At 42.5% G+C, this 139,229-nt stretch overlaps 3 protein-coding genes, 1 non-coding gene and 3 pseudogenes across 4 annotated transcripts; 2 read left to right on the top strand and 5 right to left on the bottom strand.

Moving 5' to 3' along the window:
• Positions 1-29,099: 29,099 nt before the first annotated feature.
• LOC101607982 lies at positions 29,100-29,672 on the bottom strand (annotated as a pseudogene).
• A 26,301-nt stretch (positions 29,673-55,973) lies between these two features.
• On the top strand, positions 55,974-56,099 carry LOC123453936. Its single transcript, XR_006633102.1, has one exon. It is a non-coding gene; the product is annotated as a small nucleolar RNA SNORA33 (small nucleolar RNA).
• A 2,191-nt stretch (positions 56,100-58,290) lies between these two features.
• LOC101595902 (E3 ubiquitin-protein ligase TRIM23-like) lies at positions 58,291-59,494 on the bottom strand. Its single transcript, XM_045131449.1, is given in 2 exon segments — positions 58,291-59,329; positions 59,331-59,494. Coding segments are annotated over 2 exon segments (1,020 nt in total). The 3' UTR covers positions 58,291-58,473.
• Positions 59,495-59,496: 2 nt separating this feature from the next.
• LOC123453594 lies at positions 59,497-64,639 on the bottom strand (annotated as a pseudogene).
• Positions 64,640-65,477: 838 nt separating this feature from the next.
• Positions 65,478-97,913, top strand: LOC101595603 (cytochrome b-c1 complex subunit 2, mitochondrial). The gene is made up of 14 exons (XM_045131130.1): positions 65,478-65,632; positions 69,491-69,574; positions 69,673-69,822; positions 71,224-71,288; positions 74,875-74,931; positions 77,602-77,726; positions 84,679-84,776; positions 87,316-87,373; positions 89,742-89,837; positions 90,141-90,340; positions 91,470-91,550; positions 93,968-94,044; positions 95,674-95,827; positions 97,685-97,913. The coding sequence occupies exons 1-14, from the start codon at positions 65,600-65,602 to the stop codon at positions 97,766-97,768; spliced, it is 1,362 nt and encodes a 453-aa protein (XP_044987065.1). The 5' UTR covers positions 65,478-65,599; the 3' UTR covers positions 97,769-97,913.
• Positions 97,914-99,524: 1,611 nt separating this feature from the next.
• On the bottom strand, positions 99,525-135,683 carry Pdzd9 (PDZ domain containing 9). The gene is given in 4 exon segments (XM_045130616.1): positions 99,525-100,074; positions 122,505-122,694; positions 132,649-132,828; positions 135,596-135,683. Coding segments are annotated over 4 exon segments (852 nt in total). The 3' UTR covers positions 99,525-99,680.
• LOC105944902 lies at positions 105,231-105,839 on the bottom strand (annotated as a pseudogene).
• Positions 135,684-139,229: the final 3,546 nt, after the last annotated feature.

The following is a 139,229-nucleotide window of genomic DNA, read 5'->3' as shown; positions in this document are numbered from 1 at the left end:
CAATATCAGAGCCCTGGTCAGTGTGATCAGTTCAGCTTTCTGAGCTGATTTAACCTGAGGTAGGGCCTCAGCCTACAGGGTTTCTTCCAAAGTCATCACAGCCTCCCCTGCATATCTGATTCCGTCCATGACAAAGCTGCTGCCATCAGATCAGAGTCAGGCCAAGGCACACCTCTCAGGTCCGGGCAGAGTCCATGGAAGGCGGAGGTGATCTCTAGGCAGTCATGCAGAGGGGTTGATATCTCATCCGTTTCTGGCAGCAGGGAGGCTGGGTTCAAAGGCTTGGTTTGGCAAAATTGTACCCTTGATTGATCTAAGAGCAAGGCCTGATAGTGAGTTATGTGAGAGTTGGAGAGCCATTGGTCTGGGAAGCTCTTTAAAAGCGTCTCTATCCTATGTGGAGCTGTAATTGATAACGTCTGGTCCCAGGTTAATTTGTCAGCAGCCTCTGTCAGAATAGCAGCAGCTGCTGCAATAGCCCGGAGACAAGGGGGCCAACCAGTGGCTACTGGGTCTGGCTTCTTAGACAGGTAGACCACTGGACAATGCCATGACCCCAGTCTTTGAGTTGGGATACCCTTGGCTGTCCCTTTCTTTTCATCCATGTACAAGTGGAAGGGTTTGGTTAAGTCTGGAAGCGCCAGGGCAGGGGCTGATGTCAGAGATGACTTTAGTTCTTAGAGTGCTTGTGTCTCATTTTCAGTCCAATTCAAATCTTCCTCTTGTGGCCTTGCTTGGCTAATTCAGCAAACTTGGGATCCAAATTATGCAACACCCTACAACTTTGAGGAGTTCTCAGATCTGTCTCTTAGTGGGGATTTGAGTGATAGCCTGAATCCTAGAGGCTGACAGCATACTCTTACCTTCTTGGAGTCATGTCCTAAGTAGGTTTCCTTGTGCACACACAGTTGAGCCTTCCTGGCTGATACACTATAGCCCAGATGTTATAAGTCGTCCAGGAGATGTTCTGTGGCAAAGAGGCAGTCCTCCTCCACTTCTGCTGCTAGGAGAAGGTCGTCCATGTATCATAGGAGAGTTGCCTCAGGCATTTCCTTGTGAAAGGGCTGCAAGTCTCTATAACAAGCCTCAAAGAGGGTGGGGTATTTTTTAAAATATTCTTTTTTTTTAAAATATTTTTTTGTTCATTTTTTATTTATTTATTTGAGAGCGACAGACACAGAGAGAAAGACAGATAGAGGGAGAGAGAGAGAATGGGTGCGCCAGGGCTTCCAGCCTCTGCAAACGAACTCCAGACGCGTGCGCCCCCTTGTGCATCTGGCTAACGTGGGACCTGGGGAACCGAGCCTCGAACCGGGGTCCTTAGGCTTCACAGGCAAGCGCTTAACCGCTAAGCCATCTCTCCAGCCCTAAAATATTCTTTTTATTAAAATTTGAGAGTGACAGAGAGAGAGAGAGAGAGAGAGAGAGAGAGAGAGAGAGAGAGAGGGCATGCCAGGGCCTCCCGCCACTGGAAACGAACTCCAGACGTGTGTGCCCCCTTGTGCATCTGGCTAACATGGGTCCTGGAGAATTGAGCCTCTAACGGGGGTCCTTAGGCTTCACAGGCAAGCGCTTAACCGCTAAGCCCTCTCTCCAGCCTGGGGAATTTTTAAATCCCTGTGGAAGCGTAGTCTAGGTTAGTTGCCCACTGAGGCCTTGTTTCAGGTCTGCCCATTCAAAGGCAAAAAGTGGGTTGACTTCCCTTTGCCAATGGAATACTAAAGGAAGCATCTTTTAGGTCCAGGACAGTATATATTTGCCTTTCAGGTGGAATTGTACTGAGCAAAGTATAATGGCTGTCTCATGGTGCCTTGTGACTTCTGGAAGGTAGCCACCATAACCTTAGCCATTTTCTTAACCTATCTTCTGTACTGTCTATATTATTATATACCCTGGCAGCAATCTCTATTAACTCTCTTTGAAAGAAGTTTACCCTCAATGCCTTGTGTTCTCTGAATCCCCTTTCTAATATCTGGCGAGGACTGAGTTACAAACACAATGTTAATAGTTCACCTATTCTCAGGGACCTCAGGATCTATGGGGAGTATGTTCTATATGCTTCCTTGCAGCTTTTCTAGGAAAGCAGAAGGGGATTCTGTGAGCCCTTGGGTCACTTCATTCACCTTAGACAAATTTGTAGGGTGCCAAGGGAGCGGCTGCCTGGAGACCACCCATCAGAGTCCGGTGAAAGAGGTTAAGGGACACCAGACCTTCAGTGGTGTTAGGATCCCGGACTGGTTGCATGGAAGGGAAGACCTCATCAATAACATTAGAGTTCTCTGTGAGGCGGCCGTTGGCTCCCAACACTAGTTTCTTGGCTTCCGTTCAGATTTTCTCATGTTCCTCTGTGGAGAAGAGGGTCTGCAAGAGTTGCTGACAGTCCTCCCATGTGGGCTGATGGGTATAGAAGACTGTCTTGAGAAGGGATATCAGAGAACCTGCTTTAAATCGAATTCAGGTTTAGGTATAAGAATAGGGGCCTGAGCCAGGCATGGTAGCACACGCCTTTAATCCCAGCACGTGGGAGGCAGAGGTAGGAGGATCGCTGTGAGTTTGAGGCCAGCCTGAGACTACATAGTGAATTCCAGGTCAGCCTGGGCTAGAATGAGACCCTACCTCAAAAAACAAATCAAAAAAAAAATAGGGGTGCTGGAGATCAAACCTAGGCCTTTAGTCTTCCCAGATAAGCAGCTTAACCATTAAGCCATCATTTACTTGATGCCCTTTTTTATCATCTGTTTATATCCTGATGTACACTTAAGTAAGTCTGATGTTTGCCTTATGGAAGGAGTTTGTAACTTGATCAAGTACCTTGACTCAGTTTACCCATTTAACTTTTTGTCTACTGAAAAATTTCTTTTATTTTTTTCTCAATTTTTATTAACATTTTCCATGGGTATAAAAAGTATCCCATGGTAATGCCCTCCCTCTCCCCCCTAGAGAAATTTCATCTAACAGATGTGACTTTAGGTGTTCAAAAGAGAGGAACTACAAAGAGAAACACAGTTACATGCCGTTTGTCATTCCCTTTTCCTTGTCAGAGACAATCGGCCATTTCATCTTTGGACAGGGTCAGGGGGACACATGGCTTAAACTTGCATGGGGTCTCAGATAAAGGGGTCATTATCCCTTTTTCTCAGAGTACAGCTTGACATGACTTTAAATAGTGCATAGCAGTAAGCAAGAGCAAATGGAAACAACAGAGCAGAGAGCTAAGCATCCTGACATTCCTTGTCTTACTCTGAAGTTGTTTGGTTTTACCTAGGAAATTTATTTTACCCATTTGTAATACAGGAGGTGGTAGGGTCTTGTCTATGTCTAACCTGGTTAGACTTCCAAAGAATATGAATTACATCTGTGCTTATGACTTTGTGACCCACCTAGCACAGGACATCCCCTGTGTCTAATGAAAGCTGAATTTACATTAAGTCTGTGTCCCTACATAAAACCTTTAGAGCATCCTTAAAAGTGTGTAGACAGCTGGGCGTGGTGGCACATGCCTTTAATCCCAGCACTTGGGAGGCAGAGGTAGGAGGATCGCCATGAGTTCAAGCCAGCCTGAGTCTACATAGTGAATTCCAGGTCAGCCTGGGCTAGAGTGAGACCCTACCTCGAAAAACAAAAAAAGAAAACAACAACAACAAAAAGTGTGTAAACAGTTGAAAAATCTTTAACTTTAGGCATGGTGTTTAGGTTTAGCTTTCTGTTCCTTGTAAAAGGAAATTAATTTTAGGCAAAATTTGGTCTTTTTAGATCTCTTAATACTTTCTACATATGCACATCTTCATCCATATACTTTAACATTCTGATCTGAGTTTCATTCCAAAAGCTTTTTAAAATTTTATTTCATTAACTAATTAATTTATTTGAAAGAGAGAATGGGTGTACCAGGGCTCCAGCCACTGCAAACGAACCCCAGATGTATGTGTCCCCTTGTGCATATGGCTTACGAGGGTCCTTTGGCTTTGCAGGCAAATGCCTTAACCACTAAGCCATCTCTCCAGCCCCCTCCAAAAGCATTTTTTAATTTTTTTAAATTTTTTAATTCTTTTTTTTTTTAATTTATTTATTTGAGAGCAACAGACACAGAGAGAAAGACAGATAGAGGGAGAGAGAGAGAATGGGCGCGCCAGGGCTTCCAGCCTCTGCAAACGAACTCCAGATGCGTGCGCCCCCTTGTGCATCTGGCTAATGTGGGACCTGGGGAACCAAGCCTTGAACCAGGGTCCTTAGGCTTCACAGGCAAGCGCTTAACCGCTAAGCCATCTCTCCAGCCCTCCAAAAGCATTTTTAACAAGCATTCTATGTCCAAAATTGAAAAATACCTTCTCAGTTCCTTCAAATGTCTCATCTCAACCCATAATTAACCATCTTTCTTATAAGACTATTAAGAAAAACTAGACCAAACTGATTAATCTTATTACCTACTGACAAAAAAGCAAGTGGTCTGGCTTCAATGATTTATCCATTTTATTATTGGACATTTGTAGAGAAAAAGCCTTCCTTAATATTTAGGTCACCAAAAAATCTCTACCTGACAACCAGACCTGCTTTATAATACCAGTATATATATATATCTTCATGCTTTATATAACCCATTGCTTTGAGATACCTCCTATTAATAAACTCCATGAAATACACTGTCTATGAATACAGGCAAAACATGACAACCATTTTGGGATAATCTTTATCAATATCTCTAACACATTTGGAAATGCTTTTATTAAGAATAACTAAGACATCAGTAGGTATCATGGTAATGGAAATAAATGACCGCAGTGCTCAGTACTGCAATATCTCCATCACACCTTCCAAGGCTCAGGGTCTAATGCAGAAGAGGTGGCAGAAAGAATGTAACAGCCAAAGGAAGGGCAGGATTCCATACAACATGCTCCCTCCAGACACAAAATGGCCTGGATATCCATGGCCTCACAGTGCCTGACACTACCTACACAAGACCATCATAAGAGGAGGAAAAGATCCTGACATAAAAAGTAAAAGAGAGGGCTGGAGAGATGGCTTAGCGGTTAAGCGCTTGCCTGTGAAGCCTAAGGACCCAGGTTCGAGGCTCGGTTCCCCAGGTCCCACGTTAGCCAGATGCACAAGGGGGCGCACGCGTCTGGAGTTCGTTTGCAGAGGCTGGAAGCCCTGGCGCGCCCATTCTCTCTCTCTCCCTCTCTCTGTCCTTCTCTCTGTGTCTGTCGCTCTCAAATAAATAAATAAAAATTTTTAAAAAAAAGTAAAAGAGAGACTGATTGAAATGGGGAGGGGGTATGATGGAGAGTGGAGTTTCAAAGGGGTAAGTGGGGGGAGGGAGGGTATTACCATGGGGTATTTTTTATAATCATGGAAGTTGTTAATAAAAAAAAATAAAATAAAAAAGAATTACTAAGACAAATTTTTGTTTCTATCTTGCAGGCTGGCCTAGAACTCAGGCCAGTTGCCTCCTCCTTTTAATTTAGAGGACATTCCAATCTTTTAAATACCTGGAAAATTATGAGTCACCATATCAGAGATAATTTTGATGTTTTTAATAATCCTTTATGCAAGTTGAACTAGAATATAAATTTAGTAATTGTATTTATGAGATCATGTAAAAAATATGGCTTTGTTTACATAAAATTTTAGCTTACCATAGGCTTTAGTCAAATCTGACTTTTAAAGACAAAGCCAAAACACCTTGAAATAAATCAAATGCCAACAAAAGTTTAAGGAGAGACCTGTTGGACTATTTGGAATAATAAGGAACCAAAAGGTGTCTATAAACAATGTCTTATGTGTTTAAAGCCCAAACAAAAGAGGAAATATCAGGCACAGTTCAAATTAAAATTATTTCCTTATTTTTATCAAGCAATTTAAAAGTCACATGGTTTAAAATGTGGAGTCAGGCCAGGCGTGGTGGCGCACGCCTTTAATCCCAGCACTCGGGAGGCAGAGGTAGGAGGATCGCTGTGAGTTCAAGGCCACCCTGAGACTACAGAGTTAATTCCAGGACAGCCTGGACCCTACCTCAAAAAACAAAACAAAACAAAACAAAACAAAATGTAGAGTCAGGATATCACATTGGAACCTTGAATTGGAGGCCCTCCTGTCTCAGCTTCCTAGGATAGCTAGGATAATAGGCCTAGCTTATTTATTTGTTTGTTTTTTCAAGGTAGGATCTCATTCTAGGCCAGGCTGACTTAGAATTCACTATGGAGTGTCAGGGTGGCCTCAAACTCATGGCGATCCTCCTATATCTGCCTCCTAAGTGCTGGGATTAAAGTGTGCACCACCATGCCTGGCTGGCCTAGCTCATTTTAATGTTTATCTTTTCTTCCCTGAAGATCTTCCAAGTGCTTTTTGACCAGTTTTAAAGGAGATTTTTCAACAGAAAGGTTTTGACCCATATCTTCAAAGATGAGGACGGGACACACGAACACAACATCAAACACAAATATGCTAGCAATAACGGCTCTCCTGACTGCCAAGTGGCTGCCAAACTGAAAATGAACCAGAAACAGATGCGCTGTCAAACCAAAACTGAACCAGAAACAGACATGCTGTAAAACTGAAACTGAACCAGAAACAGACCTCTGTTCAAAATCTCCGAACAGAGCCTGAGAAGGTCAAGGGCGGATGAATGCTGCATCCAGTTTCCCTCATGGACCCAGAAAAGTGTGCAAAACTAGAAAAACAAAAAGAGTGGAAAAAGCACCTCCGGAGGTTTCTTACCCAATAAAGGAGGGGACCGGCAGTCCTGGGCAAAAGTTCCCCATCAACGGCTTGCTACCGACCCCAAAACCAGGAACGTGCAGATGGATAGAGATATGGTTCTCGGGTGAAGATTATGGGTCCTTCCTTGGTTTGGTCACCCCAGAGTCAGGGAGGAAGCCTTGAAATGTGGATCCAGGGTGAGCCCCCAAGATGTTCTGGGGTCCAGTGTTACACAAGTAAGACCATTGACTCACAGAATGTGAGGCCAAGTTTTATTGGGTAAAAAGAAAGAAAAAGAGGAATGCTGGTGCATCAGGTCTTCATCCCAGAGTTTGGGATCTCAAGATGCTGTTGCTTTAAAAAAATTTTTTAAAACTTATTTATTTAATTTGAGAGAGAGAGAGAAAGAGAGAGAGGGAGGGAGAGGGGCAGATAGAGAATGGGCACTCCAGGGCCTCCAGCCACTGCAAATGAACTCCAGATGCATGCGCTACCATGTGCATCTGCTTACATAGCTCCTGGGAAATTGAACCTAGGTCCTTGGACTTTGCAGGCAAGTGCCGTAACTGCTCAGGCATTTCCTGAGCCCAGCTTGCTTTTTTTAATTTGTTGTTATTTATTTTGAGAGAGAGACAGAGAGAAAGAGAAAGAGGCAGAGGCAGAGAGGGAGAGAGAGAATGGGCACGCCAGGGTCTTCAGCCACTGTGAAGGAACTCTAGATGTGTGTGCCTCCTTGTGTGCCTGTGTGGCATTGCGTGCTTTGAGTAGCTGTGCATCCTGGAGATTCCCACATGAGTTCTTAAGCTTGGCAGGCAAGCACCTTAACTGCTAAGCCATCTCTCTAGCCCTCTGCTTGCTTTTTCGAGGTAAATTCTCACTGTAGTCCAGGCTGACCTGGAACTCACTTTGTAGTTCCATGCTGGCCTTGAACTCACAAGGATCCCCCTACCTCTGCCTTCTAAGTGCTGGAATTAAAGCTTTGTGTCACTATTCCTGCTTTATGCTCCCTTTTTTTGTTTTTGATGTAGGGTCCCGCTCTAGCCCAGGCTGACCTGGTATTCACTGTGTAGTCTCAAGGTGGCCTCAAACTCACTATGGTCCTCCTACCTCTGCCTCCCAGAGTGGGGGCTGAGATTAAAGGTGTACACCACCACACCTGGTTTCACTTTTTTTTTTTTGGGGGGGGGGTTACGAGGTAGATCTCAATTTAGTCCAGGCTGACCTGGAATTCACTATGTAGTGTCAGGGTGGCCTGGAACTCATGCCAATCCTCCTACCTCTACCTCCCGAGTGCTGGGATTAAAGGTATGCACCGCCATGCCCAGCTTTTACTTTTATGCTTAAAAAACTATTTTAGGGGAGCTGGAGAGATGGCTTAGTGGTTAACCGCTTGCCTGTGAAGCCTAAGGACCAGTGTTCAAAGCTTGATTCCCCAGGACCCACGTAAGCCAGATGCACAAGGGGGCGAATGCGTCTGGAGTTTGTTTGCAGTAGCTGAAGACCCTGGTGCACCCATTATCTCTCTCTCTCTCTTTCTCTCTCTGCCTCTTTCTCTGTCTGTCGCTTTCAAATAAAAACAAACAAACAAGTAAGTTAAAAAGGAGATATAAAGGGAAGAGAAAGGAAGGGAGGAGGGTACTTAATAGGTTGGTATTGTATGTATGTAAGTAGAATGATTGAGATGGGGAGGTAATATGATGGAGAATGGAATTTCAAAGGGGGAGGGAGGGTATTAACATGGGATATTTTTTATAGTCATGGAAAATGTAATAAAATTGTGAAAAGATAAAAAAATAAAAATTAGGGCTGGAGAGATGGCTTAGCGGTTAAGCACTTGCCTGTGAAGCCTAAGGACCCCGGTTCGAGGCTCGGTTCCCCAGGTCCCACGTTAGCCAGATGCACAAGGGGGCGCACGCATCTGGAGTTCGTTTGCAGAGGCTGGAAGCCCTGGCGCGCCCATTCTCTCTCTCTCCCTCTACCTGTCTTTCTCTCTGTGTCTGTCGCTCTCAAATAAATAAATAAAAAATTAAAAAAAAAATAAAAAAGAAATTAAAAATTAAAAAAAATTGGGAGCCACAGTGAGGCAAGCATGCAATGTCGCATACTTACCACAAGGGGGCGCACGAATCTGGAGTTGGTTCGCCACGTTGTGCCCATTTTCTCTGTCTCTCTCAAAATAAACAACTAAAAATATTTTATTTATTTATTTGAGAGAGGAGGTGTATATATATATATATATATAGATAGACAGAGAGAGAGAGAGAGAGAGAGAGAGAGAGAGAGAGAGAGAGAGAGAGAGAGAGAGAGAGAGAGAGAGAGAGAAAGCAAGCAAGCAGGCAAGCACCAGGGCCTCTAGCCAGTGCAAATGAACTCTAGACACGTGTGCCACCTTGTTCATCTGGCTTAAATGGTACTGGGGAATCAAAGTCCTGGTCAGTAAGCTTTGCAGGCAAGCACCTTAACCACTAAGCCATTTCTCAAGCCCAATAAAAAGTTTTTTAAAAAGGGCTGGAGAGATGGCTTAGCGGTTAAGGTGCTTGCCTGTGAAGCCTAAGGACCCAGGTTCTACTCTCCAGATCCCACTTAAGCCAGACACAGGTCATACTTTCCCACTAGGTGGTGCAAACATCTGGAGTTCTATTGCAGTGGACCAATTCTATCTCTTGCTCTCTCTCTCTTTCTCACTATCTTTTATTTTTAACTTTTTTATTGATAGCTTCCATAATTATAGACAATGAACCATGTTAATTCCTTCCTGACCCTCATTCTCCCCCACTAAAATCCACCCTCCATCAAATCCCCTTCATTTTTCAATTAGTTTCTCTTTGTTTTTGATGTCATTATCTTTTCCTCCTATTATGACAGTCTTGTGTGTAGTGACAGACATTGTGAGGTCATGAATATCAAGTCCATCTTGTGTCTAAAAGTTTGCATTGCAAGAGGTCCTACCCTTCTTTTGACTCTTACATTCTCTTCCACAAAGGACCCTATGTGCTCTCTTTTTATTTTTGATTTTATGAGGTAGGGTTTCACTCTAGCCCAGGTGAACCTGGAATTCACTATGGAGTCTCAGGGTGGCCTCGAACTCACTGTAATCCTCCTACCTCTGCCTCCCAAGTGCTGGGATTAAAGGCGTGCGCCACCACACCTGGCTTAATTTTTTTATTATTATTATTATTTATATGGTTTTTTTTTTGAGGTAGGGTCTCACTCTAGCCTAGGCTGACCTGGAATTCACTATGTAGTCTCAGGGTGGCCTTGAACTCACAGTGATTCTCCTACCTCTGCCTCCCAACTGCTGGGATTAAAGACATGCGCCACCACGCCTGCTTTAGTTTATTTTTAAAAATATTTTATTTATTTATTTAATTTGAGAGAGAGAAAGGAGAGAGAGAGAGGCGCAGATAGAGAATGGACATGCCAGGGCCTCCAGCCAATGCAAATGAACTCCAGATGCATGGATCACCATGTGCATCTGGCTTACATGGGTCCTGGGGAATTGAACCTAGGTCCTTTGGCTTTGCAGGCAAGCACCTTAATTGCTAAGCCATATCCTCAGTGCTTAGTTTATTTTTTTTTAAGACAGAAGTGTACAATGAGTAATTTCATTAGAAGTTATTTGACACTCGTGGGAGTAGTTCTGTGTGGTGAGTCTCAAGAAGTGGAGTCCTTTGTCATTGGTGTGTTTGTGTAATTTCGGTAGCTATTACAAATTCCCCTTTGAGGGAGGGGACCTGTTGACACGCCCACAAGTGATGGCCCCAGTGTCTGTTTCCCCACATCCTATGAATAATATAAACCAGTTCATGTTATCTAATTCTCTCATCTTTTTCCAAGTTATCAAATAAAAGCTGGAGACATACTGTATCTTTCTGTGTGGTGTGTGTATGCATGTTTGAATGTGCATGTGCACACATGTGCATGTGATTATGCATGCATGATTGTGTGCATGGGTGTAGAGGCCAGAGGGTCAATGATGATCATCTTTGTTCCTGCCCTCCTCTTCCTCCTCCTTTTTCTTCTTTTTCTTTTCAAGGAAGGGTCTCTCTCTATTCCAGGCTGACCTGGAACTCACTCTGTAGTTTAAACCCTGCCTCAAACTCACAGTGTTCCTCCTACCTCAGCCTTCCAAGTGCTAGGATTAAAGGTGTGTGTTACCATGCCTAGCACTTACTTATTATTATATTTTAGTTTTTGAGGTAGGGGGTCTCATTTTAACTCAAGATAACCTGGAATTCAATATGTAGTCTCAGGCTGGCCTCAAACTCACAGTGATCCTCCTACCTCTGCCTTGTCCGTGCTGAGATTAAAGGCGTGCACCACCATACCTGGTGACTTCTTTTTTTTAATCTTTTCACAATTTTTATTAACATTTTCCATGATTATAAAAAACATCCCATGGTAATAACCCCCCCCCCGCTGCACTTTCCCCTTTGAAATTCCATTCTCCATCATATCCCCTCCCCATCTCAATCATTCTACTTACATATATACAATACCAACCTATTAAGTACCTCCTCCCTTCCTTTCTCTTCCCTTTATATCTCGTTTTTAATTTACTGGCCTCTGCTACTAAGTATTTTCCTTCTCACGCAGAAGCCCAATCATCTGTAGCTAGGATCCATATATGAGAGATAACATGTGGCACTTGGCTTTCTGGGCCTGGGTTACCTCACTTAGTATAATCCTTTCCAGATCCATCCATTTTTCTGCAAATTTCATAACTTCATTTTTCTTTACTGCTGAGTAGAACTCCATCGTATAAATGTGCCACATCATTATCCACTCATCAGTTGAGGGACATCTAGGCTGGTTCCATTTTCCAGCTATTATAAATTGAGCAGCAATATACATGGTTGAGCATGCACTTCTAAGGAAATGAGATGAGCCCTTAGGATATATGCCTAGGAGTGGTATAGCTGGCTGGTGACTTTTTTTGTTTGTTTTGAGAGAGGGTCTCTCACTCTCACTGATCATAGAGCTCACTGACTCAGCTGCACACACTAGCCAGCAAGCCCGTCTCCCCCTACTCAACACTGGGGTTACAGGCATGTGCCACCACACCAGCATTTTATACGGGTGCTGGGGAGCTGAACTCCGTCCTTCATGCTTACACAGCAAGTGCTTACACACGGAGCCATCTCCTCAGACTCCATACCATAGTTTTCATTTGTATTTAGCTTGTGAAAATAAAGGAAAATCTTTTCATGTGCTTTAGTCCCTTGTATTTTATTTTCTGTGTTCACATTTAAAGCTATTTTTTCTAAATGACTCCTTGTTATTTATTTCATATGAAGAAAGTTAAAGGCAAGCCTGGACAACTTAGTAAGATCCTAACTCAAAAATGAGAAGGTATGTAGTTCAGCGGCAGAAAGCTTGCTTAGCATCTGCAAAAACCATGGGTCCATCCCTAGAACTGTTGAAAAACAAAACAATGGCTGAGCATGGTGGCACTCAGGAGGCAGAGGTAGAAGGATCACCATGAGTTTGAGGCCAATCTGAGACTACATAGTGAATCCCAGGTTAGCCTGGGCTAGAATGAGACCTTATCTTGAAAAAAAACAAAAACGAAAACAAAAAATACCTGAGAGGTGGCTCAGTGATTAAGGGGCTTGCCTGTAGAGTCTAATCACCCTAGTTTAATTCCCCAGTACCCACATAAAGCCAGGTGCACAGAGGGATGCATGTGCCTCGAGGCCCTGGCATGCCCATTCTCTCTCTGCCAGGCATAGTGGCGCATGCCTTTAATCTCAGTATTTGGGAGGATTGGTTGTTGTGAGTTTGAGGCCAGCCTGCAACTACATAGTGAATTGTAGGTCAGCATGTGCTAGAGTGAGATCCTACTTTGAAAAACTACAAACAGTTTCAGGTGGTACTTTGGGGCATTGACTGGTATATTTATGACTTCACAGTGGTTATTTTTACCCCCGTAATGAGAGGGGGGTAGAGTTAGGGTGACTGGACCCCTGAAGGTGAAAAGCACAGGCTGACTTCTTATCTTTTGCCTAGTTTTCCAGAGACCTGTTTTTCCACGAACAGTCAGGACCCATCCTCGGAGGGAGGTCTTTCATAGGAACTTTGGTGCTGAGAAGAAATGACAGAGGAGTGCTCATCACTGAAACATCTCTATCACAATGTCACCACCATCTGAAAAGAGAACCTTCTCTAGCCAAAAGTGAGAGTAGCATTAATATATGGGTATGAACATTAAGAGAAGTGCTTACTGGGCAGTTTGGTGAGCATAGTATATACATTTAGCCAGACAGCAGCAGATGTTACACCCCTAGGGCTCATGACTACCCCATTGTAGGTTTTCAGTATCAGACATATATTCCCTCCCATGGAGCAGACCTCTAGTCCAATTAGAGAGTGGTTGGTTTCCCCCAAACATATTTTTTGTTTATTTTTATTTATTTATTTATGAGAGAGAGAGAGAATGAGAATCCATGGCTTCCAGCCACTGCAAATGAACTCCAGACATGTGCATCCCCTTGTGCATCTGGTTAATGTGGGTCCTGGGGAATCGAGCATTGAACCAGTGTCCTTAGGCTTCACAGGCAAGGTTTTAACCGCTAAGCCATCTCTTCAGCCCAACCCCCTAACAGATTTGCCGCTATTGCACCATTGGCTCATTTGGCCTGGCTGGCCAAATTTAGGGCTTGCAGTGTCCACTGTTGAGTATCACCACTGGTAATTTTTCTCTCTCCTATTGAACTGCATGCAGTATGGCTTTTTCCAGCTTTCTGTCAGCTGGTCTACACAGAGGAGGTTTTCAGCTCAGTTCCAGCAGGATTTCTCAGTGGCCCTGCAGCCCAAGTTTGTGGAGTCTTCAGCAATAGGGTCTTACCATTGATTCCTGGTGGGAAACCAAGAGCCTCGGCAATGGCCTGCAATGTTTTGGGGGCATCAGGGACCTCCCTGGCCAACAACTCACTGGAAAGTATCCCATCCCTGGCACTGAAAAAATTTCTAGTAACAATATAGGGCTCCTGTGTGTTCCATTGTCCAAAAAAGTAGGTTTCCATATGACTTATTTATATACTCTTAGATTTTGCTTAGCCCTCCCTCCACCTTTCCTTTACTCAACCTCTTTCCCTGACCTCACTTAGGCCATTCCACCTCCACTTATCTGTTCTTCTACTTACATACATACAATATCATCTTTATTTATTTATTTATTTAAATTTTTATTAGCATTTTCCATGATTATAAAAAGAATCCATGTTAATTCCCTCCCTCCCCCCCCCCCACTTTCTCCTTTGAAATTCCATTCTCCATCATATTACCTCCCCATCACAATCATTGTACTTACATATATACAATATCAACCTATTAAGTACCCTCCTCTCTTCCTTTCTCTTCCCTTTATATCTCCTTTTAAACTTACTGGCCTCTGCTACTAAGTATTTTCATTCTCTCGCAGAAGCCCAGCCATCTGTAGCTAGGATCCACATATGAAAGAGAACATGTGGCACTTGGCTTTCTGGACCTGGGTTACCTCACTTAAAATCCTTTCCAGGTCCATCCATTTTTCTGCAAATTTCATAACTTCATTTTTCTTTACCGCTGAGTAGAACTCCATTGTATAAATGTGCCACATACAATATCATCTTAATAAGCCCCTCCTCCTTTTCTGTTCCCTTTATATCACCTTTCTAGCTTATTGGCCTCTGTTATTGAGTTTTATTCCAGTTCACATAGAAGTCCAATAATTTGTAGCTAGGAACCACATATGAGAGAGAACATGTGATGTGTGGCTTTCTGGGCCTGGGTTACTTCACTAAGTATTATCCAGAGCCATCCATTTTCCTTCAAATTTCATTTTTCTTTACTGCTGAGTAGAACTCCATTGTGTAAATGTGCTACATCTTCATTATCCACTCATCAGCTGAGAGACATTTAGGCTGGTACCATTTCCTAGCTATTGTGAATTGAGTGGCAATAAACATGGTTGAGCAAGTACCTCTAAGGTATTGAGATTAGTCCTTAGGATATATGCCTAGGAGTGCTATAACTGGGTCATATGGCAAATCTTTTAGCTGTCTCAGGAACCTCCACACTGATTTCTGTAATGGCTGGACCAGATTGCATTCCCACTAACAGTGTAGAAGGGTTCCTCTTTTTCCACATCCCTGCCAACATTTATGATCATTTGTTTTCATGATGGTGGCCAATCTGACAGGACTGAGATGGAATCTCAACGTAGTTTTAATCTGCATTTCCCTGATGACTAGGGATATAGAACATTTTTTTTAGGTGTTTACATGACATCTGTACTTATTCTTTTGAGAACTCTCTATTTAGTTCCATAGCCCATCTTTTAATTGGGTTATTTAATTTCTTATTATTTAATTTTTTTGAGTTCTGTGTATATCCTAGATATGAATTCTCTGTTAGATATATAATCAGATATATAGCTGGGAAAGATTTCTCTTCCATTCTGTAGGTGGCCTCTTTGCTCTATTTATAGTGTCCTTTGCTGTACAAAAGCTTTGTAATTTCATGAGGTCCCTGCAGTTAACTGTGGTTTTATTGCCTGAGCAGTTGGGATTATATTCAGAAAGCCTTTGCCAAGACCAATATGGCTATAGCTACCCAGACTTACATCTGGGTCCTCTATTCTGTTCCATTGATCAACATGTCTGTTTTTGTGCAAGTACCAGGCTGTTTTTGTTACTATGGCTCTGTAGTATAGGTTAAAACCAGGTATGGTGATACCACCAGACTTATTTATTTATTTTTGTTTTTTTTGAGGTAGGGTCTCACTCTAGCCCAGGCTGACCTGGAATTCACTCTGTAGTCTCAGGGTGGCCTTGAACTCTCAGCGATCCTCCTACCTCTGCCTCCCGAGTGCTGGGATTAAAGGCATGTGCCACCATGCCCAGCGTACCAGTCTTATTTTTGTTGGTCAAAATTGTTTTAGATATTCAAGGATTTTTGTGCTTCCAAATGATCCTAGATATTGGGTTTGCCTACTATGAGAGTATTCAAATAAACTGAGTGGTTCAAAATACAAGCAGATTCTAAAATTTAACTAAACAATGTAGACATTCAATGAAAATCAGCACAGAGTTTTTATGTAAGAGTAGGTATTATAACCAGATCCTCTAACAAAGTCACAGTCCCTTAGGATGTGTTGCCCCCACCCTTAATCCTGTCAACTAGGAGGCTAAGATTTCTGGTCCATTGAGGCTTCTAAGTCAGCTTGTGAACAAGTGAGACCCTTCCCTAATGGAGGACAGAACAGGAAACAAAGGCACTATAAATCAGGAAGCAACAAATGACAAGCCCAAAATATGGCTTATTTAAGAATGGCAAATCCGGGCTGGAGAGATGGCTTAGTGGTGAAGCGCTTGCCTGTGAAGCCTAAGGACCCCGGTTCGAGGCTCGGTTCCCCATGTCCCACGTTAGCCAGATGCACAAGGGGGCACACATGTCTGGAGTTCGTTTGCAGAGGCTGGAAGCCCTGGCGCGCCCATTCTCTCTCTCTCCCTCTATCTGTCTTTCTCTCTGTGTCTGTTGCTCTCAAATAAATAAATAAATAAATAAATAAAGAAAGAAAGAAAGAAAGAAAGAAAGAAAGAAAGAAAGAAAGAAAGAAAGACAAATCCGACCATCCACCAGATTTAACATATATTTTATCCTGACATGGAAGGTGCAATTAGCACTTCCGATTCAAGCCTATATGCCAGGCTTATTTGGTGGGTACTGACCTGGTTTAATCCCAGTTACCTTTTGGAATGGTTTTGGTCTCAATTCTGTGCTCCTGCTTGGGGCCCTCTTTACTGTACTGTGGGCTCAGGTAGACTGGCTAGCTTGCTGCATCGCTGCTCTGATCACCTGTGCCGGGAGCTGGGTAGATGAACTCCCTTTCCCAGGTCTCTGGTGCTTGCCGGTGCTTGTGCTGGTGCTGGGGTAGGGGAGGCTGTGGATGGTGGCTGAAGTTCTCTTCCCCATCCTTGCAATCCTCTTCCTCATGAGCTGCTCTGTTGGTCCCTGCCATCCTCCCTTAATGTTTCTTGAGTTTGTGAGGAGCTCCAGTGTGAGTGGAAAATCTCCTCACCTGGCTTTTCTGTGGCTCAGGCCAAGCCTTATGGCTGTGACCATGCAGACCTGGTTCTGCCACTGCTGGAGCCACTTCTGCCTGCTTCTGTGGGCTCTGGGTGCTCCGAATCTCTCCTACTTGTCTGCTGCAGTTGGTAATTTCTTATACACATCACTTTTTGGTAGAAGAGTATATTTTTTAAATTTTTATTTATGAGAGAGAAAGAGACAGATAGAAAGAGAGAATGGGCATGCCAGGGCTTGTAGCCACTCCATACGAACTCCAGACACATGTGCCCTTTGTGCATATGGCTTACCTGGGTCCTGGGGAATCGAACCCAGGTCCTTAGGCTTTGCAGGCAATTGCTGTAACTGCTAAGCCATTTCCCCAGTCTCTAGAAGAGTGTATTTTGCTGGGGTTTTTTTTGGGGGGGGGTTCTCCTCTAGGCTGCTTTGGCATGGTTCCTACACCACCATCTTAACTGGAAGTCCCCTAAAAGTATTTTTTTTCAAAGTAGGGTCTCACTAACTCAGGTTTACCAGGAACTCAGTCTGATGTCCCAAACTGGTTTCCAACTCACAGCAATTCTCCTACCTCTGCCTCCCAAATGCCAGGATTAAAGGTATGTACCATTACACCTGGCCCTAGTATCATTTAAAAAAAAAACATTGTATTTATTAGAGAGAAAGAGAGAGAGTGAGAGAGAGAGAGAGAGAGAGAGAGGAGACAGTGGGTGTGCCAGGGCCTCCAGATATTGCAAACAAACTCCAGACACATGTATCACCTTGTGCACCTGGCATACATGGGTACTGGGGTATTGAACCTGGATCCTTAGCCTTAACCACTAAGCAATCTCTCCAGCCCCCTCAGCCCATATTTTTAATCCTTCTTTCAATTCTGTGTGATTATTGATCCCATTTGTTTTGAATGAGAAAATTGAGACTTTAAGCCTTGGCATGGTATACCTAGAAACTTGGTGAGCGGTGCCAGACACTCTCTAAGTTTATGTGCATGGGTCTGAGTTTTTATGGGTAGAACAAGGCCTTCTCTTCCTCCCTTTCTGTCACAAGAGGTCAGGTGAGCTTCAGGGGTTGGATGAGGCTTCTATACCAGGCTCAGCAGCTCTAGCTTTTTGTGGAAAGACCTCAGGGGTTCAGGGACCTAGAGTCTCCACAGTTTGGCTGAGTCACTGCAGGGTCCTCAAGTCTCCTTGCCCTGAAGGTCCTAGAAAGAAACCCTCATGAGATGTGTGACTGGAGGACAGACCTCCATCCTACACACCTTATTGTTCTTAGATATCTGTGAAGCGGTCTCCACGTGAGGCTGGGAAGCAGAGTGGACTTGTGATGGGCTAGGAAGCTGAGACATCAGACACTGCTCTTTTTGCTACCACCCCCTCCCAAAGCAGCTGGGAGTGAAGATGGAGACCTCCAACTGTCAGTTGCAAGGACTGTGCCAGGTGTGAGATAACAGAATCCAGAGCACAGGCCCAGAGAGCACTGCACTTCTGCCAAAGGAGATGGGAGCAAGATGGCAAGGAAATGAGGCATTTTGGGGTCATGAGAAGCAGGGACTTCCTCCTCCCTGCCCCTTCTTCATGGCAGTCTAGAGAGTCCTCCCCATGGCTTGGGGGCAGGTGAGAGGTTGGGGAACAAGCACTAGCTAGACTGTGCTTCATCCTCCCCTCCCTGTCAACCAACCACCACTGGGGTGTGGGTCTCAGGGCTGTCCCAGCTGCAAAATGTTAGGCAGAAAGAACCATGTGGTTCTTGCTAAGAAGACTTAGAATCTTCCATTGGCTGAAAACTCACCAGTTTGAACTCAGTTTATTTGAACAAGTCATTATTAGGTCATCAGAGGTCAGAAGCAGCATAGCAAGGGCGATATATTTTGTTAGAATATCAGGTTGCACTGTTCCAACCCACTCCTGAGGCCTTTGAACTGTACCACTAGCTTTGTGCCCAGCCCCAGATATGAACAAATACATCCAGGCCTGGAGTACGGGACAGGAAGCTCTGCCGGCAGCAGGGCGACATGAAGAGGGAGGCATGCGGAGAAGTGGTTCTTGTGACCCAGGCTCTGTGGGAGTTGTGGCCACTTGTTCTTGTTTAACCAATATTCACATAGTACCTACTCTGGGCAGCCTTGGTTAAGGGCTTCCTAAGCCTCAATCTTTCTAGCTATCAGAAGGGTCCTTGGATGTAAGTCTATTGTTTTCTTCATTGGCCAGTAAGAGCATTGCCTTGCAGGGCTTGCCCAAGGACACAGGTTCAGGAAAGTTGAGCCCAACTTGACCATTCAGCAAGGGGGAGGTTTTGCTGCCATGGCCAAGAATCCACATTCCTCAGTGAGCCCTGACATCTTTCCTGTGGGTCTCAACTCTTTCCCCAACCAGATGTCAACGACTAGAATCTGGTTCCACTTTCACTCAATAATACATGTGATGAGATGTCCTCTGGTGTAGATTCCTGGGTCCTTGGACCGGCCACAGTCCCCCAGGGAATCCCAGGCAACCATGGATGTGAGCACACAACAATAAAGACTTTCAGGAGATAGTTTTGGTGAACAGCTTTCTCGGTTTATTGTCAGAGAAGCACTTGAGGGTCCTAAGGGGCTTGGATATACAAGGTTCCTTGCTGATTCCTAACAAACAAATGGGGACATTCATTCCAGCACATAGGCAGTGGTGAAGAGGGTAAAGGTAATCTAGGGTCTCTGGGCTGTGTGAAGGTGCTGGCTGATAAGGAGTTTCCTAGGCAACTGGCCAAAGATCACAGGGCTATGGGCAAAGCCTAAGTTCAGGTGTGCCAGGCTTGGAGAGGGAGTGGCTGCCTATAACCTGGGGGTCCTTAGCTGTTCCTGGCAGCTCGGGCCCCTCTCCTGAAGGCTCCAGCCTGTGCCTGACAGTGTCCAGCAACTCCCCCTTTGTTTTTATAGCTGGGCAGTGTCATCCTGAATGAGTTCTTTATAATTTGCCATAGGTCAAGATAGAGCTAGGTGGTGTATGAGAACCTGATTAGTAGCAACCTTAGCAATGTTAGTTATTTGTTATCTGAGAAATTTGATAAGACAGGGGGCTACAAGCAATAGGGTTCCTATAGTAAGGAGGGGGCTAAGGAGAAGCCAAGTAACTAAAGGGTTAGAGAACCAGGTGGTGGGGTCCTTAGGCTTGTAGCAGTTTAACATTTTATTTGTTAACAAAAAATAAATTCTTTTTCCAAGACCATACATTTCCCCCCTCACATGTTCAGCAGTAATGAAGTCTAAGATTAGGTGGTTTTGAAATACCACACCCATGAGAAAGTTCAATTGTCTTTGGAGAGATTCAAGGATGTTGGTCACCGGAGGAACCTAGAGACAGTGTCACGCCAAGCCCACCAGCAGAGGGATGAAGATCTCTTTTGGTTGGCATTGGTGGTTGGTGCAGGTGGAGTTTGTAGGCCGACTTTTTCTTGTAGAGATACACCTGTGAAGCAATCACGACTGGGGAGCAGTAAGTGGGAGAGGAAATATTTATGCTTGGGGTGTTTACTCCTTTTGCACCAAAAGAGAGTTGGTGTCTTGACACAACTGGTTTTGATTATGGAAATATTGAGCAGGCACTCATCTCTGGTTGGCTTAGAGCTGGATAGGCAGAGAGATATGCATTGACTGGCATCAAAGAGGGGAAGGCCTGTCCTTTGCGGAACCAGGGATGCGGTGCACATATGGAAAAACAGTTCTTTGGAACTGGGCAAGAGATAAGAAAATTTTTCTTGACCTTTTTACTTTTAGGGGTATAGTCACCCTAATTCTATCCCCCTTCATTTCTCCCTCTCATGATAAGACACTCTAACTGCTGTTAGAGGACAAAGGATGAAGACATCGGATCACTTACTACTTCCTGCTGAATGGGACATGAAGTGGGGGCTTATTGCAGTTAGAGAGTCTCTCCCAGAGAGGGGAACTATTCTAATGGACCCCAGAATACAGGAAGATAGTCTTGAAGAGAACACTGGGGAAAAAGAATAAAAGTAAGGAGTTAATGAGAAGTGAGCACACAGCAAACTGGTTGTTTTTGTGGTTGAGGGAATCTAGGTAGACAGGCTTGGATTGTCTCAGGACCATCTGAGTATGAGCTGGCTGAGATTTTCTTCCAGAACTGTTTATCAAATGGCACAGTAGTATTTGACATGGCTTGTAAAGCAGATGAGATATTAGCAGAGTTATCAGAAACATACATAACATTTAACTTTGATAAGAGAGAGCCATTGGGTATCATTAAAGGTTGTGCAAATATATATTTTTGTCTCAGAACTTATTTATATATTTTAGATTTGAAAATAACCCTTTTGACATCTATAATTTTTTTTATTACAGAATTAGAACTATGGGGAAAAATGTCTTAAGGTCTTGTTTATTTCCCCTCTTGGAAAGCTCTTGTTGTATTACTTACTAGGCTATTTAAGGTATTTTTCATCTTTGGTTATACATTTCTCTCTGAGTGTTTAAGACCATGCAGATGGCCAAAATTTAATTATGGAATAATTTTGGAGATCACTAATGGCTCTCCAAAGAGAATTTAGGGACTCAGAAGTAGCCCTATAGCTTACTGTTTTCTGCTTACTGTGTTTTCTGTCTGTTAGGATGAGTCAGGACCATGCTGGCCAAGTAGTTTTCCCTTCTTTGGGAAGTCAGGAGGACTGATTGCTCCTCAATTGTGACTCTCCTGTTTCAGACTGTACACCAATTTTGTTTGGATCTCTGTATCTTCCCTGTTTATGAAGACAGGTGACTTACCAGGGGGCTGGTGTAGAAGTGTCCCATCATCTACAGTGGCCTCATGACCTGGGAGCATAGACCAAAATATTGACCCTTTTTGTTCTGATGATTCCAACTGGCTTTGGCTTCTACATAGGTAATTAACACACTTAGAATGGAAATCACAACAACCTGGATGTATGTACATATACAGCACATTTGATTACTGAAATAGATTTAGTTAAAGAATGGCACAAGCGCTTCTAAAATCATTTTGTCCAACCTTTTAAATTTTTGTTGTCCTGTGGCAGCATAAGCCATACATCTGAGGTATAGAAAGTAGACACATATTACACTTTAAATATCTAACAGTTATAAGTACAGGCAGACCCTGTTACCAATCTTATAAACAATGACAATTAATTTACAAACTAATTAATTTAGCCTAGAAATTGTCAGAAAAGAACAAGTAAGACAGTATAAAGTCTTAGCACCTGTATCTACCTGTGTGGGTACCAATTACCCAGAGAATATTGAAATCATTTTTCTCAGGTGAGGGCCATTGTTTGAGCATGAGGCTGTACCCTAAAGTAGGGAATATGTCTTAAGAATTAATTTTGTTATAAGCACTGGACTTAAAATGCCAGAAATGAAATAGTTATTTTACATACAATAGAGTAGAACCTGGTCTTTTTTGAGCCCAAAACAGCCATCTAAATTCTAATAACCCTTGACTTAAATTTGATAAGTTGTAGCAAGTTATCCCAACATATTTTAGATTGAAAATTAGTTTTTTATTCCTTAAGAATTTGTAAGCAGATGAAAAATATCTAACTTTAGGCATCATGTTTAGGTTTAGTCTGAAATTTTTTTCCTATACATGCACACCTTTATCCACATACTTTAACATTTTAATCTAAGTACTACTCAAAAAGCATTTTTTAAAAATGTTTTTTCTTTTTATTTATTTATTTGAGAGTGACAGACACACACACAGAGAGAGGCAGATAGAGAGAGAGAGAGAGAGAATGGGCATGACAGGGCCTCCAGCCACTGCAAACGAATTCCAGATGCTTGCGCCCCCTTGTGCATCTGGCTAACATGGGTCCTGGGGAATCGGTCCTTGAACCAGTGTCCTTAGGCTTCACAGGCAAGCACTTAACTGCTAAGCCATCTCTCCAGCCCTCAAAAAGCATTTTTAATGAGAATTCTAATGTCCAATATTGGAAAAGTTCTTTTTTTTTAATTTTTTTGTTCATTTTTTATTTATTTATTTGAGAGTGAGAGACACAGAGAGAAAGACAGATAGAGGGAGAGAGAGAGAATGGGCGTGCCAGGGCTTCCAGCCTCTGCAAACGAACTCCAGACGCGTGCGCCCCCTTGTGCATCTGGCTAATGTGGGACCTGGGGAACCGAGCCTCGAACCGGGGTCCTTAGGCTTCACAGGCAAGCGCTTAACTGCTAAGCTATCTCTCCAGCCAGGAAAAGTTCTTTTCCAGTTCCTTCAATCAACTAATCTCATCCCATAATTAACCATCTTTTTTATAAGACTATTAAGAGAAACTACACCAAATTCATTAATCCTAGTACTCACTGACAAGCAAGTAGTCTAGATTAAACACAATTTTATGTCATTAATACCAATAACACACTTGGAAATGATTTTATTAGGAGTAACTAAGGCAAATTTTGTTTCTATCTTGAGGCAGGCCAGTTGCCTTCTCCTTTGAAGTAACGGGACATTACAATCTTTTTTATTTTAAAATACCTGACAAATTATATAAGTCACCACCTCAGAGAGAATTCTATCTTTTGTTTTTCAATAATCCTCTATGTAAGTTGAAGTTGAACTAGAACATAAACTCAGTAATTATATTTATGATATCAAGTAACAAAGGATGGCATTGTTTACATAAAACTTCAGTTCACCATAGGCTTTAGTTGAACATAACCTTTTTCTTTTCTTGCGCTTCTTGGTGCCAAGTGCTGAGCCAGCTGGACGCGGCTCACGTACACCTTCAGATCAGCCGCACCCAGCTCCCAGGCACTCACCGGGGCCTGGTCAGGTGCTCATGGAGGCAATGGCTGAGACAACAGCTGGCCTGCGGGCCCAAGTCCTCTGGCTACCCAAAGGGGAAAGAAGGGAAGGGGCCCCTGGGGGCCGCTGGGGAAAGAGGGTGCCCCTGGGACCACTGAGAGGCCACTGGAAAAGGAGGCAGAGACATGGCACCTGCACAGGCTGAGGCGCCATTGTCTGGGCATGCGTGATCCCACCGCCTGACCCAAGCCACTTTGGAGCGCTTGTAAAGCCTGATTACAGTTTCACCGCTTCCCTAGCGGAGAAACTTGAAAGGAGATGTAAAGGGAGGGGAAATTTTTTTCCTGAACTTTTTGTTTCCTAACCAGATATGTGGCTCCACATGTCTGGGCCACATGGATGCCCAGAAATCATCTGGGGCATGACCTGGAGGACTTCCCAAAAAGAGCCGGCCTTGCTCTAGGAGAGCTTATTTCCCTTAACTTCCAGTTGAGCCCGTAGTGTACAAATCTGTGATTCCGTCTGATGGAGGAAAGAGAAATAGATGGTTTTTTCCAATGCCCAATGGGCTGTCACAGTTCAGGCAGAGGATGGCTGGCCTTTAGTCAACTGAAGAGTGGCCTCGGCCAAGAAACATCAGTTACCTGGTCCCACACAATGGTGTGAACCAAAAATATAGGAGGAAAAAGAGCCGGGCATGGTGGCACACGCCTTTAATCCCAGCACTTGGGAGGCAGAGGTAGGAGGATCGCCATGAGTTCGAGGCCACCCTGAGACTACAGAGTGAATTCCAGGTCAGCCTGGGCTAGAGTGAGACACTACCTCACAAAACAAAAAAAAAAAAGGAGGGAAAAGAGAAACCTGCCAACCCTCAAAAATGTGGAGGCAAGGCCACATGATGTCTCCCAGCCCCTCTGGGAGAGCACTCCTCTACCCTGTTTGTCTCATAGGGTCTCTGCTCAGGTGCCAGCTGTGGGTTCCTGGGTTCTTGCACCAGCTGCAGTCCCCAAGGTGTCCCAGGCAACTGCGGAGGTGAGCACACAAAAGTAAAGGCTTTTAGGAGATCAATTTGGTGAACAGCTCTCTCTGATTATTGCCAGGGAAATGGGTTTATAAGCAGTTGAGGGTCCTAAGGGGATTGGATGTACAAAGTTCCTTGCTGATGCATAATTAGCACATGAGAACAGTCATTCCAGCACATAGGCAATGGCGGGCACGGGGTGGGGCAGTTCAGATGATCTAGGGTCTCAGGGGGATGGGCTGTGTGAAGGCTGCTGGCTGATAAGGAGTTTCCTAGGCAACTGGCCAAAGATCACAGGGCTATGAGCAAAGCCTAAATTCAGGTGTGCTGGGCTTGGAGAGGGAGTGGCTGCCTGTAGCCTGGGGGTCCTTAGCTGTGCTTGGCAGCTCAGGCCCCTCTCCTGAAGGCTCCAACCTGTTCCTGGCAGTGCCCAACACTCTGGGGCAGATCTTATACTGGACTCATGGAGCAAGAAAGGGAATTGGGGTCTAGAGAGATGGCTCAGCAGTTAAGGCAATGCCTGCAAAGCCTAAAGACCTGGGTTCAATTCCCCATGTAAAGCTGGATGCACAAAGCAGCACATGCGTCTGGAATTTGTATGCAGTGGATATAGGCCTCCACATGCCCACAATCTCTCTTTCTTTCTCTCTCTCTCTTGCTCTATCTGTATCTGTCTCCTTGCAAATAAATAAATGAAAAAATTTCTTTTTAAATCAACTTGCCTAGACTAGAGTAAAACCCTATCTCAAAAAAATAAAATAAAATAAAACCTAACTAACTAAGTAACTAAATATACTTAGCCATGTGAGGTGGCACACATATTTAATCCCAGTACTCAGGAGGCCTTGAGGCCAGCCTGAGACTATGTAGTTAATTACCATTCAGCCTGGGCTACAATGACATCCTATCTCAAAAAACCCAAAAAATATTTACACAGATACACACACTCAGTTAAAAACAACAACAAAAAAGAGTGGAGGAGTTCCAGGAATGGTGGTTCATGCCCTTAATCCCAGCACTGAGGAAGCTGAGGTGGGAGGATCGCTGTGTGTTTCAGGCCAGCCGGAGACTACATAGTCAACTCCATGTCAGCCTGGGCTAGAGTGACACCCCACCTTGAAAATCCAAACAATAAAAATAAAATTAAAAGGTGGGGCCAGGCATGATGGCACATGCCTTTAATCCCAGCACTTAGGAGGTACAGGTAGGAGGATCACTGTGAGTTTGAGGCCACCCTGAGACTACATTGTGAATTCCTGGTCAGTCTGGGCTAGAGTGAGACCAAATAATAATAATAATAATAATAATAAATTAATTTTTTAAAAAAGCATGGAGGGCTGGAGAAATGGCTCAGCAGTTAAGGCACTTGCCTGCAAAGCCTGACCACCTGAGTTTGATTCCCCAGTACCCATGTAAAGCTGGATGCACAAAGTGACACACACACCTGGAGTTCATTTGCAGTGGTGGGAGGCCCTGGTGCACCCATTCTCTCTCTCTCTCTGTCTCTCTGCTTGCAAAAAAAAAAAAAAAAAAAAAGGAATGAAAATTGGGATATTGTTTCTTTTTCTTTTCTTTTTGTTTATTTTAATTAATATATATGTATGTCTTTTTAAAAATAATTTTTATTGACAACTTCCATAATTATAAACAATATCCCATGGTAATTCCCTCCCTCCCCCTTCCCACTTTCCCCTTTGAAACTCCACTCTCCATCATATCTCCTCCTGCTCTCAATCAGTCTCTCTTATTTTGATGTCATCATCTTTCCTTCCTATTATGATGGTCTTGTGTAGGTAGTGTCAGACACTGTGAGGTCATGGATATCCAGGGCATTTTGTGTCTGGAAGAGGATGTTATAAGGAGTCCTACTCTTCCTTTGGCTCTTACATTCTTTCCGCCACCTAATCTACAATGGATCCTGAGCTATGCAAGGTGTGATTGAAATATTTCTGTGCTGAGCACTCCTCTGTCACTTCTCAGCACCATGGTGCCTCCTGAGTCATCCCAAGGTCACTGCCATCTGAAAAGAGAAGGTTCTCTAGCCAAAAATGAGAGTAGCATTACTATATGGGTATGAATGTTAAGAGAAGTGTTTATTGGGCAGTTTGGTGAGCATAGTATATACTTTTAGCCAGACAGCAGCAGATGTTACACTCCTAGCACTCATGAATACTCTTGCTATAGGGGTTTTTAAAATAATAATAATTCAGCCTTGATTGCTTATTAGTTACATCATTCCATACAACTTTAATTAAACAGACTTTGAGAAAATATACTGGGAGTGTGCATCAGATGATGACAATACTGATGAAAGTGTTCAAGTGTTTTACATATGGTAACAAGAGGCACTACTGCCACCATCACCCCCAGAAATTTATACATTTCATATAAAAGAGTAAAAATAGTTCATTGGGGGCTGGAGATGGCTTAGTGGTTAAGCACTTGCCTGTGAAGCCTAAGGATCCCAGTTCGAGGCTCGGTTCCCCAGGACCCACGTTAGCCAGATGCACAAGGGGGCGCACACATCTGGAGTTTATTTGCAGTGGCTGGAGGCCCTGGCGCGCCCATTCTCTCTCTTTCTCTCTCTCCCCCTCCTCTCTCTGTCGCTTTCAAAGAAATAAATAAAAATAAACAAAAAAAAATTAAAAAAAAAGTTCATTGGTATTTAACCTGCATTTTTCTTTGTAATTGAAGAACCATAAACTTGACCAGTTTCATAATCTTCAGAGCAGAACAAACACATATTTTTCATTACAAGATGTTTCTAAAAAAAAAAAAACAAACATCAAGTCAATATGACAATAAAACTCCACATACATTGAAAATAAAAGATGTCATCATCTAATGCTCCTCTATTTTACTATTAACCCAAGAAGGAAAGTTTGGCTCTGCTTTTCACAAGGAGAGTAAACTCACTATTTCACTATTCTCACTTTACAGCTCACACAATTTAACTGAAGCCAAGACTAACTTTGTAAAAATCTATGGATATATCTCAAATTGCTCTTATTTTTTTGGCTTTTAATTATTTTTAAAAAATTTTATTAACATTTTCCGTGATTATAAAAAAAAATCCCATGGTAATACACTCCCCCCCACACACTTTCCCCTTTGACATTCCATTCTCCATCATATTACCTCCCCATCTTAATCATTGTACTTACACATATACAATAACAACCTATTAAGTACCCTCCTCCCTTCCTTTCTCTTCCCTTTATGTCTCCTTTTTAACTTACTGGCCTCTGCTACTAAGTATTTTCCTTCTCATGTAGAAACCTAATCATCTGTAGTTAGGATCCACATATGAGGGAGAACATGTGGCGCTTGGCTTTCTGGGCCTGGGTTACCTCACTTAGGATAATCCTTTCCAGATCCACCCACTTCTCAGCAAATTTCATAACTTCATTTTTCTTTACTGCTGAGTAGAACTCCATTGTATAAATGTGCCACATCTTCATTATCCACTCATCAGCTGAGGAACATCTAGGCTGGTCAAATTGCTCTTATGCTAAGATAAAGTCTTTAATAAAAGTTAATTATTCTTTAAAACCTCAGACATAAACTACTCAAGTATAATATGACACATTAACAATCCCCCCTTCTGGATATAATGGAGTTCTAAGTGTTCTTCAAGCTGGGGAACACACACACAGTCACTGTAAATCACACAAACATCAGCAACTTTCCTAGTAAACTGTAGCAATGGTTTCTCTACTAGTGATTTTGTTTTTTAACAAGCATGTGTAAGAGTTCAGCATTGGAAAGACTTCTATATCTATAGTATTGGAAAGACATACAGGGCAAAGAATACATTTGCATGCTTGAAGAGACACTACAAAAAACCCTCACAACTTGAAATGTGGTTTTGTCACGTGCCAACTTCAAGACCTCAGTCAGCCAATAAATAAAAACACCACAATAGCAGATGAATAGAAATTTATTAAAATCACTATCTCCAACAATACAAAATTAAACATTACGGCATCTTTTACTCCCATCCTGGTATATGCAGCAAAGAGAAGTGCTTTAAATAAGAGCTAGCACTTATTCAAATGTTTCCTAAAGTATTTGGCAAATTTGCTTTCAAGAAAAAAGTATAAATACATCAATTTGTTAAAGGGAAGCAGCTCACTGTTGAAAAATTAAGATTAATTACAAAGAGAATCATGTAAAGTTCAAATACCACTATTAACGTTTTTCCAAAGCAAGTTATGCAGAAAGTCGTTAAGCAGAAAAGAGATGGAGACTTTCAGATGAGAAGCCTGTGGATATAGGCTCCTGCCACGGAACAACTGTAGACTAAGCATTTGGCTCTACTGGGACGGCAGTGTGTAAAGGGCTTGTTCTCCTTGAGCATATACCACGTCCACTAGATAAGATCATATACATTAACACTGATTAATGTTCTACTCAGTCATCCACTTAACAAAGCTCAACAGGCTTTACAAAGTATTCTAAAGTTACACTTTCACCTTTTATTAAGGCAAGTTTGTGAAAAACAATTTTAATACAACCAGATCTCTTCATGATCGTTCCACTTACATTTTAAAGAAACATACAAAAGAACTGTATCTTATAAAAAGCCACTTTTATATTCCCCCAAATAATGAAGGATGTTGAACCCAATTTACTTTTTAAAGGGAGTTCTTGCTTTTTCTCAGTTTCTAAGTACTATTCATCTTCTTTAGAGCCAGTTTTGCTTAAATGCTTTATGACATCAACCCAGTTCCAGCCTCGAGGAAGTTCCCCTTTATGATCTGTTTTATCTGCCAGCTTACGTTTCTGTGCTTTAGAAAGCTGTTCTTTTGTGTCTTTTTTCTTACTTGACGGGGCTAGATTAGGAGTGTCACCTGAGATGATGTTGCCTATGGACGTTGTGGAGTTAATGGGCAGGGGATTCTCCATGCTCCTTATTGTCCTTGGCGTATTCAAACAATGCATAGGTCATAGCAGTTCCAAGATTAACTTCCACTGCTTCCTGTAACTTGGCTAATATGCTCTGCTTTATAGCTGAGGAACCTGTATTGAAATGAAACTGGACTTAATTCCCGGAAGCTTTCATCACCTTCATAAATAGAATGTAAAGCTTCTAGTTCCATCTCCTGGTCCTCGTTGGCCCCCATCGCGCCTGCGCCCTCCAGGCGGACGGCGTTGGCGACAAAGAAGAGCGAGAGGACAGTGGCCCAGACGCCTGGGCACCCCCTTCGGAGCCTCCGCCATGGGGTCCCCTCCTGGCCACCGCAGCTGCTAGTTCACACGCTTGTGCCCCCCCTTGCTATAGGTTTTCATGGAGCAGGCCTCCAGTCAAATTAGAGGGCTGTTGGTTTTCCCCACAACAGATGTGCCACTTTTGCACCCATTGGATCATTTGGCCTGGCTGGCCAAATATAAGGCTTGCAGTGTCCACTGTTAGGTATCTTCACTGGTGATTTCTCTCTCTCCCATTGAACTGCATGCAGCATGGCTTTTTCCAGCTTTCTGCCAGCTGGTTTACATGGAGGAGGTTTTCAGCTCAGCTCCAGCAGGGTTTCTCAGTGACCTTGCAGCCCAAATATGTAGTCTTCAGCAATAGGGTCTTACCATCTATTCCTGGTGGGAAACCAAGGGCCTCAGCCATGGCCTGTAATGTTTTAGGAGCATCAGGGACCTCCCTTGCCAACAACTCAATGGAAGTAACCTATCCCTGGTACTGAAAATCTTCTAGTAACAATCTATGGCTCTTATATGTTCCATTGTCTAAAAAAGTAGGTTTCCATATGACTTATTTATATTCTCTTAGATTTTGATTAGCCCTCCCTCCACCTTTCCTTACTCAATCTCTTCCCCTGACCTCACTTAGACATTTTTACCCCTATTAATGTGTTCTTCTACTTACATACATACAACATCATCCTATTAGGTCCTTTATATCACCTTTCTAGCTTACTGGCCTATGCTACTGAGTTTTCTTCCTACTTACACAGAAGTCCAGTTATTTGGAGCTAGGATCCACATATGAGAAAGAACATGTGAATGTTTGGTTTTCTGGGCCTGGGTTACCTCACTTAGTTTACTCCTTTCCAGATCTATCCATTTTCATGCAAATTTCATTTTTCTTTACTGCTGAGTAGAACTCATTGTATAAATGTACCATACCTTCATTATCCACTCATCAGTTGAGGAACATCTAGGCTGGTTCAATTCCTAGCTATTGTGAATACAGCAGCAATAAACATGGTTGAGCAAGTATCTCTAAGGTAATGAGATGAGTCCTTGGGATATATGCCTAGGAGTGCTATAGCTGGGTCATATGGCAGATCTATTTTTAGCTGTCTCAGGAACCTCCACAAAGATTTATATAATGACTGGACCAGATTGCATTCCCACCGACAGTGTAGAAGAGTTCTTTTTTTTCCGCATCTTCACCAGCATTTATGGTCATTTGTTTTCATGATGGTAGCCAATCTGACAGGAGTAAGACAGAATCTCAACATAGTTTTAATCTTCATTTCCCTGATCACTAGGGATGTTGAACATATTTTTTAAGATGTTTATATGCCATCTGTGTTTCTTCTTTTGAGAGCTCTCTATTTAGTTCCATAGCCCATTTTTTAATTGGGTTGTTTGATTTCTTATTATTTAATTTTTTGAGTGCTTTATATATCCTAAATATTAATCCTCTATCAGATGTATAGCTGGCAAAGATTTTCTCTCATTCTGTAGGTTGCCTCTTTGCTCTATTCAGTGTCTTTTGCTGTACAAAAGGCTTGTAATTTCATTATGTCCCAGTGATTAATCTGTGGTTTTATTGCCTGAGCAATTGGAGTTATATTCAGAAAATCCTTGCCAAGAACAATATGTTGAAGGGTTTCCCCTACTTTTTCCTCTAGAATTTTCAGAATTCAGATCAGATATTAAGGGCTTTGTTCCATTTGGACTTAATTCTTGTGTATGGAGAGAGCTAGGGATCAATTTTCATCCTTCTACAGATACATATCCAGTTTTTTCAGCACCATTTGCTGAAGAGGCTGTCTTTCCTCCAGTGAATATTTTTGGCATTTTTGTCAAAAATCAGGTGGCTATAGCTACCTGGATTTACATCTAGGTCCTGTATTCTATTCCATTGATCTACATATCTGCTTTTGTATTTTCATGAAGAATGCCATTGGAGTTTTGATGAGGATTACATTAAATGTATAGATTGCATTTGGTAAGATTACCATTTTCACAATATTGATTCTTCTGATTCAAGAACAAAGGATGTTTTTCCATTTCCTAGTGTTTTCTTCAATTTCTTGCTTGAGTATTTTAAAGTTTGCATTGCAGAGATCCTTCACTTCCTTGGTTAGGTATATTCCAAGGTACTTTTTTTCTGATGCAATTGTGATTGGGAGTGATTGATTTGCATATGTTGAATCATCCCTGCATCTTTAGGATAAAGCCTACTTGGTCAGGATGAATGATCTTTCTGATATAATCTTGTATTCTGTTTGCCAATATTATATTGAGAATTTTTGCATCTATGTTCATCTATGAGGGAGATTGGTTTGTAATTTTCTTTTTTTGTTCTATCTTTAACTGGTCTTGGTTTCAGAGTGATGCTGGCTTCATAGAAGGAGTTTGATAGGATTCCTTCTTTTTCTATTTTATGGAAAAGTTTAAGAAGCATTGGTGTTGATTCTTCCATGAAGGTCTGGTAAAATTCACCAGCAAATCCACCTGGGCCTGGACTTTTTTTAGTTAGCAGAATTTTTTTTTTTTGTTTTTGGTTTTGTTTTTCGAGGTAGGGTCTCACTCTGGTCCAGGCTGACCTGGAATTCACTATGTAGTCTCAGGGTGGCCTTGAACTCATGGAGATCCTCCTACCTCTGCCTCCCGAGTGCTGGGATTAAAGGTGTGCACCACCACGCCCGGCTTTAGTTAGGAGATTTTTGATAATTGCTTGGTTCTCCATCCTTGTTATAGGTCTATTTAATTGGTTAATCTCATCTTGATTTAATTTATGTAGGTCATATAAGTCAAGGAAATCATCCATTTCTCTCAGATTTTCAAACTTAGTGGAGTATATGTTCTTATGGTAAGTCCCTATGATTTATTTGAATTTCTCTGGTATCTGTTGTAATAGGGCCTTTTCCATTTCTAATTTTATTAATTTGTATCTTTTCTCTTTCTTCTGGTCAGATTTGCTCAGGGTTTATCTTGTTTATCCTTTGAGGTTTTTATTGTTTTGTTTTTTGAGGTAGGGTCTCACCCTAGCCCAGGCTGACCTGGAACCTACTATGGAGTCTCAGGGTGGCCTCAAACTCACAGCAATCCTTCTACCACTGCCTCCTGAGTGCTAGGATTAAAGGTGTGCACCACCAGGCCTGGCTTGTTTATCCTTTGAAAGAACCAACTCTTTGTTTCATTGATTCTTTGGATTTTTTTTGTTTGTATTTCATTAATTTCTGCCCTAATCTATCTTTCCTTCCTTCCTTCCTTCCTTCCTTCCTTCCTTCCTTCCTTCCTTCCTTCCTTCCTTCCTTCCTTCTTTCTTTCCTTTTTGAGGTAGGGTCTCACTCTGGCTCAGGCTGACCTGGAATTCACTACGTAAGTCACAGGATGGCCTTGAACTCTCAGTGATCCTCCTATCGCTGCCTCCCGAGTATTGGGATTAAAGGTGTGTGCCACCACACCAGCTTGCCCTAATCTTTATGATTTCTTCTCATCTACTGATTTTTGGTTTGCCTTGTTCTTCTTTTTCCAAGGCCTTAAGGTGAACTCTCTAATTTCCTAATATAGGCACTTAAAGCTATAAATTTCCCTCTTAGGATTGCCTTCATTGTGTCCCAAAGGTTTTGGCATGTTGTATTATCATCATCATTTGATTCTATGAATTTATTGATTTCCTTTTTGATTTCTTCAATGACCCATTGATCATTCAATAGTGTACTGCTTAGTATCCATAAATTTCTGTATGCTCTGTAGCTTTTCTTATTTCTGATTTGCAGTTAATCCCATTGTGGTCAGAAGGAGTACAAGGGATTGTTTCAATTTTCCTATATTTGTGGAGATTAGAGAATGTTCCATGGGCTGCTGAGAAAAATGTATATTCTGCAACATTTGGATGGAATGTTCTGTAGATATCTGTTAGGTCCATTTGTTTCATGACATCATTTAATTCATTTGTCTGTTTATTTTTTGCCAGGATGACCTGTCAATTGATGAGAGTGGGGTATTGAAGTCTCCCACTACAATTGTGTTTGATGTTATTTGTGTCCTTAAGTCTAATAGTGTTTGTTTGATGAAACTGGGAACCCCCATGTTAGGTGCATATATGTTTACTATTGTAATGTCCTCCTGCTGTAGTGTTCCTTTAATCAGCATAAAATGACCTTCTTTATCTTTCTCACTAATGTTGGTTTGAAGTCTATCCTATTAGATATAGGATAGGAACCTTTGCTTGTTTCCTAGGCCCATTTGCTTGGAATACCGCTTTCTATCCTTTCACCCTAAGATAGTCTCTATCTTTTATTGAAAGATGAGTTTCCTGGAGGCAACAAATGGCAGGATCCTGCTTTTTAATCCAGTCTGCAAGCCTGTGTCTTTTAGATGGTGCATTGAGGCCATTGATATTAAGAGTTAGTATGGAAAGGTACGCATTTAATTCTCACCATTCTTCTTATTTTGTAGTGTTTCTTGTTTTCCCTTTACTCGTTTGTTTTAACTTTTATTTGAGTGTGGTTTATTTTTTCCTATTTCCTCCCGTGTGTTTTGCTTTCTCTTCAGCATTAATAATTCCTTCAAGTATTTTCTGTAGAGCTGGTTTAGTTGTCATACATTCCTCTAGCCTGTTTTTGTTGTGGAATGTCCTTATTTCCATCAATCTTGGTTGACAGTTGTAATCTTTCAGAACTTGTAATACATCATTCCAAGCCCTTCTGGATTTTAAAGTTTGTGTTGAATAATCTGCAGTTATTCTGATGGGCTTGCTTTTTCTCTCTAGCTGCTTTCAATATATTTTCTTTGGTTTGTGTGTTTAGTAGTTCAATTATAATATGGCAAGGAGAGGTTCTTTCCAGGTTTTGTCTGTTTGGTGTTCTAAAAGTTTCTTGTATCTGCATTGGCATTTCTTTCTCAATTTGGGGAAAATTTTCTTCCATGATTTTGTTGAAAATTCCTACTAAAGTCTCTGGATTAAAATTCTTCTCCTTCTGTTATACCCTGAATTCTTATGTTTGATCTTTTCATAGTGTCCCAGATATCTTGAACTTTCCATTCATACCTTGCTACTAGCTTGTGTTTCTCTTTGTTGGACTGTATGACTGTATTAGATCTGCCACCTGGTCTTTTAGAATAGATATTCTGTTCTCTCCTTCATCCATTCTACTGGTGAGATTTTCCACAGAGATTTTTCTTTCTTCCTTTTTTTTTTTTTTTTTTTTTTTGGTTTTTCGAGGTAGGGTCTCACTCTGGTCCAGGCTGATCCGGAATTAACTCTGTCATCTCAGGGTGGCCTTGAACTCATGGCAATCCTCCTACCTCTGCCTTCCGAGTGCTGGGATTAAAGGCATGCACCACCACACCTGGCTGAGTTTTTTATTTCATTGACTGTATTCTTCAGAACCAGGATTTCAGCCTGTTTTTTCTTCAGTATTTTTATTTCCTTACTCATGTTTTCTAATGACCTCTTTATTTCATTAAGCTGGTTTCCTGTGTTCTCTTTTGGGAGTTTGTTTTCTTCTTTAGTTCCTTTGTTTTCTTCTTTGATTCCCTTCATTTCTTCTCTGATTTCTTTGAGCATAGATACCATCATTTCCTTGAAATCTTTGTCAGGCATTTCATCTAAAACAGTCTCATTGGTGATCATTTCTGATGGATTTATAGTTTTTGGTGGGACTGTATTGTCTTGATTCTTTGAGTTTCTTGTGTTATATTGTAGCGACTTTTGCATCCTGAATTGATTTGATGCTTGGGTTTTCTACTTATCTGCAGTGTTCCCAGACATGGCAACCCACCTCTGTATACCCTCAGAATATGAGTTCAAGGTGCCAGGTGTAGCTTCTTGTTCCCTAATCAAACCACAGAAGTAATCCTAGGTGTTGAGTTTGCTTGCTAAGTAAGTATTCTAGTGGACTGGGTGGAATAATTTACTGGCAAATTCTAAACTTTAACCGTGTAACATACACAATCAATAAAAAAACAGCACAAAGTATGCAATTGTGGGAATTAAAGCAAACAGATAGTCATATACAGCCAAAATCCCTAAGGGTGTGTGTTGTTCTACACCCTTAATCTTGTCAGGTAGGAGGTAGAGATTTCTGTTCTGAATTGGGTTCCAGGTCAACCTGGATCTGGATCAAACCGTACCCCCCAATAATGACAGAAGCATCCAAGGCTTTAAACCCCCAAATATTAAATATTAAACCCCCAAATACAGGTTATTTGAAAATGGTAAAACCAACCAAGAATATATACCCCATAACCTGCCCTGACAAGAAAAGAGAGATTGGCTCTTGCAGTGCAGGCCTGTGTACCTGTTCTTTTTTTTTTGGGGGGGGGGTCAGTCAGCCTCGTTACCTTTTGGGGTGGCTTCCAATCTCACCAATGCTGAGTGTCCGCCTCGATCCCTCTGTGTTGTGCTGTGCAGCTGAACCTCTGATCCGCTCTGCTGGCTGCGCTGCCACTGGTGCTGAACGCTGGAGGTTCATGGTTCTGATGGTGAGGATGGGAGAGTTCAGACTTCTGGAGTTGCTCACACTTTCAATAGCTCTTTAGTTGATCCCAGCTGTCTTTCCTTCAGATTTCTTAACTTTGCCAGAAGACTGATGAAGTTGAAAAATCTGTTGCTTGATCTCTGCTGCTGCTGCTGCCTGGCGCGCCTACTGGGGTGGCGCTGGGCAGGTGCAGAGCACAGATCGGGGATCATGGGCTGCGAGCGCCTCAGTGGGACTCTGGCCCTTTTCCTTCTTTCTGGTGGATCTTGGTCTCTCCGGCTTCTCCGCTGTGACTAAGAATAATCTATACTCCTTCACTTTTTAGAAGAAGAGTGTATTTTGCTGGGGTTTTGCTTAAATCCCTCCCTAGGCTGGTTTGGCGTGGCTCCTAGCTGCCATCTTACCCAGAAGTCCTTTGTTTTTATTTTTCGAGGTAGGGTCTCACTCTAGCCCAGGCTGGCCTGGAATTCACTATGTAGTTTCAGGGTGACCTCAGACTCACAGTGATCCTCCTACCTCTGCCTCCCAAGTGCTGGTTAGAGGCATGCGTCACATTGCCCAGCTTGTTTCTTCTTTTATGGAGCACTTGGTTCTGAGACAAGACAAATACAGACAATTACAACCCAGTCTGACAAGTGCTCCAAGGAGCTGAGTATACTGAGTTTCCACTGTGGGTTCTCCCTGGTAGATCAGTGTGATATAAGTTTATCTCATCTCAAGATGCCCCTTAAGAGCTCATTGACTCTTTGTCATCGATGAGTAAACTGAGGCTCAGACAGCTTCAGTAATTTGTGTAGGGTCTTAACAAGCAAGTGGTGAATTCCCAAAGAATATGACACCCACTGTGATGGTTTGAATGTAAAGTGCTGCCCCCATGCCACCATGTGTTTTGAATACTTGGTCCCTAGCTGGTGGCAACTTGGGAAAGTCGTGTGGCTTTTGGAAGGTGACGTCTTGCTGGAGGAGGAGGAGTGGGTGATAGAGCCCCATTCCACTCTTAGTACTTAAACTACTTCTTTTCTGCAGTGGTGGAGATGCCCAGCTAGCTGTCTGCTCATGCCATGTTTCCCTGCTATGATGAAACTCCCCCTTGAAACTATAAGCTGAAAAAAACTTTTCCTTCCATAAACAGCTTCTGGTCAGGTGTTTTGTCCCAGCAACAAGACAGTAACTGCTACATCCACCCTGAGATATAGAGTGGAGATGGAGAAAAGAATGAAAGTATTCCAAGCTATGGGGCTGCTGGAGAATGCTAGAAGGGGACCAAACTGGCACCTCAGAGACCTGTAGGCAGCTGTGGAATTAGAGTTGGTGCAGTGACTGCTGTGGAACAGCCAGTGGTTCTGATTATCATTCTCAGGGGTGCTGGGTTGGGCTCAAGGTGAAGGATAGGACCAGGGCAGGACCCAGCCTTTTCTGACTGTGTGGGAGTGCTGGGAAAAGAGCAGGATCCTGGGGATGGAGAATGGAAGGGGAAGGATCCTGTTACTCCTAGGATCTCTAGTCAACTCTGCATGGACTGCCTGAATCCTCTGCTCTCTCCTTTGCTGGTTCTGTGACCAGTGACTTACCCAGTTTGAAATATCCTTATATTCCTGTTAAAAGAGAGCTTTGTTTAGCCAAGCACATGCCTTTAGTCCCAGCAATTGGGAGGCAGAGGTAAGAGGATCATCATGAGTTTGAGGCCAGCCTGGGGCTACAGAGTGAGTTCCAGGTCAGCCTGGACTAGAATGAGACCCTACCTCAAAATAACAACAACAAAAAGCTATCTTTGGGCTGGAGAGATGGTTTAGCAGTTAAGGTGCTTGCCTGCAAATCCTAATGATCTGTATTCAATTCCACAGTATTCATGTAAAGTTGGATGCTCAAGGTGGAGCATGCAGGGTTCATTTGCAGTGGCTAGAGGCCTTGGCATGCCCACTCTCTCTCCTTCTATCTACTTGCAAATAAGTAGAAATATTTTTTAAAAAATAGCTTTAAAAATCATTAAAGGGCTGGAGAGATTCCTTAGCAGTTAAGGCACTACCTGCAAAACCTGAGGACCCATGTTTGACTCTCCAGATCCCACGTAATCCAGATGCACAAAGGTGAGGCAAGCACAAGGTCACAAATGCCCACTAGGTGGAACAAGTGTCTGGATCTTGACTAGTGGCTGAGGCCCTGGCATGCCAATTCTCTTTCTGTCTATCTGTCTGTCTCTCTCTCAAAATAAAAAATAAAAATAGCTTTAGTGGCTACAGCAATTTTTTTTTTTCATTTTCTGAGGCAGGATCTTGTTCTAGCCCAGGCTGACCTGTAATTCACTATGTAGACTCAGGCTAGCCTTGAACTCACAGTGATCCTCCTACCTCTGCCTCCCAAATGCTGAGATTAAAGCTATACATCACCATGCCCCACATTCTAAAAAATATTTATTGATAGCTTCCATAATACAGTAAATCATGCATGAGAGTTACATTCCACCCCCCCTTTACTCCTTACAATTCCACTCTCCAACGTACCCCCTCCCCCTCTCGATTAGTCTCTCTTTTATTTTGATGACATCATCTTTTCCTCTTATTTGGGGTGTCTTGTGTAGTTAGTGCCAGGCACTGTGAAGTCATGGATATCCAGGCCATTTTGTGTCTAAACATTACATTGTAAGGAATCTTACCCTTCCATTGGTTGTTATATTCATTCCACCACCTCTTTCACAATAGACCCTGAACTTGGAAGAGTGATAGAGATGTCTCAGTGCTGAACACTCCACTCACTTCTTCTCAGCACTATGGTGATTTTTGCGTCATCCCAGTGGTCACCACCATCTGAAAAGAGAAGCTTCTCTAACCAAAAGTGAGAGTAGCATATATATATGGATATAAACTTTAAGAAAAGTGTTTACAGGGCAGTTTTGTGAGTATAACATATGCATTTATCCAAATAAGAGCAGGTGTTACTCCTCTTGGCCTCATGACCTCTCCAGTCATAGGCTTTTTTTTTTTTCTTTTTATTTGAGAGTGACAGACACAGGGAGAAGGACAGATAGAGGAAGAGAGAGAGAATGGGCGCGCCAGGGCTTCCAGCCTCTGCAAACAAACTCCAGACACGTGCACCCCCTTGTGCATCTGGCTAACGTGGGACCTGGGGAACCGAGCCTCGAACTGGGGTCCTTAGGCTTCACAGGCAAGCATTTAACCGCTAAGCCATCTCTCCAGCCCCAGTCATAGGCTTTTGACTAGGTTTTCATTACCAGGCATGTATTCCCTCCCATGGAGCAGGCCTGCAGTCCAATATGAGAGTCATTGGTTCTTCCCATAATAGACATACCACTATTGCAGCTGTTGGCACATCTGGCCTTGGCTGGCCAATCTTAAGGCTTTTAAAGTTTGTCTTGAGTAATCTGCTATGATCCTGATGGGCTTGCCTTTGTATGTCACTTGATTTTTCTCTCTAACTGCTTTCAATATATGTATGTATGTATGTGTATATATATATATATATATATATATATATATATATATATATATATATATATATTTATTTATTTATTTATTTTTGGTTTGTGTGTTTTGTAGTTTAATTATAATACGATGGTAAAAGGTTCTTTCCTGATTTTGTTATCTTGGCTTTCCACAAGCTTCTTGTATCTGTATGATTTTGTTGAAAATTCCTGTTATGCCTTTGGAGTGAATTTCTTCTTCTTCTACTGTGCCCTGAATTCTTATGTTTGAGCTCTTCATAGTGTCCCAAATGTCTGGAAATTTCCATTCATGCAACTGGGGTTATATTCAGAAAGCCGTTGCCTAGGCAAATATGTTGAAATGTTTCCCCTACTTTTTCCTCTAGCAGTTTCAGAGTTGTAGGTCTGATATCAAGGTCTTTGATCTACTTGGACTTGATTCTGGAGCATGGAAAGAGATAAGGATATATTTTCATCTTTGTAAATATAGATAGCCAGTTTTTTTCAGCTGCATTTGTTAGAAAGGAGGTCTTTTCTCCAGTGAATAAATTATATATGTTTTTTGAGGTAGGGTTTTACTCTAGCTCAGGCTGACCTGGAATTCACTATGTAGTCTCAGGGTGGCCTTGAACTCATGGTGACCCTCCTACCTCTGCTTTCTAAGTGCTGGGATTAAAAGTGTGCTCCATCACACCTGGCTCCAGTGAAAATTTCTGTCAAAAATCAGAGTTCATTTGCACTGGCTGGAGGCACTGGCACAGCCATTCTCTCTTTCTCTCTGCCTCTTCCTCTGTCTCTCTCAAATAAATAAATAAAATATTTTAAAAATAAAAATAAATAAAAATAAATCAGGTGGCTGTAGCTATCTGGGTTTACATCTAGATCCTCATTCTGCTCTATTGGTCTACGTGGCTGTTCTTGTGCCAGTACCATGCTGTTTTTGTTACTATGGCTCTGTAATAGTTCTTGAAATCAGAATGGTGATATCACCACCCTTATTTTTGTTGCTCAGAATTGGTTTGGCTCTTTGAGGGGTTTTCTGCTTCCAAATGAATTTTAGGATTAATTTTCACACCCTTCATCCTGTTAACTGGCAAGCTGAGATTCCTGGTGTGTAATGGGTTCCAGGTCAGCTTGGGCATGAGTGAGACCCTGTCCCCAAGAAAGACAGAAGAAAGAGACAATAAAAGCATTATCAGGAAATATCAAAAGCAACAAAAGTTAACCCCAAAATACAGTTTATTTAAGAATGGTAAAGCTAGGGCCAGCCGTGGTGGTGCACACCTTTAATCCCAGCATTTGGGAGGCAGAGACAGAAGGATTGCCATAAGTTTGAGGCCACCCTGAGACTACATAGTCACTTCCAGGTCAGCCAGAGCTAGAGTGAGACCCTACCTTGGGAAAAAAAATAATGGTTAAGCTATCCAGGCATGGTGGCACATGCCTTTAATCCCAGCACTCAGGAGGCAGAGGTAGGAGGATTGCCATGAGTTCGAGGCCACCCTGAGACTACATAGTGAATTTCAGGTTAGCCTGGCCAAAAAAAAAAAAAAAGAATGGCAAAGCTGACCATTGACCAACAGTACATCAGTCAGGCTCAGCATGGTGGCATATGCCTTTAATCCTAGCATTTGGGAAGCAGAGGCAGGAGGATCGCTGAGAGTTTAAGGCCACCCTGAGACTACATATTGAATTCCAGGTCAGCTTGGGCTAGAGTGAGATGCTATCTCAAAAAACCAAAATAAATAAATAATAACAACACATCAATTAGATCTAACATATAATCTTTCTTGATATGGAAGGTACAATTAGCACTTCCAGTGCAGGCCTATATACCTGGCTTTGGGGCAGGTATTGACACAGTGTAAGTAGGCCCTGTTATCTTTGGGATGGATTCTGGTCTCACCTATGCTGAGTGAGTGCCTGGTTCCTTCTTTGTTGCACTGTGGGCTCAGGTAGACTGGTTGGATTGGTAGATCTGCTGTTCAGATCTACTGTGTTGAATGTTGTGTGGCTGAGGGGTGGCTGAGATCCCTTGAAGTCTTGAGATCTCTAGCAGTTTCCATTGCTGGTAGTTGGGGGAGTGTAGACTGTGGAGAGTGGCTGAAGTTGTTTCAAAGCTACTCACTTGGTCCCTGCTATCTCTTTCAGGATCTCTTCAGCTGGTCCTATAGTGAGTTCCAGACCAGAAATGAACAGAAGACCACCTGAATAAAATTTAAAAAGGAAAGTATTTATTCATCTGGCTGGCATAAGTCTCTCCACAGCTGGATGCTGAGGAAGAGAACAACAACAGCCTATCTCTACAGTGAATTAAACTGAGCCAGGTGTTGTGGCACATGCCTTTAACCCCAGCACTTGGGAGGCAGAAGTAGGAGGATCACCATGAGTTCGAGGCCACCCTGAGGACTACAGAGTGAATTCCAGGTCAGCCTGGTCTAGAGTGAGACCCTATCTTGAAAAAAAAGCAAATAATAATAACAAGTTTTTAAGAATAGGATCATCTTGCATTTGTCCTTGCCTATGATCTTAGTTACTTTTAGTGTTCCCTCTGGGGGCCAGTCAACAGTAAAAGCTGGCCATACAGTCTAGGACAGTGGGCTTGGTGGATGACATCCCCCAGAATGAAATGGCATTGTTGAGAACAGAACTCACTCTCCAGTCTTAGGGCTGTGAGCCACATGTGCACTCACACACACATATTCATTTCAAGTGCACTTTTCATACAGACTCCAGCAACCATCTCCTTCTCACATATTTATTCATTTATTCAGAAGTTAAATTCCTGTTCTATTTACAACTCTGGAGACTAAAACCAAACCTCAAAATTACTTTGAATATATTTTCAGACCTCACAGTAAAGATTTTCCAATCCAAAACCTGACTAGTCTCATTTCCAATTTCCAATTTCCCTGGGGTGGTCAGGGTGTCCAGGTTGTCCAAGAATGGCCTGTTCAACCCGTTATGCAGTTGGGAGGTTGAAGGTTCCTTCTGGTGGCCACCCTACATCAAAGGATGGCCAGTATAATTCACAGAACTTCCTCAAAGAAAAGGCATCTCATGTGCTGGCACCTAAATCATATACTTGCTATTGACAAAGGAGAAATTAGTAAGAATATACTGTGGGCTGGAGGGATGGCTTACTGGTTAAGGCATTTGCCTGCAAAGTCAAAGGACCCAGGCTCAATTCTCAAGAACCCACATAAACCAGATGCACATGCATCTGGAATCCATTTGTAGTGGCTGAAGGCCCTGGCATGCCCATTCTCTCTATTTGCCTCTTTCTCTTCCACCCCAAAATAAATAAAATTAAATAAAGAATACAACTGGGTGTGGTGGCACACACCTTTAATCCCAGCACTTGGGAGGCAGAGGTAGGAGGATTGCCATGAGCCCGAGGCCACCCTGAGACCACATAGTGAATTCTAGGACAGCCTGGGCTAGAGAGACACACTGCCTTAAAAAATCAAATAATTAATAAATAAACAAATAAAAATGGACTAGATATGGAATTTGCCTCATGGTGGAGTTCTCAGGTTCTGTAACAGGCTTTCTAGGATGACCCAAAAGTGTTAGACACAAAGGGACAGAACAAACACTGAACAGAATGACAAAGACATGTGACCACACAGAACTGAACCAGAGAGACCAGTGGTCAGGGTGACGTCTTGCCACTGTCCAGGACTTGGGAAATAGTGCTGTGTCCAGCCTTCCATTGAATCCCCCCTTACCTCCAGAGGCTTTCCAGACCAGATGGCTCTCTCCTCACAGGGTTGATATCTCCTGATTACCACTCCTTCCTGCTGGAGCCTGGAGAAAGTCCCTGGGCCACCCCTTAGGGTCTCCACCCTGCAGTCAGAGTAGAGTCCCAAGAGATTCAGACTGTGAGGCCAGATTTGGGGGTCAGTTTAATGAGAAGATAAAGATCTCACTGGGGCCTCCAAATGTAGCCAGTTCCATAGCAGAAATGAACAGAAGACACTCAAATAAAGTTTTAAACGGAGAGTCTTTATTCAGGCCTGCCGGCATCTGTCTCTCCACAGCTGGATGATGGAGAAGAGAACAACAGCCTATCTCTACAGTGAGATTCTAAAGGCAAAAACCACATTCCTGACCTTCACACTTCAGTCATACTCTCTTTCCCCTAATTAACTTTGCAAGAGCAAGGAAGCATGGTTTACAAAAGCAGAAGTTGGCAGTCAGCACAGAGCAAGCACCAGATCAGGGAAAGACCAAACACCAGATGTTGGTATGCAGCATGTACCAGGGACCAGGTTATCTTGACTTTAGGGGAAACTTAACACCAGATATCTTAGCTACTGTTGTGTGTTAATCTTTAATCTCCTACAGCTCCTGGAAAATGTCGAGATGGCTCCCCTTTGGTCTGTTGAGGTTATTTCAGTTCCTGCTGTCTTCTCCTTTAGGATCTCTTCATCTGGTCCCTGTGGTCATCTCCTTCAGGATCTTTTCAGCTGGTCCCTGCTGTCTTCTCCTTCAGGTTTCTTGACTTTGTGAGGCTGGTATGTGAGTGGAGAATCCCTTCATTGTAGTTCTGCTCTTACTGGCTCAGGCAGGGCCTGGTGTGTAGCTGTTCCCTGTGGATCACCAGAGCAGTGGCTGGACCTGATTCTTGCTGGTTGTGTAGTTGCTAGAAGCTCTGGGTCTCTGGTGAGGTTAATAATTCCTATACACATTCACTTTTCAGTACAAGACTATATTGTACTGTTTTTCTGTCTCCCCCAAGGCTATTTTGACTTGGCTACTATGCTGCCACCTTAACCGGAAGTCTTGTTTGTGTGTTTTATCCCAGCAATGTGAAAATACAACACTTAGCTAGACTAGCTAGCCAGCAAACCCTTGGAATCCAGCTGTCTTCTCCACCTCCCTGGGCCTGGGATTATAGATGCTCACAGTCATGTCCAGCTTTTACATGGATGATCTTAACTCAGGACCTAATGCTTGTACAATAAGCATGTTATGGACTGAACCATGTCTCTAATCCCTGTTAAAGCTTTTTTAGTTAGTTTTTATTTACTTAAAAAAAAAGTATTTATTTGAGAAAACAAGACAGAGAAAGAGGCAGACAGAGAGAGGATGGGCGCACCAGAGCCTCCAGCCACTGCAAATGAACTCCAGATGCATGTGCCATCCTGTTCAGCTGACACTACATGGATATGGGTGAATCAAACCTGGGTCCTTTGGCTTTTCCAGCAAGTGCCCTAATTGCTAAACCATCTCTCCAGTCCCTCATTACAGCTTTCGTTGTTCCTTCTGAAGGTTTCTTTTTTTTTTTTTTTTCGAGGTAGGGTCTCACTCTAGCCCAGGCTGACCTGGAATTCACTATGGAGTCTCAGGGTGATCTAAAACTCCCAGCCATCCTCCTACCTTTGTCTCCTAAATGCTGAGATCAAATATGTGTACCACCACTGCCCTGCTTTTTTATTTTTTGGACAGGAAGTCATTATCCCCAGCTGGCTTTTAATTTGCTATATAGCTAAGGGTTACCTTATACCTCTGATCCTTCTACAGCTACCTCTCAAGTGATGGAATCACATGCATGTACTATCACACCTGGTCTATGTGGTGATGGGAATCAAACCCAGGGTATCATGCATACTAAACAAGCACTCTGCCAACTAAGCTACATCTCCAATTCAATATCTTCTCTTTGTTTTGTATTTGTTGTTATTTTTCAAGGTAGGGGATCTCACTCTATCCCAGGCTGACCTGGAATTCACTATGGAGTCTCAGGGTGGCCTCAAAAACATGACAATCTTCCTACCTCTGCCTCCAGAGTGCTGCGATTAAAGGCATGTGCCATCACACCTGGCTCATTAGAAAACTTTTGAAATCATTTGTATTTACCTACTTCACTATCTTTGAATCTAGTAGTTAAGACGTTGTGATCTCAGGGCTGGAGAGATGGTTTAGTGGTTAAGGTGCTTGCCTGTAAGGTCTTGTTTCTTTTGTTTCTGTATTGCTAGAGAGAGACCCTACCTTAAAAACAAAAACAAAAGCAGCTAGCCTTTTTCCTTGAGTTTCCTACAGAACCAGGAGGGCCAAGGTAGGGTCTTGCTCTAGCTCAAGCTGACCTGAAATTTGCACTATAGTAGTAGGTTAGCCTTGAACTCCTGACGATCCTCCTACCTCTGCCTCTCAAAGTGTGGTAGGTGAGCCTCCACACCAGACAGCATGTTTTTCAGAGGCTGGTTTTCTCTTCCATTCCTCTAGAGCTCCACCTTCAGGATTTCACTTTGCTCAGAAGAATCTGTCTCTACATACAAACCACAAAAGGGTGTCTTTCCTCTCGGGAATAGGCAGGGCATGGAGTAAACATGTACTTTTTTCTTGGTTGTTTTACTATGTGGGATATAAATAACACTAAGTAAGTGTCTCTTCTCCATCAGGGCAGAGACTGTGCCTTCCCTCAATACCAGCATTTCCTCAGAGTCAGAAAGACCTCAACAAAAAATTAGGTGATGTGAGGAGATCAAAATGGTCCAAGTCTGCTCCATGTGTAGAAGCCTCAATCAAAATAGCTCCTAGGGACTTCTGGTTAAGATGGCAGCATAGGACCATGCCCAAGCAGTCTAGGGGAGAAAAGCAAAAAAACAAAAACAAAAACAAAAACAAAAACAAAAACAAAAACAAAAAAAAAACAAACAAACCTAGCAAAGTATACTCTTCTATTAAAAAGTGAGGTGTATAAGAAATTATCAACTGTAGCAGAGAAGTAGGAAAGAGCCAGAGTGTCTAGAGCCCACAAAAGCAGGCAGAAGCAGCTGCAGCAGTGGTGGGGCCAGGTTCACATGGCCACAGCTGTAAGGTCAGCCTGAGCTGCATGAAACGCCAGGAGAGAGGATTCTCCACTCACACTGGGGCTCCTTGCAAACACCAGAAATGTGAAGGGAGGACAACGGGGACCAACAGAACAGCTGGTAAGGAAGAGGATCTCAAGGACCAGTGGGAGAACTTCAGCCACCATCCACATCCTCCCCTACCCCACCACTAGCATGAGTGCCAACAAGCACCAGAGACCTGGGGGAAAAAGTGTGAATGGGAATTTCAAGATATTTGAGACACTATGAAAAGATCAAACATAAGAATTCAGGGTATAGTAGGAGAAGAATTTCACTCCAAAGGCATAGTAGGCATTTTCAACAAAATCACAGAAGAAAACTTCCCCCAAGTTGGGAAAGAGATGCCAGTGCAGATACAGGAAGTCGTTAGGACACCAAACAGACAAAACCTGGAAATAACATCTCCTTGCCATATTATAATTAAAAGACCAAATATATAAACCAAAGAAAATATATTGAAAGCAGTTAGAGAAAAAAATCAAGTTACATACAAAGGCAAGCCCATCAGGATCACAGCAGATTACTCAACACAAACTTTAAATATTTTTATTTATTTATTTATTTGAGAGCGACTGATACAGAGAGAAAGACAGATAGAGGGAGAGAGAGAGAGAATGGGCACGCCAGGGCTTCCAGCCTCTGCAAACGAACTCCAGACGCGTGCGCCCCCTTGTGCATCTGGCTAACGTGGGACCTGGGGAACCAAGCCTCGAACCGGGGTCCTTAGGCTTCACAGGCAAGCGCTTAACCGCTAAGCCATCTCTCCAGCCCTCAACACAAACTTTAAAAGCCAGAAGAGCTTGGAATGATATATTCTAAGTCCTGAAAGATAACAACTGTGAACCAAAGTTACTTTATCTTGAAAAGCTATCCATTCAAATAGAGAGAGAAATAAGGACATTCCACAACAAAAGCAGGCTAAAGGAATATTTGAAGACAAAACGAGCTCTACAGAAAATACTTGAAAGGACCCTCCATGCTGAAGAGAAAGAAAAGCACACATATAAAGAACCTGGAAAAAGCAAACCATACTCAAATACTAGTAAATACAAGAGAGAAAAGGTAAAACTGGAAGAACTACAAAACCAAAAAAAAAATTGGCAAAAATAAATACACACCTTTCAATAATATCTCTTAATATCAATGGCTTCAGTGCTACAAACAAAAGACATAGGTTTGCAGAATGCATTTAAAAGCAGGATCTTTCAAATTTCTGTCTCCAGGAAGCTCACCTTTGTACAAAGAATGGATACTATCTTAGGGTGAAAAAAAACCAAAAGATTAAATTAAATTTAAAAATCCACACACCAGGCCTTAAATTTTTTATTGTATATAAGAAACACACCTAACTGGCAAAGATAAACATAGACTGAAAGTAAAGGATTGAAGTTAATGTATCAAGCAAGCAGGAGTAGCTATACACATATCTGATAAATTAAACTTCAGCCAAAATTAGTCAGCAAAGATAACAAAAATCCATATGCAATACTACAAGGAATAGTCTATTAAGAGAATGATGATTTTTCAATATATATGCATCAAATGCTTGTGCACCCATAAAATGAATACTAATAGACACAATGGGAGAGAGGTCCAGATGCAGGAATAGTGGATGACATCAAAATCCCATTCTCATCAATAGAGAGATCATCCACTGCCAGAGCCTGCCGGCTGAAAGGGTTTCAGCCTGATGGGGAGTGAGGATTAATGAAAGACAAGAAAGACTGGGCTGGAGAGATGGCTTAGCAGTTAAGCGCTCGCCTGTGAAGCCTAAGGACCCCGGTTCGAGGCTCGGTTCCCCAGGTCCCACGTTAGCCAGATGCACAAGGGGGCGCACGCGTCTGGAGCTCGTTTGCAGAGGCTGGAAGCCCTGGCGCGCCCATTCTCTCTCTCTCTCCCTCTATCTAGCTTTCTCTCTGTGTCTGTCACTCTCAAATAAATAAATAAAATATTTAAAAAAAAAAAAAGACTGAAAGCAAGGACTCCAGTCCAGGGCTAAAGCAAAGACTGAAGCCAGGACTGAATCAAGGTTTATTTCACAGCATTCCTTTTTATATCTTCTTACAAACAGTTTTTCCACGGACAAAAGTTCCATGAGTCTCATACAAGCTTCTATCAAAAAAACCTTCCTATTACAGAGTTTTTGCACTTCAATCACTTCTCATTACAAAAGACTATCAAGGCCAGCCAAATGGCTCCTGACACTGAATATGCATAATCTTGCTTACATGTAGGTGCTAATGTCTTGCTGCCAAATGGCTCCTGACAATCCACACAATAAAAGCCAGCAAAGAAACTTCAGCATTAAACTACACCACAGATCCAGTTGATTTAACAGACACTATGCAACAGCTGCAGGATTCACATTCTTCTCAGTAGCCCATAGAACCTTCCCTGAAAGAGATCATCTTTTAGACCATAAAGCAAGTCTTAACAAAAACAAAAAAAATTATTGTATTTTATCAGATCATAGTGGAATAAAACTAGAAATTAATAGCAAGAGAAATTATACAAATTATATAAACACCTGGAGGCTTGAACAATATACTTGTTTGTTTGGTTTTGTTTTTTGTAGGTAGGTGCTCACTCTAGCCCTGGCTGACCTGGCACTCATTCTGTAGTCCCAGGCTAGCCTTGAACTCACAGCAATCCTCCTACCTCGGCCGCCTGAGTACTGGGATTAAAGGTGGGCAACACCACACCCAGTTCATGTTGCTATGAAATTTAAAACCAAAAACAAAAACAAAAAACCTCAAACTAAAACATAAAGTCATTATTTCCAAAGGCATAGCATACAGATTCAGGTTAATGCTAATAGTGCACAGATGTATGCCTGTTCTCAACACAGTCCTTTTTACCCCCCCCCCAACCTCCACTCCTCTCTGCATTTTGGTTGTTATAACACTCACCAGAATGGACCAGTATGCTCTGCTACAGCATTGTAAGGCTTTTCTAGTCCAAAGTTTCAAATCTTTCTATATTACTCCTACAAGCCAGTTCCAAAAGACAGAAAAAAAAACTACAGGTCAGGTTTACGGTAGCAGAGCACCCATTTCTTGGTACCAGTTTTCTGTACAATGACCTTCTCATTGCTGGGACCTGAAACACCAAACCTGAAACAACTTATGGAAGAAAGGATTTATTTCTAGCTTACAGTTTTGAGGAAAGGTTCTATCATAGTGGAGGAACATAGCACCAGCAGGAAGCTAGCACACATTGTCACATATCAGTAGTGAGGAAGGAGAGAGTGAGCTCGTGAACACCCACTGAGCTTGGACTAGTAAACCTCAAGACCTGTTCCCACCGTTACATGCCCTCTAGCAAGGCTCTACCTTCCAAAGTTTCCACAAAATGGAGATCAAGTATGAAGCTTAATCACAAACACATGAAGTTAAGGGGGTCATTTTACATTCAAGCCACCACATACATCTCAGCTATTTGAGTAGGGTTGCAGTAAACATGGTATATAAGTATTTATAGCATGTGGACTTTTATTCCTTTGGGCACATTCCTGGGAATGGTATATCTATGCTATATGACAGTTTTATTTCTATTTTTAGATTTGTTTTATTTAATTAACTTATTTATTTGAGAGAGAGAGAGACAAAGACAGAGAGAGAGAGATGGGCGGGGAGGGGGGGGGAGAATGGGCATGCCAGGGCCTTCAGCCACTGCAAATGAACTCCAAGTGCATGTACCACTTTGTGTATCTGGCTTATGTGAGTCCTGAGGAATTGAATCTGGGGCCTTTGGCTTTGTAGGCAAGTGACTTAACCATTCAGTCATCTCTCCAGCCCTATTTTTATGTATCTGAATATATGGTCTATTTTAGAGAATGTTCCATGTACTGCTGAAAAGAATGTAAATTCTGCAGCATTTGGATGAAATGTCCTACATATATATCTGTTAGGTCCATTCCTTCTATGATCTCATTTAGTCCAGATACCTCTGTGTTTATTTTTTCCTGGGATGACCTGTCAATTGATGAGAGTGGGGTGTTGAAGTCCCCCACTACCACTGTGTTTGGTGTTATCTGTGACCTTACTTCTTAGTGTTTGTTTGATGAATTTGGGAGGCCCCATGTTAGGTGCATATAAGTTTAGAATTGTAATGTCCTCCTGTTGGAGTGTGCCCTTAATCAATATAAAGTGACCTTCCTTATCTTTCTTGACTAACGTTGGACTGAAGCCTACCTTGTCAGATATTAGGATAGCAACCCCTGCTTGTTTTCTAGGCCCATTTGCTTGAAACACAGTTTTCCAAACTTTCACCCTAAGATAATGTCCATCGTTTGTAGAAAGGTGAGTTTCTTGGAAACAACAAATTGTAGGATCCTACTTTTTGAACCAGTCTGCAAACCTATGTCTTTTGGTTGGGGCATTGAGGCCGTTGATATTAAGAGATATTATTGAAAGGTGTGTGTTTATGTTTGCCATTTTTTTTATAGTTTCAGTTCTACCTTTGCTCTCTTGTGTTAACTAGTATTTGAGTATTGTTTGTTTTTTCCAGGTTCCTTATGTGTGTGCTTTTCCTTCTCTTCAGCATGGAGGATTCTTTCAAGTATTTTCTATAGAACTAGTTTTGTCTTCAAATACTCCTTTAGCTTGCTTTTGTCATGGAATGTCCTTATTTCTCTGTCTATTTGAATGGATAGCTTTGCAGGATAAAGTAACCTTGGTTGTTATCTTTCAGAACTTGGAATATATTACTCCAAGCCCTTCTGGCTTTTAAAGTTTGTGTTGAGTAATCTGTTGTGATCCTGATGGGCTTGCCTTTGTAGGTAACTTGATTTTTCTCTGTAACTGCTTTCAATATTTTTTCTTTGGATTGTGTGTTTGGTAGTTTGATTATAATATGGTAAGGAGAGGTTCTTTCCAGGTTTTGTCTGGCTGGGGTTATAAAGGCTTCCTGTATCTGCATTGGCACCTCTTCCCCAATTTGGGGAAAGTTTTCTTCTATGATTTTGTTGAAGATGCCTACTATACCTTTGGAGTGAAATTCTTCTCCTTCTACTGTGCCCTGAATTCTTATGTTTGATCTTTTCATAGTGTTCTGAATATCCTGAAATTCCCATTCATACTTTTCTATTAGTTTGTCTTTCTCTTTGTTGGACTGTATTAGATCTGCCACCTGGTCTTCTATCTTAGATATTCTGACCTCTCCATCCATTTTACTGGTGATATTTTCTACGGAGTTTCTTATTTCATTAACTGTGTTCTTCATTGCTAGTAATTGTGACTGGTTTTTCTTTATTATTTCTATTTCCCTATTTATGTCTTATATTGACTTCTTTATTTCATTAAATTGGTGTCCTGTGTCTTCTTTGATTCCTTTGATCTCCTCTTTGATTCCTTTGATTTGTTCTTTGACTTCTTTGAACATATTTACAATCATTCTTTTGAAATCTTTCTCAGGCATTTCCTCTAACTCGTTCTCACTGGAAGTAATTTCTGATGCATTACTACTTTTTGGTGGATTTATATTGTCTTGATTTTTAGTGTTTCTTGTATTATGATGTATATATTTTTGCATCTTGGATTAAGTTAATGCTTGGATTTTCTAGCTAGCTGGGTATTCTTGGCTGTATCAATTGATCTGATGTTATATATCTTCAGGGTAGGAGGTTAAGGTGTTAGCTTAAGGTGTGGCTCTTAAGACTCTCAGAGTATCTACAAAGGTGTTCCTAGGGGTTGGGTTTGCCTGATATGGGAATATTCAAGTAGGCTGAGTGGAACAAAATACAGATAGATTCTAAAATATAACTAAACAATGTACACATTCAATGAAAAACAGCACTGAGTATTTATGCAACAAATGGATCCTCTATCAACAAAGAGGTTAAGATTTCTGATCTGCTGTGGGTTCCAAGTCAGCTTGTGACCAAGTAAGACCCTTCCCTGGTTCAATCCCAGTTACCTTTTAGGATGAATTTGGTCTCAGTTATGCATCCCTCTTTGGTGCCCTGTGGGTTCAAGTAGGCTGGCTGGATCGCTGGACCGCTGTTCTGTTTTCTGGAGCTGGGCACTGGCTTTTCCTGTGGGGCAAGCTGAGCCTGGCTGCTGTGGCCCCACAGACCTGGCTCCGCTGCTGCTGGAGCTGCCACTGCTGTAGCCACCACTGCTGCTGCTGCTGGATCCACCCCTGCCAAAGCCACTGCTGCTGCCAGAGCCGGCACTGCCAATGCCAGGGCTGGAGCTGGAGCCACTGCTGCCAGAGCCGCATAGGCCTGCCTGCGTGGGCTCTGGATGCCCTGGATCTGTCCTACTTCTCTGCTGCTGTTTTAATTTCTTTTTTTTTTAAATTTTCTAAAATTTATTTATTTATTTATTTGAGAACGACAGACACAGAGAGAAAGACAGATAAAGGGAGAGAAAGAGAGAATGGGCATGCCAGGGCTTCCAGCCTCTGCAAACGAACTCCAGACGCATGCACCCCCTTGTGCATCTGGCTAACGTGGGACCTGGGGAACCGAGCCTCCAACCGGAGTCCTTAGGCTTCACAGGCAAGCGCTTAACCGCTAAGCCATCTTTCCAGCCCCTGTTTTAATTTCTTATACACCTTACTTTTTAGTAAAGGTGTGTATTTTTCTGGGTATTCTTTGGCTTTTTCTCCCCTAGGCTGCTTTGGTGTGGTTCCTAAGCTGCCATCTTAACTAGAAGTCTCCAGCCTTATTTTTACATTATTATTTTTTTTTTAATTTAGCTCTGCCAGGGATGGTGTTTAGAGGCAGTTATAATACTTTAGCATTTGGCATTCTGTCATAGACTTCCCTACACTACAGCCTCTAACAAAACTAGGCTGTCCTGAACCCCCTGTAATAGAATTGCTTACCTGTATACCAAGAAAGTTAGGAAAACAATAGAGTCACATATGGTGTGTGCCCAGGCCAACTTCAAAGGGCTCATGCTGTGAGACCTAAAGCTATTATGAGACTGACCAAAACAAAACAAACAAACAAACAAAAAAACATGTCAGATGGATCTATGGTGGTTCTGTGTGGGCTAAATGTGTCTGTGACAGGAGCAAGCAAGCTTTTCTTATTGAGGAGCAGAAAACTGTTATGAAGGTGGTGAAGGCACAAACACAGAGTCAGAAAGCTAAATAAATATGAAGTTTTAAAAAAATAATAAAAGTATTTTGGGGCTGGAGAGATGTCTTAGCGGTTAAGTGCTTGCCTGTGAAGCCTAAGGACCCAGGTTTGAGGCTCGGTTCCCCAGGTCCCATGTTAGCCAGATGCACAAGGGGGCGCATGCATCTGGAGTTCGTTTGCAGAGGCTGGAAGCCCTGGCACGCCCATTCTCTCTCTCTCCCTCTATCTGTCTTTCTCTCTGTGTCTGTCGCTCTCAAATAAATAAATAAATAATTTAAAAAACAAATTAAAAAATAATAAAAGTATTTTATTTATTTATTTCTGAGTGAAAGAGAGAAAGAGGCAGATAGAGAGAGAATGTGTGCACCAGGGCCTCCAGCCACTGCAAATGAATTCCAGATGCATGTGCCACTTATGCATCTGGCTTTACATGGGTACTAGTGAATTGAACGTTGGTCTTTTGGCTTCACAGGCAAGCCCCTTAACCACTGAGCCAACTCTCTAGCCTCATTTTTAGATTTTTTTTGAGGCAAGCCCAACAGACTGGCCTTTCAAAAAGTTATTTATTTATCCATTTTAAGAGAGAGGGAGGGGGTCCTGGAGAGATGGCCTAGTGATTAAGGTACTTGCCTGCAAAGCCAAAGGATCTAGGTTCGACTCCCCATGGCCCATGTTAGCCAGATGCACAAGGGGGCACATACATCTGGAGTTCATTTGCAGTGGCTGGAGGCCCTGGTGTGCTCATTCTGTCTCTCTCTCTCTCAAATAAATAAATAATATAAAAGAGAGAGAGAGAGAGAATGGACATGTCAGGGCATACACCCACAGCAAATACCAGACACATATGTACCATTTGTGCATCTGGCTTACATGGGTATTGGAGAATTAAACCTGGGTCCTTAGGCTTTGCAGGCAAATGCCTTAATTGCTAATCCATCCCTCCAGCCCCTGGAATGGCCTTTTTTTTATGCAAGAGAAAGAGAGAGAGAGAGAGATTTGGTGTGCTGGGGCCTCCAGCCACTGTAATTGAACTACAGATGCGTGAGACCCTTGTGTGCACATGCAACCTTGCATGCTTGCATCACTTTGTGCATCTGGCTTACGTGGGACCTGGAGAGTCAAACATGAGTCCTTAGGCTTCACAGGCAAGTGACTTAAGTGCTAAACTATCTCTCCAGTTCTATTTTCAGATTTTTTTTTTAAAGTTATTTAAGCTGGGCATGGTGGCACACTCCTTTAATTCCAGCACTCAGGAGGCAGAGGTAGGAGGATTTCTGTGAGTTTGAAACCACCCTGAGACTACATAGTAAATTCCAGGTCAGCCTGAGCTAGAGTGAGATCCTACCTCAAAACACCCCCCCTCAAAACAAAGTTATTTATTTACAAGGAGAGAGAGAGAGAATATGAGAATGGACACACCAGGGCCTCCAGCCACTGCAAAAGAACTCCAGATACATGCACCACTTTGTGCACCTAGTGAATTCCAGGTCAGCCTGGGCTAGGGTAAGACCCTACCTTGAAAAATCAAAAAAAAAAAAAAAAATCTAAGAGGATATAAATAAATCATATGGAAACCTACTTTTTTGGACAATGGAACACTTAAGAGCCATAGATTGTTAATAGAAATTTTTCAGTGCCAGAGATGGGATACCTTCCAATGAGTTGTTGGCCAGGGAGGTCACTGATGCCCCCAAAACATTACAGGTCATTGCCAAGGCCCTTGGTTTCCCACCAGGAATAGATGGTAAGTCCCTATTGCTGAAGACTCCACATACTTGGGCTGCAAGGTCACTGAGAAATCCTGCTGGAACTGAGCTGAAAACCTCCTCCATGTAGACCAGCTAGAAAAAGCCATGCTGAAGTTCCATGGGAGAGACAGAAATCACCAATGAAGATACTCCACAAAGGACACTGCAAGACTTATATTTGGCCAACCAGTCCAAATGAGCCAAACGGGTACAATAGTGGCACATCTGTTATGGAGGAAACCAACTGCTCTCTGATTGGACTGGAGGCCTGCTGCATGGGAGGGAATACATCCCTGATATTGAAAACCTACAACATGGATAGTCATGAGCCCTAAGGTGTAATGTCTGCTGCTGTCTGGCTAAATGTATATACTATGCTCATCAAACTGCCCATTAAGCACTTCTCCTAATGTTCATACCCATATATTAATGCTACTCTCACTTTTTTTTGTTGTTGTTTATAATTTTAACATTTATTGCTTTTTATACTGATCATATATGTAAGTGCAAATAATGGCTTCTGGTAGTTCTAAAGTATTCCTGAATTACAGACCAGGGCTATACATTAACAAACCTGCTTTACATAATCCACACAGTAATATCTAGACATACTACAGAAATCCAGAGCAAAAGGTCCTAATATACTGCACTTAAAACATTTTTTCTTAGCTGGCAATAGTGATGCTATGTTATGAGCCTTAAGGACAGTTGAGGTCATTAAGGTCCCTGAAAATGGCTACAATACCTTAATGTTGAAACATTTTCATAAGACTTAATTTTAATGTAACTTGTTCTAAGTTTAATGAAAGCTAAGAATTAATAAATTGCATTTTTTTTGAAGATGAATAATTTTTTCTCTTTTTCTTTTTTTTTTAGTTTTTCAAGGTAGAGTTTCACTGTGGTCCAGGCTGACCTGGAATTCGCTATGTAGTCTCAGGGTGGCCTCAAACTCATGGTGATCCTCCTGCCTCTGCCTCCCGAGTGCTGGGATTAAAGGAGTGTGCCACTATGCCCAGCTTGCATTTTTCATTCTTAAATTTGACATTTCCCAAAGGAAGCTAGCACACTCCTAGCAAATGATTAGTTAAAGATTAAAACTATGAACAGGGATAGGAGTCTAAAGAAAAACAGTTCTTTAAGAAAAAGCACATGCCAACACTACAGTGTATGCACATTATGGTCAGACCCAGGCACTACCTTAAAATTATGTTTGGTTATATGCTAAGAATATGAACTACAGAGTGATGCAAAATTAGTGAAATAATAAAGTTAATAGCTTACAAGGAAAGCAAGTTCACATTTTAGTGCTAAACTTTTTATCTTTTTTCAGTTACCTAGTCAAGAAGATAGTTCAAGGACTCACAAGCAAATGCAATACCTTTATTTTTCAGTTACTGAAATCAAATATTAAATAATTTAATTCCAAAGTATTACTTATGGACTCAAACTACTTGTAACAGCATGACCTTCAATTTGAAAAAGATGAAATATTTTATTTATTTATTTACATATTGCCCATTACACAGATGGGACTTTCTAAAAGTTTTGTTACTTAAAAAAACAAAGAACATTTGAAAAGCTTGAACCAGACAGTGCCATTTACAAATTAATCACATCTTGTCACCAGACATCATTGTCTGTGTATCAATAGAACTAGTAAGATTTAAGTCTCAGCTTCATTCTAAAGTAGAGCATTGAAAGCAAACAGAAAACCTAGCTATTTAAATATAATAAATGGTGGTGTTTCTACACTAAGAGTATCCTTTATAAACAAGAAACAGGAAAGAAATTTCATAACCTTTACTCATAGTACTGCACAATACATGTAAACTTTTTGAATATTTCTTTTTCTTTAATTCATTATTTATTTATTTATTTATTTGAGAGCGACAGACACAGAGAGAAAGACAGGTAGAGGGGGAGAGACAGAATGGGCGCGCCAGGGCTTCCAGCCTCTGCAAACGAACTCCAGATGCGTGCGCCCCCTTGTGGATCTGGCTAACGTGGGTCCTGGGGAATCGGGCCTTGAACCAGGGTCCTTAGGCTTCACAGGCAAGCGCTTAACTGCTAAGCCATCTCTCCAGCCCTATTTCTTTTTCTTTAGATATATTCTTCCGATTTACTGAAGACTTGCCATAAAGTGTCTTGATCATCATGTTTTATGGTCAAACACTTATCATGAGAAATGTTTTTAAATAATAAACTGGCATTCCCCATTGTTTGAGTAACTTTTCCTAAAGTAAAGGTATTTTCTATTCAGGTCTCTTAAGTGTTTATGGAAAACTGACCTCATTCTTCATGTGACTGTACATTTCACAAACAGTCTTCTTCACAAAAGATCTACTATTATTAGAAAGAAATATAAGTGTGTTGAAAAATTGAAGGACCAACTTAGGGCTCTGACCAAGGAAATCAACCGTGGTCCAGTCCTGTGGTTCTTTCGTAAGTAAAGCTCAAATAGCTTTCACAGCTTTATTATTCTTCGGTTTAACATTAATCTGATGATCAGGCTTAGTTATATTTCATTTTCCATGTGTTTTATGGAAAATGCTTGAGGAGAAAATTTTAATAAAACTGTATAAAATATTAATTTTCTCTAGTATAGTTCTCAGCATTAAAAGTATTGTTATACAGAACATGAAAGTAAAATAATCCTATTACCCAAAGCATCTTAGATTCTATTACACAAGTGCCATGTCGACTGCTTAGCAATGCCAAAATTTAGTGAGAAGGCAGGTGAAAGAAGCTCTACTTCCCTCCTTCCACAGGGGCTCCACTGGCTGGTTTTTCACCGGAAGAAGTAACCTTCATGTACACTTTTCTTCTGTGACAATGTCTTCCCGATGTATGGGTCCTGTGTGATCTGAAAACCTTTAATACCTAATGTATTTCTTGAGAAAATTCATATCCAAGACACCTTTATTTAAACCAACCTAATGTGCTCATTAAATCTTAACAGGGAATAATTTTTAAAAGCAATGACATATTTAAGTTTCCATCCCAAGATTCTTATATATACATCCTAAATTAACTATCATATTTGATACAGAATTTCTTAAAATGTATTATGTACAAAGTGACTTTTAACTACCAGGTTGACACAAATGCTGCATTAAAGTTAAGCAACATCCAATACTCCAGCAGCTACAAGTTGCCGGGAGAGCCAGTCCAATCCTTCATAGAGCCCCATACCACTTCGAGCATCACAGCCCTGGATGTACCAACTTCGGCCACAGCAGAGTTTATGGAGACTCAGGAGTTCCGTGATTTCTTCTACTGACAATGCTCCAGCAACATCCTGTTTATTAGCAAAAATCAGGAGCAAAGCATGGCGGAGTTCTTTTTCCATTAACAATCTTGCAAGTTCACTGTGTGCTTCACTAATTCTGTCTTTATGACTGCTATCAACAACAAACACAACAGCTTGTGTATTGAGGTAATAGTGTTTCCATAATGGTCTTAATTTATGCTTTCCACCTACATCCCAAATACTGAACTTTAGATTCTTATATTCTACGGTCTCCACATTAAAACCAATTGTCGGAATAGGCTGCATGAACTCATCTTGTTTTAATTTAAACAAAATAGTAGTTTTTCCAGCACCATCTAATCCTAATGTAACAACTTGGATTTCCATTTTGGGTCCAATATGAACTCTATTGTCCTTTGTAAAAGTGACAGGAATGCTGGCATCCAACTGAATATGATCCGCAACCTCTGTAAATTGCTGCTGCTGCTTCTGCAAGGTTTCTAACAACCTTGTGATCTCCTGTCTTGCCAAGACAACTCTGCAATCATCCTGCTGCAAAGTCTTTTCACAGTGCAGACAGGCTGTTGAAACCTGGGACAAGAGAATAGTCATGTCTTCTTGCTGCTGCTTGAGCCAAATCAGCTTTTCACGGACATGAGCATCAACAACACTGAGAGCCATTTCTTCTTGATGACAAAGCGTTTCATGTAGGTCAGAAAAATAAGCAGGATCGAGCATTTTCCGCAGTACCTGGTACATGTTCTGTGTGAGCCATTCCAATTCCATCTTCCACTATTTGTTCTCCTCCTTCTATGTGCTGAACAATTCCAATTAATTTTCTGGAGTAATCTGAGATTTCCTCAGTGAACGTCCGTATACAGTGAGCCATATCTAAAATTGATGCTCGGATCTGGTTAGCTTCTGGTTCCAATACTGAATGCTGTGCTTTGCTAGAGTCTTTGTGGAATGAGTGACTTGCGAACACTCTGAGCACAAGTGAGTTGCACACACAGTGCAATATACCGATGCGACATGAGCTTCATCTTCATCGCAACGAATGAGGCTCTCTCCAGATGTCCCAGAGGCTTCCTCTGCATTCCTATACTGACCAATGTGTCCATTTTGCAATCGTTCCAAAAGCTCCAGCAAAGCAAATTTTTTTTTCAATCCCCAGACACCGGAATCTCCTAGGTCTGTCACTTGTCGATCAAATGGGCAAGGTACTGCTCTTCCATGAAGGGGCAGGCGAGTGAGACAGTCATGACAGACTGTGTGGCCGCAGAGAAGAAGACGGGAGACTTTGTCTCCTTGCAGAGAGAAGACATCTTCACAGACTCCACACTCAAGAGCCTTCACCACAGCCGTCCCCCGGCTGCCCTGCCGGCCACCGTCTAGTCCCTCCCGGCTTGTTTACAACCACCGCAGCCGTCCTGGACCCAGCGGCGCCACCGAGGCTTACTCTCACGTTTTTGTTAGATAACTTTCTCTTTTCAGATGGCAGTGACCTTGGGATGACTCAGAAGGCATCACAGTGCTGAGAAGAAGTGACAGAGGAGTGATCAGCACTGCAATATCTTTATCACACCTTACAAGGCTCAGGGTCCATTGTGGAAGAGATGGCAGAAAGAATGTAAGAGCCAAAGGAAGGGTAGGACTCCTTACAACGTGCTCCCCCCAGACACAAAATGGCCTGGATATTCAGGTCCTCACCATGCCTGACGCTACCTACAGAAGACCATCATAAAGGGAGAAAAAGATGATGACATCAAAACAAAAGTGAATGATTGAGAGGGAGAGGGGATACGATGGAAAGTGGAATTTCAAAGGGGAAAATTGGGGGAGGGAGGAAATTAACATGGAATATTTTTTACAATCATGGAAGATGTTAATTATAAAAACTCAAAAAAAAAATATGTTGGGTTTGGTAGGGGGTATGTCTTTAATCCCAGCAATCAGGATGCAGAGGTAGGAGGATCACTGTGAGTTTGAGGCCACCCTGAGACTACACAGTGAATTCCAGGTCAGCTTGAGCCAGAGTGAGACCCTACCTCGAAAGGAAAAAAAAAAAAAAATACTGGGCTTGAGAGATGGTGTGGTGGTTTGAATAGAATAGATGGCCCCCAATATATTCAGTTGTTTGTAGTTTGCATCTGCTGGCTACCTGGCTGGAGGTAATGTCACGTGGTGATCTTAAGGTGTGGTGGTGGGTTTCAGATTTCAATCTAAAGATATGCAAAGTGTGCCTAGCTGGAGTTCCTGAAGTGTGCTGTGTGACTTTTGACCTTTAGGCTTGTGCTTCTCTTTCTCTGCTTGAGCTTGTGAAGGCAGGCCAGCTTCTGCAATTATGGAACTTCCCCTGGATCTATAAGCTTCAATAAATATCCCTTCCTCTATAACTGTGCCTGGTTTGGAAGTTCATCTCAGTGAACCTGAATCTGTCTGCTACAGATGGCTTAGCAGTTAACGCACTTGCCTTCAAAGCCAAAGGACCTTGGTTTGATTCCCCAGGACCCACGTAAGCCAGATGCACAAGGTGATGCATGCATCTGGAGTTCATTTGCAGTGGCTGGAAGCCCTAGCACACCCATTCTGTCTTCTCCCTCTCTCAAATAAATAAATAAAAATAAAATATTAAAAAATACTTTAAGCCTAATTAAGCCTTTAAGTTGCTTCTAGTCAACAAGAGAAAGTATCTAATACACACACACACACACACACACACATACACACACACTTTCTACATATTTTCTACTATGCTGTGCTGTCTTGCCACAGGCCCCAAAACAATGAGGCTAACCTATTATGGACTGAAGCATCCAAAATTGTCTTAAAATAACTTTCCTTTTATATACTGGTTGTTTCAGGTACTTGTTACAGTGAGAGAAAACTGACACACTTCCTGGGAGGGGTCCTTGAAGGAGTCCTAGACCCAGTAAGACTAATCTCCCCAGTCTGTCCAAGAAAGCTATTTATCCACTGACCTAAAATGGCAAATCGTGCCTTTTCTTTGAGGTAGGCTCTTGCTCTAGCCCAGGCTGACCTGGAATTCACTATGTAGTCTCAGGGTGGCCTTGGAGTCATGGAGATCCTGGTACCTCTGCCTCTTGCATGCTGGGGTTAAAGGCATATGCCAGCATGTTTCTTTTTTCTTTTTCTTCTGTTTTTCAAGGTAGGGTTTCACTCTAGTTCAGGCTGACCTGGAATTCACTCTGTAGTCTCAGGGTGGCCTTGAACTCACAGCAATCTTCCTACCTCAGCCTCTGGAGTGCTGAGATTAAAGGCAGGCATCACCTCACCCAGCTTTGGATTTCCATTTTTATTTTTCAATGGATCACCTCCTTGGCTTAGTTAATGTTGTCTCCTTAGATATGTAAGGACAAGTGCTACAAAAAGCTACTCTCTGGCATGACATACTGCACAAGACTTATTACAAACCAAATACTTGTGTTGTTTATGTGTATTTTGTTGTATGTCTACCTTTGTTTATAATTTTTAAAAAAGTATTTAATTAATTAATTTATTTGACAGGGAAGGAGGGAGAGAGAGAGAATGGGCCCACCAGGGCCTCCAGCCACTGCAAACAAACTCCAGACGCATGTGCCCCCTTGTGCATCTGGCTAACATGGGTCCTGGGGAATCGAACCAAGGTCCTTTGGTTTTTCAGGCAAATGCCTTAACTGTTAAGCCATCCCTCCAGCCCTAATTTATTTTTATTTTTATTTTTATTTATTTATTTCACAGAAAGAGGAAGAGGATGAAAGAAAGAGAGATAGGAGACGTGGGTGTGCCAGGGCTTTCAACCACTGCCAATGAACTCCAGATGCATGCACCACTTTGTGCATCTGGCTTACATGAGTCCTGGGGAATTGAACTTGGATCCTTTGGCTTTGCAGGCAAGTGTCCAACTGCTAAGCCATTTCTCCAGCTCTCTACCTTTGTCTTTAATGGTGAATAAATGATTTGAAGATTACTTTTTCTTTTTCTTCTTTTGTTTTTCAAGGTAGGGTCTCACTCTAGCCCAGGCTGACCTGGAATTCACTTGTAGTCTCAGAGTGGCCTCAAATTTACAGTGATCCTCCTACCTTTGCCTCCTGAGTGCTGAGATTAAAGGTATGTACCATCACATCTGGGCTTTTTTCAAAACTTTTTTTTGTCTTACAATTTCCATAACTATAGACATTAAACCATGATAATTTCCTCCCCTCCCCAACTTTCCTCTTTACAAATCCACTCTTCATCATATCTTCTCCCTCTGTCAATTAGCCTCTGTTTTATTTTGATGTCATCATATTTTCCTCCTATTGGGGGGGGGGGTCTTGTGTAGTTAGTGTCAGGTACTGCAAAGTCATGGATATCCAGGTCATTCTGTGTCTGAAAATTGCATTATAAGGAGTCCTACCCTTTCTTTGGCTCTTACATTCTTTTAAAAACTATTTTATTTTTATTTATTTATTTGACAAAGAAAGAGGGGGAGAGAGAGAATATGGGTGTGCTAGGGCCTCCAGCCACTGCAAATGGACTCCAGACACATGTGTCCCCTTGTGCATCTGGCTAACGTGGGTTCTGGGGAATCAAACCTGGGTCCTTTGGCTTTGCAGGGAAACACCTTAACCGCTAAGCCATCCTTCCAGCCCAGCTATTACATTCTTTCTACAACCTCTTCTGCCATAGACCCTGAGCCTTGGAATGCATGATAGAGATGTTTCAGTGCTGAGCACTGCTCTGTCACTTCTTGTCAGCACTATGGTGCGTTTTGAGTCATCCCAGTGGTCACTACCATCTGACCAATCATGAGAGTAGTATCAGTATATGAGTATGAACATTTTAAAAAGTTCTAACAGGGCAGTTTGGTGAGCATTGTATATGCATTTAGCTGGACAATAGCAGGTGCTACACCCCTAGGGCTCATGACCTCCTCCACCATACAGAGCAGGTGGCTTCACCCATAACAGACATGCCAGTATTATGCCTGTTGGATTATTTGGCCTGGCTGGCCAAACTTTTTTTTTTTTTAATTATTTATTTATTTATTTGAGAGCGACAGACACAGACAGAAAGACAGATAGAGGGAGAGAGAGAGAATGGGCGCGCCAGGGCCTCCAGCCTCTGCAAACGAACTCCAGACGCATGCGCCCCCTTGTGCATCTGGCTAACGTGGGACCTGGGGAACCAAGCCTCGAACCGGGGTCCTTAGGCTTCACAGGCAAGTGCTTAACCGCTAAGCCATCTCTCCAGCCCAAACTTTTTTTTTTTTTTTTTTTTTTAAGGTAGGATTTTACTCTAGCTCAGGCTGACCTGGAAGTCACCCTGTAGTCACAGGGTGGCCTTGAACTCACAGCCTCCTGAGTGCAGGGATTAAAGGCATGTTAAACATTTTAAAATCATCTTTTATTTTCTAAATACATATAAGAGGAAACAAATTACTACAATTGTTTGCCACAATAAGTGTGTATAACCATTAAAGTAGAAGTGTTCATTTATGTACTAAGCAAAAATCATCTCATACACCAATAGTGTAAATCTATCACACCCTGGAGAATTCGAAGGTATTTTTGGGTTAGAGGTTCATTTTGAAGGCAGAGAAATTGGCTTTGTAACATACTTAATAACTGGATTTTATTTTATTTTAATTTTAATTTTTGTTTCTCAAGGTAGGGTCTCACTTTAGCCCAGGCTGACCTGGAATTCACTATGTAGTCTCAGGGTGGCCTCAAACTCACGGCGATCCTCCTACCTCTGCCTCCCAAGTGCTGGGATTAAAGTTGTGCGCCACGACGCCCAGCAATAACTACATTTTAGATGCTTTGTTAGAGTCATGGTTGTAGTCAGAGCAATCCAGACACCAGCCAGAGGTCATGCTTGTCTATTTTCTGTATGGTCTGTATCACAGGCATTTCTGAAACGTTAATTTCCAGGTCAGCCTGAGCTAGAATTACCTCAGGAGCTTGTAAAAAGGACTCAGATCCAACATAGGAACTGGAGATTCTGCATTTCTAACAAACTCTGATACTGACACTGTAGGTTTCCCGGCCATAGGAGCGCAAGCAGGGCCATGTCTTTTTCAGCACAGCGCCTGCAGCAAGAATGAAATCTCCTGCCCAGTGTCTGCCTTTCTAGTAAGTTTCATCTCACACTCCTATTAAAATCTCTTGTTTTCCTTTCGCAAAAACAATAGGACCTCTTTTTCTTCCAGTAGCCGCAGCCTAGGATGCAACTTCCATGAGTTACATACCTTGTCTTGATCCCCTCAGATTGTGGGTTCATGTGACTGTCCCAGCCTATTTGGGGGGATGGCGGCGACACACATTCCACCAGGCTTTTCCTCTTGCCAAGTTTAAGATGCAGTAAAGCCGGGCGTGGTGTCTCACCCTTTAAATCTCAGCACTGGGGAGGCAGAGGTAGGAGGATCGCCTTGAGTTCGAGGCCAGCCTGGGACTACGTAGTAAATTCCAGGTCAGCCTATACTACAGCGAGACCCTACCTCGAAAAACAAAAACTAAAGATGCAGTGAGGACATCAAGCAGGAGGACTGATACCTCTGTTAAAAAAAAAAAAAAAAAAAAAGGAAGCACTGGCGGGGGGAGGGGATACGATGGAGTTGTGAAGGGGAATGTGGTGGGGGGCAGGGAATTACCATGGTTTATTGTCTAGAGTTATGGAAGTTGTCAATAAAAAATACAATTATTAAAAAAGCATAAGAAGAAAACAGGGAAGAAGCTTCTCGGCTAGTCAGAAAATATTTTCTCCAAGAAAAAGAACCCAAATAGGGCAACCTCCAGCACCTCCCGCTCGCAAAGCGCCGCGCCGCCGCGCTGACGTCGGGCGGGCCCAGCCTTCCGCAGGGAGCAGTAGAGTGCGCGTCTAGAGCGCCCCCTCCCGCCCTGCCGGCGTGGGAAAGCGCGCTCGCGGGGCACGCCGGGAAACGCCGGTCCTCCAAACACCATCTTGCTTTCCTTTTAGCGGCCTTGACCGCGGGTCACAGCGTTCTTGAGCCATGAAGCTGCTCAGCAGAGCCGGGTCCTTCTCGGTGAGCTCTACGGGCGGGTGTGGGCAGGGCCTGGCACCTTGTCCTCCACGCCGTCGGGGCTGGGCGTGCTGGGTGCGGAGCGCTGGCCTTGGGCTTCGGTCTGCCCTTCAGCTGCGCCCTGCCGGCCGGGGGAGGTCTTGGAGGCTCGGCTGGGCGGTGGAGGGCCGAGGAGCGACGCCGCCGGCTGGGAGCGGGAGGGCTTGGGCGTGGAGGGCCAGCGGCTCTCCGGGGGAAGGACTCGGGAAGGTCACCCGGAGAGAGCGACGCGGGGCGCGGCGGCCTGTGCTCCTCGCTGTGACGCGGAGCACCCCCTTCTCCAGCGCTTAGGTGGGCCCACGAGTGAAAGTGTCACCGCGCCCCGACTTCATTCAGGGTCAGCAGTGTTTCCCGACGTGGCTGGCATCCTGGGCTTTCTTGTTCTGCAAAGATGCTTCACTAAGGCTTCTCTTCAAGCCCAGGCTATGTACAGTTGTCTCTGAAGTATCAAGAGATGAAAAGGCGGGGGCTGGAGAGATGGCTTAGCGGTGAAGGCGCTTGCCTGCAAAGCCAAATTACCTCAGTTCGATTCCCCAGGACCCACGTAAGCCAGATGCACAAGGTGGCACATGTATCTGGAGTTAGTTTGCAGTGGCTGGCGTGCCCATTCATCCTCTCCCTCCCTTCCTCTTTCCCTCTCTCAAACAAAATATTGTTTTTAAATGAGATGAAAAGGCAAACATTTTAAATTTCAGCAAGGGCTGATTTGGCCCTAGTGAACAGTCATGTGTAATGACAGTTTTGTTGAAAAAGCTCTTTGGGAGGGTAGAAGCCAGGGGTGCTAATCACCCCACAACTCGCAAAATAGCAAAGAATTATCAAGCCCAAGATGCCAATACTATCTGGCTTGAGAAACCCTGCTAGATAATCATGCAAAAGGATCAGAACTGGGACTGATTTTCCCTTGCCTTTATGTTTAAATAGATGTAGATTATACACACTTAGCTACAGTTGTCTATCCTGGCGTGCCTAGGTTAACTGTTGGAAAGAACCAACGTAAGAATTGGACAGTATGGGCTGGAGAGATGGCTTAGCAGCCAAGGCTCTTGCCTGCAAAACTTAGATCCAGGTTCAATTACCCAGGACCCACGTAAGCCAGTTGCACAAGGTGGCACATGCTTATGCAGTTCCTATGCAGTGCCTAGAGGTCCTTGCACGTCCATTTTCTCTCTCCCAAATAAATAAAATAAATAACATTAAAAAAATAAAGAAAAGAGCAGTAAACTTGAAAGCTATTATTTGTACCCCACATGCCACATTTACTTTACATGAGAATAAGTTCATGTGTTTAATCAAAACAAAATAGAGCCGGGTGGCATACACCTTTCATCCTAATACTTGGGAGCCAGAGGTCGGAGGATCACTGTGAGTTCAAGTCCAGTCTGAGACTATATAGTGAATTCCAGGTTAGACTGGGCTAAAGCAGGACCCTACCTTGAAAAAAACAAAGAAAGAAAAGGCAACAAAAACCAAAATACTAATTGTGTGACAATTGCAAAGATAAATAGTTTCTAATTAGAAAGGTGAAAATAAGCTTATAATTTACTTTTTCTTTTTTCTTTTTTTTTTTTTTTGAGGCAGGGTTTTGCTCTAGCCCAGTCTAATCTGGAATTCACTGTGTAGTTTCAGGGTGACCTTGAATTTAGGGCAACCCTACCTCTTCCTAGTGCTGGGATTAAAGGTGTGCGCCATCATGCCCAGTAAGCACATAACTAAAAAAAAAAAAAGTTACCTTGTAGGCCCCTTCATGGGAAGCACTGGATCTTGCTAAGGATTATTCATATTTGAATTGATACATTTTGAAAAGTCAGAGGCCAAAATCCAAGTGTGTACCTATACCAGACCCAGCAAACAAAATGGATCATGACAAAGAACCAATTCATGGCTAAAAAGTAGTTTCTCAGGGGAAAGTAGTAATACTAAGAACAAGTGAAAACCTGCAGCCAAGTTAGCACCTCACTAATGCCGACCTGCAGCAATCCGTGGTCTGGACACTGCAGAGTGGGCGCACTAGAGACTTTTGGGTGTCCTCCGGAAACTCCAGCAACATGCTTATTGGATCTCAGTAGTACGATTTTTAATTACATTTTCAGAAATAATCTTGTGAACCTTAGGCATAATCAGAATATATAATTTGCCCTTGCCCCCCCAAAAAAACCTGAGAAAGTGAATGCATTTTAGATCCATTATCCAACTTCTTTTTTTTTTTTTAGAAAAAAAATTATATTTGTTTACTTATTTGCAAGCAGATAAAGAGATAGAAGAGAACTGGACACAGAGAGAGAGAATGAGAATGGGTGAACCAGGGCCTCCAGCCACTGCAAATGAACTCCAGATGCATGTGCCAGTTTGTACATCTGGCTTTACATGGGTACTGAGCAATCAAACCAGGGTTGTTAGGCTTTGCAGGCAAGTGTCTTAACCATTGAGCCATCTTTCCAGTCCCATTATCAAACATTTTATAGGACTCATTTACCCTGTCAGTGATTTCATAGTATACATTGATACCTGCTGCTGCTGCATTTACTGTTGTTGACCTCAGGATGATAGAAGTATTGCTGAGGCCCTTGGGTGTATTTTCTTGGTGTAGCACACAGATGAAGTTGTAACAGAGATAGCAGGGTATGAAGAAGTTGGTATACTTTGTTTTATTAAAAGGTTGCTAATGGGCTGGAGGGATGGCTTAGCAATTACCAGCACTTGCCTGCAAAACCAAAGGACCCAGGTTCAATTCCCCAGGACCCAGGTTAGCCAGATACACAAGGGGGCGCACGCATCTGGAGTTCATTTGCAGTGACTGGAGGCCCTGGCACGCCTATTCACTCTCTCTCCCTCTTTCTCTGTCAAATAAATAAATAAATAATATTTTTTAAAAAAGGTTGCTAAAATTATTAAGACAATGAAAGTCATTTCAGTTGGAAAACACTAAAATGGAGAGACGCTGGTGGGTTTAGGGAAGTAATAGTGCTAGAATCTATCAAAGGATGACATAGTAATCTGGCTATTAAAAAAATTCCAGGCCGGGTGTGATGGTGCACGCCTTTAATCCCAGCACTCGGGAGGCAGAGGTAGGAGGATCGCCGTGAGTTCGAGGCCACGCTGAGAATACATAGTTAATTCCAGGTCAGCCTGGGCCAGAGTGAGACCCTACCTTGAAAAACAAAAACAAAAACAAAACAAGCCAGGCATGGTGTGCATGCCTTTAATCCCAGCACTTGGGAGGCAGAGGTAGGAGGATCACCTTGAGTTCAAGGCCATACTGCGACTACATAGTTAATTCCAGGTCAGCCTGGGCTAGAGTGAAAACCTACCTTGAGAAAAAAATAAAAGAAAAGAAAAAAAGAAAAAAAATTCCAGAGCATTACAACTAGAAGAAACCACTTGAAGCTTTAATAAGATAGTTAAAAGGTAAAGAAAATAGTGTTTTTTTTGTACAGTTTTAGAAAAAATAAACTTGGATAATTCAATATTCTCTGAAAATTGCAAATAAATAGAAATTTAAGGATGGTTCAAAAAAAATGGTTCACACCAGGCATAATGACATATGCCTGTAATCCTAGAAGGATTATGAGTTAAAGGCCAGCCTGGGTTAAATTTCAGGACCCTTCTGTAGAGAGGGGTGGTTGAAGAGAGGGAAAGAGAGAGACCATATCAAAGACAGGGTGGCCTGAATAAACTGGTAGCTTAATTTATTAATGGATAAATTTTATTCTTTTAATGTTGAATACCCTGTATTGCTTGGTAATGCTGATAGAATGCTTTTGCAGATAAAAACACTTCTTGTGAGAACCATGTGTAACCTATTTTTTTTTTTGTGTTCAGCGATTTTATTCCCTCAAAGTTGCCCCCAAAGTCAAAATTGCACCTGCCTCCCCAGGAGTACCTCTGCATCCCCAGGATCTTGAGGTTAGTCCTATTAACTTGTTCACTAGAGTTCACTGGAACTTACTCTCCTTGGTAATAAAAGAGACACATTAATCACCTCTACTTTATCTTAATTGCAGTTTACCAAATTACCAAATGGCTTGGTGATTGCTTCTATGGAAAATTATGCTCCCATGTCAAGAATTGGTTTATTCATTAAAGCAGGCAGTAGAGATGAGGACTCCAACAATTTAGGAACCTCTCATTTACTACGCCTTGCATCCACCTTGGTAAGTGTCTGCATTACCTCAGTCATGGAAATGCTGTAGTATTTCGGTCCTACAAAGTGCCAGCCAGGAATGGAGGCACACTCCTATAATCCCAGCATTTGAGAGGTGGAGGCAGGAGGACCAGGAGTTCAAGATCCAACCTCAGTTATATATTGAGGCCAATTTAAGCTACATAAGTCCCTGTCCAAAAATCAAAACAAGCCCTAAAAGCAAGCCTCTAGAGTTTCCTTGAGCTGTCACAACATAGTACCTCAAACTAGGTGGCTTAAGCAAACAAAATGTATCTTTTCACATTTTTAGAGACGTGAAGTGAAAATCAGAATGTCACCAAAGTATCAGGGCCAGTGCTTCCTCCAGAGGCTATAAGAAAGAACCCTTCTTGGGCTGGAGGGATGGCTTAGTGGTTAAGGTACTTGCTGGCAAAGCCAAAGGACCCAGGTTCGATTCCCCAGTACCCACATATAGCCAGATGCACACAGTGGCACTTGTGTCTGGAGTTCATTTGCAGTGGCTAGAGGCTCTGGCGTGCCCATTCCCTCGCTCGCTCTGTCTTGCTGCCTATTTCTCAAATTTAAAAAAAAAAGTTTTCTGGGGGTGAGAAATTTTTGAAAAAAAAAAGAAAAAAAGAAAAAGCCCTTCCTTTCCTCATCCCAGCTTTTGGTGTTTACTGACTGTTCTGTGTGTCCCTTGGCTTGTAGCTGCAGCACTTCAGCGTTTGCTCCAATTGCCACCTGGTCTTCTGTTTGTGCCTTTGTGTCTAAATTTCCCTCTAGTGAGGTTACCAGTCATACTAGATTTAGACCCCATGTTAATCCAGTGTGACTTCACCTTAAATATATCTGCAAAGACTCTATTTCCTAATAAAAAATGAGAAACCACAGGATATTGGCTACAGGACCATTAAGTTAAAAGAATAGTACTCTTTATCAAATACATATTTCCTTCAAAATAGACCAAGAATTCTAGTAAGCTTATTTGATAATATAATTGTTTTATAATTGTACTTACATTAAAGTCTAATCCAAGTATGGTGGCACATGCCTGTAATGCCAGCCAGTACCCCAGAGGCAGAGGAAGGAAAAGTTAAATTTCAGGTAAGCCTGCCCTGTGTAATGAGTTTTAGGCCAGCCTGGACTACATAAGGAGATATTGTCTCAAGAAACAAATTAGTCTGTGTATTTACATGTATGTGTATATTTACATGTATGTGTGTGTATGTATAAATACACACACACAGTGCTTTCTGTTGAATCTCATTTTATAAGTCTTAACTAACTACAACCTACTTAATAAAGATTATTTTGGATCTTTAGCAAAAATTAGAGAGTAGATATTGACATAATGTGGTATTTGGCAGACATTACATTGAAGAACTAAGAAAATCATCCTTTCTTTTTCAAGACTACCAAAGGAGCTTCGTCTTTCAAGATAACTCGTGGAATTGAAGCAGTTGGTGGCAAATTAAGGTTTGTTAAATCATAATAAGAAGTAAATAGTAAAAATACCAAAATATATTCAGTTGTTAGGGAATTCCTCCTGGCTGACATTAATATGGCTGAAGTCTATTTAAACAGATGAAGGAAAAAATGAATTTTTTAACCACTTTGTGAAGCAATCCTTTTGCGTGCACGCACACACACACACACACACACACACACACACACACACACACATGTTTGTTTTTATTTATTTATTTGAGAGCAACAGACAGAGAGAGAATGGGTGTGCCAGGGCCTCCAGCCACTACAAATGAACTCCAGATGCATGTGCCACCTTGTGCATCTGGCTTATGTGGGTCCTGGGGAATGGAGCTTTGAACTGGGGTCCTTATGCTTCACAGGCAAGTGCTTAACCACTAAGCCATCTCTCCAGCCCTGAAAAAGTGAATTTTTAAAGGCAGGCATGGTGGCGCACGCCTTTAATCCCAGCACTTGGGAAGCAGAGGTAGGAGGATCACCGTGAGTTTGAGGCCTCCCTGAGACTCCATAGTGAATTCTAGGTCAGCCTGGGCTAGAGTGAAACCCTACCTCAAAAAACCAAAAAAAAAAAAAAAAAGAATTTTTATAGAAATTGTAAAGCATCTTTACAGTAGAAATTTAAGTAACCAATTGGGAATAGATATTTGCAATATATACAAAATCGCAAACAATTTCAGTTTGGAAAAATAAAGAACTATGAATCAGGAAAAAGGCAGAGAAAAAAATGAATGGACAAAGGGCAGGAAAGGACTTTCCTCAGGAGGGAACCAGAAGCAGCAGTCTTTGTAAACTCCAGTATGATGCTACTTCAAACGTGTTGTGTTGGCAGAGATGATGGAGATGGAGAATTTCTTACTGTGCTGGTGGATGTGTAAGCTGATAGAACCTTTTAGAAAGAATCAGGAAATATCTAGCAATATTTTAAAGTCTGCTGGGTGTGGTAGTGCACGCTTTTAATCTCAGAATTCAGGAAGCAGTACAGGTAGGAAGATTACCACAAGGCCACCCTGAGACTACATAGTAAATTCCAGGTCAGCCTGGGCTAGAATGAGACCCTATCTTAAAAAACCAAAATAAATAAATGAATAAAATCCGGCAGTATCCGGTGTACCTGTGCAAGGGTGTTCTTTCTTTGAAAAGACAGAAACTAAATGTCTGTGTTTAGGGAAGTGGGTCAAGTGTGAGATAGTCATAATAGGACTATTACACAGCAATTATGAGATGAACTAGATCTATGTGTCTACATGGAAGAACTTACAAAAAGCACCCATGTTTATGTTTTCTAGGATGTGAAAGAATAAGAAAAGAGGTTTTGATATTTGTTAGTTTTAGACATTGTGATAAAAAAGGTTGTCCTTTTACTTTTTTATTATTTATATATATATATATTTTTTGTTTATTTGAGAGTGACAGAGACAGAGAGAAAGAGAGAGAATGGGCACATCAGGGCCTCTAGCCATTGCAAACGAACTCCAGATGCATGCACCACTTTGTGCATCTGGCTTATGTGGGTACTGGGGAATCAAGCCTCAAGCCAGGGTCCTTAGGCTTCACAGGCAAGTGCTTAACCACTAAGCCATTTTTTCGAGGTAGGGTCTTGCTGTAGCCCAGGCTGATGTGGAATTCACTATGGAGTCTCAGGGCTGTCTTGAACCTGCAGTGATCCTCCTACCACTGCCTCCCGGGTGCTAGGATTAAAGACATGCGCCACCACGCCCGGTTTCCATTTATTTTTTCTAACTTTTTTTTTTTTTTAAGGTAGGATCTCACTCTATCCCAGGCTGACTTGGAATTCACTTTGTAGTCTCAGGGTGGCCTCGAATTCACAATGATCTTCCAATCTTGGCCTCCCTAGTGCTGGGATTAAAGGCCTGTTCTACCACACCTGGCAAAATTTGTCATTTTTGTTTGTTTTTTCAAGGTAGAGTCTTACTTTAGCCTAGGCTGGCCTTGAGCTCAGAGTGATCCTAAAGGCGTGCATCACCATGTCCGGCAAAGTTTTTTAAAATTTTAATTTATTTATGTGTATTAGAAAGAGGCAGATAGAAAGAATGTGCATGCCAGGTCATGCTCCACCTTGAGCATCTGGCTTACATGGGTACTGGGGAATCGAACCGGAGTCCTTAGGCTTTGCAGGCAAAAGTCTTAAATGCTAAGCCATCTCTCCAGCCTTCCCCCTCCCCCCCAAGTAGGGTTTGACTGTAGCCCAGGCTGACCTGGAATTCACTATGTAGTCTCAGGGTGGTCTCCAGCTCATGGCGATCCTTCTACCTTTGCCTCCTGAGTGCTGGGATTAAAGGCGTGTGCCAATTAAAAAAGAAAAAATGAGCTGGGTGTGGCATTAAGTGACATTTATCAACTGTCTTCTCTATCTTTGGAACTTTTTTGTCATACCCTACTGAAGCTCTGTCCATTAAGCTGTGACTCCTGGTTCCTACCATTCTTGGTCATGACCATTCTGTTTTTTCTCTCTAATGTTAATTGTTTCTCATGTTGGGATGTTGGGGATGTTGGGTTTACATTTTGCTTTGATTTTGGGTTTTGTTTGTTTGTTTTGTTTTTTGTTTTATGTTTTTCGAGGTAGGGTCTCACTCTAGCCCTGGCTGACCTGGAATTCACTATGGAGTCTCAGGGTGGCCTTGAACTCACAGCAATCCTCCTACCTCTGCCTCCCGAATGCTGGGATTAAAGGCATGCGCCACTATGCCCGGCTGATTTTGTTTTTTCTAGTATCAGTAGACTCAAATAATATGTGTCCCTTTGTAACTTAGCATAAGGACCTCAGGTTTGTTTATTCATTGTAACGTGAATCAGAATTTTTTTTTTTCTCAAGGTAGGGTCTCACTCTAGTTCAAGCTGACCAGGAATTCACTAATGTAGTCTCAGTGTGGCCTTGAACTCACAGCAATCCTTCTACCTCTGCCTCGTAGGGTGCTGGGATTAAAGGCATGTGTCACCATGCCTTGCTTTGAGTGTTTTTAAGGTTGACTTATTTGCTATTTTTTAGAAAATATGTTTTAGGGCTGGAAAGATGGCTTAGTGGTTAAGGTGTTCTTCTGTGAAGCCCAAAGCCCAAGTTCAGTTCCCCAGTACCCATGTCTAGGTGCACAAGGTGGCTCATGTATCTGGAGTTCATTTGGAGTGGCTAGAGGCCCTCGTGCACCCATCCTTTCTCTCTCTTTCCCTCTCTATCTTTCTCTCTCCCTCACAAGTAAATAAATAATTTCAATTTTAATTGAGTATAATTATTTTCATTTCTGAATAACACTTTAAAAAGCTATTTACAAGAGCTGGGCGTGGTGGCGCACACCTTTAATCCCAGTACTTGGGAGGCAGAGGTAGAAGGATTGCCGTGAGTTCAAGGCCACCCTGAGACTACAGAGTGAATTCCAGGTCAGCCTGTGCTAGAGTGAGACCCTACCTCGACCCCCCCCCAAAAAAAAAACAAACAAACAACAACAATAACAACAACAACTGAAAACCTATTTACAAAGGAACTGGTTGAGATAACAAAGTAGAAGAAAAAGCTTGGTTTCTGATTGAGATAATTCACTGTAATTTATTTCCAATTCAGTGTGACTGCAACGAGGGAAACTATGGCTTACACAGTGGAATGCGTGCGGGATGATATGTAAGTACCTGCCTGTATTCAGAGCATGTTTGTTGTGGGATGAATGTGAGCACAGTACAGTGAGTGTATCGGACTGCTTCAGGTTGCTGAGATGAACTTTTAAACCAAGCACAGTTATGGAGGAAGGAAATTTATTTGAAGCTGACAGATCCAGGGGAAGTTCCATAATGCAGAAGTTGGCCCCTCTTACAGGACCAGGCAGACAGAGAGAAGAGCTACCATCAAAAGGCAAGCAAGCCCTAGGTGTGGTGCCCACCCCTTTAATCCCAGCAGAGGTAGGAGGATTACCATGAATTCAAGGCCACCCTGAGACTACATAGTGAATTCCAGGTCAGCCTGGGCTAGATGAGACCCTAACTTGAAAAAAAATAGCAGCAAGCACACTAGAGGAACTCCAGGCAGAGCTCAAGCATATCTTTAGACTGGAATTCCAAAATCCACCCCCATGCCTTAAGGCTGGACCCTAGGATCACCTACAGTGACACCTCCTCCAGCCAGGTAGCTGGAAATCTTCCAAGCTTTTTTTTTTTTTTTTAAATAATTTTATTTATTTATTTATTTATTTATTGGGGGGGTCAAATAGAATGGGCTCACCAGGACCTCCAGCCACTGCAAATTAACTCTAGACACATGCGCCCCCTTGTGCATCTGAATTACATAGGTCCTGGGGAATCAAGCTGGGGTCCGTAGGCTTCATAGGCAAATCTCTTAACTGCTAAGCCATCTCTCTAGCCCTCTTAGAAACTTTAATAAAACTGAATATATTGAGGAACATACATTTAAGCTACCACAGTGAGTGACATAGAGGTATGAAATGTTACAGTGAAACCGGTTGTTTTATATGCAAACTAAAAATTTAATTAAGGAAGGATTTGGAGGCTGGGAAGATGGCTCATTGGTTAAAGGCACTTGCTCTGCAGGCCTGCCAACCACATTTGATCCCAGCACCCACTTAAAGCTGGTGAAGCAATGAGAGGTGGGGTCAGGAAAATCTTGAAGCTTGATAGCCAGCTAGACTGGCCTTCGCACCAACAAAACCAGAGACCCTGTCTCAGAGAAGGTGGATGGAGAGAATCAACACCTGGAGGTTGTCCTCTGACCTCCACATGTGTGCTGTGGCATGTGTGTGTCCATACATACATCCACACACAAACATTTTAAAAAATGTTTAGAAAGAGGAGGGGAAGCCGGGCGTGGCGGAGCACGCCTTTAATCCCAGCACTCGGGAGGCAGAGGTTAGGAGGATCACTGTGAGTTCGAGGCCAGCCTGAGACTACACAGTGAATTCCAGGTCAGGCTGGACTAGAGTGAGACCCTACCTCGGAAAACCAAAAAATAAATAAATTAAATTAAATTTAAAAAAAGAAAGAGGAGGGGAGAGTTCTACTACTATGAAACATCTGCTTTTAAAGAAATCTCAGCTACCCAGTTCTTATTTGCCTGGCTTGTGACTATAACTTCTGAGTTGGTTTTGCTTTATTGACAGACCCTGTCTCATAACCCTGTTGAGCACAAAGCCTAAAGTGCAATGTAAGAACATTACAGAGCAACCCAGGGATATGCCAGGCTACCACCTATCACTGAACTACCTCCCAAGCTTTGAGATAGGCTGGCTCTGAGTACACAAACCTTCTGCTTCCACCTACCAATGGCATGCATTAACCACACCAGGACAAAATTTTAAATTTTATTTATTTGCCAAGGGGGGGCCAAGGAGAGAGAATGAGCATGCTAGGGCTTCTAGTCACTGTAAACAAACTCTAGATATATATGCCACTTTGTACATCTGGCTTTATGTGATACTGGGAAATTGAACCCAGGTCATTAGGCTTGGCAGGCAAGTACCTTAACTGCTAAACCATCTCCAGCCCCCAGGGTAAATTTTTTCTCCCCCAAAGTAAGGTCTCATTCTAGCCCAGGCTGACCTGGAGCTCACTCTGTAGTCCCAGGCTGGCCTCAAACTCACAGTGATTCTCCTATTGCTGACTCCTGAGTACTGGGATTAAAGGCATGCACCACCATGCCTGGCCAGGGTACATTTTTTTTTTAATTTTTTAAAAAAATTTTTAAATTTTTATTAACATTTTCCATGATTATAACAAAATATCCCATGGTAATTCCCTCCCTCCCCCCTGACACTTTCCCTGTTGAAATTCCATTCTCCATCATATTACCTCCCCATCTCAATCATTGTACTTACATATATACAATATCAACCTACTAAGTACCCTCCTCCCTTCCTTTCTCTTCCCTTTATTTTTTTTTAAATTTTAACAGTCATGTTCCCAGAAGTAAAATCTTAAAGTAAAATAATGTCCATGTAAGAGAAATACAATAAATAAATGATGATCATGGTTGGTTACAGATGTAAAAGGGTATCCAGTTTTTCTAGGCTTGTGAACATAATGAAGTCAAACTTATACACTAGTTCAGATATTATGTACAATTTTACAGGGAGAGAGAGAATGGGCGTGCCAGGGCTTCCAGCCACTGCAAACGAACTCCAGATGCATGCGCCCCCTTGTGCATCTGGCTAACGTGGGACCTGGGGAACCAAGCCTCGAACCGGGGTCTTTAGGCTTCACAGGCAAGCGCTTAACCGCTAAGCCATCTCTCCAGCCCTTTACAGGGTAAAATTTTGACTTACAACTTCTACCTTGTTTTCTGTAGTGAAATTCTAATGGAATTCCTGCTGAATGTCACCACAGCACCAGAATTTCGTCGATGGGAAGTAGCTGACCTTCAGTCTCAGCTGAGGGTTGACAAAGCACTGGCTTTTCAGAATCCACAGACCCGTAAGTACATCAGATTACAGCCGGTTGTTTCTAAGATTCCAGCTCCAGGGAGGGTCAGTTTATAAAGAGAAAAAAATGGCTGTTGTACTTTTTTCCCTACTTGTATTTAAAATTTTTTTGTTGTTGTTTTTTGTTTTTGTTTTTCAAGGTAGGGTTTTGCTCTAGCCCAGGCTGACCTGGAATTTACTATGTTGTCTCACAGCAATCCACCTACCTCTGCCTCCCGAGTGCTGGGATTAAAGGCATGCACCACCATGCCTAGCTTTTTTTATTTTGGTTTTACGAGGTAGGGTCTCACTCTATCTCAGGCCGACCTGAAATTCACTTTGCAGTCTCAAGGTGGCCTCAAACTCAAGGTGGCTTTCTTACCTCTGCCTCCTGAGTGCTGAGATTAAAGATAAACATTTATATTTGTTATTTATAGTCTATGTTCCATGGTGTAGTAGACAGCTTCAGGTTGTTGAGATGAACTTTCAAACTAGGCACAGTTGTAAAGGAAGGGATATTTTTTGAAGTTTACAGATCCAGGGGAAGTTCTATAATGGCAGGAGAAGCTGGCCGGCTATTATAGGTCTAAGCAGAGAGAGAAAAACCACAAGCCAAAAACCCAAAAGCCACGCCACAAACAAACACGCTTTAGGAACTCTAGGTACTTTGTATATCTTTAAATTGGAATTCCAAATCTACCACCACACCTTAGGGCTGGACTCTAAGATCTGTCCAGTGATACCTCCTCAAGCCAGGTGGCTGCAGATCCAAACTATAAACTTAATAAAGTATTGACTATATTGGGAACCATCTATTTAAACTACCACATTTTGGTTTTGGCCCCCAATAGAGATTTATAACCATATTACATTGTAAACTGTATTTAGTCTAATTTTAAAGGTCCCTACAATCTTTATCAACTTGAGATAGTTCTGAAGTCTCAAGTCTTTTTTTGAGATTTAAAGTGTGTCTTGTGTAAAATCAACCTTTAACATATAAAGACACTGAGTAAACATTTTAACTGGTATAAGGCGTACCAGAGAGAGACTGGAATAATCTAAACTGAACCACCATTAAGTAAACATCAAACTGTTACAGTTTAAGTAATATAACCAGTGATTGACAGTTTTTGGATCTTAATTCTGCCCCTCCAGCAGGGCTAAGTAGTCAGGGAAAACTTTCATCCCTATTCAACAGCCTTCATGGTATTCTTTGTATATAGTCTTGATATATCTAAAACATCTTTGGGTCTCCATGTAAACCACAGTGTGTCTTTTTGTTGCTTTGTTTTTGGGTTTTCTTTTTTCTTTTTATTTTCTCTCTCTCTTTCTTTCTTTCTTTCTTTCTTTTTTTTTTTTTTTTTTTTTTGAGGTAGGGTTTTACTCCAGCTCAGGTTGACCTGGAATTCACTATGTAGTCTCAGGGTAGCCTTGAACTCATGGCGATCCTCCTACCTCTGCCTCCTGAGTGCTGGGATTAAAGGCGTGTGCCACCATGCCCAACCACAGTATGTCTTTTAAAGGCTCTTTTAGCCTATTTATGAGGGTCATTACTCCCTGCCTATATGCCACATCTCAGCAGCGGCTCCCAAAGCCATGTGTATTTTATGACCACTCCACATATTTTTTTGTTTTTGAAACTAATGTTGTATGTGTAGGACACGGTCATATTTTTTATACTCTTCTATTTATTATTTATTTGGTTTTTAAAATATATTTACTTATTTATTTATTTGAGAGCGACAGTCACAGAGAGAGAGAGAGAATGGGTGCTCCAGGGCCTCCAGCCACTGCAAACAAACTCCAGATGCGTGCGCCCCCTTGTGCATCTGGCTAACGTGGGTCCTGGGGAATTGAGCCTCGGACCCTGGTCCTTAGGCTTCACAGGCAAGTGCTTAACCACTAAGCCATCTCTCCAGCCCTTATTTGGGTCTTTTTGAGAGAGAAAGAGACAGAGGGAGAGGGGGGTGGGGAAGAGAATGGGTGCAGCAGGCCTCTTCAGCCACTGTGAATATACTCCAGATGCATGTGCCCCCTTGTGCTTATGTGTGACATTACACACTTTTATCACTTTGCGTCTGCTATGTGGGACCTGGAGATTCAAACGTGTTCTTATGCTCTGCAGGCAAGTACCTTAACTGCTAAGCCATCTCTCAGCCACACAGTCATATTTTTAATTTAGGTAGGAAATGAATCATGGCCTTAAAGAGCAGGTTTTCTTTTTTAGTCAACTTTTTTCCACAGAGTTTGTATTTTTATTAATCTTTCTTCAGGCATTTTCTCCATTGTTTTAATGTAAAGCAGTTGGGCTGTTTTTTTTTTAAGATTGTTAATATGTGACAGTAGCAGCTTCAGCAACCTAAAACCAGTCTCAGTGTCTGTAATTGTAACTTGCTTGAGGTTTTTCAAACTTAAAATCTTAAATCTTTTAGTCTGATATCTTTAGTCAAGCCACATCAGTCCATTACATATTCAACCTTGATTAAACTCTCAGGGCCTGGGCAGCAGAATGCAGCCATTCCTTATGTTAGTCACCCAGCTCCAATAAAGTCCTTTGTAGCCTTTTCTTCCCCTTAGAAACTTCATAAGACAAGCCTCTAAGTTTAATTCTCTCTGTACTTAGCATTTTAAAACTCTTACAAGAATAGTCCATAATACTTGGCTTACCACTCCAGAAGGCATCTTCAGTTGCAAGCACCAAGTCCATGTCCATTCCTCTAAAACAAAAGTTCCAAAAGACCAAAATCCACGTGGTCAGGTACATCTCCACCCTACTCCTGGGACCAATTTCTGAAGTAGACAGCTTTAGGTCACTAAGATGAACTTTCACACCAGGCACAGTTATGGGGAAAGGATATTTATTGAAGCTTACAGAACCAGGAGAAGTTCTATAATGGCATAAGAAGCTGGCCTGCTATTACAGGTCTAAGCAGAGAGAGAAAAACTACATGGCAAAAACCTAAAAGCCACACCACAAACACACATTAGGTTAATATTTTTATTTATTTGCAAGCAGAGAGATACAGACAGACAAAGAAACAGACAGGGTGAATGGGCCCACTTGGGCCTCTAGTCACTGCAGACAAATGCCAGATACATGCACCACCTTGTGTATCTGGCTTATGTGGGTGACAGGGAGTCAAACCTGGGTTCTTAGACTTTACTTGCAAGTGCCTTAACTGCTGAGCTGTCTCTCTAGCCCCCATCTTGGCTTTTCAAGGTAGGGTCTTGCTCTAGCCTGGGCTGACCTGGAACTCACTCTGTAGTCCAGGCTGGCCTTGAACTCATAGTAATCCTCCTACCTCTGCCTTTTGAGTGTTGGAATTAAAGGTGTGTGCCACCATGCCCATCCTTTTCTTTTTCTTATATATGTATTTTTTAAATTTTTATTTATTTATTTGAGAGCAACAGACAGAGAAAGAGGCAGAGGGAGAGAGAATGGGTGTGCCAGGGTCTCCAGCCACTGCAGACAAACTCCAGACACGTGCGCCCCTTTGTGCATCTGGCTAATGTGGGTCCTGGGGAATCGAGCCTCGAACCAGGGTCCTTAGACTTCACAGGCAAGTGCTTAACCGCTAAGCCATCTCTCCAGCCCTTTTTCGTATATTTTAATAGTTTTGCTTACCCTAAACCCAACAGTTCATTTTAAGCTGCTTCTGTTGTTTATTGTTACATACGCTATTATTGTTTAATCAACTCCTTTCAAAAGCAAGTGGCTTGTGCCAGGAGTAATAGCTCATGCTATTTATTTATTTATTTGACAGAGAGAAAGAGGAAGGGAGGGAGGGAGAAAGAGAATGGGTGTGCCAGGGCCTCTAGTCACTACAAATGAACTCCAGACACATGTTCCCCCTTGTGCATCTGGCTGATGTGGGTCCTGGGGAATTGAACCTAGGTCCTTTGGCTTTGCAGGCAGATGCCTTAACCACTAAGCCATTCCTCCAGTTGCCTTCCCTTTTCTAAAAATATATTGTATTTATCTATTTGAGAGAGAGAAAAAGGCACAGAGAGAGAGAGAGAGAGAGAGAGAGAGAGAGAGAGAGAGAAAGAGAATGGGCACGCCAGGGCCTCTAGCCACTGCACCTAGCTTTACATGGGTACTGGGGAATCGAATTCCAGTCCTTGCACTTTTCAGGCAAGTGCCTTAACCCCTGAGCAATCTCTCCAGCTGCAGTAGCTCATGTTTTTTTGGTTTTGTTTTGAGATAGGGTCTCACTGTAGCCCAGACTAACCTGGCACTCACTCTGTAGTCTCAGGCCAGCCTTGAACTTACAGTGATCCTCCAACCTCTGCCTCCCAAGATCAAAGGCATGTACCACCAGCATGTAGCTCATGCTTTTGATCCCAGTACCTGGGAAGCTGAGATAGGAGGATCCTTGTGAGTTGGAGGCCAACCTGGACTAAAGTGAGACCCTACCTTCAAAAGCCAAAACAAGGGCTAGAGAGATGGCTTAGCAGTTAAGCGCTTGCCTGTGAAGCCTAAGGACTCCGGTTTAAGGCTTGATTCCCCAGGATCCATGTTAGCCAGATGCACAAGGGGGTGCATGCGTCTGGAGTTCGTTTGCAGTGGCTGGAGGTCCTGGCAAACCCATTCTCTCTCTTTTTCTCTATCTGCCTCTTTCTCTGTCTGTTGCTCTCAAATACATAAATACAAATAAACAAAAACCAAAACAGTGGGGAGTTGGAGAGATGGTTGAGTGGTTATGGTGCTTGCCTGCAAAGCCTGACAACTGAGTTTGATTCCCCAGTACCCACATAAAGGTGGATGCACAAAGTGGTGCATGCATCAGGAGTTCATTTGCAGCGGCTCTGTCTTTCTGCCTCTTTGTCTCTGCTTGCAAATAAATAAAATAAGTAAGAATAAAAAAAAAAAAAAAAAAAGGCTTGCTGGGCATGGTGGCACATGCCTTTAATCCCAGCACTTGGGAGGCAGAGGTGAGAGGATCACCAAGAGTTTGAGGCCACCCTGAGACTACATAGTGAATTCCAGGTCAGCCTGGGCCAGAGTGAACCCTACCATGAAGAAAAAAAGAAAAAGATTAGGCGTGGTTTCCCACATTTTAATTCCAGCATTCAGGATGATGAAGAAGGAGGATCACTGTGAGTTAGAGGCTAGCCTGAGACTACATAGTGAAATCCAGGACAGCCTAGGCTAGAAAAAGACTCTGCCTCACGAAACAAAAAAAAGAAGTTTAAAAAAGAAAAAATAAGGGGGGGGGGGGAGGTGGAGAGATGGCTTAGTGGTTAAGGAGCTTGCCTGCAAAGCCAAAGGACATTGGCTCAATTTTCCAAGACACACGTAAGCCAGATGCACAGGATGGCACATGCAGTGGCTGGAGGCTCTTGTATGCCCATTCTCCCTCACTAATAAAATAAATAAATAATAAATATTTAAAAAGGAAAAATAATCATACCCCCCTCCCCACCCAAAACAAAACAAGGAGCTGGATGTGATAGCACCCTCCTTTAATCCCTGCATTCAGCATTCTAGATTATTCCTAGTTTTGCTTCTCTTACTCTTTTCCTATTGTCTTTCCTTGTTCCTTACTGTCCTTTTTTTTTTTTTTAAATTTTGGAGAAAGAGGCAGAGAGAGAGAATGGGCATGCCAGGGCCTTTCAGCCACTGTGAACAGACTCCAGATGCATGCACCTCCATGTACAAGATTGCACGCTTACATCACTATGCATTTGGCTATGTGGAACCTAGAGGTTCAAATGTGTGTTCTTAGACTTCACAGGCAAGTGCCTTCACCATCCTAATCCATCTCTCCAGCCCTGTACTTTTGACATGTTGCTGATGTTGCATTTAGAATACTTTATTTCACAGTCTTTGCTCTTAACATTTTAGGTTCAGTGTCTTATCTGACTCTTGTGTTTCTAGCACTTTGCACAGTGCCTGGCACTGGGAGCTTTGCCAAATAATGAGCAAATAGGAAATAGGATTCTAGTAGAGGCATGGAAGTTGGAAGACAGTGACAGCAGTGTCAGGGTGCCAGTGAAGGGTGAGTCCAAGTCCAAAGTAGCATTTGACACAACCCCACTCTACACTGGTATTTAGCCTAAGGCAGGTACTCATTGCTCCGTGTTCTGACAGTTCTCCTCATTACCTGTAGAGGGAACCTGGAAGTAAAGTAAAATTCAGATTGTGGACTGGAGAGATGGCCCAGTAGTTAACTTGCTTGCTTGCAAAGCCTTGGTGAGGACCTGGATTTGATTCCCCAGGACCCATGTAAAGCTAGATACACAAAGTCGCACATGCATCTGAAGTTTGTTTGCAGTGGCTAGATGTCCTGGTGCACCCATTCTTTCTCCTCTCTGTCTCTCTCTTAAAAATGAATAAAATATTTTTTAAAAATTCAGATTAGGCTGGGCATGCTGGTGTACGCCTTTAAACCTACCACTTGGGAGGCATAGGTAGGAGGATCACCATGAGTTCTAGGCCACCCTGAGAATACATGGTGAATTCCAGGTCAGCCTGAGCTACAGCAAGACTCTACCTTGAAACAAACAAACAAACAAACAAAATTCAGATTAGTTGTCCAAAGTCAAATATTCAGTCCCAAAGCTACATAGGCTTACTACTGTGTTTTTAAAAAATATCTTAGGGCAGTAGAGATGGCTCAGTCGTTAGGCACTTGCCTGCAAAGCCTAAGAACCCGAGTTTGATTCTGCAGTACCCACATAAGTCCAGATGCACAAAGTAGCACATGCATCTGGAGTTCGTTTGCAGTGGCTGGAGGCCCTGGTGCACCCATTCTCTCATTTCAAGCCCAGTGTGGTGATGCACACCTTTAATCTCAGCACTTTGAAGGCAGAAGTAGGAGGATTGCTATGAGTTCAAGTCCAGTCTGGGACTACAAGTGAATTCCAGGTCAGCCTGGGCTACAGTGAGACTCTTCCTTGAAAACAAAAAACAAAAGGAAGAAAAAATTACGTTTCAGTAACGAGTCTTACCTGTCTTACAGATGTCATTGAAAACTTGCATGCTGCTGCTTACAAGAATGCCTTGGCAAATTCCTTGTATTGTCCTGACTACAGGATTGGAAAAGTGACATCAGATGAGGTGAGCCATAAAACAGTGTATTTAAAAATAGCTTGTGGGGCTAGAGAGGTGGCTCAGTAGTTAAAGGTACTTGCCTATAAAGCCTGGTGGCCTGGGTTTGATTCTTCATTACCCACATTAGGCCAAATGTACTTGGGAGGCTGAGGCAGGAGGGTTGTCTGAAATTCAAGACCAGCCTACATTTATATAATGAGACTGTATTTGTGTGTGGGGTATCATAATTCATGTCATATAACAGGAATTGGTGGTACTTTTTATTAACGTTAAAAAGTAAAATTTTTGTCCATTCATTCATTCATTCATTTATTTATTTGAGAGTGACAGAAAAAGAGGCAGACAGAGAGAGAATGGGTGCACCAGGGCTTCCAGCCACTGCAAACTCCAGATGTGTGTGCCCCCTTGTGCATCTGGCTAACATGGGTCCTGGGGAATCAAGCCTTGAACTGGGGTCCTTAGGCTTCATAGGCAAGTGCCTTAACTGCTAAGCCATCTCTCCAGCCCAAAATGTAACATTTTTTGAGGGGCTGGGGAATTGGCTTAATGGTTAAGGCGTTTGCCTGCAAAACCTAAGGATCCCGGTTCTATTCTCTAGGACCTATGTAAGCCAGATGCACAAGGGTTGCATGCGTCTGGAGTTTGTTTGTAGTGGCTGGAGGCCCTGGCGCAACCATCCTATCTTTTTCTATGCCTCTTTCCCCCTTTTTCTCTCTCTCTCAAATAAATAAAATATTTAAAAAAAAATACTTGAGAAAGAAGTAGATAAAAGAAAGAAAATGGGTACACCAGGGACTCCAGCCACTGCAAACGAACTCCAGACTCATGTGCCACCTTGTGCACCCTGCTTATGTGGGTACTGGGGAAATTGAACCTGCGTCCTTAGGCTTTGCCAGCAAGTGCCTTAATTGATAAGCCATCTCTCTAGGCCAACTTTTTTTTTTTTTTTTTTTTTTTTTGAGGTAGGGTTTCACTCTAGTTCAGGCTGACCTGGAATTCACTATGTAATCTCAGGGTGGCCTTGAACTCACAGTGATCCTCCTACCTCTGCCTCGTGTGTGCTGGGATTAAAGGCATGCGCCACCATCCCTGGCTTGTTTTTTAAAATATTTTATTTTTATTTATTTATTTGAGAGAGAGAAAAGACAGATAGAGAATGGGTACACCAGAGCCTACAGCCACTGCAAATGAACTCCAGATACATGCGCTGCCTTGCACATCTGGCTTATGTGGGGTCTTAACTACTAAGCCATCTTTCCAGCCCATTTTGCTTTTTATAATGTGCTTGTTTTCCATTAAACTGAGTAGTCATATCAGGATATTGGCTAATTTTTCTTTTTACTTCTTTTTTGTTTTTTTGACAGAAAAAGAGGGAGGGAGAGAGAGAGAGAGAATGGGTGCACCAGGGCCTCTACCCACTGCAGACAAACTCTAGATGTGTGTGTCCCCTTGTGCATCTGGCTAATGTGGGTCCTGGGGAATTAAGCCTGGGTCTCTTGGCTCTCTAGGCAAATGCCTTAATTGCTAAGCCATCCCTCCAGCTCTTTACTTCTGGTTTTATTTTTATTTTATTTGTTTGAGAGAGAAAGAGAATGAAAATGGGTGTGCCATGACCTCTAGCCACTGCAAAAGAATTCCAGACGTGTGTGTCACCTTGTGAATCTGGCTTATGTAGATTCTGGGTCTTTGGGCTTTGCAGACAAGCACCTTAACTGCTAAGCTATCTCTCCAGTTCAAACCATAGTAGTTTGTTTTTTTTTTTAATGTTTGTTTGTTTATTTTTGTTTTGGGGGGTAGGTCTTGCTGTACCCAGGCTGACCTGAAATTCACTGTGTAGTCTCAGGCTGGCCTCAGACTCTCAGCGATCCTCCTACCTCTGCCTCCCAAGTGCTAGGATTAAAGGCATGGGTCACCACACCTGTTTTTTTTTTTTTTTTTTTTAACCTTTAATTTTTTTAAATATTTATTTGAGAGAGACAGACAGAGAGAGAAAGAGACAAATAGAAAGAGAGAGAGAATGGGCGTGCCAGGTCCTCCAGCCACTGCAAATGAACTCCAGACGCATGCGCCCCCTTGTGCATCTGGCTAATGTGGGTCCTGGGGAATCGAGCCTGGAACCAGGGTCCTTAGGCTTCACAGGCAAGCACTTAACCACTAAGCCATCTCTCCAGCCTTCATTTTTTTTTTTTTTTTTTTGAGGTAGGGTCTCACTCTAGCCCAGGCTGACCTGGAATTCACTATGGAGTCTCAGGGTGGCCTTGAACTAACGGTGATCCTCCTACCTCTGCCTCCCGAGTGCTGGGATTAAAGGCGTGTGCCACCACGCCTGGCTTCATTTTTTTTTTTTAATAATAAAATCCCAGTGTAAGTGAGACCTTACCTCGGAAAAAAAAAAAAATCCCAGTGTAGTTCAACTTAGCTAACTACCTATAGTCCATTATAGCAGCCTTTAAGCCCATGTATTTCCTGCTGTACTGTTCTTGTATGTTTTTATTGCTTTATATTTATACCCGTATAACCTTATGACTGTTCTTTATTTCCTCAGTTAAATTACTTTGTTCAGAACCACTTTACAAGTGCAAGAATGGCTTTGATTGGACTTGGTAAGTTTAAGATTCACTGCATAGCTGTTTGCTTCCAAGAACAGTGTCTTGAACTGCAATTATGTGTGCATAGGATTGAACAGATGTTTTGTGGGGGGGGGGGATTTCGAGGTAAGGTCTCACTCTAGCCTAGGCTGGCCTGGAATTCACTATGTGGTTTCAGGGTGGCCCTGAACTCATGGCAATCCTACCTCTGCTTCCCGAGTGCTAGGACTAAAGGCATGCGCCACCATGCCTGGCTAAAAATTTTTATTTTATTTTTATTTTATTAAAAGTTTTATTTTTCATGTTTTTAGAGAGAATGAGATAGGTAGAATTGGAGTGCCAGAGCCTCAGCCACTACCATCAGACACTTGCGCTACCTAGTGGGCATGTGGGACCTTGTGCTTGCCGCACCTTCTTTATGTGTCTGGCTTATGTGGAATCCAGAGAGTTGAACATGGGTCTTTAGGTTTCACAGGCAAGCACCTTAACCCGCTAAGCCATCTGTACAACCCTGAACAGAGTTGTTTTTTTTTTTTTTCCTTTCTGAGTTAAGGTTTCACTCTATCCCAGGCTGACCTGGAATTCACTCTGTAGTCTCAGGGTGGCCTTGAACTCATGACAGTTCTCCTACCTCTGCCTCCCAAGTGCTGAAATTAAAGGTCTGTGCTACCATACCTGGCCTGAACAGATTTTTTTTTCTTCAGATTTTTAAAACTACATGAGATAGGATTATTTGTTTTGGTTTTTCAAGGTAGGGTCTCACGCTGGTCCAGGGTGACCTGGAATTAACTATGTAGTCTCAGGGTGGCCTCGAACTCTCAGCGATCCTCCTACCTCTACCTCCCAAGAGTGCTGGGATTAAAGGCTTAAAGGCGTGCGCCACCACGCCCGGCAAGATAAGATTTTAATTGTTGGTTATTTAGGAAACAAATTCCCACATTTAACTACTTGCTTTATATTTTCCAGATGGATGCGCCTTTATGTGGGTGCTGGGGAATTGAACCCTGCCTGCTGGGTTTTGCAAGCAAGTTCCCTAAACCATTGAGCTATGTCTCCATCCCTTTATATTTTCTACAGTGTTTGCAAAACTTGTAATAAGGGTAAATTTCTGTAAGCAAAAATCCTTGCTAATAATTATGAAAAATTTCAGCCAGGTATGGTGGTGCACACCTTTAAGCCCAGCACTCTGGAGGCAGAAGGAGGAGGATCGCTAAGTTCAAGGCTGGCCTGAGACTACAGAGTGAATTACAGGTTAGCCTGGGCTAGAGTGACCCACCTTGAAAAAAAAATAACAAAAACAATTAATTGATGAGATTGGTAAAATTAAAAGGTTGATATTTCCCAGTATTAGCCAGGACTTGAGGAAATAAGTACTGTCAAAAATTATTGGGCTGGAGAGATGGCTTAGTAGTTGAGGCATTTGCCTGCAAAGCCAAAGGATCCAGGTTTGATTCTCCAGGACCCATGTTAGCCAGATGCACAAGGGGGCGACGTGTCTGGAGTCCATTTGCAGTGGCTGGAGGCCCTGGCACACCTATTCTCTCTCTGTCAAATAAATAAATAACAAATTATTGGTGGTACATTTTGGTAGCTCTATTTAAACACATCTGCTGTGTAGACCTGACCTGGCATATGGTGTACGTGGGTTGTCTTCATTTGTGTTCGTTTCCTCTGAGTGCACTGTAGTTGTTGCTTCCCTCCAACCCCAAGTAGGGTTTCATTCTAGCCCAGGATGACCTGGATTCACTATGGAGTCTCAGGGATGCCTTGAACTCACTGCAATCCTCCTGCCTCTGCCTCTCAAGTACTGGGATTAAAGTGTGCTCCACCATGCCCAGCAGCAGTTTTGTTTTAGTAGCCAGCTATTTTAATAAACATGCCATTGTTCAACAAGATTAAATTATATATCCATAGAATGGAATATTTTATAACCATTTCTATTTTTTTTTTTTTTTTTTGGCATTTTCGAGGTAGGGTCTCACTATAGCCCAGGCTAACCTGCAACTCACACTGCAGTTTCAGATTGGCCTGGAACTCACAGTGATCCTACTACTTCTGCCTTCTAAGTGCTGGGATTAAAGGTATGCACACTACGCCCAGCTCATTTCTAATTATTTTGATGCAAATTATGAAAGACAAGTGAGAAACATAAAGAGAATGATATCATTTTAAGAATTGGGGCTTGGGGTGTAGCTCAGTGGTAGAACCTGTGCTTAGCTTGCTTGAGGCCCTAGATTCAGACTTCTGCACCAAAAAGGAATAAAAGGGAAAGAAAATGAAGGTAATAATTATATAGAGAAAACTCTAGATGAGTAGAAAAGCTTTGGTAATTGTTTCTTAGAAATTCTGGCTCTAGCATCTTGTTTTTGCTTTTTTGAAACAGGTGTGAGTCATTCTGTCCTAAAGCAAGTCGCTGAACAGTTTCTCAACATAAGGGGTGGGCTTGGTTTAGCTGGTACAAAAACCAAGTACCGTGGAGGTAAGCATTCTGTTCTGTCAGTTTTATTAGCATATCCTTAAGCACATTTGTCTGCTAGAGTAGATGCTGTAGCAGGATGGGCTTAGTGATTTACTACCAAGCCATCTCATCACAGAAGAAAGGAATGATATGGCATGGGTGTTAATAGATTAAGCATGATGTTATCCATGTGTCTGGATGGCCTGGTAAATTACAGGTCTTATAGAAAAGCCTTTATTCTTAATACTGGCAAAGAAATGCTGATAAATAAAATCTGTGATAACCAGGCTGTTTCCCCCTCTCCCTTTCTTTATGTGGCCCCAGGTGAAATTCGAGAGCAGAGTGGAGGTAGCCTTGCCCATGCTGCCATCGTGGCAGAAGGTGCTGCCAATGGGAGTGCAGAAGCACATGCCTTTAGTGTTCTTCAGCATGTTCTTGGGGCTGGCCCACATGTCAAGAGGGGCAGCAACACCACCAGCTTGCTATGCCAGGCAATTGCCAAAGGAAATCATCTGCCCTTTGATGTGAGTCTAAGCTTTCAGTATTTATCTTTTGGTTTTCAGAGGTTGGGTATTGGATAAGATCCTGATTAGTGCCTTTTAAAATTTAAAAAGATGCTGGGCATGGTGGTACACACCTTTAATCCCAGCACTTGAGAAGCAGAGGTAGGAAGATCACCATGAGTTCGAGGCCTGAGACTACATAGAGAATTCCAGGTCAGCCTGGGCTAGAGTGCGATCCTACCTCAAAAAAATAAATAAAGGCTGGAGAGATGGCTTAGTGTAGTTAAGCACTTGCCTGTGAAGCTTAAGGACCCCGGATTGAGGCTCGATTCCCCAGGACTCATGTTAGCCAAATGCACAAGGGGGGGCATGTGTCTGGAGTTCGTTTACAGTGGCTGGAGGCCCTGGCGCACCCATTCTCTCTATCTGCCTCTTTCTCTCTCTCTCTCTCTGTTGCTCTCAAATAAATTTAAAAAATAATAATAAAATAAAATTTAAGATAAACAGGAATCTGGGGAGGTAGCTCAGTTGGTAACGTGCTTGCTGCTGCTCTTGGCTTAGTGGTTAAGGCACTAGCCTACAAAGCCAAAGGACCCAGGTTCAGTTCCCCAGTATCCCACATAAGCCGGATGTACAAGGAGGTGCATGCATCTGGAGTTTGTTTGCAGTGGCTAGGGGCTCTGGCATGCTCATTCTCCCTCTATCTCCTCTCTCACTCACTCTCAGCTTGAATTAAATAAATAAAATTTTTAAAAAAGAATTTTTGTTTAAAAAGCTGTTGTTTGAGGAAGGTTTAGTGTAAAAAATTTCAATCACTGCAGTTCTTTTTTTTTATTTAAATGTAAATTTGTTTATTTGACAGAGAGAAAGAGAGAGAGAGAATGGGTGAGGCAGCACCTCTAGCCACTGCAAATGAACTCCAGACGCATGCGCCTCCTTGTGCATCTGGCTAATGTGGGTCCTGGTCAATAGAACCTGGGTCCTTTGGCTTTGTAGGCAAATGGCTTAACTGCTAAGCCATCTCTCCAGCCCTCAATCGTTGCAGTTCTGAAAGGGAGACCTATATTCAACAAGTTTAGACAAAAGTTTAGAAGTTGTGACCTGTTTTTACTGGCAGTACTTCATACAATAAAGTTTTGTTCTATTTCAGGTTTCTGCCTTTAATGCCAATTACTCTGACTCTGGGCTCTTTGGAATTTATACTATCTCCCAGGCTGCAGCTGCTGGAGATGTAAGTAACAACTCATCTGCTCCCTCAAGCCTTACTTGCAACATGTACTTGTTTTCTAGTTAAACATAAAATGTTTCAATGCTATGAGTTTTCACAGCAATACTGTGATGTCATTTAATTGTCTGCTGTAAGGAAAACTTAGAATGTGTACTAGTACTTGCAGGAAAGGGGGAAGATGCCTCCTTGGTACTGTGGTTCTTGTAGACAAGCAGAGTGTCACTAAGTTAGCTCTGGTCTATCTGTGAGAACACAGGAAAGGTCAGTGCCAAAGCACATACTTGTAGCCTTCATTGCAGAGGTTTTTGAGAAGTCAGGGTTATTTATAAAAGGTAGTCAGAGAAGAAAGTAAAGCTCAGGCTCTTGATATATCACCATGGATAGGGGGAAATGGCAGGGATTGAGAGAGATAAAAGTATATTTGAAGCCAGGAAAGAGAATGGTTAGCATATTCTGATCTACTGTGGATAAATGTCCAGTTACCACACAGAGGTCTGGTAGTTTTACAGAGAAGAGCATCCTTGGTGTTCTCATCAGTTTTCCCCAGAATAGTGAGAGAGCTAAAGTTAATTAATGAGAAGTGAGGGGTTGATATAGATAGGAGCAACTTAGATTTGTAAGGAGCAGGCTGGTACTTGTAGGAGAGTTTCCTTTCCTTTTTTTTTCCTTCAAGGTAGAGTCTCACTTTAGCCCAGACTGACCTGGAATTCACTGCGTAGTCTCAGGCTGGCCTCGAATTCACAGCAGTCCTCCTAGCTCTGCCTCCTAAGTGCTGGGCATATGTAACCCTCAAAGCCCATTTTCAGTGGCCTATGTTTGCCAGCTAGGCATCATATCCCAAAGGTTCCATTACCTCCTAAAATAGTGCCACTGGTTGCAGTCCAGTGTTGAAACACAGGAGCCCCTGGGGGACATTTCACAGTCAACCCATAATGTTGTACAGACAACTTTCTTTTTTCCCTTTTTATTGACAGCTTCCATACTTACAGACAATAAACCATGATAATTCCCTCCCCCAGTTTCTCCTTCACAGATCTCTACTCCATCATATCCCCTCCCTCTGTCCATTAGTCTCTCTTTTATTTTTTTTAATCGTTTTATTTATTTATTTATTAGATACAGAGAGACAAAGAGAATGGGAGTGCCAGGGCCTCCAGCCACTGCAAACAAACTCCAGATATATGTGCCACAGTGTGCATCTGGCTAATGTGGGACCTGGAGAATTGAACCTGGGTCCTTAGGCTTTGAAGGCATGCACCTTAACCGTTTCTCCAGCCCTCTCTTTTATTTTGATGTCATCATTTTTTTTTTTTATTGACAACTTCCATGATTGTAAACAATATCCCATGGTAATTCCCTCTCCCCCGCAACTTTCTCCTTTGAAACTCTACTCTCCACCATATCCCCTCCCCTCTCTCAATCAGTCTTTCTTTTATTTTAATGTCTTGACTTTTCCTCCTATTATGATGGTCTTGTATAGGTAGTGTCAGGCACTGTGAAGTCATGGATATCCAGGCCATTTTGTGTTTGGAGGAGCATGTTGTAAGGAGTCCTACCCTTCCTTTGGCTTTTAGATTCTTTCCACCACCTCCTCTGCAATGGACTCTTGAGCCTTGAATGGTGTAATAGAGAGATTTCAGTGCTGAGCACTCTTCTTGTCACTACTTCTCAGCATCATGGTGCATTCTGAGTCATCCCAAAGTCACTGCCATCTGAAAAGAGAAGCTTCTCTAACCAAAAGTGAGAGTAGCATTAATATATGGATATGAACATTAAAAGAAGTGCTTACTGGTGAGCATAGTATATACATTTAGCCAGACAGCAGCACATGTTACACCCTTAGGGCTTATGAGGGCTTATGACTATTGTAGGCTTTCAGTATTAGGGATGTATTCCCTCCCATGGAGCAGGCCTCCAATTAAGAGATTGATTGGTTTCCTACATAACAGAAATGCCAGTGTTGCACCTGTTGGCTTATTTGGCCTGGATGGCCAAATACAATACTTGCAGTGTCCGTTATTGAGTATCGTCACTGGTGATTTCTCTCTCTCCCATTGAACTGCATGCAGTGTAGCTTTTTCCAGCTTTCTGTCAGCTGGTCTACATGGAGGAGGTTTTCAGCTCAGCTCCAGCAGGATTTCACAGTGACTATGCAGCCCAAGTATGTGGAGTCTTCAGCAATAGTCTTACCATCTATTCCTGGTGGGAAACCAAGGGCCTTGGCAATGGCCTATAATGTTTTGGAGGTATCACAGACAACTTCTTTAAGGAACAGAAAATGACCACCAAATTCTCAGTGAACACTGCTGTTTTCCTAGGATTAACTTTCACATTGTGTTTTTGCCTCAGTGGAGGAGCATTGATTTCCCAAGGAGATGCAGGTGTTGGCCACCAATGACTGGCTTTTTTTTGTGTCCTAGGTCATCAAGGCTGCCTATGGCCAAGTAAAATCAGTTGCTCAAGGAAACCTTTCCAGTGCAGATGTTCAAGCTGCCAAGTAAGATTCTATATTAACTGTATGCTTCATGTTTATTTGACAGTTGTGAATTTTTGGATTTAAATATTATTATTTGGGGCTGGAGTGATGGCTCATCAGTTAAGGCACTTGCCTGCAAAGCCTAAGGACCTGGGTTCAATTTTCCAGTACCCATGTAAGACCAGGTGCACAAGGTGGCATATGTGTCGAGTCCATTTGCAATGGCTGGAAGCCGTGGTGCGTTTATTCTTTGTCTCTGTCTGCCCCCTCTCATAAATTAATAATATTTGGAAAGAAAAAAGTCCTATTTTACACACATTTGGATTGAAAAGTACGGGAAAGTAATAAAAGGGAAAGGGAACGGTAAATGTGATTCTGAGGTGGAGTGCTTGCCTGGTGCAGCTCACAGATTCCATCCCCAGCATTGCGAGAGGGAAATACAAGCCCTGTGTGGTGGTGCGCACCTTTAATCCCAGCACTCAGGAGGCAGAGGGAGGAGGATCATTGTGAGTTCAAGGCCACCAGGAGACTACATAGTGAAATCCAGGTCAGCCTGAGCCAGAGTGAGACCCTACCTCAGAAAAACAAACAAACAAAGGGAACTATACTCATGCCTTATCAAGATACAATAATTGACAGTTTTCTTTGTGAGACAGGGTGTCATGTAGCTCAGCTGATCTGGAACTCTGTGTAGCCAAGGATGTTCCAAGTACTGGGATTGCAGGTGTGCAGTGCTGGGGATGGAACCCAGGGCTTCTTGCTTGCTAGGAAAGAACTCTATCAACTGGACCATATCCACAGCCCAACCCCTTTGCTTATTTTCTTAATGTTTTGCTTATATGTGAGTGATTTTTTTTTTGTTTGTTTGTTTGTTTTATTTTTCATGGTAGGATCTTGTTCTAGCCTAGGCTGACCTGGAGTTTACTGTGTCATCTCTGGCTGGCCTTGAACTCACAGCTATCTTCCTACCTCTACCTCCTGAGTGCTGGGATTAAAGGTGTGTGCCACCATGCCCAGCTATATGTATGATTTTCAAAGTAGCATCTCACTCTCCCCAAACTGAACCTTGGGAACCCATTTTATAGCCCAGGCTGAGCTTGAACTAATGGCAGTCCTTCTGTTTTATCCTCCTGAGTGCTAGGATTATAGGCATGAACCAACTGTGCCAGGCTCTGATAGTGAATTTTGTAATATTTATTTATTTATTTATTTTAGTGAGAGAGAGAGAGAGAGAGAGAGAGGGACCATGGGCCTCCTGCCACTGAAGACAAACTCCAGATATATGTACCACTTTGTGCATTTGGTTTTACATGGGTCATCCTGGGCTAGAGTGAGACTGTATGTCGAAAAACTAGGGGAAAAAAAAAAGCTTATTGCATTTTCAGTAACTTTTTTTTTTTTTCTTTTCCCAAGGTAGGATCTCACTCTAGCCCAGGCTGACTTGGAATTCACTATGTAGTCTCAGGGTGGTCTTGAACTCATGGTGATCCTCCTAACTCTGCTTCCCTAGTGCTGGGATTAAAGGCATGTGCCACCATGCCCAGCTTTTAGCTACTAATTTGCCTGTTACCAAAAACAGGATATTGTGTGAGAAACATGCCTAAAAACTATCTTGCTATGTGAAACTGACTGCTGCATTTTACGGGATAGGAACAAGCTGAAAGCTGGCTATGTGATGTCAGTGGAGACTTCTGAGGGTTTCCTGCATGAAGTTGGAGCCCAGGCTCTCGGTGCTGGTTCTTATGTGCCACCATCCACCATCTTTCAGCAGATTGATTCAGTGGCTGATGCTGATGTTGTAAATGTAAGTAAATGAGACCTAATGATTTAATGACCTCAAGAGAACTTAACCTTAACAATCCAAGTTCAGGACGTCTGCATGATCCTCCTTGGGCTCTGTGTATTGTTCTCAGTGCTGTTTGGTACTTGGCATGGAGGGCAGGGGTCTCATTGCTATCAGGCCCTCAGATACCTTCCTTTTTAAGAAATGATCTTTAGTTAAACCACTTTAAACTCTTATAGGTCAAGAGGAATCAAATATTGGTAACTTCGTAGGCTTTACCTTACATAGTAGTTGGTTTCTGGTTTTTTTCTTCATCCCCAGGAATTAAGCTCACCATATCAGTCTATCAGCATCTCATGATTTTCTTTAGTCTTTTCAGCCTAAGACTTTCTACTGTTCATTTCCCCATCCCCATCTCCTCTTGTACATTATTTTTCTCTAATATTGAGTGGCTCTGAGTGCTGGTACTGTGTCTTAGACTTCTTTCTAATCCCTACTATGCCTAATAAACTTGTGTACTACAGAATAAATCCAATGTTATTTGGGTTTCTTTGATCATTTCTACATTAAAAATGCTGTCTTTTGCATTGTAGATGTTTCAGCTGCCTTGTTGTACTGGGATAGTGTGACAGAAAAGGAGAGAAGGCTTTTTTTATTTTTTAATTTTATTCTGAGAAGGCTCTTTTTAGGTGCCAACCCTGACTTCATTGCATTTGGCACCAAAGTTCATCATTATATAATTTGTTAAATGGCTATACTTAAGTGTGATTGTTGTGTGAGTCTCTGCTAGCTGCCTTTACCACATTTCTCTTCCATTAGATAAAACTGGCCTGAGGTAATATACGGGCTCCTGCTCTACCTATATCTGCCCCATGATATCACACCTAATTGAACAATTAGCCTTTGAACTTGAAGTAATAGTGAAAAGAATACATGTACCACATGCCTGGGCGTACTCTGGTGGCTGAGTTAAGTAGATCATGAATTCCAGGCGAGCCTGTTTCAGTTTTATCACTAGCAACCTGGCCCCCTACAAAAAGAATACCAGCTGGGTGTAGTGGTGCACGCCTTTAATCCCAGCACTTGGGATGCAGAGGTAGGAGGATCACTGTGAATTCCAGGCAACCATGAGACTACATAGTGAATTCCAAGTCAGCCTGGACTAGAGTGAATCCCTACCTCAAAACAAAACAAGAACAAATATCAGGACATGGGCTGGAAAAGGTACTTGCCTGTGAAGCCTAAGGACTCATGTTCAACTCTCCAGGTCCCACATAAGCCAGTTGCACAATGGTGCAATTGCACAATGTCACATGTACACACAAGGCAGCACACGCATCTGGATGTGGTAGCGCACGCCTTTAATCCCAGCACTCAGGAGGCAGAGGTAGGAGGATTGCTGTGAGTTCAAGGCCACCCTGAGACTACATTGTTAATTCCAGGTCAGCCTGAGCTAGAGTGAGACCCTACCTGGAAAAAAGCAACAAAACAAACAAAAAAACCCAGGACATAAAATTGGACTTCTATGTTAACAACGAATTTGGCCCAAGCTTTTTATTATCATAATACAGAATAATGTATGACCTTCTTGAAGCCATTCTGCCCTGTTTTGGAAGGTCAGTGAGAATGTCCTACTTTTTTGAAATCTTCCCTCTTATGTAGAGAACTACTCTTGCTTGGTCAGGTACACTTTTGATGGGCTTCATATTTAAACAAAATTGGTCACCACTATCTCACAGTTAATTTTTATAAAAGGCAATAATATAGGATCGCTGGCTTAGAATGTCCTGTCTCTTAAACCCTTCAAATGACAAACTTATCTACTTGATGATGCATTGTTTCTTTTAACTTTCTCTCTGTCTTCTTTTTTGTTTAAAGGCTGCAAAGAAATTTGTGTCTGGTAAGAAGTCAATGGCAGCAAGTGGGAACTTGGGACACACGCCTTTCCTTGATGAATTGTAACACAGAAAGAGAGGACAGAGCTAAACTTTTCTCAGCCCAGACCAGCAAAGTCAGACTCTAATTTAATGTCTTTCTCTTGATGAGGTAAAATTCCTTAAAGCACACTAGTTGATCTGGACTTAATAAAGCATTCTGTGAAAACGGTTTTCTTGCCTTTTTCCTATGAGGTCAATAAGTATTTATTACATGCTAAGGTCTTTGTTTGAGATGATGTAAAGTAGGTAGCATTACAATAATTGAGTACATCAGTTAAGAAATATCAGGGCTGGAGGCTGGAGAGATGGCTTAGCAGTTAAGGCACTTGCCTGTGAAGCTTAAGGACTCAGGTTCAATTCCCCAGTACCTACATAAGCCAGCTGCACAAGGACATACATCTGGAGTTCATTTGCAGTGACTGGAGGCCCAGGTGCACCGATTCTCTCTCTAATAAATAAAATCAAATGGAAGGAAGGGAAGAAGAAGGAAGGAAGAAAGGGGGGAGGAAGGAAGAAAAGGGAGGGAAGGGAAGGAAGGAAGGAAGAAAGGACATCCGAAATTTCTGATGATGGGTGTGGTGGCCCACATCTTTAATCCCAGCACTTGGGAGGCAGAGGTAGGAGGATTGCTCTGAGTTTGAGGCCACTCTGAGACTACAGAATGAGTCCCAGGTCAGCCTGTGCTAGAGTGAGACCCTATCCTGTGAAAACAAAAACAAAAAAGAAATATCAAATTAAGAAAATTAAGATTAGGTGAGACAGATTAGCAGTTAAGGCATTTGCCTGTGAAGCCTAAGGTCCTAAGTTCAATTCCCCAGTATCCATGTAAGCCAGATACACATTGGGGGTGGTGCATGTGTCTGGAGTTAGTTTGCAGTGGCTTGAGGTCCTGGCACACCCATTCTCTCTCTACTTCCCTCTCTCTTTTGCAAATAAAAAAAAAAACTGTTTAAAATAAGAAAAAGGAAAGAAAATTAAGATTGAGTAGCTGTAAGGGTAAAAATTCCAGATTATTATTGATGGCTTTTGAAGATTAAAACATTTTTTAGGTCTGGGTGTGGTAGCTCACACATTTAATCCCAGAACTCAGGAGGCAGAAGATCACTGTGAGTTCAAGGCCACCCCGAGACTACCTACTGACTTTCAGGTCAGACTGGGCTAGAGAGTGGGACCCTACCTTGAAAAAACAAAAAACAACAACAACAAAAATTTAGTCTGGTTTTAACTTCCATTTTGCAATAAAATTTCTGGAAGACAAATTCCCTATGAATTAATCATCTCATGTGCAGTTCCTTCATTTTGTATGTCTGATATATGTTCACCTTGGCAGTGTGTTTTCTCCCGTGTCTTCCTTATGTTTTTTTTTTTTGGGGGGGGGGTTCGACACTATGGAGTCTCAGGGTGGCCTCAAACTCACGGTAATCCTCCTACCTCTGTCTCCCAAGTGCTGGGATTAAAGGCATCCACCACCATGCCTAGCTCCTCATCTGTTTTAATGTTGTCTTTCATAAAATTGTCAGTCTACCATTCACAACAGGAGTAGGATTGGAGGGGAGTGGTGTGGTGTCCCTTGTATGAACAATAAGACAAAGAATAGCTCAAGAAAACTTACATTTATCTTAAAAGGTGAGTGCTCAGACATTGTGCTAATTTGGTTTCTCTATTACATTGTGTAAAGGTGGGACATTCTTAGAAAGGAGGGTCATGTGACCTCAGTCACAAGATCAGCCTATTTTAAGAACAATGTTTCACGGAATCTGAGATGACAAGGAAGTCTAGCTGTCATCCTAAGGAATGTCTATAAAGGCGTTTCAGCAGTCATGTTAGAGAACTGGTTAAGTTTGTATGTCTTCCTGTGGGAGTTCTGCAAACCTGTGCATAAGGTGTAAAAATTGGGATAAGTGTTGAATGACCACAGATTTGCAAACAGCAGCTGCCTAAGCAACCTTTGATAATGGTTAACCTTTGCCCTTCTCAGCTTGGGCATAGTCCTCCAGCCAAAAGGCATCTGAGGTGGAAGAGACCGAGGAGGAGGAGCTGTCGTTGTCTTGCCTTACCATTGCCCAGTATGGAGAAGGGGCTCTCAGTTCTGTCTTGTGATCTTTGTGAATCACCACATCATAGTTAATACCTTCTCCAACACTAAGAGCCTGGTGGTTCTTTTTATATCCATGCCATTCTGTGGAGATGGAGATTGGTGTCCTTATGGGGTGATGCCAAACTGACCGTGGATATCTGTAATACTTGAGTCTTTTATCCAAAACTGTGCCTTCATTGTCATCGCTGCTCGTGGAAGGCTCATCCTTGCCCTGCTCTGTTTTCTTCGGTGTGCTGGAAAAGAAGAGAGCGAGTGTGGTGGGTTTCTGATGTTTGAACACTGGCACTGTGTTAGTAGCTCCGCTTCTAAGAACCTGCAGCTTTCCTCCAGTTTATCTCTACTAATTAATTTGATATTGAGTCACTGTGAGCTGCTAATTTTGGTTTTTTGTTTGTTTGCTTTTGGTTTTTCGAGGTAGGGTCTCATAGTAGCCCAGGCTGACCTAGAATTCACTATGGAGTCTCAGGGTAGCCTCAAACTCTAAGCAATCCTCCTACGTCTGTATCCCAAGTGCTGGGATTAAAGATGTACACCACCACACTGGGCACCTGCTAGTTTTTTCTTTTTAATTTTTTTGCTTGTTTATTTTTATTTATGTATTTGAGAGCAACAGGCAGAGAAAGAGGCAGAGAGAGAGAGAGAGACTGAATGGGCACGCCAGGGTCTCCAGCCACTGTAAACGAACTCCAGATGCATGTGCCCCCTGGCTAACATGGGTCCTGGGGAATCCAGCCTCCAACCGGGGTCCTTAGGCTTCACAGGCAAGCGCTTAACCACTAAGCCATCTCTCCAGCCCAGCTGCTAGTTTCATATAGGGTATGATTTTCTTTTTTCTTTTAATTTTTGTTTATTTTTTATTTACTTGAGAGCGACAGAGAGAGAGAGAGAATGGGCGCGCCAGGGCTTCCAGCCTCTGCAAACGAACTCCAGACGCGTGCGCCCCCTTGTGCATCTGGCTAACGTGGGACCTGGGGAATCGAGCCTCGAACCGGGGTCCTTAGGCTTCACAGGCGAGCGCTTAACCGCTAAGCCATCTCTCCAGCCCCGGGTATGATTTTCTTTATCCTTGACTTAGGGCCAGCGTAAAGACCTCAGCAACAATTTTGTTTTCTGATACATCCCAGATTCCAAGATTGGCAACTTTGTTAGGCACAGCCAGCAGAGGTTAGGGTCTGCTGGAAACACAAGGTCTAGCAGAGCTTTCCATGTTATCTGCCCATGCAAATACTGACTGGAATAATTGTGAAGGAGATGCACAATGCCATGAGCACACATGATGGCTGGTCCTGGTGGCTGAACTAACACCTTGTGTAGTAGACCTCTCGGTGAAAGCATTATAAGCTTTCAACTACAAATGAGTAAAGCTCTAAGTGTTGGAGGCAGCAGCCTGAGGTAGAAAGCTGTAAGGACGGGGGTGGTGGTGAGAGAGCAGTAGGAGATGAAGCTGGAATGTACCCATCCAGGCCACATGGTGGCATGATGGACTAGTGGAAGGACCTTGGCTTTTATCTCAAGAACCAAGGATCACAAGAATTTTAAGCTGGAATATACCATGATCGAATGAGCATTGAAAAGGGTCTTTGGGGGTATACAAGGAACAGGAGCAAGGGTAGGTGCAGGGAGACTGGTGACTTTGGGACAATAGTCACAGCTGGGAGAAAAGTGGGTGGGCAATGTGAAAAAATATGAAATGAAGTTACAAGCTGGAGAAAGTGTAGCGGTTCAGGCACTTCCTGCAAAGCCAAAGGACTCAAGGTTCAATTCCCCAGGGTCCACATAAGCCAAATGCACAAAGTGGTGCATACGTATGGAGTTCATTTGCAGTGACCGGAGGCCCTGGTGTGCCCATTTTCTTTTTCTGCCTCTTTTTAAACTTTTAATTGACATTTTATTTTTATTTATTTAAGAGAGACATTGGGAGGAAGGGAGAGAGGGAGAAAAGGGGCACGCCAGGGCTTCCAGCCACTGAAAACAAACTACAGATGCATGTGCCACCTTGTGCATGTGGTTTACATGTGTCCTGGTGAATCAAACCTAAGTCCTTTGGCTTTGCAGGCAAGTGCCTTGACCACTAAGCCATCTCTCCAGCCTTCAAAGTTTGTTTTTTTTTTTTTTTAAGCCAGGCCTGCTGGTGCATGCCTTTAATCCCAGCACTTGGGAGGCAAAGGTAGGGCGATTGCTGTGAGTTCAAGGCCACCCTGAGATGACAGAGTGAATTCAAAGTCAGCCTGACCTAGAGTAAGATTCTAGCTTGAAAAAGGAAAAAAAAAAAAAAAGTGACCCTTGGGGACTTTGACTGTGTTAGATTTATCTGTTTTATTTTTTAAATTATTGTTCTTGCAAAACACCTCCAGTTTTACTTATGTTACAAAAGTAGTAAGTGACACATTACTATAGGAAAACACTCAGCTTAGCTTGTGACTCACCCTTGAAAATCAGAAGTCACGTGAAAGTCAGTACAGACTCCTATATTTGCTATAAAGGTTGAAATCAAAGGCATACATTAGGAATTGAACCATTGTTTTCTTTACTGAGATGTGACACACACGTTTTTCTGTTGCTAACAATCTACCCAAGCTGACAGGCGCCAGCAAAGCTGTGCACTGCCTGCGGAGCTGAGCCCATCAGTGCAGCACTGTCTGTGCAGGGGAGAGCCTGACTTGCAGATTAGAAACCTGCACAGCTCCTACTACCACAGAAAACCCAGAACACTCGTGCTGGTTTGATTCAGGTGTCCCCCAGAAGCTTAGGTGTTCTGGATGCTAGGTTCTTAGATGATGGGGATTTGGGAGTTAACGCCTCCAGGAAGGAGTGTATTGTTAGGGGCAGGCTTATGGGTGTTATAACCAGTTTTCCCATGCCAGTGTCTGGCACACACTCCTGTTCCTGTTGTCTACCTTATGTGGGCCAGGGGGTGATGTCCACCATCTGCTCATACCATCGTTTTCCCCTGCCATCAAGGAGCTTCCCCTCAAGCCTGTAAGCCAAAATAAACCTCTTCCCTACAAGCTGCTCTTGGTTGGATGATTTCTACCAGCAATGCAAACCTGACTGCAACAGTAAAGTGGTACCAGGAATGGGGTTGCTGCTAGACATCTGACTGTGTGGCTTTGGCCTATTAGAGCTGATTTTCAAGAGAAATGTGGAAGGATTTGAAACCTTGGCCTGAGAGATTCCTTGCAGTGCGGTAAGTACAGCTTGATGGACTATTCTGGTCAGAGTTGAAAGACCTAAATGCAGTAAAAACTATGGACTGTGAGGTTTGGCTTATGAGGATGAGAAAGAGCTTTGCCTGGACTGGGCTAGCAGTTTGTGTGAGAAGCTTGCTGTTATGCCCGTGTCCTGAGACATTGTACAGGGTTGCTTTACATAGAAATGAACTGGTATGAGCAGAGGGATATCACAGAAAGAAAATCTTTGGGTGAACTGCTACCCACTCAGCTGCAATTGACAGATTACAATCTTTGAGACTGGGCCAGCTGACCTGCACTGGGGCAACAGGAAGAACACTCTTGGAGGGGCCTAAGTGCTCAAGAAGTGTCTTGTTCTTCAAAGTCTATTTTATTATCCCCCACTGGATTAACAAATTGCCACCATATCTGGTATTGTGGAGTATAAGAAATGCAAGAAGGAGAGGGTCATTGAGTTTGCAACACAGTTTTGTGTTTTATAAATGGCCATGGGCATTGTGAAACAGGTTTGCTGGTTGCCTGCATGGGGACCCCATGGGGCCATGAGGATGAACCATGGATTGCAGTGGAGACCCAGTGGAGATGCCGGGACCATGAGGTGGCTGCTAAGGAGCTGCTGACGCCAATGAAGTTTTCCAGGACTGAGTAGGCTAGCACCAGAAGAGTGGAATTGGAATACCAGAGACTTGTTGCTGGTTAGAATGATCAGACTTGGAGATTTGTCACAGGCAAGATTTGTTGGACTTGGAGTTAAAGTTTGGTGTCTGCCCTGGTTGTTTTAAATCTTGTACTGGCTGAAAGTTTCTTTGCTGTGCCCAATGCCATCTTCTGCAGTGTGAATGTTTATTCTGTGCCATTATGGTTTTTTTTTTTTTGAGGTTATTTTTTGGTATTATGACTCAGTCAAAAGATCTTGGACAATGGGGATGTTTGAACATCATTGGGATTGATAAAAACTATGGGGACTTTTAAAGTTGGACTGAATGCATTGTATTTTACATCATGTATGGATATCAGTTTATGGGGGCCAGGGATGGAATGTGGTGATTTGATTCAGGTGTCCCCCATAAAATTAAGTGTTATGAATGCTAGGTTCCCAGATGATGGAGATTTGGGAATTAATGCCTCCAGGAGGGAGTGTATTATTGGGGGCAGGCTTATGGGTGTTATAGCTAGTTTCCCCTTGCCAGTGTCTGGCATACTCTCCTGTTCCTGTTGTCTACCTTATGTGGGCCAGGGGGTGATGTCCACCCTCTGATCATGCCATCGTTTTCCCCTGCCATCGTGGAGCTTTCCCTCAAGCCTGTAAGCCAAAATAAACCTCTTTTTTTCCCAGAAGCTGCTCTTAGTTGGGTGATTTCTACCAGCAATGTGAAACTGACTGCAACACTGGTTTAAACAGAAAGGATTTTAAACAAACGTGCAGAGACACACTTTATATGCTATAATAACAAGATAGCTTTTGGTCTATTTCCAGCATTACAGCCAGTTTTTACTGGTTCCTGGGAAGAGAGGCTCACCAGCATAGAATGCAGTTTTGCACTCACAGCACTAGCAGCTAATAAGCACACAGCATATCTCTGATCTTTGAGTGGGTAATCATGGAAGTTACAGGATCAGCCTGAGTTTTCACATATAAAAATTGTTTTTTTTTAAGTAACGCTTAAGAGACTTCTAGAAACAGTGGGATCCATGAGGACCAGCAGAACACCGGCTTGTAAGGACAGCAAATGGAATGCTGGGACTGTGTTTCCTCAAGCAGCTTTTAGGTCAACTTCTCTCAGTATATTCCTACAGCCAAGTCAAGCTGCGATCATAGGAGGTTCAGAAATCGGGACAGAAAGCTGGTTCCAGTGACACCCTAGATAAATACTCCCAAACAAAAACCCTGTTGAGGCCCAAGGCCTGAAACTAACCCATGTACAAAAGATCTGTGGTGCACAAAAGAATCATGACCTGCCATGACCACAGGCTCATGATGCTGGGTTATTTGTGTTGACACGTCATGTTCGCTGGGGAAGGGCCCCAGCTGAAATGACCAACACGGGCCTGTTCCAGAGAAGTGTGACTCAGAAGCCCTTGGAGCAGGGCCTGCACAGGGAGCTAAGGTGACTGGATACAGGGTGTTTCAGAGAAAAGGCTGAGGAGGGTCGGTCGTGGTGTTGGTGACCCGTCATTAATTCACATGACTGAAGGACTGTGGCACAGTTGGTCTTTCCAAGATACATCTGCTGCTGTCATGAGCCCATGTCTCTGATCCTGCTGGATGGCGATGTCAGAATTGATCCCCCCTGTTGTCTGGAGGTGAGACCTAGTGCCACAGATTGTTCTGGGAAGTGGCGGCAGAAGATGACTTGCACAGGGAAACCATTACCAGGCCACTGCTTAAACCAGCCCATGACCTTCCTTTTCTGCTCTGTCATCCAGAAACATTTCCTTAAAAGCCAGAAAGACCATGGATGTGAGCAGCATGTCAAATATGTCACCCGCCACTTCATCTTTATGGTGCTGCAGTGATGTGGTAAAGGCTGCTATGCTGAATCCAGGGATCTGCTCCAGCAGCTGCTCTTCAATATACTTCTCTACCAGGGAAAAGTATTCATTAAAGATGGGTGTATAGGTGAGTTTTTTTTTTTTTTTCCTTTGATGTCTTCAAACTGGTAGTACTTGTCCATGAAGTTTCTCTGCAGTAACTGGAACTCATCATCCATGATGATGTGCTGTAAACATCCAACCACAGCATCAAATTCTGCATCAGAGACAGAGGAGAAGGACAGCATGAAGCTCTCTTCCTCTAGAGTGTCCATGGCTATGGCGCCATATCCACCTGTGCCCATGAGCAGACCTGTTGCCTCCTATGTGCCCCGCTGCCTGGGCCTGGCCTCCACTGGACTCTGCCGAGGCCCAACTACATTGAGGACACAGGGAAAGGAAGCTTTGTCTGTTCATGGCCCAGTGTGGTCAGCGCCAGCATGTGAGGCCAGCTCTCCGGTTCCTGGCTGGGGCCCAGTGTAGGCTGGGCCTCCTCATGCCGCAGGCCACCCCACACATGCTGGGACATGGCTTACTTATCTGTTTTAATCCCCACTCTTTCATAAACACTCTGTGCTGGTTTTGAATATGTATATTGCTCAGTGAAATTTTAGAATTTGCCTGTATTTTGCTTCACCCAGCCTACTAGAATAATTGCATGGCAGGCAAACTCAACACCTAGGGTCACTTCTGCTGTTACTCTGGGAGTAATATAAGAGCCACACCTGGCACCTTAAGCTACTACCCAGAAGATAGGTAAAGTCAGATTTACATGCCTAAGAATACTGCAGATTTTTTTAAAAATTATTTATTTATTTATTTGAGAGCGACAGACACAGAGAGAAAGACAGATAGAGGGAGAGAGAGAGAATGGGGGCACCAGGGCTTCCAGCCTCTGCAAACGAACTCCAGACGCGTGCACCACCTTGTGCATCTGGCTAACGTGGGACCTGGGGAACTGAGCCTCGAACTGGGGTCCTTAGGCTTCACAGGCAAGCGCTTAACCACTAAGCCATCTCTCCAGCCCAGAATACTGCAGATTTTAATTAGAAAACCTAAACATCAAATTAACTCAAGATACAAAAATCTCTACTCTTTTTTTTGTTTTGGTTTTTCGAGGTAGGGTCTGATTCTAGCCCAGGCTGACCTGGAATTCCCTGTGTAGTCTCAGGATGGCCTCGAACTCTTTTTTTTTTTTAATTTTATTTTATTATATTTTTAATTTTTATTAACATTTTCCATGATTATAAAATATATCCCATGGTAATTCCCTCCCTCCCCACCCCCACACTTTCCCATTTGAAATTCCATTCTCCATCATATTACCTCCCCATCACAATCATTGTAATTACATATATACAATATCAACCTATTAAGTATCCTCTTCACATCCTTTCTCTTCCCTTTATGTCTCCTTTTTAACTTACTGGCCTCTGCTACTAAGTATTTTCCTTCTCACGCAGAAGCCCAATCATCTGTAGCTACGATCCACATATGAGAGAGAACACGTGGCGCTTGGCTTTCTGGGCCTGGGTTACCTCACTTAGGATAATCCTTTCCAGGTCCATCCATTTTTCTGCAAATTTCATAAATTCATTTTCCTTTACCACTGAGTAGAACTCCATTGTATAAATGTGCCACATCTTCATTATCCACTCATCTGTTGAGGGACATCTAGGCTGGTTCCATTTCCCAGCTATTATAAATTGAGCAGCAATAAACATGGTTGAGCACGTACTTCTAAGGAAATGAGATGAGTCCTTTGGATATATGCCTAGGAGTGCTATAGCTGGGTCATATGGTAGAACAATCTTTAGCTGTTTTAGGAACCTCCACACTGTTTTCCACAATGGCTGGACCAGATTGCATTGCCACCAGCAGTGTAGAAGGGTTCCTTTTTTTCCACATCCCCGCCAACATTTATGATCATTTGTTTTCATGATGGTGGCCAATCTGACAGGAGTGAGATGGAATCTCAATGTAGTTTTAATCTGCATTTCCCTGATGACTAGTGACGTATAAATTTTTTTTTTTTTTTTTTTTTTTTTTCGAGGTAAGGTCTCACTCTGGCTCAGGCTGACCTGGAATTCACTATGTAGTCTCAGGGTGGCCCCGAACTCTAGGCGATCCTCCTACCTCTGCCTCCCAAGTGCTGGGATTAAAGGCGTGCGCCACCACGCCCGGCTAGAACATTTTTTTTTTTAGATGCTTATATGCCATTCGTATTTCTTCCTTTGAGAACTCTCTATTTAGCTCCATAGCCCATTTTTTGATTGGCTTGTTTGATTCCTTATTATTTAATTCTTTGAGTTCTTTGTATATCGTAGATATTAATCCTCTATCAGATATATAGCTGGTGAAGATTTTCTCTCATTCTGTAGGTTGCCTCTTTGCTTTTTTCACTGTGTCCTTTGCGGTGCAAAATCTTTGTAATTTCATTAGGTCCCAGTGGTTAATCTGTGGTTGTATTGCCTGAGCAATTGGGGTTGTATTCAGAAAGTCTTTGCCAAGACCAATATGTTGAAGGGTTTCCCCTACTTTTTCCTCTAGCAGTTTCAGAGTTTCTGGTCTGATGTTAAGGTCTTTAATCCATTTGGACTTAATTCTTGTGCATGGCGAGAGAGAAGAATCTATTTTCATCCTTCTGCAGATATATATCCAGTTTTCAAAACACCATTTGCTGAAGAGGCTGTCTCTTCTCCAATGAGTATTTTTGGCATTTTTATCGAATATCAGTTGGCTATAGCTACTTGGGCTTACATCTGGGTCCTCTATTCTGTTCCACTGATCTACATGTCTGTTTTTGTGCCAGTACCATGCTGTTTTTGTTACTATGGCTCTGTAGTATAAGTTAAAATCAGGTATGGTGATACCACCAGCCTCATTTTTGTTGCTCAGTATTGTTTTAGATATTCGAGGTTTTTTATGATTCCAAATGAATTTTTGGATTGTTTTTTCTATTTCCATGAAGAAAGCCTTTGGAATTTTGATAGGAATTGCATTAAATGTGTAGATTGCCTTAGGTAAGATTTTCACAATATTGATTCTTCCAATCCAGGAACAAGGGATTTTTCTCCACTTTCTAGTGTCTTCTGCAATTTCTCGCATGAGTGTTTTAAAGTTCTCATTGTAGAGATTCTTTACTTCATTGGTTAGGTTTATTCCAAGGTACTTTATTTTTTTTTTTTTTTTTTGATGCAATTGTGAACGTGAGTGATTCTGTGATTTCATCCTCTGTGTGTTTGTTGTTAGCATATATGAAGGCTACTGATTTCTGTGTATTTATTTTGTATCCTGCTACATTGCTGTAGGTTTTGATCAGCTCTAACAGTTTGCTAGTAGAGTCTTTAGGGTCCTTTATGTATAGAATCATGTCATCTGCAAATAATGATAACTTGATCTCTTCCTTTTCAATTTGTATCCCTTTTATGTATGTCTCTTGCCTTATTGCTATGGCTAAGACTTCCAAAACTATATTAAATAAAAGTGGGGACAGTGGACACCCTTGTCTTGTTCCTGATTTTAGTGGAAAAGCTTCCAGTTTTTCCCCATTTAGTAATATGTTGGCTGTAGGCTTGTCATAAATAGCCTTTATTATATTGAGATATGTTCCTTCTATTCCCAGTCTCTGTAGGACTTTTATCATGAAGGGATGTTGGATTTTGTTAAATGCTTTCTCTGCGTCTAATGAGATGATCATGTGATTTTTGTCCTTCAACCTGTTTATGTAATGTATTACATTTATAGATTTGCGTATGTTGAACCATCCCTGCATCTCTGGGATAAAGCCTACTTGGTCAGGGTGAATGATTTTTTGATAGACTCTTGTATTCTTTTTGCCAATATTTTGTTGAGAATTTTTGCATCTATGTTCATGAGGGAGATTGGTCTGTAATTTTCTTTTTTTGTTCTATCTTTGCCTGGTTTTGGTATCAGGGTGATGCTGGCCTCATAGAAGGAGTTTGGTAGAATTCCTTCTTTTTCTATTTCCTGGAAAAGCTTAAGAAGCAATGGTGTTAGCACTTCCTTAAAAGTCTGGTAAAATTCAGCAGTGAATCCATCCGGGCCTGGGCTTTTTTTAGTTGGGAGATTATTGATAACTGTTCGGATCTCCATGTTTGTTATAGGTCTATTTAAGTGATTAATCTCATTTTGATTTAATTTAGGTAGGTCATATAGATCAAGGAAATCATCCATTTCTTTCAGATTTTCATACTTTGTGGAGTATATGCTTTTATAGTATGTCCCTATGATTTTTTGAATTTCTCTGGAATCTGTTGTGATGTTACCTTGTTCATCTCTGGTTTTATTAATCTGTGTCTCTTCTCTCTTTCTTTTGGTCAGATTTGCTAAGGGTTTATCAATCTTGTTTATCCTTTCAAAGAGCCAACTCTTTGTTTCATTAATTCTTTGGATTGTTCTTTTTGTTTCTATTTCATTAATTTCTGCCCTAATCTTTATTATTTCTTCCTGTCTACTGATTTTTGGTTTGCCTTGTTCTTCTTTTTCCAAGGCTTTAAGGCGAAGCATTAGGTCGTTTACTTGTGACCTTTCTAATTTCTTAATATAGGCACTCAAGGCTATAAATTTACCTCTTAGAACTGCCTTCATTGTGTCCCACAGATTTTGGTATGTTGTGTTCTCATTATCATTAGACTCTATAAATTTTTTGATTTCCTTCTTGAGTTCTTCATTGACCCATTCATCATTTAGTAGTGTATTGCTACTGATTTGTAGTTTAATTCCATTGTGGTCAGATAGAATGCAAGGAATTATTTCAATTTTCCTAAATTTGTTAAGATTTGCTTTGTATCCTAATATATGGTCTATTTTAGAGAATGTTCCATGTGCTGCTGAAAAGAATGTATATTCTGCAGCCTTTGGATGAAATGTCCTGTATATATCTGTTAAGTCCATTCCTTCTATGACCTCATTTAGTCCAGATGTCTCTGTTTATTTTTTCCCGGGATGACCTGTCAATTGATGAGAGTGGGGTGTTAAAGTCACCCACCACCACTGTGTTTGGTGTTATCTGTGACCTTAGTTCTAATAGTGTTTGTTTGACGAATTTGGGAGCCCCCATGTTAGGTGCATATATGTTTAGGATTGTAATGTCCTCCTGTTGGAGTGTGCCCTTAATCAATATAAAGTGACCTTCCTTATCTTTCTTGACTAACGTTGGACTAAAGTCTACACTGTCCGATATTAGGATAGCAACCCCTGCTTGTTTTCTAGGCCCATTTGCTTGAAACACCGTCTTCCAACCTTTCACCCTAAGATAATGTCTATCCTTTGTAGAAAGGTGAGTTTCTTGGAGACAACAAATTGTAGGATCCTGCTTTTTAACCCAGTCTGCAAATCTATGTCTTTTCATTGGGGCATTGAGGCTGTTGATATTAAGAGATATTATTGAAAGGTGTGTATTTATGTTTGCCTTTTTTTTTTTTTTTGTGGTTCCAGTTCTACCTGTGCTCTCTTGTGTTAACTAGTATTTGAGTATTGCTTGTTTTTTCTAGGTTCCTTATATGTGTGCTTTTCCTTTTCTTCAGCATGGAGGATTCTATCATATATTTTCTGTAGAGCTGGTTTTGTCTTCAAATACTCCTTTAACCTGCTTTTGTCATGGAATGTCCTTATTTCTCCATCTATTTGAATGGATAACTTTGCAGGATAAAGTAACCTTGGTTGACAGTTGTTATCTTTCAGAACTTGGAATATATCACCCCAAGCCCTTCTGGCTTTAAAAGTTTGTGTTGAATAATCTGCTGTAATCCTGATGGGCTTACTTTTGTAGGTAACTTGATTTTTCTCTCTAACTGCTTTCAATATTTTTTCTTTGGTGTGTGTGTTTGGAAGTTTGATTATAATATGGCTAGGAGAGGTTCTTTCCAGGTTTTGTCTGGCTAGGGTTCTAAAGGCTTCCTGTATCTGTATTGGCACCTCTTTCCCAATTTGGGGGAAGTTTTCTTCTATGATTTTGCTGAAGATGCCTACTATGCCTTTTGAGTGAAATTCTTCTCCTTCTACTATGCCCTGAATTCTAATATTTGATCTTTTCATAGTGTCCCGAATATCTTGAAATTCCCACTCATACTTTTCTATAAGTTTGTCTTTTTCTTTGTTGGCCTGTATTAGATCTGCCACCTGGTCTTCTAGCTTAGATATTCTGTCCTCTCTTTCATCCATTTTACTGGTTAGGTTTTCTATAGAGTTTTTTATTTCATTAACTGTGTTCTTCATTGCTAGTAATTCTGACTGGTTTTTCTTTGTTATTTCTATTTCCTTATTTATGTCTTGTATTGCCTTCTTTATTTCATGAAATTGGTGTCCTGCATCTTCTTTGATTCCTTTGATTTCCTCTTTAAGTTCCTCTTTGACTCCTTTGATTTGTTCTCTGACTTCTTTGAACATATTTACAATCATTCTTTTGAAATCTTTCTCAGGCATTTCCTCTAACTCGTTCTCACTGGAGGTCATTTCTGATGCATTAATACTTTTAGGTGGATTTATATCATCTTGCTTTTTAGTGTTTCTTGTGTTATAATGTATATATTTTTGCATCTTGGATTCAGTTAATGCTTGGATTTTCTAGCTAGCTGGGTATTCTTAGCTGTATCAGTTGATTTGATGTTATATTTTTTCAGGGTAGGAGCTTAAGGTATTAGATGTGGCTCTGAGAGTATCTACAAAGGTGCTCCTAGGGGTTGAGTTTCCCTGCTATGGGAGTATTCAAATAGGCTGAGTGGAATAAGACACAGATAGATTCTAAAAATTAACTAAACACTGTACACATTCAATCAAAAACTGTACCCATTCAGTCAAAAACAGCCCCAAGTATGTATGCCAGAGTAGTTATTATAACAACCAGATCCTCTATCAACATAGAGGTTAAGATTTCTGGTCTGTTGAGGGATCCCAGTCAGCTTGTGACCAAGTGAGACCCTTCCCTGGTGCAAACCCAGTTACCTTGGATGATTTTGGTCTCAGTCAATTTGCTGCCTGGGTCGTCGGGCTGCTGTTCTGATTTCTGGAGCTGGGCACTGGCTTTTCCTGCGGGGCAAGTGAAGCCTGGCAACTGTGGCCCTGCAGATCAGCACTCCCGCTGCTGGAACTGCTGCTGTGAAAGCTGCCTCTGCTGGGTCTGTCAGCAGCTCAAGCTGCTGCTGCTGGGCCCACTGCTGCTGTTGCTTCTGCTGCTGCTGCTGCTGTAGCTGCCACTTCTGGAGCCACTGCTGTTGCTGAAGCTGCTGCTGCTGGGTCTGCTGTTGTTGCCGCCCTGGGTCTGCTGCTGCTGGGTCTGCCGCTGGTGCTGCTCCTGTGTCTGCTGCTGCTGGGGCCGCTGGTACCAGTTCCGGAGCTGCTGATGTTGCTGCCGAACTCTGCTCCTGCTTGGGTCCCGCTGTCGGCTCAAGTTGGCGTGGCCGGGTCCCAGACCGCTGTTCTGTTTGCTGGAGCTGGGCTCAGGCAGTGGGGGAGGGGAGGGAGCCGCAGCTGCTCTGGTTCGCTCGCTGCTGCACGTGTTCTTCTACCTCGTGGTCTGCTCCTCCGTTGCTCACTGCCGCTCTCCCTTCACGTTTCCTGAGTTGCGGAGAGTGCCGGTGTGAGGGGAAGCTCCCGCACCTGGCTTTTCCTCGGCTGGAGTCGAGCCTGGCGGCTTTCTGGTGCGCCCCACCGCTGCCGCGGTTGGCGGAGCTGCCAGGGCCACTTTTGCCGGCCTGTGTGGGCTCTGGATCTTCTACTTCTCCGCTGCTGCATCAATTTCCTATACACCTCACTTTTTAGTAAAAGCGTATATTTTGCTGAGTTTTTTTGGTCTTTTTCCCCCTAGGCTGCTTTGGTGTGGTACTTACGCCGCCATCTTAACCGGAAGTCCCTGGCCTCGAACTCTTGATCCTCCTACCTCTGCTTCCTCAGTGCTGGGATTAAAGGTGTGTACCACCACGCCCAGAAATCTCTACATTTTAATAAATGAAACACAAGGAGGCAGAGGTAGGAGGATTGCTATGAGTTCAAGGCCACCCTGAGACTCCATAGTGAATTCCAGGTCAGCCTGGGCTAGAGTGAGACCCTACCTCAAAAAACCACACACCCACACACACAAACAAAAAAAAAAAGAAACAAAAAAACAAGACAATATATTTCCTCCAAAAATTATAAATCCATCAGAAATGACCTCTAGTGAGGCTGATTTAGATGAAATGCCTGATAAACATTTCCAACTAATGATTATAACTATGTTCAAAGGAATAAAAAAATATGAAGGAGAACACAGGAAACCAACTTAATGAAATATGGAGGTCATTACAAGACATGGATAAGAAAATAGAAATACTGAAGAAAAACCAATCAGAAATACTAGAAATGAAAAACACAGTAAGTAAAAAAAAGAAAAACAAAACAAAACAAAAAAACACTGTAGAAAGTATCATCAATAGACCAAGGAGAGAACAGAATATCTAAACTAGAAGACATGGTGGCAAATCTAATACAGTCATGCAAAGAGGGAAACAGATCTGCCAAGTAGGGAAAGAAATGCCAGTATAGATACAGCACCAAACAGACAAAACCAGGAAAGAACCTCTTATTGCCATATCATAATTAAACTACTAAACACACAAACCAAAGGAAATATATTGAAAGCAGTTAGAAACATCAAGTCACATATAAAGGCAAGCCCATTAGGATAACAGCAGATTACTCAACACAACCTTGAAAAGCCAGAAGGGCTTGGAATGATGTATTCCAATTTCTGAAAAATTACAAGTCAACCAAGATTACTTTATCCTGCAAAGCTACCCATTCAAATTCATAGAGAACTAAGGACATTTCATAACAAAAACAGGCTAAAGGAATGTATGACCACTAAGCCAGCTCTACAGAAAATACTTGAAGGGATCCTTCATGCTGAAGAGAAAGGAAAGCACACACATGAGGAAACAATAAAAAAAAAACAACATACTTAAATAATAGTTAAGCTGGACATGGTGGCATACACCTTTAATCCCAGCACTTGGGAGGTAGAGGTAGGAGGATTGCTATGAATTTGAGGCAACCCTGAGAATATATAGTTAATTCCAGGTCACCCTGGGCTAGAGTGAGACCCTAACGCATAAAACAAAACAGCAAAAAAGGTATTTTATTTTCTGTGATGCAATTGTGAATGGGAGTGATTCTCTGATTTCATTCTCTGTGTGTTTGTTGTTAGCATATAGGAATGCTACTGATTTCTGTGTATTTATTTTGTATCCTGCTACATGGCTGTAGGTGTTTATCAGCTCTAACAGTTTGCTAGTAGAGTCTTTAGGGTCCTTTATATATAGAATCATGTCATCTGCAAATAATGATAACTTGATCTCTTCCTTTCTAATTTGTATCCCTATCCCTTTTATGTGCATCTCTTGCCTTATTGCTATGGCTAAGACTTCCAAAACTATATTATATAAAAGTGGGGACAGTGGACACCCTTGTCTTGTTCCTGATTTTAGTGGAAAAGCTTCCAGTTTTTCCCCATTTAGTAATATGTTGGCTGTAGGCTTGTCATAAATAGCCTTTATTATATTGAGATATGTTCCTTCTATTCCTAGTCTCTGTAGGACTTTTATCATGAAGGGGTGTTGAACTTTGTCAAATGCTTTTTCTGCATCTAATGAGATGATCATATGATTTTTGTCCTTCAGTGCATTTATATAATGTATTACATTTATTGATTTGCATATGTTGAATCATCCCTGCATCTCTAGTGTAAAGCCTACTTGGTCTGGGAGAATGATCTTTCTGATATACTCTTGTATTCTGTTTGCCAATATTTTGTTGAGAATTTTTGCATCTCTGAGGGAGATTGGTCTGTAATTTTCTTTTTTTGTTCTATCTTTGCCTGGTTTTGGTATCAGGGTAATGCTGGCTTCGTAGAAGGAGTTTGGTAGGATTCCTTCTTTTTTTTATTTTTATGGAAAAGTTTAAGAAGCAATGGCGTTAGTTCTTCCCTGAAGGTCTGGTAAAATTCAGCTGGGCCTTTATTTCTTTTATTTGGGAGATTTTTGATAACTGCTTGGACCTCCATACTTGTTATAGGTCTATTTAAGTTATTAATCTCATCTTGATTTAATTTAGGTAGGTCATATTAATCAAGGAAATCATCCATTTCTTTCAGATTTTCATACTTAGTGGAGTATATGTTTTTATAGTATGTCCCTGTGATTTTTTGAATTTCTCTGGTATCTGTTGTGATGTTGCCTTTTTCATCTCTTAATTTTATTAATTTGTGTCTCTTCTCTTTTTCTTTTGGTCAGATTTGCTAAGGGTTTATTAATCTTGTTTATCCTTTCAAAGAACCAACTCTTTGTTTCACTGATTCTTTGGATTATTTTTGTTGTTGTTGTTTCTATTTCATTAAGTTCTGCCCTAATCTTTATTATTTCTTCCCATTTACTGATTTTTGGTTTGCCTTGTTTTTCTTTTTCGAAGGCTTTAAGGTGATTAGGTTGTTTACTTGCGACCTTTCTAATTTCTTTTTTTTTTTTTTTTTTTTTTTGGTTTTTCGAGGTAGGGTCTCACTCTGGCTCAGGCTGACCTGGAATTCACTATGTAGTCTCAGGGTGGCCTCGAACTCTCGGAGATCCTCCTACCTCTGCCTCCCGAGTGCTGGGATTAAAGGCGTGCGCCACCACGCCCGGCTTTCTAATTTCTTAATATAGGCACTTAAAGCTATAAATTTACCTCTTAGGACTGTCTTCATTGTGTCCCAGAGATTTTAGTATGTTGTGTTCTCATTATTATTTGAATATGAATTTTTTGATTTCCTTCTTGATTGACCCATTCATCATTTAGTAGTGTATTGTTTAGTTTCCATGATTTTGTGTATGCTCTATAGCTTTTCTTGCTATTGATTTGTAGTTTGATTCCATTGTGGTAGGATGGTATTGTATATATGTAAGTAGAAGAATAGATTAATGGGGGTGAAAAGGCCCAAAATGAGGTCTGGGGAAGAGATTGAGTAAAAGGAAAGGTGGAGGGACAGCTAATCAAAATCTAAGAGGATATAAATAAATCATATGTAATCCTACTTTTTTGGGCAATGGAACACTCAGGAGCCATAGATTGTTGCTAGAAAATTTTCAGTGCCAGGGATGGGATATCTTCTAGTGAGTTGTTAGCCAGGGAGGTCCCTGATGCCATTACAAAACATTATAGGCCATTGCTGAGGCCCTTGGTTTCCCACCAGGAATAGATGGTAAGACCCTATTACTGAAGACTCCACATACTTGGGCTGCAAGGCCACTGAGAAATCCTGCTGGAGCTGAGCTGATAACCTCCATGTAGACCAGCTGACAGAAAGCTGGAAGAAGCCATTCTGCATGCAGTTCAATGGGAGAAAGAGAAATCACCAGTGAAGATACTCAACAGTGGACACTGTAAGAATTATGTTTGGCCAGCTAGGTCAAATGAGCCAATGGGTGCAATAATGGCACATATGTTATGGGGGAAACCAAGTGCCCTCTAATTGGACTGGAGGCCTGCACCATGGGAGGGAATACATCCCTGATACGGAAAACCTACAACAGGGGTAGTCATGAGCCCTAGGGGTGTAACGTCTGCTGTTTTCTGGCTAAATGTATATACTATGCTCACCAAACTGCCCAGTAAGCACTTCTCCTAATGTTCATACCCTTATATTAATGCTACTCTCACTTTTGGTAGAGAATCTTCTCTTTTCAGATGGTAGTGACCTTGGGACAACTCAGAAGGTATCATGGTGATAGAAAGAAATGACTGCAGTGCTCAATACTGCAATATCTCTCTCACTTTCCAAGGCTCAGGGTCTAATGCAGAAGAGGTGGTAGAAAGAATGTAAGAGCCAAAGGTAGGACAAGATGCCATACAACATGTTCCCTCCAGACACAAAATGGCCTGGATATCTATGGCCTCACAGTGCCTGACATTACCTGCATAAGACCATCATAAGAGGAGGAAAAGATCATGACATCAAAAGTAAAAGAGAGACTGATTGAGATAGGGAGGGGATATGTTGGAGAATGGAGTTTCAAAGGGGTAAATCGGGGGAGGGAGGGTATTATCATGGGGTATTTTTTATAATCATGGAAGTTGTTAATAAAAAGAAAACAGCAAAAATAGTTAATAAAAGTGGCCAGGTGTAGTGGCACATGTCTTTAATTCCTGCACCCAGGAGGCAGAGGTAGGAGGATCACCATGACTTCAAGGCCACCCTGAGACTACATAGTGAATTCCAGGTCAGCCTGGGCTACAGTGAGACCCTATATCCAAAAAAAAAAAAAAAAAGTTAATACAAGAAAGTAAAGGAAAAACAGGAAGCACTACAAATGGTCTGAATAAATAAATACATACCTTTCAATAATAAGTCTTAACATCAATGGCCTCAATGCCCCAACCAAAAGACATAGCCTTGCAAACTGGATTAAAAGGCAGGATCCTGCTGTTTGTTACCTCCAAAACTCACCGCTCCATGAAAGACAGAAAGTATATTAGGGTGAAAGGATGCAAAATGGTATTTAAGCAAATGAACCTAGGAAATAAGCAGGTGTTGCTTTCTTAATATCTGACAGGATTGACTTCAAACCAACATTAGGAAGGAAAAAGAAGGTTACTTTATATTGATTAAAGAAACAATTCAACAGAAGGACATTTCAATTCTAAACATATATGCCCCCAACATGGGGGCTCTCAATTTCATCAAAAACTATTAGACTAAGATCACAGTTAACACCAAGCACAATTGTACTGGGTGACTTCAATACCCTACTCTCATTAACTGACAGGTCATTCCAGCAAAAAAGAGAGGCATCTGGCTTAAATGAGAACAAATGGACCTAACAGATATCTACATAACATTTCAGCCAAATGCTGCAGAATACACACTCCTTTCAGCAACACATGTAATATCTCTAAAATAGACCATATATTAGGACATAAAGCAAACCTTAACAAACATAGGAAATTTACAGATGCAGAAGAAGCTGGCTCTGCTTTCACAAGTCCAAGCAAAGAGAGAGAGAGAAGCCACAAGCCAAAAGTCTCATAGCACATTTCAGGAACTCCCGGTGGAACTAGGCACAAAACCCCTCACATAGCCAAGCCTATTCTGAGCAACAAAAATAAGGCTGGCTGTATTACCATGCCTGATTTTAAGATCTATTACAGAGCCATTGTAACAAAAAAAGCATGGTGCTTGCACAAAAAAAGACACATAGATCAATAGGACAGAACAGAGGACCCAGAGGTTAGCTTTTGTAGCCAGGCGTGGTGGCGCACACCTTTAATCCCAGCACTTGGAAAAGCAGAGGTAGGAGGATCTCTGAGAGTTTGAGGCCACCCTGAGACTACATAGTGTACCCTAGGTCAGCCTGAGCTAGAGTGAAACCCTATTTCAAAAGAACCAAAAAATAAAAATTAAATGAAAAAAAACTTTTGTGAAGCAAAGGACACTGAATAGAACAAAGAGGCAAACTGCAGAAGGGGAGAAAAATCTTTGCCAGCTATATATCTATCAGAGGATTAATATCCAGAATACACAAAGAAATAAAAATGCTAAATAATAAGAAATCAAACAGCCCAATTAAAAATGGGCTATGGTACTAAATAGAGAGTTCTCAAAAGAAGAAATAAAAATAGCAAAAAAACATCTAAAAACATGTCTACATGCTTCGTCGTCAGACAAATGTAAATTAAAACTACTTTGAGATTCCATCTCACTCCTGTTAAAATGACTGTCATCAAAAACAAAACAAAACAAAACAAAAAGAAATGACAGCAAGGTGCACGCCTTTAATCCCAGCACTCGGGAGGCAGAGGTAGAAGGACCACCCTGAGTTCGAGGCCACCCTGAGACTCCATAGTGAATCCCAGATCAGCCTGGGCTAGAGTGAGATCCTACCTTGAAAAACAAACAAACAAACAAAAAAGAGTCAAAGGAAGGGTAGGACTGCTTTCAATGCAATCTTCCAGACACAAAGTGGCCTTGATATCCATGACTTTGCAGTGCCTGGCACTACATACACAGACTGTCATAACAGGAAGAAAAGATGATGACATCAAAATAAAATCTAATGCAGGTGGTAGGGGATATGACAGAGTGGATTTGAGAAGGGGAAAGTCGGGGAGGGGAGGGAATTATCATGGTTTTTGTCTATAATTATGGAAGTCGCCAATAAAAAGTTTAATAAAAAGTGAGCCAGCGAGGTGTGGTGGCACACACCTTTAATCCTAGCACTTGGGAGGCAGAGGTAGGAGGATTGCCATGAGTTTGAGGCCATCCTGAGACTACATAGTGAATTCCAGGTCAGCCTGAGCTAGAATGAGACCCTACCTTGAAAAACCAAAAAATAAAAATAAAAATAAAAAAAAAAGTGAGCCAGCCAGGCATGGCGGTGCATGCCTTTAATCCCAGCACTAGGGAGACAGAGGTAGTAGGATTGCCATGAGTTCAAGGCCGCCCTGAGACTACTTAATGATTCCGGGTCACTCTGAGCTAGAGTGAGACCCTACCTCAGAAAAAAAAAAAAAAAAAAAGTGAGCCGACTGTCGTTGTGGTGGCAGACACCTTTAATCCCGTGGGAGGCTGAGGAAGGAGCATCACTGTCAGTTTGAGGCCACCTGAGACTATATAGTGAATTCTAGGTCAGCCTGGGATAGAGGGAGACCCTATCTCCAAAACAAGCAAAAAAAAAAGAAGTTACAAGTCTTAGTGGGTGGCTGAAAGGGTGGAAAAAGGGAGGTGGAAGAATCAAGCATAAGCCCTAAATTTCTAGCTTGTTAACTAGACAAACACAGGTAAGACAGGGCTGCTAGAGATAATGACATTATGGTTTGGCTAAGAAATGTTTCCCAGAAAAGACTGATGCTAAATATTTGGACCCAGCTGGTGGAAATGTCAGGAAGCGGAACATGACTGGAGGAAACGGTCCCTGGGTGAATTCTTGGGGGGAGCTTGTCTCCAGCCCCTTCCTGTCTGCTGCCTGACCTCCGTGAGGTGAGGAAGCTGATCTACCACGCCGTCCTGCCAGCACTGTTTTGCCCAAGCACTGCCACCAAACCTTTCAAAACTGAGAAAAACATAATTCTTAAGTTGTTCTCATGCATTTTGGCTATAGATAGCAAAATTAACAGTACAAGCCGGGATGGTGGTGCATACCTTTAATCCCAGCACTCAGAAGGCAGAGGTAGGAGGATCTCCACGAGTTCAGGGCCACCCTGAGACTCCATAGTGAATTCCAGGTCAGAGTGGGCTAGAGTGAGACCCTACTTTGAAAAAACAAAAACAAAAATGTAACAGTACAACTCATGAGCTGGCAGTTTTGACTAAGTATAAATTTGAAAAATTTAATGTACATGTAATGAAGATGTCAGGTGAGAGTAACATAAGTTGGTGATAATATAGTTTAAAAGTTACTCATGTGGGGGCTGGAGAGATGGTTTAGTAGTTAAGGTGCTTACACCTGGGAAGCCCAAGGACCCAGGTTCGATTCCCCAGTACCCATGTAAGCTAGATGCACAAAGTGGCATATATGTCTAGAGTTCATTTGCAGTGGCTAGAGGCCCTGGTGTGCCCATTCTCTCTCTCTAAATAAACAAATAAATAAGTAAAATTTACTTATTCAAAACCAGCAAAAGGTCAGCTGTGAACAGGGCCACGCACCAGTGTGAGACTGGGCTGAGCATGGAGGTTATTCCATTCCAGGGAGGGGATAAACCAGCAGAAGATGGCAGAGAATGTGGAGGAGTGCCAAGATCCATCAATTAGAAGATGGCCTACTGCCCACTTTGAGATGGGCCAGCTCTACCACATCTTTCCGGGCCCATGAGAAATCGCAGAGGAAGTGGCGATGTAAACAGTGCTCTTACTGCTAGTCTGGCAACCAGCTCCAGGATGATGGTGACACACATGCCAAAGTGTGATCATCACATGCCAAAGCAGACACCAGGAAGCTAGAGGACTCAGCATTAAACCAGATTGGCAACAGGCCTCCTGTGGCTCACGGAACACTGCCAAAGACGAGGTGGAAAGATTGCAAGAGACGGGGTAGGAATACCCTGAGGCACGGTCCCTTCCCCCACCCCACCCTGTTACCTTCTAAAGACTGACAGCCTTCATGACCGGACAGTGAATCCTGTAAGCCCATATAGAAGGGCCCCCAGGGTAACATGAGCTAGGGTGAAGGGATAAAACAGTATATCCTGTTATATATAAAATAAAAATATTGCTGGGCATGGTGGCATACACCTTTAATCCCAGCACTTGGGAGGCTGATGTAGGAGGATCACTGTGAATTTGAGGCCACCCTGAGACTACATAGTGAATTCCAGGTCAGCCTGAACTAGAGTGAAACTCTATCTCGATAAACAAACAAAAATAAAAATTAAAAAATATTTGTTTATTTACACACACACACCAGGATCTCTTCCTGCTGCAAATTAATCCAGTTTAACATGGGTGACTTTGGAATTGAACCCAGACCAGGAGGATTTGCAAGCAAGAGCTTTCAACTCAGTTTTTTGTTGTTGTTATTTGTTTTTTTTTGTTTTTGTTTTTCAAGGTAGGGTCTCACTCTAGCCCAGGCTGACCTGGAATTCACCATGTAGTCTCAGGGTGGCCTTGAACTCATGGTGATCCTCCTACCTCTGCTTCCAGAGTGCTGGTATACACCTCTCAGGTTTTCATACTGTATAGCAAGCACCTTTACCAACAGAGCCATCTCCCCATGCTCACTCATTGTGTGTGTGTTTAAAACTCCCAGGGTGCCTATGCCATGTTGTCTTTACAAAGGAACCTGAAGTTTACAGAGCTATTCTGGTCCTGGCACCAGTCCCACCTCCCTTGGTTCTTACCATTTGGTGATTAAACCAGGACCCTGGGCTTCAAAGGTCCTGGACTTACTGCAACAAAGTTCCAAACATAAAGTACTTACGGCACTACTGGAAATTTGATTTCAGGGATTAAATCTCGTATCTCTTGCCATTCTTGGGGTATGTCAATAAAATCTCGGTAAACCTTGACTTGCAGCACTGTTCCTACAGTGATTTTTTGCAAAAGCTTCAAAAATTCGCGGAGTGTGTATCCCAACACACTGGCATGGCCAACGCTAATCAGAACATCCCCTGAAAGAGGAAGAATGGCAAGAATAAGGCAATAGGTGGAAAAGGGACACGCTGATGGGCTTTCTTGCAAGATTTGTCATTTTTTAAAAATTATTTATTTATTTATTTGAGAGTGACAGACACAGAGAGAAAGACAGATAGAGGGAGAGAGAGAGAATGGGCACGCCAGGGCTTCCAGCCTCTGCAAACGAACTCCAGACGCGTGCGCCCCCTTGTGCATCTGGCTAACGTGGGACCTGGGGAATCGAGCCTCGAACCGGGGTCCTTAGGTGTCACAGGCAAGCACTTAACCGCTAAGCCATCTCTCCAGTCCAACAAGATTTGTCATTTTATGGTTATCATAGCTTCATGTTGCTGGGATGAACTTCCAAATCAGACACAGTTTATAGGAGGAAGGGTTTATTTGAAGCTTACAGATCCAGGGGAAGTTCCATAATGGCAGAAGAAGCTAGGCCCCTTTCACAGGACCATGTGGAGAGAAAAACCACCACCAGCACCATAAGCAAACACACCCCAGGAACCCCAGGCAGAGCTCAGGCTGCTCTGCATACCTTAGACTGGAATTCAGATCTGCTCCCAAACACACTTTAAGGTTGGACCCTAGGATTTACCCATAGTGATACCTCCTGAATCTATTGGGGGACAGACATTCATTCAAACTACCACAAATGGGTTTGTATTGGTTCCTTTTGGACCAAAGCCAGGCTTCAGTCTTTATTTATTAAAAATGTTTGGCTTAGGCTGGGCGTGGTGGTGTATGCGTTCAATTCCAGCACTTGGAAGGCAGAAGTAAGTGGATCACCATGAGTTCGAGGCCACCCTGAGACTAGTGAATTCCAGGTCAGCCTGAGCTGGAGTCAAACCCTACCTCGAAAAAAAAAAAATGTTTGGCTTGGGCTGGAGAGAGATGGGTCAGTGGTAAAGGTGTTTGCTTGCAACGCCTACTGACCCAGGTTCGATTAATTCCCCGGTACTCACGTAAAGCCAGATGCAAGGTGCCGTATGTATTTGGAGGCCCTTTGCAGTAGCAGGAGGCCCTGGTGCACCCATACCCACTCTCTCTCTCTCTCTCTCTCTCATAAATAAATAATTTTTTTGTGAAATATTTTTATTTATTTATTTGAGAGAGAAATAGGCAAGAAGGGAGGGAAGGAGAGAGAGAAGGCGTACTAAGGCCTCCAGCCACTGCAAATGACCTCCAAACACAGTGCACATCTTGTACATCTGGCTTATGTGGGGCCTGGGGAATCGAGCCTGGGTCCTTTGGCTTTGCAGGCAAGCGCCTTAACCACTAAGCCATCTGTCCAGCCCACATAATATATATATATTTAAAATACTTGCCTCACTGGATATGGTGGCACAGGACTTTTTTAATGCCAGCACTTAGAATGCTGAGGTAGGAGAATTGTCATGCATTTGAGGCTAACCTGGGCTATACAGTGAGTTCCAGGTCAGCCTAGGCTGGAGTAAGAACCTGCCTCAAAAGGAACAATGTTTGTGTCTTTGGCATGAATGTCCTTTACAAATGAAGAATGCTTGTGAGAACTTTTTTTTTTTTTTTTTTGGTTGTTTTTTCTTGAGGTAAGGTCTCACCCTAGCCCAGGCTGATCTGGAACTCACTCTGCAGTTCCAGGCTGGCCTCACACTCACAGTGATTCTTCTATCTCTGCCTTGCTAGTGCTAGGATTAAAGGCGTGCACCACTACACCCACCTAGGGTGTAGATGTTTCTTTTTTTTTTTAATTTATGTTTTTACTGGGGGGGGGGTAGAAAATGGGCATGCCAGGGCCTTTAGCCACTGCAGATAAACTTCAGACACATATACCACCTTGTACATTTGGCTTATGTGGGTTTTGGGGAATTGAACCTGGGTTCTTAGGCTTTGCAGGCAAACATTTTAACCACTAAACCATCTCTCCAGTCCAAGAAGTTTAAGTGGCATCATACCATGCTTTTGAGATATTTCTGGAATTCTTCGTGTAAGAGAATAGAAACCACTTATAGCCTGAACCATCTTTAAGGATTCTATATATATATATATGAGTCCCAAATAAAATGAATGGCTATTACTAGTAAAGCAAAAAGCCACTCACACTAAGTGATAAATGACCTACTTTCTATTTCTACCTTCCTGGCAATTTTCAGACTCTTCGCAGCAAATAGACTAAATTAGGCATCAAGGCTTTCATTTAAGTTTTATTCCCCTGGGGCAAAGTTAAGTTGGGCAAACAATTCTGTATGAAACATTGGGTAATTATCTTGCATTAATTCTGCTTAAGTTATTTATGTGGAGTATGTTGGCTCAAAGGGATTTGAGGCTAGGCCACCCCAGACTCCCAACTTAAGTCAGCGCAGGACAGGAGAAAGAATGACAGCCAACCATGGAGCTTCAAAGCACCCAGCAGGTGGGAAAAGAACTATATCTGGGTAACAAAGGGCGAGGTCCCCAAAATGAAGGATGCTAAGAAAAGGTCAATCGTTCACTTGTATCGATCGGCCCACCTCACCTGGGCACCCCAGCATCCAGGATGCAGACTTGTCAGCTGGCTCCTGCACCAAGCACTCACATCCGGCTCGCTGAACCTGTGGCAGGAGATGCAGGGCAGGGACAGGAGGATCGGGTTCTTTGAACTCCCTATTTTCTAAGCCTGATTCTCTAGCCTTTCTAGCAATCTGTCATACGGGATAGCCTAGATTCAGTGTCTCAACAGAATTGGTTTGCTGTTGGTTGCAATTTAGGAACCTGAATGCTACTTACATTGAGCAAAGATTTTTAAAGAAGGAATACCAAATAAATAAATAAATAAATAAATAAAGGGACAGATACAAAGTAAAATCTAGTTTTCAGTGCTTACTAGGACTGGCATGCTACCAGTTAGTTGTGAGGACTTTATAGCTACCATCGGATAAATTCCAAAACATGTGCTTTCCTATCTGCATGTGAAGCCACTCTCATTCTGAGACTGTTGAGACCCAGCCTCAGAGGAGAGGGTGGTGAAGAGGCACTTCTGGGGGGGGGGGGGGATGGTATTACCATGGGATTTTTTTTATAATTATGGAAAATTTTAATAAAAATTGTGAAAAGAAAAAAAAATTTTAAAACCTATAAAAAAAAAAGAAAAAGAAAAAGAAAAAGAGGCACTTCTCTGACACTGCTTCCTGTGCAGGAATTACTCTGATACCAAGGAAGAGGCAGACTGGAAGGAATGCCAAGGACAGATTTCTGTAGTGCCAGATACCAGAAACAAAAGCTTGGGAGGGTGGAGGAAACCTACTTTGGTCTTGAGAAGTAGCTGGGAGTAAAATTAGCCATGAACAATGGTGACACACACCTCAATCCCAGCATTATGGAGGCCGAGGCAGGAAGATCAACAGTTCAAGGCCAGCCTGAGCTGCGTAGCAAGACCTTATCTCAAATGGCAGGGGTGGGAGAAGGGATCAAACTTTCATTGAAGTTAACTTCAAAATAAAACAGAGGGCTGGAGAGATGGCTCAGTGGTTAAGGAGCTTGCCTGCAAAGCCTAACAACTTGGGTTCAGTTCTCCAGTACCCACATAAAGCTAGATGTACAAAGTGGTGCGTGCATCGGGAATTTGTTGGCAGTGGCTAGAGGCCCTGGAGCACCCATTCTTTCTATCTTCTATCTCTCTCTGTTTTGAAATTAAAAAAAAAAAAAGAGGGCTGGAGAGATGGCTTAGTGGTTAGGCGCTTGTTTGTGAAGCCTATGGACCCTGGTTTGGGGCTCGATTCCCTAGGACCCATCCATGTTAGCCAGATGCACAAGGGGGTGCATGTATCTGGAGTTCATTTGCCATAGCTGGAGGCCCTGGCACATCCATTCTCTCTCTCTCTCTCTGCCTTTTTTTCTGTCTGTCACCCTCAAATAAATAAAAATAAAAATGAATAAAATAGTTAATGAAACATGGAGGCTAGATAGATGGCTTATCAGTTAAGGCACTTGCCTACAAAGCCAAAGGACCCAGGTTTGATTCCCCAGGACCCATGTAAAACAGATGCACAAGGTGGCACATGCCTCTGGAGTTTGTTTGTAGTGGCTGAAGGCTCTGGTGTGCCCATTCTCTCTCTATCTGTCTCTTTCTCTCTCTTAAATAAAAAATAAAAGAGCCATCATGCCCAGCTTTCTTAAAAAAAACAAATAAACAACAACAATAAAAACAGCTGTGGTAGCACATGCCTTTAATCCCAGCACTCAGGAGGGTGAGGATCACAGTGAGTTAAAGGCCACCCTGAGACTGCATAGTGAATTCCAGGTCAGCCTGGGCTAGAGTGAGACCCTACCTTGAAACACACACACACACACACTCAACAAAACCAGCATGGTGGCGTGCATCTTTAATCCCAGCACTTGGGAGGCAGAGGTAGGAGGATCGCCCTGAGTTCAAGGTCACCCTGAGACTACATGGTAAATTCCAGGTCAGCCTGGGCTAGAGTGAAACTCTACCTCAACAAAACAAAACAAAACAAAAGAAAAAGATGGGCTGGGACATGGCTCAATGGTTAAAGGTGCTTGCTTGCAAAGCCTAAAGACTCAGGTTCAACTCCCCAGAACCCATGAAGCTAAACACAGAGCTGACACATGTGTATAAGGTCACATATGCACACAAGGTGGCACACAAAGCCCAGGTGCACCAATTCTCTATTTCTCTTTTTCTCTCTTGCTCTCTCTCTTATAAAACATTAAAAAAAAAAAGAAACATGACTTCTTCCACTTACCTTCAGGCTGTGCAGTTTGAGACAGCTGTACATGCTGTCAAGGCTAATTACAATGGCATAAAGGACCCTCTGGATGAGCTTCTGTGCCTAATGTTAAGAGGAGTGTTTATAGCTGAAAGCTATGGCTTGGCGTTCTGCTTAATGATGTTGTAAAAAGGTGACTTATCAAGAGAGTCGAAGATAAACAGCTTTCTTCTCTGGCTCTTCTGGCTGTAAACCAAATTGTGTGCTCTGGTAGTATTGCCCTTCATGGAGAGACACCAATTTGGTATTTATGACGACAAATCTCATCACATATCTATTTTTCTGTATTAATGAGCTGTAGGAATGGCATTATATAAACTTTGACTTGATTACCAATATTAACTCAGCTTTGCAGCAGCCAAAGCACTACTGAAAAATAGATTTCCTTTTTTTTTTTTTTCTGTACCTCTCAACTAGGCTGTAAGTTGCATACATTCCATGTAGTTAGCACCCACAGGGTCTTATACATGGAAGGCATTAGGGACATCCTGACTGAGTACCTAAGGACTGGCAGGGTGATGCTAGGACATGGGCTGCTGCTATTCACTGTCAAAGCTGTGTTCATACCTTTTTGTTTGTTTTTGAAGCAGGGCCTCACCCCAGCCTACACTGACCTGTAGTCACTCTGACTACATTCTGTAGTCCCAGGCTGGCCTTGAACTCATGGCAATCCTCCTACCTCAGCCTCCCAAGTGCTAGGATTAAAGGTGTGCCACTGCGGTGGTTTAATTCAGGTGTCCCCCATAAACTTGTATTCTGAATACTAGGTCCTTAGCTGGTGGTAATTTGGGAACTGGAGCCTCCTGGAGGTGGTATATTTTGGGGCAGGCTTATGGGTATCATAGTAGCTTCCCCTTGCCAGTGTTTGGCACACTCTCCTGCTACTGTTGTCTACCTGATGTTGATCAGAAGGTGATGTCCACCCTCTACTCATGCCATTATTTTCCCCTGACATCATGGAGCTTTCCTTTGCATTTATAAGCCAAAATAAACCCTTTCAACCCATAAGCTGCTTTTGGTTGGGTGTTTTCTGCCAGCAACATAAACCTGACAGCAACTGTAAAATTGGTACCAAGAAGTGGAGTTATTACTGCTAGACACCTGACTGTATGGCTTTTGGCCTTCTGGAGCTGATTTGAGGAAGTAATATTGGTAGATTTGAAACCTTGGCCTAACAGACTCCTTGCAGTGCTGTAAGAACAGCTTGATGGAGCATTCTGGTCAGAGTTGAAATTCCTGAATGCAGTAAGAACTATGGACTGTGAGGTTTGGCTTATGAGGGTGAGAAAGAGCTTTGATGAGACTGGCCTAGAAGCAGTTTGTGTGAGAGGCTTCTGCTTTCTGCCTGCCTGTGTCCTGAGAATTTGTGCAGAGTTGCATTGTGTAGAAATGGACTGATGTGACCAGAAAAAAGGCAATCTTAGGGCCAAAACTGCTATCTATTCCAGCTGCAGTTGTTTGAGAGATTACAACCATTGAGATTGGCCAGCTGACTTGTATTGAGACAAGAAGAAGAAGAATGCAGACTCTTTTGAAGGGGCCTCAATGCTGAAGGAGTGTCCTGTTCATCAAAGTTGGCTTTATTCCCCATGGGATTAACAAATTGGTAGCCCACTTGTTACTATGAAGTATAACAAATGCAGGGAAGAGAGGGTCATTGAATTTGTAACATGGGTTTGGTTTTTGGAAATGGCCATGAGCAGTGTGAGACAGGCTTGTTGGGTTACCTGCATGGAGCTATGAGAATGAACCTTGGGTTGTAATAGGGACCCAGTGGAGATACCAGGACTATGAGATGTCTGCCAAGGAGAGCTGCTGGCACTAGATAAAGTTTTCCAGGACTGTGAGTAGCCTAACTGGAGGGGCAGAATTGAAGCTTCAGAGACGTGTCACTGGTTAGAGTTGTCAGACCTGGAGTTACAGAATTTGATGTTTGCCTTATTTAAAAATTTGTATTTGTTCAATTTTTCCTTATCATGCCCAATGCCATCTTATGGAGTGTGAATGCTTATTCTGTGTCATTAAGGTTTATTTATTTATTTATTTTTGTTATTATAGCTCAGCTAAAAGACCTTAGATTATAGGAATGTTTGAACATCACTGGGATTGATAAAAATTATGGAAACTTTTTAAGTTGGACTGAATACATTATTTTTTCCACTTTTTGAGGTAGGGTCTCACTCTAGCTCAGGTTGACCTGCAATTCACTATGTAGTCTCAGGATGGCTTCAAACTCATGGCAATCCTCCTACCTCTGCCTCCAAAATGCTGGGATTAAAAGTGTGTACCACCACACCCAGCTCTACATTGCATTTTTATTTTATTTTAATTTTTATTTTTTTGAGGTAGGGTCTCATTCTAGCTCAGGCTGACCTGGAATTTACTGTTGTCTCAGGGTGTCTACATTGCATTTTAAAATATTTTATTTTTATTTGTTTATTTGACAGAGAAAGAGGGAGGGAGAGAGAGAGAAAGAGAATGGGGATGCCAGGGGTCCAGCCATTGCAGATGAACTCCAGCCGTGTGTGTCCCCTTGTGTATCTGGCTAACATGGGATCTGGGGAATTGAACCTAGGTCCTTTGGCTTTGCAGGCAAATGCCTTAACCACTAAGCCATCCCTCCATTGCATTTTACATCATGGATGGTTATCAGCTAATGGGGGCCAGGGGCAGAATGTGTTGTTTGATTCAGCTGTCCTCCATAAACATGTGTTCTAAATGCTCAGACCCCAGCTGGTGGCAATTTTGGAATTGGCGCTTCCTAGAGGTGATATATTGTTGGGGCCAGCCTTATGCGTGTTCTAGCCAGCTTCCCCTTGCCAGTGTTTATTTAGTATTCTCTCCTGTTGTTGCTGTCCATCTGGTGTTGGCCAGAAGGTGATGTCCACTCTCTGTTTATGCCATCATTTTTCCCCTGCTTCCCCTCACATTTAAAAAAAATTTTTATTTTTATTTATTTATTTGAGAGAGAGAATGAAGCAGAGGAAGAAAAAGAGAGAGAAGAGAGAGAAAGAATGGGCGTGCCAGGGCCTCTAGCCACTGCAAACAAACTCCAGATGCATCCACCACCTTGTGCATCTGGCTTACGTTGTCATGGGGAATCGAACTGAGGTCTTTTGGTTTTTTAGGAAAGTGCCTTAACCACTAAGCCAATCTCTCCAGCCCTTCCCTAACATTTTTAAGTCAAAATAAACCCTTTCCTCTGACAAACTGTTCTTGGTCAGGTGTTTTCTGCCAGCAATGTGAAGCTCACTGCAATAGCCACCATGCCTGACTGGATTCATATCTTAAGGCTCATGAATATCACAAGACCTGCTTCTAGTCCAGCTCCCTGTGGAGTCCATATTCCCCTATGAAACCTCATGGACTAAACCTCCTGCATTTCTCTTAGCTTTTTTTTTTTTTAAGATAGGGTCTTGCTTTAGCCCAGGATGACCTAGAATTCACTGTGTAGTCTCAGGCTGGTTTCAAACTCACAGTGATCCTTCTTCCTTGGTCTCCTGAGTGCTGGGATTAAAGGTATGTGCCACCATATCTGGCCTTTTTTTTTTCTTAAGAAATATTTTTAAAATTTATTTGTAAGCAGAGAGAGATAAAAGACAGACAGAAAGAATGGGTGCACCAGTGACTCTAGCTGCTGCAAATGGACTCAGATGCATGTGCCACTTTGTGTACCTGGCTTTACATGGGTACTGGGGAATTGAATTTGGGTCCTTAGGCTTTGCAGGCAAGTGCCTAAACTGCAAAGCCATCTCTCCAGCCCAACAATTCCTTTGGAGGGCCATGTTTCTTGAGGACCTTCTTGTCTTTCAAACTTACAGGAATGGCCCATTAAACTCTGCTTACACCATCTTAAGGCTTCACTAAAGTTTCAACCTTTTGTATAGTCCTCCAAAAAAACAGTTCTAAAAAGCTAAGATGCTGGGCGTGGTGGTGCATGTCAGTACTCAGGAGGCAGAGGTAGGAGGATTGCTGTGAGTTTGAGGCCACCCTGAGACTACATAGTGATTTTCAGGTCAGCCTGGGCTAGAGTGAGACTCTGCCTTGAAAAATAAAAAAAATTAAAAAATTAAAAAAAAAGAGAGAGACTAAGAACCACTTGATGAAGCTTATAGCAGTAATGATCCCACTCTTGGTACCAATTTTCTGTGTCTATTACCTTCTTTTATATTATATATATATATATATATGTATATATCATTATATATATGTATATGTATATATCATTATATATATGTATATATATATATAAAAGAAATATATTATTTCTTTATTTGAGAGAGAGAATGGGCATGCCAGGACCTCTAACCACTGCAAATGAGCTCCAGATACACGTGCCCCCTTGTGCATCTGGCTTACATAGGTGCTGGAGAGTCAAACCTAGATCCTTTGGCTTTGCAGGCAAATGCTTTAACCGCTAAGCCATCTCTCTAGCCCCTTTGTTACCTTTTTGTTGCTGAGACAAAATACCTGACAGAAGTCACTTTAAGGAGCAAAGAGTTTATTTCAGCTTACAGTTCCAGAGGGTAGAGTTCACCATGGCAGGGAAAGCAAGGCAGGAGCAAAAAGCCAGCGTCACATCAGCAGGGTGGAAGCAGAGTGAATGAATGCTGGTGCTCAGCTAGCTCTCTTATACCGCCCATGGAACGGCACTACCACAGTTAGGGTAAATCTTCTCACCTCTGCTAATCTAACCTAGAAAATCCCTAACAGACATGTCAAAAGATTTGTTTCCATGGCGATTCTAAATCCTGTCAATTTGACAACTGGAGTTTAACCATCATACCAAGTTATCTAATTCCTCTCTACATGATGGTTTGAAGCTACCTCTGGAACTGTTGGGAGGGTGAAATGAGTTCATGCATCCAAAGGTAAGCTACCATGAATCCTATCCAGGAAAGAAAAAATCAGTGACAATGGGCCTGTGTTTGTACACCTTGCAAGATGAAAGTACAGCTGGATGAGGAGCTCCCACAGAGCCTGTTTCCTCACCTGGGGAAGGAGGATAATAAGAGCACTTCCTACCCCAAGTGTTATTGTAACCACTGCATGAATGACCACCACCCAGCAATGAGCACATTACAAGTGCTGCAATTGGCTGGCCCACAGGAAGTCCTCAGTGAATGTCATCTTATCGTGTCATCATGGTGACACCTGAAGGAAGAAGGGCAGGAGGCATGGGGAAACCACAGTCACCTGGCTGGAGTTTCCCGTCGTTGGCTGCAGCCCCTTTCTTGATGAGGTGGCTGATCTGGAGGTAGGGCCCATTCTGAATAACGATCAGGCCCAATCCCAGGCTGCCCACAGTGAGTCTGGTCTGCTGTGTTTTGCTCAAGTTGTGTACAGAGGTCTTTTCCTTGAGGATAACACCTTTCTCTAACAGAATGAAAAGAACTTGTTTCAGTTATTATCAAAACAACAGCATGGCAGAGGTCCATGGAGTTCTAAAGCTAGACTCTTGAAGCACTTACTCCATTTTCTCATCAGTAAACTGAGTATTATACAGTGTAAGAGAATTAAATGACACAGTTAAAGGGGTTTTGTATAGTGCCTGGCATATCACGGGACCTTAATATCAGTTAGCATTGTTCATCCAGTTAACGAATGTTGGTGCAGGCCCGGGTTTACCATACTGAGCCAGATTGCTTTGTTGCCCTTAGTAGAGAGGCTGTTCTAAGTCAGTTATGCAAATATAAGATGGATACCAGACTGAATACATGCAATGATGGCACGAGTTAAGGACAGCAACTCTCATCTGGGGAAGGGGACCGGTTTCCTTGAGGGAGGTAATATGAATCAAGGCTGAAGGGACCAACAGGAAATATTTAGGCAAAGGAGGATAGGAGGGAGCACACTGTTTGGAGGTTGTGAGACAACAAGGAACCAGCCTTGGTGGGAAGAGGTGGACTAAAGGGTGAGGAGTGGGAGGTGCAGTGGCTGGGCAGATGGGCAGATGCAGGTTTACCTTAAGGGGTAAGCTAACCCAGGCATGCTGGCTCATGCCTTTACTATCAGCACCTGGGAGGCTGAGGTAGGAGGATCTGTAAGACCAAGACCAGCCTGGGCTAGAATGAGACATTGCCTCAAAAACAAAACAAAAAAGGAAAGCAGTAATTTAAGCTAGACATAATGAGGCTTACATTCTGTTTTCTAAAAATATTTATTTATTATTTACTAGAGAGAACATGAGAGAGAGAGAGAGAGAGAGAGAGGGAGAGAGGGAGAGAATGGGTACACCAGGGGCTTTAGCTACTGCAAAAGAACTCCGATGCATCTGCCACCATGGGCATCTGGCTTACATGGATTATAGGGAATTGAACCTATGTCCTTACACTTTGCAGGCAAGTGTCTTAACTGCCAAGCCATCTTTCCAGCCCTGCATTCTATTTTTAAAACCTCTCTGGCTGCTAGGTGGTGTGTGGAACCCAGAGTAGATCTGAGAAATAAAAGGTACTACGGGCTCCCAGGCCAGTCATGCCTCTGACAGCAGACGACCCAAGCAGCATCTGGGAGTTAAATCCAAAGGCCTTAACCATGTGTCAAACAACCTGTTTTCTATAGAACCAAATCTCACAAACAAATTTCTAGGATTTCTAGGTGTGGTGATCTGAAACAATAAGTTACTTCCACCAGAGGAAGCATCTAGAAGGTTCTCTTTTTCAGAACACAGAAAGCTTCTGGGGAGAGCTATTTTTAGCACACCCCTCCAGCATTCCATGCACAACTCCTTCCACAAGAAGCAGTGACACTCTGCAACTCGCCAAGCCTTTGCCATGTCCATATGACTATGGTGTTTTCCCGGCCACTGCTGAAAGGGGGGGCTCCTCTAACTGTCCATGTGCAGCTGTGGGACACAAATGTCCTTTGCCCATCTCCAGCCTCAACTTACAAGTTAAAAGAGTTTAATTATATAACCTATGAAGCCTTGTATCAAAAGACAGCAGGGGGCTGGAGAGATGGCTTTGCTGTTAAGGTGCCTGCCTACAAAGCCCAAGGACCCAGGTTCAATTCCCCAGCACCCACATAAGCCAGATGTACAAGGTGGTGCAAGCGTCTGCAGTGAATGAAGATCCTGATAGGCCCATTCTCTCTTTCTCTTAAATAAATAAATAGGGCTGGAGAGATGGCTTAGCAGTTAAGCCCTTGCCTATGAAGCCTAAGGACCCCGGTTCGAGGCTTGAGTCCCCAGGACCCACCTTAGCCAGATGCACAAGGGGGCACATGCATCTGGAGTTTGTTTGCAGTGGCTGGAAGTCCTGGCGCGCCCATTCTCTTTCTCTCTCTCTGCCTCTTTCTCTCTCTGTCACTCTCAAATAAATAAAAATAAACAAAAAATATTTATATTTAAAAATAAATAAAAAAATACTTAAAAAAAAAAGGCAGCAGGGTTAAGTGAAAGAAGCCTCTGAGAGAGCTCCAAGCTCCCCGTGGAAAGGACAAAACTCTAGAAAGCAATGACAGTGTGAGGCAGTGGGTAGAGAAAGGAATTGGCCTCCCACAGGCAGCTTCAGGGTAATTGAGGTGTGGTGGATCTGTCCCCTACCTTGAAAAAAACAAGGGGTTTAGAGAGACTTTATTAGATTAAGAGAAGGAAAGTGCAGAGAACTTCTGCCATGTGGAGGGCAAGGAGGAGGGTAGAGCCCGTGTGGGAGCAAGGGTCTCCCTCTGCCATCCCAGACCAAGGCCGGCTGTGGCGGGGGAGGCCTACCAGAGCAGAGACCTGGAGGTTCAGACATCAGGAGAGAGGAAGTGCCATCTTGACTGTGGTAGTGGTTCAAGGGGAGGCAAGATGTACACTTGTCAACACTCTATCCACTGAAAAGGGAGGCTCCTGAAGGCCCCAAAGATAGGAGGATCTCTGAGTTTCAGGTCAGCCTGGGATAGAGTGAGACCCTATCTCGGAAAAGAAAAAAAAAAAAAAATCCCCAAAGAAGAAAAAAGTCTTGACGTATAGATAATAGTGAGAGGTTAGTTACCAGGCCAGCAGTGTGGGTGCACCCACTTTACACAGGAAGAGGTGTGAGGAAGGGTTGGAACCCTGGGGCATCACCCTCTTCCCACTCCCCATTTACCAGTTTTGGATTTTCTGGAGATCATCTCCATGGCTTGGGGAGGCTCTCCTGAGCCTCCCCAGCCCCCCAACCCGTGCTGGGGTTGGCACTCTGTCCAACTCCCAACAGTTTGGAATCCTCAAAGCACCAGCGCACGGCGCCAGACCACAGGGGAGACATCGGCGCGGTTCCCTTGAGTGACCACCAGAGAGCGCTGCGAGGCTGCCTCCCAGAAGCTGGGCAGCAGTGTGGTCACCAGGTGGCTTCAGTGGACCCTGGAAAACGTGGCAAGGGTGAAAATTCCAATGTGGTAAAATCTTCGATGGAAAGAATGGAATTTCTGTGGGGAGAAATATGGTGCAGGCTCAAGCCAGGCTTTCACTGGTAGTGAGACACAAAAATGGTGACAAGGAGAGAGCACTGGAGTGTGCCTCAAAGTGTGAGGATCCCCAATGTTCCTAGTAATAATGGCTTTAGAAATATTTTTATTAGCCGGGCACACTCCTCTAATCCCAGCACTAGGGAGGCTGAGGTAGGAGGAGCACCATGAGTTCAAGGCCACCCTGAGACTAGACTAGAGTGAATTCCAGGTCAGCCTGAGCCAGAGTGAGGCCCTACCTTAAAGACTCAAAAAAAAAAAAAAAAAGGTATTTTTATTTATTTATTAGAGAGAGAGAATGGGTACACCAAGACCTGCCATGCAAATGAACTCCAGACCAGATGCATCCATTACTCTGGTAGTCAGGCTTTGCTGCTCGCACAGTGATGGCATTTAAATATTGTTCCATAAGCAGCTCCAGCTGCTTTCCCACTCCACTTTATCTGTGGGTGTTTTAGGTGAAGAAAAACCAACAATGCCCTGAAAACAGCAAGCCACTATTAAGAGGGATTACAACTTCCTTCCTTCTTCCAAAATAATCCATCCACCCGCACACTCACTCTTACAACAGATCTTTTTTATTTTTATTTTTTTTATTACAACAGATCTTTACTGGAGCTTGCTCTGCAGCTCGTGGGGATGCTGAGGTCACAACAGGAGACAAGATAGACAGCGGCTCTATCCTCTGACACCTTGTGTTCTAAAACTAGATGAAGAGGGAAAAAGACCCAAAAGATAGTAAAAATGTAAATGCTGGGCGTGGTGGCACACGCCTTTAATCCCAGCACTCGGGAGGCAGAGGTAGGAGGATTGCTGAGAGTTCGAAGCCACCCTGAGACTACATAATTAATTCCAGGTTTGCCTGGACCAGAGTGAGACCCTACCTTAAAAAACCAAACAATAAAAAAATAAAAATGTAAATAATAAACCACAAAGGGGAGAATTTTAGGAAAATATAATTTATAGAAAATCTAGGAGAAAGAGAAAATAAAATAATGAGGTGGACTGTGCTCTAATGGAGTGTGTCAGTGAGCCGTGTGGCCCAGACAACTGAGCCCTTTCAACAAAGGGTAACCAAGAGCTGCTGGGGAAGGGGCTGGGGTCCTGGCACAGGGCCCAGAATTTTGCTGTGAACCTAGGTAGGTCTCAGCTTAGTCTGCTGCTTCTCTGGCTCTACTCAAATAATAAACCAGCCCAGATTTTTCATGGATAAATCCTCATACAAAGGGCTACTCTCACCCTCCTGGTTTCTTTTTCTGTCTTTATTATTTTTCTATGAGAGAGAGAGAGTTGGTGCACCAGGGCCTCCAGCCACTGCAGTCAAACTCCAGACATGTGAGCCATCTTGTGTGCATGTGCGACCTTGCTTGTGTCACCTTGTGCATTTGAGACTACATAGTGAATTCCAGGTCAGCCTGGGCTAGAGTGAGACCCTGCCTTGAAAAACAAACAAACAAACAAACAACAACAACAAAAGGAAATACACTCATGCCTTATTGAGATACAATAATTGAAACATTTTTCTTTGTGAAACAGGGTGTCATGTAGCCCAGCTGATCTGGAACTCTGTATAGCCAAGGATGACTGTGAACCTCTGTTCTTTCTGCTTCCCCTTTCCCAGTACTGGGGTTGCAGAATGTAGGGCCCAAATAACTCCCCAAGAGCTCCCTGCCACTCAATGTCTTTCCTAGAGAACCCAGACCACAGTAACTAGTGCCAGAGATAACCCCAAAGCAACGATGCTGGAGGGGAGTGGTGAGACTGGAGAGATGGCTCAGTGGTTAAAGTCACTTGCTTGCAAAGCCTGTTAACCTAGCCATCCGAGTAAAGCCAGTCACAAAAGTGATGATTTGCAGTGGCACTGACCTACTCATATATACACACATTCACTCATGTGCAAATAAACACACAAATAATTTTTAAATTTTTACTTATTTACGTATGTGAGAGAGAGAGAGAGAGAGAGAATGAGCATGCCAGGACCTTCAGCTACTGCGAACTCCTGACGCATGTGCCACCTTGTACATCTGGCTTTATGTGGGTACTGGGGAATCAAACCTGGGTCTTTAGGCTTCACAGGCAAGCACTTTAACCACTAAGTCATCTCTCTAGCTCCACAAATAATTATTTAAAAAAAATGCTAATAGGGGATTGGGAATTGTGCCACCCATAGCATAATGAGGGCCCATGCACAGCAGTAGAGGGATGTAGGTAGCCTCTGGCACAGGGAAGCTTTAAGATGCAAAATGTTCTATTGGTCACAGACAGGATGGTATACCAGGATGGTATATCATGTATTAGACATTTCTTGGGCCAGAAGTCAGTAGGCAAGAACCATCCCAGGCACGACAGCAGTGAAGTATTATTATACATGGAAATAGAGAGCTCCCAGGTTTGGCACCCAGGTGATACCTGGCTGCTGCAGTACACTTTTGTCCCATTTTTGGTACTAAATGGGCAAATATAACTCCCACAGCCTAAAAATATACATGGCAACCAGAGGTTTAAAGTAGGAGTGGGGATTCTAAGCCGCACCAACTTAGAGCCAGCCAGAGCATCAGAAGTGCTGCAGAATGGTAAGAAGAGTCTTGATTAGGCAGAAGAGGAGCTATGAGAATGTCAGTTGTGTCTCAAGTGATAAATTGCCTGCAGGAAAAGATGCCCACCAGGATCTTGAAGGACCTACTGTCAGACCCTAAAAAGAGCAAATCAAAGTTGAGGACTGGAGAGTTAAAAATGATAAAGCCGAGCCAGGCATGGTGGCACACGCCTTCAATCCCAGCAGCGGGAGAGGAGGCTGAGGTAGGAGGATCGCTGTGAGTTCAAGGCCAGCCTGAGACTTCCTAGTGAATTTCAGGTCAGCCGGGGCTAGAGCGAGACCCTACCTCGAAAAATCAAAAAAATAAATAAATAAAGAAAGAAAGAAAGAAGATAAAAAATACAGATATGCTACTTTTTTCAGTAATTCAATTATTCATTTCTCTAAAAAGTGTGTAAAAGTATATAGCTCTCATCCACAAGGTATATATGAATGACATTTAAAATGGAAGCTTTAGTTACTGTTTCTTTTTATCAAAGTCTTTAGTGTACTATACCTATACTGTAGGGGTTTTTGTTGTTGTTGTTGTTGTTTTTGGAGGTGGGGTCTTGCTCTAGTCCAGGATGACCTGGAATTCACTATGTTGTCTCAGGGTGGCCTCGAACTCAGGGTGATCCTCCTACCTCTGCCGCCCTAGTGCTGGGATTAAAGGCGTGCACCACGCCTGGCCATACTGCAGTTTTCAATGAACCTCACATGCTTTTGTATTCTTTCAGATTGTTTGCTATGTATAAAAGAAGCTCACTGC

Source organism: Jaculus jaculus, chromosome 12 (genome assembly GCF_020740685.1).
Source record: "Jaculus jaculus isolate mJacJac1 chromosome 12, mJacJac1.mat.Y.cur, whole genome shotgun sequence".
Classification (NCBI taxonomy): Eukaryota; Metazoa; Chordata; class Mammalia; order Rodentia; family Dipodidae; genus Jaculus; species Jaculus jaculus.
This window is presented reverse-complemented; position numbering and strand designations above follow the sequence as displayed.

Bases quoted from the DNA above. Each gene is read 5' to 3' on its own strand.
- LOC101595603 (XM_045131130.1), top strand. From the start codon at position 65,600: ATGAAGCTGCTCAGCAGAGCCGGGTCCTTCTCG. The intron at 69,575-69,672 runs GTTAGTCCTATT...TCTTAATTGCAG, and splicing joins TGCATCCCCAGGATCTTGAG to TTTACCAAATTACCAAATGG. The intron at 69,823-71,223 runs GTAAGTGTCTGC...TTCTTTTTCAAG, and splicing joins TACGCCTTGCATCCACCTTG to ACTACCAAAGGAGCTTCGTC.